The sequence below is a fragment of the Hemitrygon akajei genome, chromosome 20 (genome assembly GCF_048418815.1).
Source record: "Hemitrygon akajei chromosome 20, sHemAka1.3, whole genome shotgun sequence".
Taxonomy (NCBI): domain Eukaryota; kingdom Metazoa; phylum Chordata; class Chondrichthyes; order Myliobatiformes; family Dasyatidae; genus Hemitrygon; species Hemitrygon akajei.
This window is the reverse complement of record NC_133143.1, coordinates 61,231,289-61,353,184: the sequence shown is the minus strand read 5'-3', so window position 1 is coordinate 61,353,184 and position 121,896 is coordinate 61,231,289. Positions and strand designations below refer to the sequence as shown.

The 121,896-nt window shown below is 41.3% G+C and overlaps 2 protein-coding genes across 10 annotated transcripts; one reads left to right on the top strand and one right to left on the bottom strand.

Annotated features, from left to right (window-relative positions):
- Positions 1-864: 864 nt before the first annotated feature.
- On the bottom strand, positions 865-15,491 carry LOC140713843 (chromobox protein homolog 3-like). 4 transcript variants are annotated; one of them, XM_073024424.1, is made up of 6 exons: positions 15,370-15,491; positions 14,062-14,142; positions 9,315-9,456; positions 6,629-6,794; positions 2,676-2,773; positions 865-2,048 (listed from the first exon to the last, which is right to left on the bottom strand). In XM_073024424.1, exons 2-6 carry the CDS (start codon positions 14,111-14,113, stop codon positions 1,919-1,921), a joined length of 588 nt encoding a protein of 195 aa, XP_072880525.1. In that variant the 5' UTR covers positions 14,114-14,142; positions 15,370-15,491; the 3' UTR covers positions 865-1,918. The 4 variants fall into 4 exon arrangements, with proteins under 4 accessions (XP_072880525.1, XP_072880523.1, XP_072880526.1 ...); XM_073024422.1 differs by having other exon boundaries at positions 15,340-15,473; XM_073024425.1 differs by lacking the exon at positions 14,062-14,142 and having other exon boundaries at positions 15,340-15,450.
- Positions 15,492-15,983: 492 nt separating this feature from the next.
- On the top strand, positions 15,984-42,771 carry LOC140713842 (heterogeneous nuclear ribonucleoproteins A2/B1-like). 6 transcript variants are annotated; one of them, XM_073024417.1, is made up of 12 exons: positions 15,985-16,155; positions 18,439-18,552; positions 18,991-19,137; positions 22,897-23,107; positions 24,191-24,292; positions 26,590-26,667; positions 26,754-26,819; positions 29,542-29,622; positions 32,381-32,500; positions 34,712-34,781; positions 36,314-36,515; positions 38,106-42,771. In XM_073024417.1, exons 1-10 carry the CDS (start codon positions 16,150-16,152, stop codon positions 34,756-34,758), a joined length of 972 nt encoding a protein of 323 aa, XP_072880518.1. In that variant the 5' UTR covers positions 15,985-16,149; the 3' UTR covers positions 34,759-34,781; positions 36,314-36,515; positions 38,106-42,771. The 6 variants fall into 6 exon arrangements, with proteins under 6 accessions (XP_072880522.1, XP_072880521.1, XP_072880518.1 ...); XM_073024418.1 differs by having other exon boundaries at positions 15,986-16,155; positions 26,757-26,819; positions 35,143-36,515; XM_073024416.1 differs by having other exon boundaries at positions 15,986-16,155; positions 35,143-36,515.
- The last annotated feature ends 79,125 nt before the right edge of the window (positions 42,772-121,896 follow it).

Below are 121,896 nucleotides of genomic sequence, written 5' to 3'. Positions count from 1 at the left end.
CAGTTAACATCTCTGAAGATCTATCCTGGGCCCAACATATTGATAACAATTACAAGGAAGGCATGACAGTGGGTATATTTTATTAGGAGTTTGAGAATTGGTTTGGCACTACCAAATTTCTGTTTTGTGGAGAGTACTCTAACTGGCTGTATCATGCTGTTTATGGAAGGGCTATTGCAGAATTGGAAAAAGACACATGAAGTCTGAAAATCAGCCAGCTCCATCATGGGCACTAGCCTTCACAGCATCGAAGACAGCTTCAAAAGGCAATGCCTTAAAAAGGCGGCATCCATCAACAAGGACCCCATCACCCAGGATATGCCCTCTTCTCATTGCTACCATTAAGGAGGTTCTGAAGCCTGAAGACACACAATCAACATTTCAGGAACAAGTCCTTCCCCTCTGCCATCAGATTTCTGAATCAATTAACCCATTTACAAAGTCTATTTTTCAAAATTTTGCTATTCTTGCACTACGCATTTTAAATATTTATTCTCATTGTTATTTAGTTTTTTGTTTTGCAATGAACTGCAGCTTAAATAATAAATATTATAACTTATGGCAGTGATATTAAACCCAATTCTGACAGAACCAATAAAACGGCTGAGAAGAAACACACATAAAATGCTGGAAGAACTCAGTAGGCCAGGCAGCATCTACAGAAAATAGTAAACAGTCAACATTTTGAGCTGAGACCCTTCATAAGGACCCTCATTTGTGAAGGCAGCCCAGAATCTGTGTTCCATCCAGTTTTGCACCCACTACTGCAAATCATGTCAGAATGTCTAACGATCTTACATAAATAATGCAGATCCCATCTTTAGCTCCACACACCACTTGAATGTAAGCAATAAAGAGGCAACATTTGTATTCAAAAAGACAAAATAGTTTTATTAAACTTTCCCCCCTCAACAGTTAACAAGAAATTAAACCACATTACTAAAGAACTTACGTAAAACATACAAGTACTCAAAAGAAAAATAATAAAATCTGAATTTATAAATAAAAATAGTTCAGGTTTCAAAATTAACCCATGCTTCAAAGTCGGTCAGAATTCCTTAACTGTGTATGTTACTGCATCAGCTCAACTTTAAAGCTGGACTTGAGCTGATTAGTAATTTCATGATCACGTTTCATAGGTATAAACTGAGGGTGCAGATAGGTACAGCTTTAATATACAAGCCAAATGGCATCTAGGAACTTAATCAAATATACAAGTTTCAGTTCTGCAGCTGTATTACAACTGGACTCACTGAATTTGCATTGCTTGACGAGTTTCATAGTTTGAACCATTTCAAAAACAAGCGAGCTCCCATTCCATAGAAATAGTGCACGTTAAGTTACATTTTAAAATCACACATTTACAAATACCAATTAAACTTTACAACAGTAACTTTAGAAACAGGATATCAAAGTAATTAAAACAGCTGGAATAATTGCTGAGCCAAAGATACTGCAAATTGGAACTTAATCTCATTTTATGGTCTTAATCACTTGCCCAGATAAGCCTTGGTATTTTTCCAACTTGCAATTTAGTTAAAAAAAAAACTTGACAATGTAAGCAAACAGGTAAACAAAAAAAAATTGATAATAATAGTGAATGGAGTCTAACCTCAAATCCTCATGGTGGATTCAGTGTAAGCTTGTGATATGCACAAACAATTTTTGGTAAACAATGCTAAATTACTGTCAATATGTGAAATGTATATTTGATATTTTACGCATTTTATCAATGTATCCCAATGTCCCAGCTTCAATGCACAAGTTTGTTCAAAATACTTGCAGTCAATGGGCAATAAACAAACTGAACTTTATAATTCAGACACTGGTTTTAAAAACTTGTGACAGTAACAGTACATCCAAACATGAATAGACTTAATTTCTCCATTATATCCTTTAATTATAGTGCATCCTGTAGTTAATTTTCCTCATCATCTGTGGAATAGGAATGCCATGTCAATCTCTCTTCATAAAATGCAATCACAACCTGTGGGCACTTAACATTAGCTTCTTTGGACGGGACCAGATCTGCATCATCAGAATCCTTCCTAATGAGGCGGCAAATGAAAAATGTTGAAAATGATTAGGTGCAGAAGAATGCTCAAGGACTGCTTCCATCAGCCTTTGAGGAAGAAATCCAAAAACTGAATACTAAAAAAAATCATGTATTAAAATATGCAACTCCTTCCTTTCAACAGTGACCCTCAACTCCCACCCCACAGTTCAGCTTCTCTCACAAGAGCAAACTTCAAGACCCAATTGGATCTTGTTTCAATGAAAACCCTCTCTTGGTCAAATAAAAGCTAGCTTTTCCAACCTTTCATCATAAAATAACCCCAACCAGTACACATTCCACTCTAAAAAAAATAAGCATACAGAGTGGTACACAATTCTTACTCACTCTCCTTAAGCCTGTTCTTCCATTCACTAAGACAGATCAGGGGTCATATTCAATTACATAACTTCCATCACCATCACATTGAGAAGGTTTCGAAGACTCTCAATGAACTGAAAGCAAACCTCTTCCCTATATTTTTATTTTTTTTTAAATACACACACACACACAAAACAGTGCCAACTATTTTTAATTTGGAGATACAGCACATCAACAGGCCAATAAATAATTTCAGTTTTCTCCTTAAATGGCATAGACCAACTCACAATGCAGTCCTTACCATTTCATGAGAAACATCAATTCGCCACTTGAGTCAGTTGCACCAATAATGCGTTCTGGTTCCAGTCCTCTGGCAAATCCTCTTGGTTGATTGTCATTCTTAGGAGGGAAAAAAAAAGTGTTACACATTTGCAATCCTCATCAACTAAAGTTGTAGAAAATAGAAGTTGCAAAAGACATTATAAAAAGATGGTCCAAAAACAAGCAAATTATCAGAATTGGAGTTGCTGCTCAAAAAAAGCCATTTAGTCGTAAATGAACATAGTAGCCACAGAGATGCATTCAGCTAAAGCCACAATTAAGTTGTGTCTAATTTATAATCTGATATTAGAAATAGAAATTGCCAAAGTTGATTTTCAGAATAGGAATTTAGTTACTATGGCAGTGTATATAATTCAGCCATTTTCACGTTCTCCTATGTACTAATCTTACTCAAGTTAACCGGATTTAAGGCTATGGTTAGATCATCGCTAGTCTTCTGCGGTTCCAGTTTCATCTTGAGCAAGGATATACAGGTCACGCATATGCAATATCAAGCTCTGAAGATCAAATAAGCTATTATATTTTTAAAACACTCAATTCCCTGAACTTTCTAATTGAGCAACTATTTTCACCTCACTTTCAACATTATTCTTTTTTTCCATTTTGCAAAAACCCATACAGATCTTCTCACTTATATTATCACAAATCATATCTAGTGATGGGACATGGTAACTTTAAGCCACTCAATCACTTTCCTCAGATGGTGCTTTACCCTTCCTCAATCCCAGCAAAATTAAATTTCCAGACACCAAGCCTAACTTTACATTTTCTACTTCAATGTTACCTTCTCACCACTTCCTTTGTAAATAAAAACAATGCCACCTATGTTACCATTACCACGAGATATTTTAAGGACAGTCCCATTTCCCCATTCCAACACTTCAGCAGTTTCTCTCCCAAAATGCTGGAGGAACGCAGCAGGCCAGATAGCATCTATGGATAAGAAGTCGACATTTCAGGCCAAGACTCTTCAGAGTCCTGATGAAGGATCTTGGCCTGTGTTGGTGTTGCTTGGATTTCCAGCATCTGCAGATTTTCTCTTGTTTGTCAGCAGTTTCCTTATATTTTGAGGTTCCTTCCATCAAGTTAAATAATGCTGCAACTATTGCACTCCACTGCTAAAAGCAGAGGAATCTAACCCAGGACTAATCCATTTCCAGATCTTCAAAGCATGAAATATAAAATAATTTCATAATTCTTCATTAACGTCTGAGGATATTACAAAGGCAAATACAATTTATCAACTACTCACATCAATTCCTTCTGCTCCTTTCCCCACCATTCAAAGATTGGATCTAATCCATGAGGTTTATGTCTGGATTCCTACTCAGGGTAAAATTTATTTGGAGATACAGCACAGAACAGGCCCTTCCAGTCCACTGAGCAGCACTGCCCAGTAACCCGCTGATTTAACCCTAGGCCAATCACAGGACAATTTACAATGACAAATTAAACAACTAACCGGTAGATCTTTGGACTGTTGAGGAAACTAGAGCACCCACAGGAAACCCATGTGCACATAGGAAGAGTGTAAAAAATTTCTTACAGAAGACACCGGCATTGAACTCCCTTGTCCCGAGCTGTAATAGTGTCTCCTAAACTAATACACTACTGTAGCACCCTATGGGGATGTTGTGTATGAACATCCACTTAATCTTACCCCACTGCCTGGTAACTTATCAATCACATCAACCCTACACAACTGCATTTCCTGGTCTAACACTCTCCTGATAAAAGATTTATCATCTCAACCCTTTAATCACTGACCATTTATTCCGAGATTATGCCAGTGCCCTTGACCAGGCAGCCTTGAATAAGATCTTTTCTAAACTCAAGAAAATACAGATTAATCCTCCCCAACCCCCAATTGTCACTCCTTTACTCCAAGAATCGACTCAATAATGCTATACTGCACTGATTGCAAAACAAGCATTCTTCATTGTTTAAAGATTGAAACAGCAGATAATCATAAATGAGGTCTTGCAGAGCAGGGTGGAAATGCAGAGCAACTTAGAGTGTGCTAACGCTACATAAATTAACAAAACAAACTTATATAACCATATAACAGTTGCAGCACGGAAACAGGCCATCTCGGCCCTTCCAGTCAGTGCCAAATGCTTACTCTCACCTAGTCCCACTGACCCGCACTCAGCCCATAACCCTCTATTCCTTTCCTGTCCATATACCTATCCAATTTTACTTTAAATGGCAATACCGAACCTGCCTCTAACTCTTCTGCTGAAAGCTCGTTCCACACAGCTACCACTCTGAGTAAAGAAATTCCCCCTCCTGTTACCCTTAAACCTTTGCCCCTCAACTCACGTCCTCTTGTCTGAATCTCCCCTACTCTCAATGGAAAAAGCCTATCCACGTCAACTCTATCTATCCCCCTCAATTTTAATTACCTCTATCAAGTCCCCCCTCAACCTTCTACGCTCCAAAGAATAAAGACCTAACTTGTTCAACCTTTCCCTGTAACTTAGGTGCTGAAACCCGGGTAACATTCTAGTAAATCTTCTCTGTACACTCTTTATTTTGTTGACATCTTTCCTATAATTCGGTGACCAGAACTGTACACAATACTACAAATTCGGCCTTACCAATGCTTTGTACAATTTTAACATTACATCCCAACTCCTATACTCAATGCTCTGATTTTATAAAGGCCAACATACCAAAAGCTTTCTTCACCACCCTACCACACGAGATTCCACCTTCAGGAAACTATGCACCATTATTCCTAGATCACTCTGTTCTACATCATGGAAATCTGCCTGATTATTAGTACCCTGCCATTTAAATCTTTTAGACTGGGGTGGTGGTGGTCTCAGCCTGGGGCACGGATCCCTTGCTTAATGGTAATGGTCATTTATAGCAGTTCCTTCATCCGTTCACATGGATAAAATGGCTCTGCATCAACCTCCGAGATCCATTCACTAACTACCCACGCATTTTACCAAATCTATCCCTCTCCACCTACACTGCCTCTAATGATTTCCATCCAACATAGGTAGAGTTTGTGTTCCTGCTTATGCTAGCTGCTTCCACCTTCATTCTCCCCTTCCCCACCTGCCTTTTTGGCATGCCTCAACCTTTTAACCAACTCCATCTCTATCTTGCTCTATCTAGCCATCATCCATCCTCAGTCCAGCAATCACCTAGTTGCCCAAGGCTCACTATTCCCCTTCTTTTTATACTGGCCACCTTCATTCCTGACGCAGGGACTGACCCGAAACATGGACAATTCCTGGTCTACTCCCATCCCCACAGATGCTGCTCGACTCACTGAAGTTCTCCAGCAATCTGCTTGTTGCTCCAGATTCCAGCAACTAGTTTTGTGTTTCAATTCTGCATTAATTTTATTTTAAATGCATTTTTTCAAATACACTACTTGCAACTTTAAAATTTCACCGTAAGTGAGAAATACAGTAAGTTAACAATCCATGTACAACTGCAAGTTCCTTACTGCTAGTTTAGAAAGTCAATCATATTGAATCACAAGGGTCAATGACAACCATGACAAACCCAACACCCTCATTTACCACTACAAATTTAAAATAGTAAAAAAAATAGTTATGGTGTTTGGCAGGTGGTATTAAGAGGCAAATTGGCAGCAGGCTCATAACATAAAATGACACCATCTGCTACATACTTCCCAATTGACTAGGTGGAATGGGGATAAGTAAATGCCTAGGGACCTACATACATCCACACAGAGCAATCTTGTGTACCCGAAATCTAAACACTAGAGACATGGCCAAGGAACACAATTCTTGTTTGTCTTCTTGGGTGAGAAATAGTGAAGTTAAGGAGAGTTTGACAATGAATGCCAAAGATAATTATCCCTTTATAAATAGTAATTACATCAGCTGATTCACTTCTAAAAATATTAATCCAAAAATAATCTCTTACTGGATCTTTTTTCTTTTTTGGCTTGTTTTCTTCACTCTCACTTTCTGAGGCAGATTTTCGTTTGAACCCATCTGTACGCTCCTTGGTGGCCTTCTGGGAATCTAGAAACTCCTGGATCAATTCTGGACAATCCAAATTGTCCTCTGGCTCCCACGTATTGTCAGCACTAAAACAGATTCATATTGGAGTCAAGTAAATACTTAATGAAAATTGCTGAATTCCATTAAACCGACCTAATTTATAACAAAAATAGAAGCAGAGTCTGCAAATCCCACCTATCTTCTCTATGCAAGAGAAACCCATGTTGAATGTGCCCAAGCCAGTTATTCAGAATAAAAATACAAAGGATTCAAAATACTAGAAGTCCAATTTCACTGTACCCGTCAATTGAATTGCATACTTTATCTACATGTACACTGTACATCTAACCTCAGACCAGGGATTCCCAAACCCCTCAGTGAATGGCAGGGGCTTATGGTATAAAAAAAGATTGGGAACCCCTGGTTTAGTCTCTAACCTTGAAGGAGGTACCCCATGAAAGGCTTGTTGAGAAAGTAAGGAGACATGGGATCCAAAGGGACCTTGCTTTGTGGATCCAGAATTGGCTTGCCCACAGAAGGCAAAGAGTCGTTGTAGATGGGTCATATTCTGCAATGGAGGTTGGTGACCAGTGGTGAACATGTTTGGCACAGCATTCTGGGCCGAAGAGCTGTAGATTTTCTATGTTTCTAAAACTAAATTATTAATATGGCAACAGTCAAAAACTATCTAATGCCTTTTAAAAACATGATTTAAACCTAAACAGAATAATTAGTTTACTTTACGAAGTTTAATATATTAACACTAATTATTAAATGCAAGCTCACACAACACATTCCTGGGATAAATGAGAGTTGAACATTGGATCCACACCTGTGGATTTGAAGTGTCTACAATGAACAGCAGACACTAAATTAATGTACCACCAGAGAACTGTAGTAAGTGCACATAGTACAAAATGGCTAACTACTAAACAAGCACAAAATATTACATACACTTGACACCATTAGGGACACCAATCTGATTTAAGTGTTGAACATTTTAAGAATTGAAAGATAGAAAAATACAAAATATGAATCTCAGTTTAACACCAGCACTGTTGCACAAGTGCTGAAACATTTTTTACTTGATGCCCTTTGGGAACAGAATCAAATGTAGGTGTACAAATACACCATTCAATCCAACTAATCCATGTATATTATTATATAGTTAGAGATATCAGTGTGAAACAGGCCCTTGGGCACTAAGCCACACCACCCAGCAACCGACCTTAGTGGGAGGACAATTTTACAATGACCAGTGAACCTACTAACTGGTATGTCTTTGGACTGCAGAAGGAAACTGGAGAACTTGAGGAAACCAAAGTACACATAGGAAAAATGTATTAACTTTCTTACCAAGGACACTGAAATTGAAATCCCAAGCCATAGTAGTGTCACACTAACCTTTGCACACCCATGGATCCCTACACGAGCCTTTTTCCTCATCTAAAACTTTCAGCATTGACCTCTATTCTACCTCCCTCATTTGATTCTCCAACTTTTAATGTATCAATCAAGTTCCACATTCTCATTCAGAAGAACGTTCATAATTCTCCCTCAGCTCTCATGTGATTATTGTACATTGGGAACTTCATTAACAGCACACTTTTTTCTTTTTAAATCTGGTGGTAGTTTTAATTATCGTTTGCTCATCCTTTCCCGAGATCTTAACCCTGACACTTCTCTAAAATGAGCTACAAGCATTCTCTGCATTCTTTCCAGTGCTTTTATATTCTTCTCACATGGCAAACAGAACTGTAGATAGTTCTCAAGGATAGTTTGTCAAGATTTGATACCAGTTTTAACACAATTTAGCTACTTTTAATTCTACTTTTTAAACAAACAGTGAAGCTTTGCCATATTAATTTTCTAAAATGGTCTCAATAACTTGTGGCAATTTTTTTTTTTAAAAGAGACGATGAATTTTTGTTTCTCTATCCAACCCAAACTTTTGCCCTCCAACAAAAGTAACTGCATTTCCCAACCAAAGAGCATTCTTGTATTTGTCTATTTTCTACTTCACATGCCAATTATTTGTTTGTTCAGCAAGATTATTAAATACCTCCTCTGAAGTTTCTCTTGCAATCCACCCTCCAATTTCATATTACTGCATATTTAGAAATTATGGGAATCAGGAATTGGATCCAGAGCTCAGATAACTTAATTACACCATTCTGGCTACATGTATATTGCTAAGCATATTAGAATAAATGTGCAACTCTTTAAAGTGTTACTAGCAGCTTGGTTCATTTCTCTCAGTGCTGTAGAATCTGTCTTCATACAAGAAGGGATTTCACAGCACTATGTACTGCAACATATTATGAAACTATTTCCCCTCAATAATCCAACAACATGAAAGAAATGGACAGTGAATTAAGGCCAAATAACCACAGGCACAACAAAAGTCATCAAATGATTTGGAGATTTTTTAAAACATTAGGTTGGTGCCTGCATTATACCTTAAAATAACACATCAAATTTCATTTTATTTTCAAATTTAAGTTTTGCAGATTGGTAGATTTCAAAAGTCTGCCCATTTCATCATTAGAATACAAAGTCAACTTTCAAACAGAGTAAAAGATTGCCTTCATAGTAAAGTTCCTTACTCTGTGAAACCTTTCCATTTCAAAAGGTATTCAACCCTTCCTTGTACAACTCGTCTGTCTAATACTCTTTCAACAATATATTCTTCAGGCTGAACGTCTTCAGATTTTTTTGTCTTGCTACCTTGTTTTTTCCCCATTTTATCTGAAAAACACAAGAATAAAATGATAAAACACAAAGTATGCTCAAACCTAAATTGCTTAAGAACTTTAACCTAAATTCATCTAAACATTTAAAACATATGTCCTGATACTCTCATTCATCTTACAATCAAATCCAAGCTAAGGTTGGAAATTAGGTCTCAAAAGCATACCAGATTTCTCCATTATGAACTGGAATACTGAGTAGAACATACTTATATTACGGCAGCAACCAACAAGCAGCACAAGAAGCTGTTGAGGTTTCAGCAACATGGCATGGCTATGAACTGACCACAAATCCATGTACAACTAGTTTTAAAAACAAGCACTTACACAAAAGCCAAAGTGCAGGCTTGCAGGAATATTGTAGTTTGCAAAAATGCAAGAATATGGGCATAATGAACTAACCAATTAAGGATTCAAGACCAAGGTGGCTTTGCAATTGGCAAAAAACACACAAGAACACTTGATTTTCATCCAAGTAATTTCTAAATATTATTGATTTGAATATATCTCATAGATTTCATATTAGCTTTTAAGATCAACTCTGCCCTCCAGCTAGCATATGCTTTGTCTATTGTTAATAACTGCAAACCAGGTGATTGGATCATATCTGCACAGATATAAGCATACAGGTTTCCCTAGGAACTGAAACAATCAATTACTCTTTTTCTCCCCTAGTACAGTACAGGAAAATAATCTGTAAAGAGTACAGCAAATGGCCTTTTTAGCAGACACTACTACAAATTTTACAACATATATAAAAATGAGCAGACACAAAGAAAAGTAGTTGAAAATAAGTACAAATGAACATGGAAGTGCTTAATGATGCATCATCTCTACTTGACAAAAAGGTTTCTCCCTATAGGAAGTCAATATTAACAACTGTGAGTGGCACAAAATATTGACCTTCAAAGTGGGAGATGCAATAAACAGGTAGGCCATGAGTATTTTGAAACAAAAAGGGGCTGCCTTCTCAATTTTGTTAAATGTTGCTTTGAAGTCCAAAGAACTTAAGTAAACTGGTTTGCAGACAGCCACCATAATAAAATGTAAATCATTAAGCTATGTAATTTGGAAGATTTAAAATTTAAACCTGCTTGATAAAAAAGCCTGTCTTTAAATGGGACCAAAACTCCTACTGGCTTGGATTATAGTTGGGGGGGGGGGGGGGGGGGCTTGAATCCTGAAGTGTACTGATTTTGTTAACGTATTAAAGCTGATCCTTACTTGACACAAGAGCAGTTAATTAGCACAGTCACATGAACATCAGACCAGTTTAATGCTGATTCTCTCTCCAAATTCGAAAGAAAACTTAATTCTGTTTCCAATAAAATAGTATCAACCTACAACCATTCAAACTGACTTCTCTACTGGTCAGTGGGATTTGAAGAGTTTCTAAATCACTCACCTATCTCTAACAAGCTTGCTGATTTTTTTTTCTAATCTCATTTACACCAAAACACATATACAGCCCAATCAACTTTACTTGATTTTACAAACAACTGCTTTTGATACCACCAATAAACACAGATTCCTCCAAAGCAATTACCACAAAGTTACATGAAAATTTACTGGGCCTTATTCTAACTGGACACAATTTTAAAATCTTTTTTTGAAGACAGCAAACCTTAATTTTACATACTTAAAGAAATTTAATTGAGGAAATTTGAGTATTTTGTGTCAGATTCGCACATCATGAAAAGGTTTCTAAGGGGCATATGATAAAAGATTTAAAAAATGCTATTAAAAAAGCACATTATAAAGTCTGCAATTTTTGTTTTTTGCTTAAAACTGCATAAAGTTGGTTCTGATGTGCCATAAATGCCAGGAACATTTTGTGGGATGAGGTTTTGTTACCAAAGCAGGGGATTGAACTACCACAAAAGTTTGAGGAAACGTGTATTAAAAAATGTGAATTTCCCTCACCGTTTTATTCAAGAATATAAGAAATACAAGGAGGCCATCTATCCCATCAAATCTATGTCTCCATTCACTAAGATCATGGCTGACAAGGCTGTAAACTCAGTTCCATCTACCTTTTTTCCCCATAACCTGTTGTGGAAAAATCTCGTTTTACCACACAAGGTGGCATGCCATTCCTACGTTACTATTTTCCAAACGTTTCCTCAAAGTTCTAACTCAATAATCTTAAATAAAAACAGAAAATACTAGAAACAGAAAGTCAGACAGCATTAGTGAAGGGAGAAACAAAATTTCAGATTCTACTTTCCATCAAGAATGCCCGACCTGCTTAACACTTCAGCATTTTCTTTTTATTTTAGATTTCCAACACCCACAGTATTTTTGGTTTTTGATCAATGCACTAGAAGTAAAACTGATGGGAAAGTAGTACAGAATGTAATCACAATAGATTGTAGTAAATGGATCACAAACTGTCTGGTAGCCTAAAACAAAAACATCATCACCATGGGATTTACTGGTCCATAACCAAGATCAGTTAGGAAATAAGGTGTTCAGCTGAGTTTACTGGGCAAAAATAATTTACATAAGGATACCAGGATCTGAGCTTGGCGAGTTTCATATTTTCATATTTTAGCGACTCATACTGTATACACTTCATTGCAGATCAATTTAACATGTTAGACCAATTATGGTACATAGAACCAACAAAAGATACCAAGAGGCTTGCAGTGCCCTGCAGGTTAAGCAGAGTTTAAAATCAGCATGATACGCTTAGTATCAAATGAAAGTAGTTTTGTATCAAAAAGTTTTTCTGAGCTAGCACAAGTTAAGAGCATTCACTGTTGCTTCTCATCAGAAACCTAGTAAACATTTGTAATTGCTTGTCTGGTTTAGACATTATCTCAAGTCTCTGAAGCAATGACTAACTCACTGCATTAGCACCATTAGACCACAAAACACTTTAAACCCATTACATGAGAATCTAAACTGAAAGCACATTTCAGAGGACAAGTGTTGCGCAGAACAAGGTTTCAAGCAACACCCTTGGGTTAAGGAGAGCATCAGGCCTATTATGCTTGCCGAAATTCATGTTTTATTCTCTAGTGAAGGCCTTTAGGCATATATAATTATCAATGCATGAAATAAAGGCAGTTGCAATATTACCTGTCTCACCAACTGTCAGGCACCAGAAGCATTATTAGCACTACTTTTTGTTTAGCATTGTTAACAAGATGACCAACAACAACAGAAACTCTACAACTTCCTCACCATACCAGACTTGTACAGCCAGAAGCTACTACTACTGTTCATGACAAAACCATGCAACAATGAGTGGGGGGAAAAAACCCAGGAAACTACAATTCATGAAAATGGCTCACTAAATTAATGCACTAAACATACAGCTGGACAAACCAAGTTATTGTTTTGAACATAACCTGTGTTAGATGCAATACCTAAATGCATGGTAAGATACAACCACCTCTGGTTTCAGTCCCCAATAGCTTAACATTAATACCCAAATGCATATCGACATTAAGCAGAACAGAAATATGGTTAGCTACAAGGAGCTTTATAATATAGATTCTACATGAGTAAACACAAAACACAAATTGTCACTTAAGCAAGGGATTAGAGTAGAGCTATATGGCACTTAAACAAGGCTAATTTTTTTTTAAGAGGAGGAAAAAGCAAGTAGAAAAAAGTGCTAGTTTAAATCTTGTGGGATATTTTAAAACAATCCTGTTACCCAGTCATGTAGATCTTGATCTATGACTAACACAAAATACTTTCTACCATTTGACTGCAAAGTTGGGCTAACAAATTTTAAAATCAGGGAAGGGAATAATCTAATTTACCTCCCACCCTTAGTACAAAATTAAAAAGGGTTCCAATACTTCAAACAATTGACTATGTAAATTACTGATCCTAAAGTTAATGCTGTTAGTTAATATAGGTTTCCCATTTTACACATAGAAATTTAAAAAATATTCAATGCATAGACTCAAGCCACAATCTAGGAGTAAAATCCGGCAAGCAAGATAGAATTTCATACCTGGATTTCAGAAACAGAATTAACACTTAACAGTTTAAAACAAAATTACTGTAGATTAATGAGTGAAGAGAGGGACACATACTAAATGCCCCAATTTATCACGTTTGATAAAGGAATCAATGATATAAGATCGTAGCAAGTATATTTAAACTAACAATAAAAATCTAGAGAAATAATTTGAACAAAATTTCCTCATTAGATTTTATTCCCTACTAACTGGGTCATTGTCAAATTCTGGATGGACAGTTGGAATGCTCCCCCCATGTTTAGAAAACCCTTTTATTCACTAAGGTAGCCAAGCAATTTACAAGCCTTTTACCAGCTTCATTACTGGCATTTTAAGGCAAGTTGTCAATCTCATCCAGTCCTCAAAATGGCAGAACTAGATTTCTGAATGGTCAATGAAGCTATGTACACTACCGCACTATTTCTTGCCCTACATAATGCTAGAGATATTAAACCTGATTCCAATAACAGCATGACCTCAGCTTATCATTTTAGGGCCTGGGAGTTTACAAATTTTACTCATCACTCTATATATTGTCAAATTATCACAAACTGTAAAAGGGATATAACATGCTGATGCATTTTCTTTATTATTTTCTTTATTATAAACATGGATTAACTCACTAGTAGAAACAAGGCTAATAGGAGAAAAAAAGGAATCTTCAACCGTAGTCATCTTCTACTGTGTATCCGCCTACTCAAGTCCTAGGAAAAAATAATCAGCAATTGCTCACATATAAATAAATTCAGCATTTCAAACACTTACATTTTGGTGTTATCAAGACAGTAATAGCTTTAAAAAACTTGCTTAAATTCTTTATTTCGTTTAAATTAAGAAGGGATACATAGTGCAAGATGCCAAAGGTGATTACAACTGATTATGGAGCAGCCAACTTCACGTACATTCCAACATACACTAACAGGCCAAACACCAAAATTAAATTAACGAGTTTAATGATTCAACTTGAAGCAGATGCGCATCTAACAACTCAGGCTTTTTTAAAAAAAAAACTCAAGATTGAAACTGAAATGTGCCACACATAGGAAAGTAAACAAAAGAACATTAAACTTTTACTAACTCGTCCACTAAAACAACGTGTTTACAACCATTAGCTAAAAAAGATCCATTCCTACACATTCATTTTTCCCTCGGAAATTATAACCTGAGTTCAGACTAGTTTATCTAAAATGAGTTTGGCTTGAAAGTGCACTAAACTGAATTATACTACGTGGTAAAAATTCACTTTCCCATAACAAACAGTACATCTAAATGACTGAGAATACATAACCTAACGCTTTAAGTAAACATATAGCAAGGTTGTGTTCTTAGTCTGCAAACGAAATTTGTTAACCAATGTTTTTATTACAACACTCGCCCATTACGTACCCAGTTACGCAATAGCTTAATTGTTTTTCTAATTAACCTAACGAAAGTATACATAAAAAGCAACTTAATCAGAACACTTTTAAAAGCATCATTTAACCTAAAGAACAATGCCGCTAAATCAAAGATCAAAGTAATTTTTTTACGACCACCAAGATTAAGACAAGATCACCATCACCCTAATGCAAAGCAGGAAAATGTAAACAAAACTCCTGAGACCACTACAAAAAAAAATACAGGCTGAGTTGATTTTGAAAAATAAAGAAAAATTCTCGGGTTGTAGCCACCGCCCGCCCGGGACACAAACAGAAAACTCAGGGGCCTACACCAGCCGCGTCCACAGATTAAAAACAAGTTTTATTTTATCTGACTACAGGGCCCTAATGGGCACGCCGCAGCAGTGCGGCTTCGGGAGAGGTGGGGGGAGCTCCAGTCCGGCCGCAGCCAGTGGAACTGAGATGGCGGCGAGCTAGCAAGGCCGCCGACACCGCCGCCTGCCTGCTTGCCGGCCGCCCTACCTGCCCCGTCCGCTCTGCTCCTGCTCCAACCTCAGCTCCTGTGTCTCCTCGGCCGCCGCGCTCGTCTCCGCCACTCACTCACTCACTGTCCCGCCAAAACCACGCGCGGCCGCAGAGCGCACGCGCAGCCTGGCGCCGGCGGCCCCTCTCGGCTTTTTAAATTTTAAAAATGCAATCCACGACGAAAAGACGCCTGTCCTCAAGAGACAGGGTCGACTGTGGCTCGCTTGTGTGAAATAAAGCAAGCGAACAGACAAAGTATTTATCCGTTCGCGGGTTCGTGTTGCCACGTGACCGGGAATCACTATCGGAGAATTCGCTGGGGAAATTCTATCAAAGCGCTTTGATAATTTTAAAACTTCTTATTGATGGAAAAAAATAAATAGCGTGACAGTATATATTTTGCACGCGATATTAAGGCGTTATTTTAAATTGCGTCATTCCGATAGAACTTCGGTCTTTTCCGCCAAAGGCCGCCGTGTCTTAATGGGCAACTTTCATCGAATAGATACGCCATATCAATAAATATTTAGAAATTATACGTAATTTTCAGAATTTTAGGGCACGATTTAAATTTTTTGGTGGACTTTCGTGTTTTGGACGAGCTGGGTGTATTTTCCGTTGGTAGGCGCGGGTCACGTGAGCGGAGGGCGCCCATTTTGTGGTTAAGAGAAGGTTCTAGAAAAAGGACTGAGTGGCGGTGCTGGCTGAGGCTCGGCTCAGCCGTCGACTTTCTTTAGATTCAGAGCGAACTTTACAAAGCATTTGAGTTGAAGTACAGTTATTTTGCAAACATTTCTTTCGAAGAGGATGGAGGTAAGGGGTAGGAAAATGGGGCTGGAGATTTTTTAAATGTTTTTAAAGATTTGAGTAGTGGAGGGGGTGGGGAAAGAGGTATCCACGAGTATGCAGCGAATACTGTAACTGAAGCAGATCGAAAGCCAGGTTGGTTTTCCCACTGGGCGAATTAGAGTAATGAACAAATAAAAACATCGAACTGTTGTACAGTTGAGTTAATTTCTGCTCTTTTTCCGTTTTTTCCTTCTCCATCTCATTTTTATTCCCCCCTTATCTCCTTTTTCCTCTGTCTCCTTATCTATTTTTTCTCTCTCTCTCTCTCCAGAATGCCCTTAAGGCTGGACTTCCTTTTTGCACTGCTAGCGTAGACCCTGAAAGTGAAGAGCGAGGTTTAGCAGACCCCTTTGGTCAACAGATGAACTTCCCGAGTAGAAGTGCACGTGTGTGTCACTAACAAGCCAAATGTGACCCAAAAAAAAAGCAGATGGGGTTGGGATACTCCAAATAAGTACTTGTTGAGCCAAGATTATTCATTTTCTAACCCTTCTTGCCACTTGTTGAAGAGAAGGCAGCCAGTTGCTGTACATTTTTCCACATGCAACAACGTGACAAGATAATAGACTCCAGCCTTCAGTCGAACTTTGCTTATTTCATTTGTTTTTCTGTGTGAAAGCCACAAGAAAATGAATTTCAGGGTTGTATGTGGTGACATCAAAGTACTTTGGTGCTTTACTTCTGAACTCTGTTAATTTACAAGCATTATCTATCATCAGGGACCCCACCACCCAGGACGTGCTCTCATCACTGCTGCCATCAGGAAGGAGGGGCAAGGAGCCTCAGGACTCTCACCACAAGTTCAGTTATTACCCCTCAACCCCTTGCCCCTTCACTGAAGTGTTTTCACAACCTACGGACTCACTTTCAGAGACTCTTCATCTTGTGTTTTCCATATTGACTGCTCACTATTTTCTTCTACTATTTGTGCAGTTGTGCATACAGGTTGCCTGCCCTGTTGGTGTGCTCTCTCATTGATCTATTATGGTCATTGGGTTTGTTGTGGACCACAGTTGCCATTTGTTCCATGTAACTTAAAACCTGAGCCACAGAACTCTAACTTATTAATAGTGTACATCCCACTTCATTAGTATTGGCAGGTTTGTAAGTGAGGTACAAATAAAGCTCACTCTTGACTTAATTTCCAACATGACAAAATGAACTTATTACGGTACTTCTAGCTATTTATGAAAACATGTAAAATAAACTCAGAAGCTTTGTCTATATAGTGCATTTAGTGAATGAAAATGTCACTTAACAAGAGCAAGGTCAGACCAAAAGTCTCTTCCAAGGATATAATTGGGGCACATAACCCATCCCAGTTCAAAGTAAATTTTATTATCAAAGTACATCTTTGTCACCATATACCATCCTGACATTCATTTAACTGCGGGCATGCTCAGCAAATCTATAGAATAGTAACTAACAGGTTCAATGAAAGATCAGAGTGCAGAAGATAAACTACTAAATATTAGTTTTTAGTGTATACACAAGGATTTAAAGTGGATGTTCAAATATAGGCAAGGAGTGAGGGTGAAAGTAGATAAGGATGCGCAAACACCAAGCCTAGAGCAGAGATGTTAGAATGGAAAAGCTATGAGGAATTTTGACCCTTGGTTGGCTCGGCATTAATTCAGTAAAGCATTGATAGTTGTCTAAAAATTTCAGCTGCATTGGATGGAAGTGACATTTTGATATAAAATCCAACTTATAAAGGCTGTGGGGTGGAAAGTGGCTTCAAGCATTGAAACAATTTCCTCATAACTGAAAACGTGAGGCTCAAGCTGAAGTCGTGCATGGGTCAAATGGGTCTTTTTATAGAAGTGATATTGAAACCAGTGTGGTCTTTACATATGGTGAAATGTGTAAAGTTAGGTAAAGAAAGAATGGATATGATGAATCTAAAGAATTTTCAGCTTCAGTGCACAATATTGAATAAGAAGTGATAAGACAACTAACTGGCAGTGTAAATGGTATTTGAAGTAAGAGTATTGTTTGTGTATGTGGGTACAGCCATTATACCTCCAGCATTTCTAATCTGGTCTAGGTGAAATCCTTTAAGTTTTTGAAAAGGTCTTGGTCAAACAGACTCGGGCATCTGTAACTGCTGTTGAAAACCAGACCTTGGCCTAGCCAAGGTCTGCAATGTTTTGCACTCGGACTACAGTTAACCTGATACTACAGTGTCCTTTTAATGTCCGTATCATGATAGTTTTAAATCAATAAATCAATTGACTCTCTCTCCAGAACAGGGATAAGGAGCAGTACCGCAAGTTGTTCATAGGTGGCCTCAGTTTTAATACAGCAGAAGAAAATTTAAGAAGCCACTTTGAGCAATGGGGAAAGCTTACCGACTGTGTGGTAAGTTCTGTGGAAGACATACAAGTATAATTTATCTGGTAATGTTTTGAAATAACTTGCAATCTGAAGCTCATACCTTAAAGAGTGGCTAGTTATTGAACTATTAGCGTAACTTAAGCTCTATTGTCTTGGAATGCATTTTTATTGATAACGGGCTTGTAGTCCCATGTAACCACTTTTTGGGGGAGGGGGAATTTATGTAGAAATTACATGAAAAGTTAAACTTTCAAATAATCCCCCCCCCCCATTATATACCTGAAAGGAAAGTCAGCCAATATTTTTGAAATTTGGCCAGGGTTGCAAATGTTGAAGTGGCCTCCATGGGCTGAGTTATTATTAACCTAAGCATTTACAAAAATATTTTCTACATGTTAGTATGAAAAGGTTATTATGCTTCCATTCAGGGTGATTGTGATTATGAAATTATTTTTTTCACAGGTCATGAGGGATCCTCAAACCAAAAAATCAAGGGGATTTGGATTTGTGACATTTTCTACTGCAGAAGAAGTTGATGATGCAATGGCTGCCAGACCTCATAAAATAGATGGTCGTGTGGTGGAGCCTAAAAGAGCAGTTGCAAGAGAAGTAAGTTTTCAGTGTTATTTTTTTTTAAAAAAAAAGCTCAATTAAATAAACTCAGTAAACTTGTGTATTCTGCCACAAACTAGTGGATTTGCGTAGTTGCCCTGTTAATTTATGTTTAAGCTTTTGCAATTAATAAATGGGTTATTTGATTTGACTTGATCCATGGCTTAAGAAATAAGGTCTGCATAAGTTTAAGAGTTGTGGGCTTGTGTAGTATAGAGACAGGCACTTCGGTTCCACGGTATCCACCTTGACCATCATGCCTATCTATACTAATCCCAGTTGACAAATTAATTCTGTGTCCTTCCATGCCCTCCTCATTCAAATACCTGTACCACCATCTACTCTGGCAACTGGTTTCAGAAACCATTTATTATTTGAATGGAAATTTTGTTCCTCAGAACCCTGTTAAACCCCAACTCACCTTAATCTCGTGTCCTCCAGCTTTAGACATCACTACCATGGGAAACAGACGATAGCCATTTAAACTTTGTGTTTTCTCATAATTCTATGTACCACAATCATCACCTTTCACCTTCCAGGCAGAATGTACGTAGCCTAATTTATCTCCTCATAACTAACTGAAAGCTCATCGATCTGAGCAACATCCTTGTGAATCTTGCCTGCATCTTCTCTAGCTTATGCGTAATTTTCCTGTAATGGTGGCCAGAGCTGTACACAAAATTCCAATTGTGGCCTAATCAAAATTTTACTCGAACATAACATAATAACCCATCTCTTGCTTTCAGTGGCTTGGCTGATGAAGGCAAGCATTTTCTGTCATCTTCACTGCCTTACTTTCGTTGTCATTTACAGGGAACAATGTACTTGTACCCCAAAGTGTGTGTGTTGAGCAACATTCCTCAAACATCCATATTCTAGTGGTTTGATATCCCGTTGTAACTTTGGATATCCTACGTCACTGTCTACTGTACCACCATTTTTAAAAATCAATCTGTAAACTTGTTAATTGTTGCCACTTGTATACTTCTCATCACAAAAGTTTGTCTCAAGGGATGACTTTAAGTAGATCGCAGCGAGGTAGCTGCTCTGCTGCTTACAAAACCCTTAGCCTGAATTAGGTCCCGGTCCCTAACCCTAATGTCCCATGTACAATGTATAAGAAACTTAGAAATTTTGTTAGGCTTCAAATAGAAGAGAGTTGTGTCATTTGTTTCCTCAAAACTTTGTTGGGTAGATGTCAGTGGAAACTAGCTCATCACAAGTAATATATTTGTTAGTACTTTTTGTAGAATAGTTCGAATAATTCAGTAATGTAGCATTAACATTTGAGGCAATAGACCTGTGTAATTCTATTTTAATTATGTGTGGAACCGGAGGAAATAGCAGAGGTACTTTGTGAATACAGAAGCAAAGTATTCATTATGGAAAAGGATCTTTGTGATTGTAAGGATGACTTGTAGCAGGCTGAAAAGCTTGAGCATTTAGATATTCAGGTAGAGGATGCGCTGGAGCTTTTGGAAAACATCAAGTTGGATAAGTCACCAGGACCAGATGGGATGTACCCCAGGCTACTGTGGAAAGCAAGGGAGGAGATGACTGAGCCTCTGGCAATGATCTTTGCATCATCAATGAGGATGGGAGAGGTTCCGGAGGATTGGAGGATTGCAGATGTTGTTCCCTTGTTCAAGAAAGGGAGTGGGGATAGCCCAAGAAATTATAGGCCAGTGAGTCTTTCTTCAGTGGTTGGTAAGTTGATGGAGAAGATCCTGAGAGGTGCGATTTATGAACATTTGGAGAGGCATAATATGATTAGGAATAGTCAGCATGGTTTTTCAAAGGCACGTTGTTCCTTACGAGCATGATAGAATTTTTTGATGATGTGGCTAAACATATTGATGAAGCTAGAGTCGTAGATGATGTGTATATGGATTTCATGGTACCCCATGCAAGGCTTATTGAGAAAGTAAGAAGGCATGAGATCCAAGGGGACATTGCTTTTTGGATTCAGAACTGGCTTGTCCACAGAAGGCAAAGAGTGGTTGTAGACAGGTCATATTCTGTATGGAGGCTGGTGACCAGTGGTGTGCCTCAGGGATTTGTTCTGGGACCCCTACTCTGTGATTTTTATAAATGACCTGGATGAGGAAGTAGAGGGGTGGGTTAGTAAATTTGCTGATGACACAAAGGTTGGGGGTGTTGTGGATAGTGTGGAGGGCTGTCAGAGGTTACAGTGGGACATCGATAGGATGCAAAACTGGGTTGAGAGGTGGCAGATGGAGTTGAACCCAGATAAGTGTGAGGTAGTTCATTTTGGTAGGTCAAATATGATGGCAGAGTATAGCATTAATGGTAAGACTCTTGGCAGTGTGGAGGATCAGCGGGATCTTGGGGTCCAAGTCCATAGGACGCTCAAAGCTGCTAACGCAGGTTGACGCTGGTTAAGAAGGCATATGGTTTCTTGGCCTTCATCAATCGTGGGATTGAGTTTAACAGCCAAGAGGTAATGTTGCAACTATATAGAATGCTAGTCAGACCCCACTTGGAGTACTGTATAGTTCTGGTCACCTCACTGCAGGAAAGATGTGGAAGCCATAGAAAGGGTGCAGAGGAGATTTACAGGTATGTTGTCTGGATTGGGGAGTATGCCTTAATGAGAATAGGTTGAGTGAAACTGGGCCTTTTCTCCTTGGAGCAATGGAGGATAAGAGGTGACCTGATAGGGGTGTATGAGATAATGAGAGACATTGATCGTGTGGATAGTCAGGCTTTTCCCCAGTGCTGAAATGGCTAGCGTGAGAGGGCATAGTTCTAAGGTGCTTGGAAGTAGGGACAGAGGAGATGTCGGTAGGATTTTTAGGCAGAAAGTGGTGAGTGTGGAATGGGCTGCTGGCGGCAGTGGTGGAGGTGGAAATCTTTTAAGACACTTCTGGATGGCTACATGGAGATCAGAAAAATAGAGGGATTATGAGTAAAGCCTAGGTAGTTCTAAGGTAGGGATGTATTTGGCGTAGCTTTGTGGGCCAAAGGGCCTGTATTGTGCTGTAGGTTTTCTATATCTATGTCAATTGTAAAGTTCCATATTTACAAACATTTTATTCCCAGTTCCAGCTCTATTGAGTTGAATTATTGATTCAGAGGAACATTTTAGTTGGTGTAGCTATTAGTTAGCTTTATTATGTTCTATTTTGGGCACCTTTAAGCCATTGAGCCTGTATTTATATTTAGCCAACACTCAATTTAGGGTGTCAAATGTTTTTCTTTGTAACTTTTTGGGTGACATTCCATTGTCAGTTTAAGGCAAAACTTTCTTGGCCAGAGGTCACAAGCGTGCTTTACAGCGACGGCTAGAAGAAATAAGCATCTGACTTGAAGTTGGCTGCTGCCAATTCACCTCTTGGGTACAGCCAGTTTTTCCAAATATGAGGGGTTAGATTTAAAGTGGGTCCAGCTTTTATGCTGATAGCTAATGTACAGTGGTTGCATTTTTTTTTAAAAAAGCAAAACCAATTAAAGTTCTTTTGCTAATTAAGAGTACTGCATAATTTTTACAGATTTATCCGTAATTTTAAGTGTTTTTGGATACCTCCGAATCATTTCTTTAATCAGAGTGACTTGCCTTTGCAATTGCCTGAAGCCTGGTTGCTATTCTGGGCCTGCTCTACCTCATGGGAGTAAAGACATCCAATGCAGGCAGTATGACTTAAGGATTAGGTTTGCTTGCGAGCAATGGATTGGATTGAACACAATTCAACCTATTATTTATAATTGCAATTAAAGTACAGTTTTCTTTTCCAGGAATCTGGGAAGCCAGGTGCTCATTTAACTGTGAAAAAACTATTTGTTGGTGGAATAAAAGACGACACTGATGAACATCATCTTAGATCATATTTTAAGAACTATGGAAAAATAGAAACCATTGAAGTAATAACTGATCGGCAAAGTGGAAAAAAGAGAGGATTTGCATTTGTAACATTCGATGACCATGATCCGGTGGACAAAATAGTCCGTAAGCATCCTTAGTCGAATTGCATTCTGTTTCTGTTTAGTATGGAACTTCTTGTTGCTTTGTCTCCTGTCCTTCTCCAAAACTTTACCTGACCATCCTGATCACATCCTCCCCTCCCAAATGTACCGTTGCTTTTGGGATTCTGGAACATTTTTCCAGTGTCGAAACTACCTCTGTTGCATTCCAGATAGTTTCCTCTGCTAAATTCTACTACTTTTGAAACAATACTTCTGTGGCACAATGGTGAATCTGTTGGCTTCTCACTTTCAGTGGCTTGGATTCAATCCTGACCTCATGCTATCCATGGAAGTTGGGGTGCTCTGGTTATCTCTTACAATTCAAAAATGTGTGGGTCAATTGACCACTTTTAATTGCATTGTATGGTTGAATTTCTGTGGGGAATTGATGGAAATGTGGGAAGAACAGATAACAGGAAAAATGTTGATAATGGCGCCCTCTTCTCTCCCCCCCCCCACCCCATGCCAGCATGAGTTTTTGACTAGAGCAGCTTCCTTTGTCCTAAATACCATATTATACTATAGTTTCATGTGTAATGGAATTAACAGAATAAAGTGTTCTCACTGTGGAAAGGGAGGGGGATATCTTCATTTAAAAAAAAATCCACATTCACAAAAAATGTTCTAATAGTTTCAAAGTAATCTGGTGGAAATTTGACACAGGACCTGATTTTTAGAAGGGAGAAATGATAACTTGGTGAATTAGGTGGTTCTTGAGGATATTGGAAGAGAAACTCTAAATAGTGATAAGTGGTTGATGTCTTGGAGATTAGGCAAATAAAAGCAGGGTGCCAATAGGTGATTGTGACTTTATATAAATCATTTAATCATGGGAAAGGTGAGATTATAGATAGAAAGGATTAGTAGATGGAATGTAACAAGTAGACTGGAGTTACTTGAGATTATGATATCTCTGCACATTAATTCATATTGGGATGCACTGTTGTATTGTGAAACATTTCCAATTTACTATTCCATACTGTGTTCTAGATATTCTAAAGTAATTTTTGTCTTTTGTATAATGTCTTGGTAGCTTTCTTGATTTCTCGTAATTTTTTTCTTCCAGTTCAAAAATATCATTATGTTAATGGACACAATGCAGAAGTGAGAAAAGCTCTATCTCGTCAGGAAATAATGGATGCACAAAATAACCGGATGGGACGAGGAGGTAAGTATACAAAACCAGTAGACAATGTTTGCTAGTAACAGTTTACAAAACCTGTGGGTTGCAGGAGTGTAGAATATGTTGAAGTTGTAAAAGGGAGATGCAGAATGTACTTGGAAGTTACAGATTTCATTATCTTGATGTGTGGCAAAATGGTAACTATTAAGGACGAAGAAATAATATTAGGGTTATGTGAAGAATGATTATGTATGCTTGACTTTTTTTGAAATAGCAGCTGGTAAAGTAAGGAAGCAAAAGTTGTGAAGATTGCACCAAAATGTTTTGGAGAGATAAGTTGGTGTGAATTAGTTAATGTTTAGACAACCAAAAACAAATAAGTAATTTTTGAGCTTTTTTGTTGTGTGGAACTGAGCCAAAGACCTGTTCAATCTACAAGTCTTCCCTAGATTATTACAGGGTTCCCTAGATTATTACAGGGTTCTATTCCTGCAAACTGTTCATGATCCAGAAGTGTAGTTGTAAACCTAAGTTCCACACATTGCAGCTGGTTAATTCGTGTCATTGGTTTCCCCAGATGTTTCATCATGGATATAAGCAGTATGTAAGTCAGGCAGTTTGTAAGGTGGGGAGGACCTGTAAACCAGGGGTCACCAACCTTTTTTGCACCGCAGACCGGTTTAATGTTGACAATATTCTTGCAGACTGGCCGACGGGGGTGGGGAGGAGGGGTGTTAATCATGACTGGAATACAGCGATACTCAAAAGGGGTTCCTTATGTCCAGTCTGTTCTGCAATTTAGTTTTTGTGGCCATCAGCACTTGCTTCTGTCCTGCTTGCCCACGTTTTTCCACTCAAAAAACTCAATGGGTTTGTCTTTAAGTGCAGGGTGCTTGGGCTCAAGGTACTGAAGGCAGTTTTGAGGGCTTCATTGCCTCATTAGATAGCCTCCGGGCCCGAGCTTCAGCCTCCGTGCACCCACCGCCGGGCGCCTTGACAAGGTGCGGCTGGTCGTGGGTGGAGTGAGAGGACAAGGTAAGGGCCGGAGGCCCCTATGCCGGGGCCGCGGTGGTCGCAGTCTGGAGAGAGCAACCGACTGAGCGAGGAGCGCAATGGCGAACTCCCGCCCCCCCCCCCCCCCGTAGGATCTATCGGCTGACAAAAGTTTGTCTCAAGGGATGACTTTCAGTAGATCGCAGCGAGGTAGCTGCTCTGCTACTTAACAAAACCCTGAGCCTGAATTAGGTTGTCTGCAAATATTTTAGCACCGGGTTCCCCACTAACATTTGGTGTGTTAAACAGTTTTAGAGGCGGTGCCCATCTGTCCGTGCTTCCGGCCAGTAGCAACAGCACTTCTTGCTGGCCACCAGTGATCCCTGGCGGGAGGGTGTCACTGCGTTTAGGTGCCTGATGACTTCGCTTGAGTTCAGCAGTGGGCGTGATGGAATAAGAAAAGGTGCAGCTGACTCGTATCGTTTCATATCGCCAAATCATATCGTTTCCTTCCTAGCATATGCTTCGTGGCCTGCTGGTTGGGGACCACTGCTGTAAACAAGTGACATGATGAAGGGAATCAGTGTGTAAATAATTAAATTTGATTGGTAGTCTATTAATGAAGGGATTACAGGTGGTCTTTGACTAATTAAATGGCAGAGGAAATGGGTAAAAGGTGAGGATGTGTACTTGAATAAATTCCAAAATATTTTAATATTGGGTAACTGATGAAAGCAGTGATGTGCAGGAGATCCTTGGGTGTTTTGTACAGGAGTAATGAAAATAACCACACAGAACCAGCAAGAAATCAGAACTCAAATGGTTGCAGAAGGATTAGAAATGAAAGGGTAAAGGCAGACTGAATTTTTATAAGGGACAGGTGAGGTTTCTCCAGGGATATATGTGGGTCTGGTCTCCTACTTTAAGGATGTATTTGTGAGAGATTTGCCATATTGAATCTGGAGAGCAATTGTTAGGGGCTGCTATGAAATTGCCTGAAATACCATGTATTTCTTCAAAAGAATGAGAGGTGGTCTTTTGTAATAGACCAAATTCTTCTAGGGCTTCAACGGATAAGTACAGGAATCGTTTTACCTCATCTTGTAATAAGTGCTAAGTCTTTCTTTAGGTGAATTACTGGTTTCTTAAGGTGTCTTTAACAGTTGAGTTGAATATATTCTGAAAAGAGATGTAGATTTTTAGATATTAAGGCTATCTTGGATTTAGTAAAGGTGCTGTGGTAAGAGATTGGTTATCTAATTGCATGGCTATGTTGAGCAGAATGGCTGTTTTTTACATTTTTGGCATTCCGTTGCAAAACAATATGTAAATAATATTGTAAATGACAGGTGGTGGTGGATTTAGAGGAGACGGTCGTGGTGGCAATTATCCTATGGGACGTGGTGGAAACTTCGGAGGTGGCCCTAGTAAGCTTTTTAAAATATATTTGCTTATTAACATAATCAGTCATTTATTATTTTGCAGTGTCTGTCTTTTAAGTTTTCTCTTGTTGCAGATGGATTTGGAGGTGGTCGTGGTTTTGGCGATGGTCCTGGTTTCAATGGTTACGGTGGAGGTGGTAAGTTTATTCAAAGTACTGTTTCGGCTTTATTTTATTCTGATCCATGGATTTTGGACTAGAGAATGATTCCAGTTGATTTTTCAACATGTTACCATTTGAGGAGATGTATTGTGGTTGTACTACTGAATGCAACCACCATGATTATGCACCATTTCTTTTGTATATGTTTTTATAAATAGTCTTATTTATGAATGGGGTGGTGGGGGAAAACAGCAGAGTGGCCGTATCCTTAGCAGTGTTCGTATTGTATCACTTTGAGTAGTTGTAATGAGTAAGCTTGGCTGAGAAATTCTTAATTGCAGTTCCCTCATACTATTTATTTTGAGTGACAACATGTAATTCTTTCTACTGGGGTGCATGATCTGTGTGTTTCAACCTTAAATTTCCTTTGCCAAATTTTCACCTACCTACTTGTATGTATCTTCAATGTAGTATGCCCTTGCTCCCATTTTCATGTTGTCCATAAATTCCTTGCACTCTAGTCTCCCACCCTGAAAGGCATTCATAACATTCATAATAGCTAAGAGGATGGTTCATTCCATGAGATATATCTTTAGTCGGGGGGAGGAGGGAGGAAAGAGGACTCATTGATAACACTGTTCACTTTGTGTGAACAGGCATTTCTCCAATAGTATGAACTCCTGTTATACCATTTTTTTTTAATGTGATAACTTACCAATTGTCTGGAAATCCATTTACACTTTATTGATGAAGCATGATTTTCCCTTTATTGACTCCACTTGTATCCTTTAACTTTGGTTTTCTTTCAACCTGTTAAACTTCACTAAATGAATAGCCAAAATTTTGATAAACTCTTAAGTTTTTGGCCTTTTGAATCCTTTGATGACATAAAGTTTCCAATCTACTGGTACACTTCAGGAACTCAACAACTTCATCTAAAAGGGTTTGTAGCTATTTTCTAAAAAAAACCCACAGTGCAAGCCATTAGTTTCTGTTAACTTGGGTGATTTAAACCACATCAGTTTTTTCCAATGCTGTATCATTTGTGATGGAAGTGGTTACAATTTCTTCTATCTTGGTTAACAGTATTGTAGTAACCAAACCAAAATTAAAACGAGCTTCTACAAGTAGCTTTGAAATATTTGCATTATGAAGACTGATGCAAAGTATTGGTTCAAGTTCTTTACCATAACCTGTTTGTTTTCTGTTACTCCTCAATTTCGTTCTGGAGTTCCACAGTTGGATACCTACTTTTTTTTTTGTGACTGTAGCAGCACTTGTTAATTTATTGATTTAATCATGCTTCATCAATTAGTTCCCTTGTTTTCTTTCTGGTTCCTGAAAATTGCAGATCTCTGGCCAATCAATTATTCCATTTTATATTTTAATGTTTTCCTTTACCCTAGTTAATGGAAGGTTGATGGTTTTCATAAAATCTTTCTTTAATAGAGGTAAATTGCTGGTGACTGATTTCTCATGTCTGTTGATACACTGACCATTCCTGTAGCATGTTTTCCCTGGTCCACTTAAGATGGCTTTTCCTTCTTTGTTATTTTCTTCTTTTGGGGATGCTGGTTTTGGACTCCTTGTATCTCCTTAATCTTTATTTAAAATTCTACTATGGTGTAACCGCTGCTTCTCTGAGGATCCTTAATTAAATGTTAGCTTGCCTTGAATCTGTCTCTTTACAATTGATCAAATCTAAAATAATCAGTGATCACCAAACAAAATCAGATGCTGGAAATCAAAGTAATACACAAGGCTGGATGATCCTCTGGCATTTTTGTGTATTAATCTGTGATCAGGCTGTTTCTGAAACATTGCTCCAATTACTAATGCATTCAGTTCCTCAGTGCTTCCTGTGGTAGACTGAGGTTGCCTGTTATTGCAGTTCTTTCCTTGTTTGCCTCTTGATAATACCCTGTTTCTGCTTTGACCTATTGTGAGGCAACATGCTGCAGGCCTACTGTTCAATCCACTGTTTTCTCTCATTTTATATTATTTCCATTCAAACTAATTGTGCATTAATCTACATTATTTTTATTGCTGTTCACTACTGTTGAAATCTTTCTTGCTCTTTAGCACAGCTCCACTTTTCCAGTTTTGCCTCTTTTAGGACATCAATTACATGTCTCAATTTTGTGTAATCAGCTTTTCTTGTGGTATGCATGCAGCAGGTGTTTTTTAATAATTTAGATTAAGTTTCTGTCAAAACTTATGTATTTCTTTCTCCTTCCTGTCAAGGATTTTCTCGTGCTCTCTTGATTAAACTTGTAGACAATTGGCATAGACTGTAAGTAGTAGTGGGGATTATATAACAACTTCCAACTTTTTGCATTTGAGTAAGAAATGATGACAGAAATATTTCCCCATGATGATACTCAATTCTGGTCAGATCAAATATGTTGCACTTTAAAATGATATGACTTTTTCATTTGTAAGTATTTTGGATGGTATTGAAGCTTTCCAGTTACAGTGCTCATCTTTAAGTAAAATGAGTAGATCTGCAGGTTGGTACGTGAGGAAACCAATGTTTGGTTCAGATCCTCCTTCTAGGTCAACATCAAGCTGTTTTCTTCCAGGTTTAATTAAATAAGTTGAATATCTACATATTTCCTTTTTCAAATAAAACTCCTATTTCCATTCATTAATGGATGCATTTTAAATGCACAGTTTGAACCAGTTGAATCTTGCCTTATTTTGCTCTGCCATTAAATAGCTTGCCAAATTCACCCAACTATTTGTTTCTACCATTAAGGTGGTAACTTTGGCGGTGGCCCTGGATATGGTGGAGGATTTGGCAATCAGGGTGGTGGCTATGATGCTGGAAATTATGGAGGTGAGTACATTATGACTGCTGTTAAGTTTTAAGGAAATGTTTCTGGTCCCTGGAGGGTGTTAGAAGATGCAGTTGCCATGTTAATTAAATTGGACAGAACTGAGGTAACAGAAAATCTATTTTTGAACTGAATTGAGTAATGCTGCAGCTTCTAAACGTTTTCCTCTAAAATTGGAAAGAATGTTTAAGAAGTTACTTAACAGAAATTCTGAATTAAACTATTCCCTAGGTAGCCTTTACATCCTGCAAATGAGTTTGAGGTACTTCTGAAATATACACAAGATCACCTTGCATTGAAATTAATTAAAAGAGAAAATTAAATGATATGAGAAAATTGAGGAAACCAATTCTGAGCATTAAATAAGAATTATAATATTGGTGCAGCTCTCTCTTGCAACCTCTGCAACCCATAAAACTAAACCTTGCTGTCTATGTTGGGTTTGCACATTTGTCACTATAAATTGACCCTAGTTTGTAGGCCAATGGCAGAAATCAATGCTTGATGGTCACAAGAAAATAGAGGCATCTGGGCCCTCAAGCATGTCCCATCATTCCATATGATGGTTGCAGGTTTGCATCTGAATAGTTTTTATCAGTGCCAGTTTCAATTCCCTAATTTTTAAAAAAAATTCTAATACTTCCCCAATCTTGTTTTAACCTTCGGAGGTAGAGAATGCCTGTGCTGCTTCACCCTCTGAGAAGGAATTCCTCAGTTTTAATTGACCACCCCCTATAACATTTTAGTGCAGACATCTCAGCATCAGCCCTAACTAAAGATGTTAAGTTCAAAATCATATTTTAAAGCAAAGAGTACAATTTTCATTAACTCATCATGGTGTCGGCAGATGTAACTTGATCCTTGACAGGTGTGAGATTATGCATTTCGAAAGACATAGAATAAGTTTGGTGTATGTAAAATGTTAGGAATATTGATGAATGGAGAGACCTTGGGGTACAAGTCTAGTTCTCTGAAGGTGGCAACGCGGGTAGATAGGTCATAACACAGAATATAAATTCTGGGTTATTGTAACTTCTGGAAATGTTAGATTGCTTGACTTTGTGAAGTTTAATCACTACACTCAAGTGATATGATTGCTCTGGCAAGTGTGCACAAGGGGTTCCCCAGGATATTGCTTTGATTCAAGAACTTCAGTTATGAGGAGAGGTTAAGTATGCTGGGTTTTTTTTTTCTGGAGAAAAACATGGGTGTGTTTTTTTAAAATACACATTTGTAAGAGACAGGGTTAAGTATGATGAACATTTTTTCTTCAGGTAGTGTTATAAATAAAAGTGCATACTTAAAAGGTGAGAGGAAAGAGTTTTAAAGGGAATGCGAGTTTTATACTGAAGTAATCATGAACTTTTTTAGAGGAGTTACTGGAGTTTGATTTAGTCATTGTTCAATGGTCATTTGGAATGTGTATAAACAAGCAAGTTATAGAAGAACGTAGATCTAGTATGGGCAAAATGGATTAGTGCAAATTAACAAAAATGTTGGTATGAATGAGGAGAGTCAAAGGCCATTTCTGTGCTGTTTAATTTGCTCTGTATGGTAGAGAATTTTATCAAATCCCTATAATTGCTTAGTGAATTTCTTCTGTACTGTCTACTGTTGGCATTGGAGAAACAGTGAGGACAAAATTGTATCCAGTACGCTAAATGTTGCCTCATCAACATTCCATAGAATGCTAGCAACACTATTTCTAAATTCAAACCCCCTTGCAATGAAGACTAGTGTACCATTTGTCGTAATACTTGGTCTACCTGTATGTTAGCTTTATTTGCAAGAATACCTAGATATCTACTCATTTACAGTGTCTTTCTTCAAATAATACTTCTGATTTTTCTTGCTAAGCTGCATGATGTCACATGAAATTCTATTTGCCATGTTTACATCTCTTCATTCAACCTGTGCCATAAGAGTGATATGTTCCTAATAGCATGCCCTCCAACTTCTTTTGTCGTCAGCAAACTTGTGAAGCTAAATAGTCTGCCCCTCCTTTTGAATCATTAATATAGTTAGAAAATTGTTTGGGACCAAGAACAGATCTTTCTGGTTGTATTCTTCCAGCACAAAAGACATCTGTTCTGTTTGTCTTCTATATGATAACACAAACTTGCAGTATTGAAGTTTGATAGTACCCCAGTCTTGTGTGAGACCTTATCAAAAACCTAGATAATCCAAATATATTGCATTTACACTTCCCCATCTGTTCATTGCTTGTTGTATCCCCAAAAGTACAAATACTATGCTGTTTTTTCTTCCATAAAAATTGCGTCTGATTGCATTTTACTCCAAGTGACTAGCTATTTTCTTAAGCCATGGATTCTAGTGTCTTGATATCAAAAGATGTTAAGGGCATGTCCATCATAAAGATTTTCCCCATGTTTTTTTGAATCTAGCCACCTGTTTGGAGTATTTGTCATGTAATCTTGCATGAAGGCAGATACAAAATATTGGTTTAAATCTTCCTTGTTTCCCAAGGTCATAATTTTTTCAATAATTAATCATTATTACATGTCTGGATTCCAGACCATTACAAAGTACATCTTGGAGTTTGCTGTTTAGTGTTTGCATTGATAGTGATTTTTTTTTGGGGGGGGGGGGGGCTGGAGAATCTGCTATGTAAAAGAAAATATGGAAAGATTTGTGATTTTTACAAATGACGTTGAAATCTTTTCATAACCACAGCAAAGGATAAGAGTTAATGAAAGGGCTTGAACAAAATATAGTAATCTGCATTTTTTTTAACCTTAGGAAATTTTGGTGGTGGTGGTAACTTCAATGATTTTGGAAATTACAATCATCAGAATTCTAATTTTGGACCAATGAAAGGTGGAAACTTTGGAGGTAGAAATATGGGTGGACCATATGGAGGTAATTTCTCTTGTTAACTTATGGTAGAAAGTTTATATTGGGAGGTTTGTAATTATTCTTGTCTGGGATGAAAGGTGTTCTTAGAAAGTAGAATCATGATATTGTTTTTAAATTCTTGGGTAGATTGCTTTGAGCAGTTCCAAGGTGAAGCTTTTTTTCTGCCAGAGTAATTTAGCATACCATGAGCAAAGTTTGAAAGGTTTGTCTAAATTCCATCTGTGGGTATTAAATTTTGCATTATCAAGGCTGTTTTTATTCATCTTTACAGAACTCAAATCATAATTTAGAATTAATGTGTTGATGTGTTGTTACTTCTATGCTTATTTAATGGAGCTGGCCATACTGTTGCTCAGTGACAGATCTTTCAGGTGTTGAGGGGAGTGTCAGACCGATGAGATGATCCTATCCTCAGTCATTGTTCATTGTCTAACTGGAATCGCTTGACACCTTTTTCAACAGGGAATCATAGTTGTCCCTTAAGTTGTCTGCTGCTGGCAGGTTCAACACCCTTTCCATTACCTTTTGCAGAAAGGTGCAGGCTGATTGGGGAAGTTTTCATGAAACTGTTGTTGCAGACTATTAAGAGATGCCACGTTATGTTCCTATCTGCTGTATTGGGAATGCATAAGATCCCATAGAAGTTATTTCATTTGTGGTAGCATTATGGGACTTTGCTGTCCACAAATTTATTTTTTCATTGGTTATTTTTCAAAGGTGATTTGTGCTGATAAACTTGCAGGTATTCTCATGTCATGAAAGTTCTCTTCCATTCTACCAGCTTGCCTAGTGACATTATAATTTTACGAGAGTATTTCAACCATTAAGTATTTTATGCTTGTTCAAAATAGAAAATATAACCCGTACAAATAACCTCTTGTCCAAACTGTTAACTAGGAATTTTAAATTTATCTGCATTTGCACAAATGTCTAGTGATAAATGTTAATTGCTAAAGTTAAATTACATTAAACATTGACCCTGCTATTGGAAAGAAACTTAGCATTCCTTATTGAGCAACAGCTTGCATAAAAATCATCTTTATTTCCTTGTAACAATAAAACAAATTTGGAATCTTGTAGCTGAACGGCTGTAATAAGCATCAGTCTTGGACATTTCACTAAAGAAATTTTAAGTGTAAACTTGAAGTTTTAATTAGATAATAAAGTCTTTGCCTTTGAGCCCTTTCAGCTTTGACTTGGATTTTCAAGAAATTAACCAGGATGACAATCAATTTTAAAATGCAATGTTTGAGAATGTTAAATTGGTGTATAAATTTCAGCATCTCTAGAAAAGTTTAAATACTGATTGCTGTGGATCCCTTGCAAATGCTATAAAATTCTCAATTTTTCTCACAATAGCATATGGAATGAGCTGCCAGGGAAAGATTGGTAGAGATGGGTACAATTACAGTGATTTAAAAGACACTTGGATAGAACATTTCCTATATATGGACAAGTTGGATATGGGCCACCTATAGGCATATGGGACTAGCCCAGGAAAGCACTGCCTGCTTGGGCAAAAGGGCCTGTTTCCTATCTTGATAATGTTCGTTTTATTACTATATTTTATTTTTCTGTAGGATTGTTTTACTTTTGTGTAGATTTAGTGGTTACTTGTATTATTAATTCTACATTATTAGGCTTTAAGATGAGGACCTTTTTAATTGTACTAGATGTAACTTGCCTAAAAATTGATAAATCCTTGGTTTAAAATACTTGAAATTAAGTTCTTCAATGATCGTTTAGAATTCTTAACTAACGAACTTGGTATCTTCAGACATATTTGGTATTTATACAAAATACTGGAAGCGTTGAAGTCGGTAGAATCTGTGGAAGAAATCTTAGATGTTTTCTGTTGAAAATCCTCCAAGGGAGCTTCAGTTTAATGCAAATTTCCTTAGTGAAAGTTATTCCCTATTCTTAAACTAGAACAAAGCTAAATCTTAAAATGTAAATTGCTCAGTGTGCCCAAAGGAAGCTGCTGGTGTTAAGAGGAATTCAAGGCTTTTTTTCCAAGGAAGAGTGGGTGATCAATTGGCATTTGAGAAGGACTAATGATCAATTTACAAGGTTTTCTGCTGAGGCTGAGTTGTGAATTCTGACGTGTACGGGGGGGGGGGGGGGGGGGAATGAATTAGAATATGTAGTACAGCAGTAATTCTGAATGAAAACTAATTGAATTGGGTAAGCACATTTTTAAAATTTTAATTTTAGGAAACTATGGTGGAGGCGGAGGATTTGGTGGCCGCAACAGATATTAATTCAACAACAACCCATTCCAAGGGTAAGTTTGTGATCCATTCTGAACATTTTATTGTTAATAATACCAGTAGTGAAATATGTAAACTTCAAACATTGACATTAAATGAACCTTTGAATTGTTAAATCTGGAAGGTTTCAAGTAATCTTAAATGATGATTTTCATGTCTTTGCTCCAAATACATATGCACAACTATTCATAATTGTAGCAAGTGCTCTGGGGAGGAGTAATGTAGTTAAAGTGTATTGTAACTAACTTCTGGAAACATAACATTTGGCAAAACGGTCTTTGAGGGCTTTGTACCATTTCTATGTTAAATAGATAGTAACATTGGATTTTTGTGATTAACTGCTGCTTACTATTTACCTTTATTTTATTGTAACAGGCATCACTATATAAATAGGGGAGGATGAGAGCCCAGAGTTTACAGGACAGCTGCAGGTTATTCTCTCAGCAAAATTTTAAGGAAAAAATTTATCTCAGCGGAACATAAAAAGGCAGTGAGATGACGGAAGACTCCAGTGCACAGGCAGAGAAAACCATTTTGTCAATGCTTGGGATTGTTTATTGAGCGGACTCTTGATGTGGAGAAAGGACTGTAAAGATGCCTTGGAGACAGATTTATAGCTTTTTAATTTTCTTTGCTGTAGTATCTTTGTAGTGTTCTATACAAGTTCCAATGTGGAATTGTTATGAGTTTGAGGGGATTTTGACTTTTAAATATTCTTAGATGCACTGAGAATTTTGAGAGCTATGAACCAGGATCATGGAGTTATTATATACAGCCTTTCTATGTTAAATATCTGCAGTGTGTAGAGTTTGGAAAATGTTGTATGTCCACAGTAACTTTTAATAAAATCCCAAAAAAAAAGAAAAGGGGGTGTGTAATTGTTTTCTTAGGTAGATATATTGTGGGTGGGTAATTCCAGCTTTTATCACAGCCAGGGAAATGCAAGGACTGCTAATCAGGCAAAAAGTGCAGAGATGAATCGTCAAGTCCTCAGAATTTAAAAACTGCTAGAACTGGTTTCTGCGAGAAGGAGAGATCGTTAGAACGTATAGATACAGCAGCTACTTCATCGGCCAGGAAAGGCATGATCCGACGTTTAAAACAGCAAATGGTTTACACTTCCAAGAAAACAGGTCTAGCACAAGAAGTCTGGACAAAGAAGCCTAATTTCAGCCAGCACTGTTGTAACAGTGAGCGGTATTCATGGATCAAAAGCTTTTACTGCAGTAAATTTAAAGAGGAGGCCAACGAAAACAGATGTGTCTTATAGAGCAGAATAGAGCTAAGCATCAGTTAAACTTCACCATGTAGGTAAGATATTATTTAATTGTCTTTTATGTTACAGAAGTGAAGAGGTGGTCAAAACTTAGCTCATAGAAATCTAGCAGATAATTTTTTTGATATATCAAATTTGTTCTGTTCTATCACGTGGGAATTTCTTTACTCCATATTCACTTTGGTGGCTTTCCAATTTGCAAGAACAAAAATAAAATTTCAATCTCTTTGTGCCTAACTAATATCATTTCTATGCCATTTATGGTTTTAGTTTCTGAAGGTGGGTGTTGATTGTCCACTGGATCTTAAAGTGAGAGCTGCCAGTCTTCATTCCACATGTGATCAGAACCATCCTCAGCCAGCATCTGACCTCTGTCAACTGGTCTGAGCTGCACTGAAACTGAAATCACAGTGGTGAGGGCAGTGATCTTGGCTGTAAGCCACAAGATGAGTTTTGGTCTCTTCTGAAGTAGGTAAGTGTACAGAACTGAACCATTAGTATTAATTTGAATGTTGAGACTGAATGTTTGCTCAGAGCTGAAAGCATTGATGCCATGCTTGAAAATTATAAAACAAGTCTTGATCACCTTGCCTAATGAAATATTTTACTTGTATAATAGAGCTTTTTAAAAAGAAAAAACCCTTTTCCTATTAAAGCGCTGGTAACTTGAAGCAAAACCTTTATTGACCCTTGTCCTGTACAAAATCAGTCAAGTTTATTGTCATGTGTGCAAGTATAGTGAGCTACAAATAAAATGGAAAATTTGCCTTCAACAGCATCACAGGCATTTTAGTATAAGAATGGGAGGGGCCTTCAAAAGCAAGACCTTGTCTTGAATAACTTTTTCTTTGCCCTTTGTCTATGGTAATACAATAGGTGGTCTGTTTTTCCATTGCTGTGGTGAAGTTAGGGTTGTGCAAGTTGGCTCAAGAACCTGAATTCATTCCATTGATTAAAAGTACCTGTGCATGACATTAAGTTTTAAGTGATCTGTTCAAACCTATTAATGTTTGTGCAGTCTGCATTCAGTGATTTGGTTGTGTTGAAATTAGGTTAGTATGCAAATAAATACAACTTCAAATGAGTAGGTTTCAGACTGACCCATGGAATAGAAATGTTCTTTAACACAGGCTTTGCTGTTCCCACATGGATCACAAGTAGCTAAATGTATTTAGATATTTGATTCATTTGCAACATCAGGATAGGAATTTGGACTTTGATGCCAATGTCTTTTTTTAGTTGATACTTTGAGGAGGATTTGGGAAAGAAATAAGTGAAAGTGATAAATGCTAATAGACTGATCAGGCTATGTTTGTTTCTTGGAGTGGAGAAAGTTGAGGGGAAATGTGTATAAAATAGTCTGGAGTAGATGGTAAGAAACTGTTCCTGTTAGCAATACATTCTATAGCCACTTGGGTAGGTAGATGATTTGGATGATTTTTAAGAACTTTTGTTGAAAGTACTCACTTCAACAGTCCTCTAGTAGTGGTTTCCAGACTTCCAGTCACACTTTTGTTAAATTTAATCTTTGAACTGTTGAAGTGCCATGCCATAAGCAATGCTCAGGGCTGAGAAAATAGAATTAGTATAGAGAGGTATGTAGAGCCAAAGGGATTGTTTCTGTGCTGATTGGCTGATTAATACTATAGAGAATCAAATTTTAAAACTTATGCAAATAAATTAATGTAGGAAAGTATAAAGAATTGAGTTTTTATGAAATTAAAATGGGATAATTTGAAAAGAAGTGGCTCAGAAGTTGAACATTTAACCATGGTGTCCTAAAAGGTTCTATGTATTAGTTATTCAGTATAACATGTCTCTTAAGCTGGAGTTATTCTGCTTTTATTGTTAAAATTGAATATTTTGGTTGGGGGAGGGGGGGGAATCCAAATGTGGTTGTCATAGTTTTTTGTCAGATGTCACTTAAGTGGTTGCCAGCTCAATCTTGCACATGACTAAAATCATTTGAAGAGGAGTTACTGAATTAATGTTTTGAGAATTGTTTATCCTCAACTCGTTCTGTGAATGTGGGACTTATATCTGCATTGTTTTTCTCTTGCAGGAAGTGAAACAGAATTCTCTGGATCGTGAGAATTTTTGAGGATGCTGAGTTCTTTGAATTAATAGTTTTGCATTCATGGCAGGTTTTAAAAGTGGTTTTGACAGAAAGCTCCCAATTTAGTTATTTCAAAAAAGCTGGTGGCAATTGAGTTGCCATTTTCTCTTTAATATTGCAGTATTATAGACTATACAATTTGTGTATGGATGTGAGTGGCAGACACGAGCGTGGAAAATTATTGAGCTTCAAGCTAAGGGGATACTAAAATATTAATCAGGAAGTTGTTCATATTGGGTAATAAAAATAAGGAGTGGCCTTGTCGATGAGAGTAATGAAAACCTGAGACATTTGGATCCTGCTGATGCGCTAGGAGATAGCAATAGAATTACAACTTTTAATTTACAGTTCTGCCAAAATGTGGAAGCCAACCAACGGATAGTTTTCGTGAATACATCTGCCTTCAGGATAAATGTTGAAAGTTACTGAAGTGCTCAAAAATTGGTTAATTTGGACCACTTTGTGTCCTAAGACTTGTATGACAAGCCACCTGTTGTAGAATTTGTGATTACATTTCTTAGTGTGTGTATTGGCATAATTGACTTGAGTTTTCCATGACACTGAACAATTTGGCTTTGTTACACCAATAAATTTGTCATTGGCTTGAAAATTGTACTTTTAAAACCTGTGTATGGATTTGTGCTGCAGGAATAATGAATGGAGAACCTTGATGGTTGAGGGACAGAAATCTATTTGAGAAATAAACACATGAACCACTAGGCATTCTAATAGTTGGGTCTTATTGACCCTAGGAATTTTTTGGAAAATTATTAAGACTGCGTTGAAATTTTCAAGTGCTCTTTTTTTCCTTGTTTGAATAGATTTGCTTGCCGACAATTGTGCTTCTGTGTTAGTTTGCGCTGATATCTTTTTTTTTAAAAACTGAAACGTGTCATCTTGGGTGGAGCTTGGAGAAATGTTAGTTATGAGAATACAAGATAGGGAGATTTATGATCAATGTCACAAGTATTCCTATAGGATTTATGGTTCTTGTTCCCAGGTTTTAAGATGGCTTGGAATGTCTAATTAATGTAAGTATTACTTGTCAAATTTGTGTCTGGTAAAGGGCATTTTTTCATCATGCAAATATTAAAGGGTACTCAGAAGTTAAATCAGTACTATGAACCAGATGCATAATTGTGAAAAGGTGAGTGAAATTATTTTGTTGTTAAAAGTAATTCAAGTTAAACCTAGGTTATAACCACTATTTATGAACGTATAATTTGTGTCTAAGTTGGCCTAAGGGACAGAAGATAACTATATCTTAGCTGAAGCTTGGATAACAGTAACAACAGTTTGTGGATTCTTTAGTACTTCATATAAGTAAATACATTCTATTATGCAGTTAACATCTGAATATTACTTTTAAATTTGGAATTTAACTGAATACTGAAAATTTAAAAATCGTGATGTCATCTTCTATGAAAATTCCCGATAGGATTGTCTACACTTAAGGCCACAGTGTGCTATTTTTCCACTAGATGAGCTTCCCACCAGCTCGTTACATTTTATAATTTATAAAACTAAATTTTATTTATTAAATCATTCCTTGTGACATGAGAGCAGAATGAATGGGGTGTGATTTCAAAGGACAGATGTAATACTAAGATCTGGAGGTTATATGTGGAATGCCTTTTAATCTGAATATATTTACTTTGGAATTGACTGATGTATGTTAAAATCTAAAATTCAACATTTCAGGGGAGTGTAAATGTGACCTACACATTGAGCTAACTGAATGTAGCACAATTTGTGGAATAGCAGTGATTTGGGCACAGTCTGTTGAGAGGGTGATATTTGGAAGTAGACTGAGCAGACCACTTTGATTATTTAAAGTAGTTACTTGTGGCAGAGCGTCTAAACCTTGTAACTTGGGGGTAATGTCAGAAGTCCCAAGTGGAAGCATACCACAGCCTGTGCTGGGTAGTTCTGTGATTGCAAAAGTCCATGTTTGAAAGTGGCTAAAAGAATTTTCTGCATTATTTTAATCTTTTATATTGGTGATTAGTTGTTATCTTTATTCAATTGACTTTGTTGCCGTGCCTCACCTATCTCTTTCCTCTTCAGCTTCAATGAGACTATTTTCTTTGATCTTGTTCACTTCAGGAATTCCCAAAGAATGAATCTCTTGAATTCATCTATACTAGGGGTTCCCAACATTTTTTAATGCCATGGACCAATACCATTAAGCAAGAGGTCAATGGACCCCAGATTTGGAACCCTGATTTGTAGGGAACCTTAGCCAACTTGTACATTGACTTTGTTTCCATTGTGGGATGCAATAGGATGTATTTTGGCCATTTAACAAGATAGTCTATTTTATGCTTTTTTAGTGATTTTAATGAACTCTTCCACTGCCTTCTGGGATAAAGAATTCAAAATAATTGTCACCTATTATGTGAAGAAGTTTCTTCATCCTTTAATTTTGTGACTAGTTTATTTTGCAGTAAAAAGCCTCTTTTTCAACACCATTGTGATTAAAACCCAGCATACTATTAGCTTTCCTGATAGTTTGCTGCGGTTGCATGTTGTTTTTATGTGAATGTGCAAGAATATTCCCTCGTGAATATAACGTTACCCAGTCTCGAGATACTATTCTGTTATATACTACAAAGAAGGTGACCTCAGTTTTTGCTAGGTTAATACTGGTTCTTACCCACTCACTCAGCTTGCCTATATTCCCTATTCTCCATCCCACCCAGTATAGTATCAGCAAACTTGGAGGTAGCAGAGATCAAATGCTGTATGGCTTACTGATTATGAATAACTGGTACCTAAGCATGAATATAGATCTTCCTTTGCCAGATAATGTTTTAACTCTTTGTTTAGTATTCCATTGGCTGAGAGATCCTTCTCTCAGTATTGACATTTTTCATTTGTGTTCTCATCCTTGGGCACTTATGTATTTATCCTAGATGACAGGGTAAATTTGGACAAGTTAATGACTGATTAAATAGAATCAAGTCAGTTATGTTTCCACTACTGATTAGCTCTAGTGGCATATATTAAGTGTTGATGGTGGATCTGTGCAATCATGCATTCAGTAAATCAGAATGGATCCTTTAGGGCAATATTGTGTCAGTTGAAGGGTTTTTCAAAAAAGTAACCATTGATCTTGGTTGCTATATGATGTTAAAGTATAACTACTACTTAGTATAAAGTTTTAGGTCAACAATGCAAAATACTGGATTTTTGTGAACTGCAGTGTTGGAGGAGGGTAAGGAGTGCTATGATTAGATTGTACTTAATGGTAAAAGCATAGAACATCAATGCAGTAATGCCACAAATAAGCTGGTATGTATGGACAACAGCATTTAGACTCTAGGCTGATCTTGCCTCAGAAATGGTAAATATATAATGGGATGTAGAAATTACTGACTTGAAAACAGTTGAATTAGGATGAATTTTTTGGCTATTTTTGATAGAAAATACATTTGCAGGTGTATTTCTCAATAAGATATCCGGGTGTCCTGCTTTTCACCAGGTATAATCTGTAGTGGAAACAATCCAAACCCGAATTGAAAAAATTTAGCCGAATTGGCCTGAAAAAAGCCAATTTATGAAAACGTCATCCAAAGTTTAAAACTTTGCAGGATATTCTTCAAGTTAGGTGGCAGTGCCTGGAATTCTTTATACAACTCTGTACTTGAGGCGGAACTTATTTTTAAATTATGTTTGCATTCAACAGCATTATAACCTTGTAGATAACATGACTCCCTGTATTCAAACCGTTTGGGTAATGGAAATTCACCAAGAATTTGCAAATCACTACTGAAAATTTTGCGAGAATAATATTAAGTTGATATGAGGGTGGGAAATAAAATAAAAAATTTCAACTTATTGAGACACGTATTGTTAACGAAAGCCATGATGTGGATAGTTAACTGGAAATATAAAAATTTGCACTGCAATAAGTTTAAAATAATTTAACTTTTTTAATGTAAAAAAAATTCTATTTGCCCTGCAATTGAGGTTGAAACAGATTTTGGGTCCTTTACCTGGGTCTGACTGGCTTTAGGTTATCAGTCAAACATACAAGTATATATATGTGAGGCGGCATTTTTGAGACGTACATTGCGGTTGCATGTGACACATCGCTCAGTAAGTCCTGGAATTCTAAATAAGCATTTGCAATGCACTGGCCTAAAAAATTTGTTTGAGGGTTGAATGCCAGCAGTTGCCTTTTGGAATCGTGAGCCTCAACAGCACAATTAAATCCAAGAAAATGGTAGTTTAAAAAAAAAATGCAGACAACTAAAATAAGCTTAAAGGTTTGCATAAAATGCCATGATGAAGATTTGTTTGATTTGTCAGAATTGGAATTTAATGCAGTGGGTGTATTTTTTCTGTTGTTACCATTAAACTTAAACATATCTCCAAAAGGAGGTGTACCAGCAATAATTGGAAGCATAAAACACCTGTGCCTTTACTGTGTTCAATTCTAAAGTGCAATTCATCTCAATGAGAAATATAACCAATTTTATTGTATTTACAGAATGTTTAATTTGTAAATGGGTATGTATTGATAATTGCATGGACCTATTCTAAATGTGAATGTTTATCTTGTGAACAAAACTGAAGTGATTTTGAAATAAATCTCTGAAATGTCGTATTACTGCCCAATATCTGGAAAAAAAACACATTTGAGTCCCTTGATGTATTAGCAGGTACTTTATTTACAACATGTCTCTTTTGTTACTGAGACTGACAGTAGTTGTAAATTTACAAATTTGTGTTTTGATTAACTCTCAATGCACACATTTTAGATTTGTGTCCAGATGCATCTCAAGCTGTACTGTGGCAAGAGTGGGGGGAAAATGTTGGCTGGGGAATAAATAATTTGTGAGTACATAACTGTGGGCCAGTGCTATAAGGGAGTGTAAACAAAATAAGTATTTAATATTTAGTTAAAAGACACTAATGTACGCTATGTGCAGTGGCATTATGGGTAAACTGGAAAGCTATTTGAAAGTGGTGTCTAATTTGAACATGATTCTTAGAAGCAGATTGTTAAACCAGTGCTTTTATACTTAATAGATAAGTTGGGGCAGGTATCAGTTACAAAGTGCAAAAATACAACTGCAGTTGCTGTGGGTCAAAGAATACGTACACGACGCTGGAAGAACTCAGCAGGTCAGGCAGCATCTGTGAGAAAAAGAGTAGCCAACGTTTCGGGCCGAAGCCCAGTAATAGATATAGGGGAGGGGCAAGGGCTAGAGGCGCCAAGGTGGAGAACCAATCAGGAAGGATAAAGGGGGGGGAGGGGATGAGATGAACTAGAGATAAAGGAGCTGAAAGTTGAAAGGGAGAGGGAATTACCGCCAGGCGGTAGATGAGATGTTGCTCCTCCAACCTGAGTTTGGCCTCATCATGGCAGTAGAGGAGACCATGTATGGACATATCTAGATGGGAATGGGGCAGAGTTGAAGTGGGTGGCAACCGGGAGATACTGTCTATTGTGACGGATGGAACGGAGGTGCTCGACGAAGCGGTCCCCCAATCTGCGTCGGGTATCGCCGATGTAGAGGCCGCACCGGATGCAATAAGTCAACTCCAGCAGACTCGCAGGTGAAGTGTTGCTTCACCTGGAAGGACTCTCTGGGGCCCGGAATGATGGTAAGTGGGGACAGGTGTAGCATTTGCGCTTACAGGGATAAGTGCCGGGTGGGAGTTCTGTGGGGAGGGAACGATCCCTGCGAAAAGCTGAGGGGTAGGGAGGGAAAGATGTGGTGGGGTTCTGTTGAAGGTTGCGGAGGATAATGTGTTGGATCCGGAGGCTGGTGGGGTGGTAGGTGAGGACAAGGGGAACCCTGTCCCTGTTGTGACGGGAGGATGGGTTAAGGGCTGAAGTGCGGGAGGTGGAGGAGATGCAGGTGAGAGCATCTTTGATGACGCCAGAAGTAAAACCACGATCCTGAAAGAAGACATTTGAGAAGTCCTGGAACGGAAAGCCTAATCCTGGGAGCAGATACGGAGGAACTGGGAATAGGGAATGGCATTTTTTACATCAGTTACAAAGGGTTGGCGCTATTCAGTACAGCTGGCTATTCCCCCAGCCAGATACAGTGGATGGATTGAATTCCAAAAGGAATTGTAATACTTGACAGTTTTTTAAAAATACTGAGATGGTGCAGTTGTAAATCAACTACAGTATATGATTATTTTACTGTTTGCACTTCCTCCCATTGTAAAGCACTTTAAACTACATCATCTTCATGGTAAGTTGTGTAGAGCTTATATTGTTCACGGTTTTCCTTTTCTTCATACCCTTCAACTTGTCCTGCAGTAGAATTTGCAGATGATACATGCCTTTCCTTTAAATGATATTAAACTTTGAAACCAACCTGAAACTTATTCCTCTGCTAGTGAATTATAGGGACAATGACCTTACTGTTGTTTGTTGCCTTGATTTTTGATGAAGTTGAAAAAAGATTGGGCAATGTTGTGGGCTAACTAGAGTTCATCCCTGGAACAACTGCGTTGAGTTTGTTGCCAGTGTTAAATTGTACCCGTTTTATAACCTCCATTTCTTCGGTTAGATATAATGTTTTAAATTTGACTCGATTGTAATTTTTTGCTTTACCAAAGTTAACGAATCTGTCACGCAGTGGATCATTTAAATTTCCTTTGTTTTGCTCAAGGCAATTTAGTGTAATTGCCAATCAATCCACTACCATCTCTTTGGGTTCCCGGCAAAGTGCGGAACTGTCCCACCATGTATGATAAATAAAAGGAAACGTTACTGGCTCTTCACTTATGTTAGTTAACCAACTATAATGTAGGGTGTTATCGTATACAGGTATATTTAGGAGACAATTTATCAGGCCACGGCAACCACCATCAGCTGTTTGAAAACGTGACCAGTTCCACCATTTGTGCAGTGAATAACTAAATGGGTACTGTCTCATTTCCGTAATAGTAGTTTACTAAAGTAAATCATCCATTTGTTGAATTGACAACCAACATGAACTGGCGGACAAGATAAATAGAACGGAACAATATGTGCATATAACGCAATTGCCAAACATCTTTCTGTGGGGTGATGCACACTTTTTTTTTCGGTGCACGTAGGCAGCTCCTTAGGGTGAGCAGTTAAAAGGATCCTTGCATCTTTTTCCACACCTTTAGTAAAAACACTGCAAAAAGTTGGGTGCCTGCTCCACAATGCAGTAGTCAGGCTATACCTTTTTTAAATATTTAATCAGACTTAACATTTATTGCACCCTTCAATACTGTAATTTCTAGTACTTGGAAATTTTAAAAAAAACAAGCTAACGGATTGGCAACTACATTGTTAGATGCGTGTATTTCACTTTAAGATTTATTAGTAAATACATGCCATGGGGTCTGACCACATCTTATTTGTTCCATATAAGAAAGAAAGACCTTGGCTTTTGGGCTGTGTTGAATGATGTCGCAGCAACAGCCTTTGCACTCAAGGTCAATTCCTTTGCGCCCTTTGGGGTGTCGGGAGGTAATCTTGCTGTTTTCTTGCATTCGTTTTTATGAGGCCGAGTTGCTAGCACGAGGCTCAACCCAGCACGGATGCTAAGTGTGCCAGGAGCTGGGCGGTTTCGAAACAACGTCAGTAAGACCAAGGAATTCATGGTGAATTTCAGGAAGGGCAAGTTGAAGGAACGCGCACCAATATTCATTGAGGGATAATAAGTGGAAAAGTGAGCAGTTTCAAGTTCTTGAGTATCAACATCTCTGAAGGTATTGATGCAAATACAAAAAAGACAGCGGCTATATTTCGTTAGGAGTTTGAGGAGAATTGGTATGTCACCCAAGACTCGCAAATTGCAGAAAGACGTATCGAGAGCATTGTGACTGGTTGCAGCACTGGTATGGAGGGGTTGCTACAGGGGATAGGAAAAAGCTGCAGAAAATTATAAATTAGCCACCTCCATCGTTGCCACTAGTTCGCCAGCATCCATCATTAAGGACCCGTATCCCCAAGACATGCCCTCTTAATGGTAGAGAGGTGGTGGTACCGGAGCTTGAAGGCGCACTCAATGTTCCAAGAGCAATTTCCCCTCCGCCATCAGATAATCTGACCAGACAACTCAAATTTATCACCTCACTTTTTTCCTTTTGCACAACTTAGTTAATTTATTATTTGTATGTGCTTATAATTGATCGGTTTTAACATTGTGGGCCGAAGGGCCTATAATGTGCTGTAGAGTTTTTAATGTTCTATTACTATATTGCTGCCGCAAAAACAACAAATTTCACGACATATGCCGGTGACGTTAACCCCGATTCGGATTCTGACCCATCATGATTAGCAATGCCTTAATTTTGCTTGGTAAGATTAAAATCCTTGGGTCGATTTGCCGATGATCCAGAATTGAGTCCTGTTTTAATTACCAGAGGATGACAATTTCGCATCTCTCTTTGGAATAACCATTTCTCTGCTATTCGATATAAAATTATCATTAAAGTTGTATTTGCAATGTGATGAAAATCTAAACATTTCTATGTAAGGCCACCAACTTTTCATCTGAGCTTCTTGGGTGCTTTAGGGATACTTTAATAATATTTAAAAAGTTAGTTATCTTTTCTAACTTGATATTCAGATCTAGTGGTTTTTACTTGTGGTGTTTCATGATTAAACCTGTTATGTTTTGATTTTTGCATTGTGGGATAAAGATACGAGACCCTGACAGTATTTCATGTAGATTAGACCAGTGCAAGAATACCACATGGTATGCTATATCTGTATAATTGGGGCATGCCAGTGAAACTTTGTTGGAGTGATTGGAATGATGGTAGTTTTGATCAGTCCTGGATACGGAATTCTATTGGTTTTCTGTATAGTCATCTAAGTATTGCTGATGCCCTCTGCTTTAATTTGGAATTTGATGTTTTGAACAAGAGTAAAGCATTTACTGAGTTTGTTTTATTCAGAGGTTACATACGTTGTGACAGTAGGTATGTAGGAATGGGTGTATAACAACAAACTGGTAATTGTTTAGGACCTCTTTTTATTGAATTCCAGATGAATAACATAATTTATATTCCACAGCTACGATGGTGGGATGGAGGAGTTATTTTGAATACTATTTTTTCAGTTATCCCGTGTTGGTGGCACTTGTCTTAATAACCTGTCAAGGTTCTTGATCTTGGCTGTTTTCTCTAATAGTCCCTACCTTGGAATCCTTTTTATAAATAGTTTAGCAAATATTGTTTAGATATTTTACACTCTGAATAAAGCAACCTTCTCTCAACAAACGCTCTCTTCATCTGTATTTGAAACTTTGCACCTCCTGTCAGCAGCTAATCCATGAATGTGAATACCTATTGACATTAATTTGTAATGATATTTCATCAAAACCCATTAGGAACATAAGTGTCATTATTTCGACTTGCTTTCAAAATAATGCGGATTGATAACTTTCTTTTGTGCCTTTAGTCAAGTAGCTCCCAGCCATGTATGTCTAAGGTGTACAATTTAAAAGATTTCGAAGTTGTAGGTTTCTAAAACTGAAATAATTTCAAATAAATTGGTTAAGTTTTCTTGACATCTCCATCTATTCTGTCAACTGGTGAACATGGAAATTAGGTTGTGCTTTTAAACGTTATTTATAATACTGTGTACAACAAATATTGAAGTTGGTATGAAAGAAAGTAAAGTGCCTTGCACACAAAAAATAGAACATTTTTATGAAAATAAAGCCTTTGGTATTCACCAAGGAAAAGGCATTGGCAATCGTGGGGATGACTTATAGTGGCCTGAAACGCTTGAGCACATAGTCATTGAGAACGAGGTTATGCTGGAGTTATATAAACAATGTTTATATAACATTAAGTTATATAAATCACTGGGACTGGATGAGATATACCCCAGACTACTGTGGGAAGCGAGGGAGGAGATTGCTGAGCCTCTGGTGATTATCTTTGCATCATCAATAGGGGTGGGAGAAGTACTGGAGGATTGGAGGGATGCAAATGTTGTTCCCTTGTTCAAGAAAGGGAGTAGAGATAACCCAGGAAATCATAGACCAGTGAGTCTGAGTTTATTGGTGGGCAAGCTGTTGGAGAAGATCCTGAGAGGCAGTATTAATGAGCATTTGGAGAGACAATCTGATTAGGGATAGCATGGCTTTGTCAGGGGCAGGTCATGCCTTATGAGCCTGATTGAGTTCTTTCAGGATGTAATAACATATTGAGGGTAGAGCAGTGGAGGCATTTGATAAGGCTCCCCATGCAAGGAGACTTCAGAAAATTAGGAGGCATGGGAGCCAAGAAGACCTTGCTTTGTGGATCCAGAATTGGATAGAAGGCATAGGGTGGTTGTAGACGGGTCATATCCTGCATGGAGGTCGGTGACCAGTGGTGTTCTGCGGAGATCTGTTCTTAGACCCCCTCCTCTGTGATTTTTTTAGTAAATGACCTGGATGAAGAAGTAGAAGGGTGGGTTAGTAAGTTTGCTGATGACACAAAGGTTGGGAGTGTTGCAGATAGGCTGGAGGGTTGTCAGAGGTTACATTGGATGCAGAACGGGGCTGAAAAGTGGCAGATGGAGTTCAACCTAGATAAGTTTGAAGTGGTTCATTTTGGTTGGTCAAATTTGAAGATGGAATATAATATTAATTGTAAGACTCTGCAGTGTGGAGGAGCTGAGAGAACTTGGAGTCCGTATCTATAGCTCACTCAAAGCTGCTGCGCGGGTTGATAGTGTTGTTAAGAAGGCATAATGGTGTGTTGGCATTCATCAACAGTGGGATTGAGTTCAAGAGCTGTGAGGTAATGTTACAGCTATATAAGACCTTGCTCAAACTGTGCTTGGAGTACTGTTCAGTTCTGGTCAGCTCACTACAGGAAGGATGTGGATACTATAGAGAGAGTGCGGAGAAGATTTACAAGGATGCTGCCTGGATTGGAGGGTGTACCTTATGAGAATAGGTTGAGTGTACATGGCCTTTTCTCCTTGGAGCAACGGAGAATGAGAGGTGCATAATATGATGAGGGGTATTGATCGTCTGCAGAGCCAGAGGCTTTTTCCCAGGACTGAAATAGCTAACACGAGGGGGCATAGTTTCAAGCTGCTTGGAAGTAGGTACAATGGGGGTGGCAGAGGTAAATTTTTCACATGGGGAGTGGTGGCTGCGTGGAATGTACTGCCCGCGGTGGTGGTGGAAGCGGATACAATAGGGTCTTTTACGAGTCTCTTGGGTACATGGAGCTTAGAAAAATAAAGGACTGTGCGCTAGGGCAGTTCTAGGCAGTTTCTAGAGTAGGTTACATGGTTGGCACAACATTGTGGGCCGAAGGGCCTGTAATGTGCTGTTGATTTCTATGTTCTAAAGCCAGTGAGTCTGTGGCCTCATTTGAACAGACTGGAAAAAGCTACACATCGTATTGGCCATGTGCTGACGTCATTGAGGAAGATGCTCGAGAAGGGATGCTATTGGGCCCAAGGACTTTTGCAGAATCAAGATGGGGTTTTCACTTAACAGTGAAAGGCTAAAATTAAAAAGATAGATGTAATTAACTACAATTTGTAAATTGCTCTCTAGATAATTACCTGCAGCGCATCTCAATCCTCGTCAATCCCAGAAAATAGCAACGGATCAATCAAGTGGTGGTTTGGATTATTATGGCCACATGTACCAAGATACAGTTGAAAAGCTTGTCTTTTTAGTGCTCATAAAGACCAAGTGATTACATAGTGCATTGAGCTGTAATAAGGTAAAACAGTAGCAATGAAGAACAATGTACAGTGTCTACCAGTAAAAAGTGCAGCGCAGCTAAACGATAACGTCCAACATCATAACGAGGTAGATAGTGAGGCCAAGAGTCTACCTTTCCGCACAAGATATGCGTTCAAGACGCATACGGTGGGTTCGAAGTATTTCTTTTGCCCGATGGGAGGGTCCTCAGAAATGTCGACTCTTTTTCTTCTCCGTTGATGCAGCCTGACCTGCGCGTTTCTCCAGCATTTTGTGTGTGTTTCAGAAGAGGGAATGTTTATTACTCCGGTGCGTGGCTCAGGTCCGCGCCGTGTCCGACAGGTACTCGGCTGTCAATCGTACACAGCGCCGTGGCGCTCGACCAATCGCGGTCGTCTTCGGTGCCAATCACGGCCCTCCTCCCGCCGCGCCGCAGCCAATTGGCGACTGGCTCGACCCGGAACGTAGCATTTCCACGTCGGCAAAAGAGAGGAGGATGGGGGCAAATGGAGAGAGTGGGGCATCGGCAGCCGTGGCAGCAGAGGTTTGAGCCTGGGCTTCAAAAGCGCCCTTACTGCCCTGTCGCTCTCTGGGCTCGGCTGGGAGCTGGATTTCAACACAACCCTCCGGTTCGGAGGAGAGCTGCTCTTTCCCGGTTTCCGCTGGATCACGAGGGCTCTGACCCGACTCTCACCTCTGGTCCGGAGAGCCGCGTTCGCTCCTCTGCCTCATGAGAGCTGGGGTCTGAACGGCCGGTGCCTGGCACGGGTGAGATACGACCGGAAAACTGAGCTCCGCTTCAGTGTTCTGGCCTGGAAAACTCGGATCAGTCTCTACCTTCTGGCTGAGAGGAGCTGCCCTCTTTGCTCTGCCCTTTTTTGCCTCTGTTCTGCCTCAGATAACTGAGATCTGCCTCTGTCTTCCAACTTGGCAGGGCTGTAATAAGACGTCCTCTAGTTCGGTAGCTCTCCCTTATTTAGTTCTCTAGCTTAGACAAATAGTGGTCTTACAAGAGGCGTCTGAACAGCCTTTGGCTCAGAGCAGCTGTTGTTTGGTCCTGGAGAGCTTGCTCTATATCTGTCCTTTGGTTTGGGGAGACCTATGTTGCAACCCAGTCCTCTGACTCAGGAGCAGTGTGCTTGTTCTCTGTCCTCTGACTTGAGGGTGTTATGATCTGCCTGGGGCTCTGCATCCGTTTCAGAACACCTATTCTCCCTCTTGTTCCTCTGACTTGGAAAAGCTGTGCACTGGTGCATGAGGACTCTGACTCAGAGCTCAAACTCGCTTATTTTCTTTGGCTCCAGACTATCTGCTGGCCTCTGCTCCCCCCCCCCCCCACCCCCCCCCCCCCGGTCCTTTAAAATGTTGAGGTGTGGTTTTAGCCGCAGAGTGAAGTTGTAGCTCTCTAGTTGTTAGACCACACTTGGAATATTGTGTCCAGTTCTGGTGTCTCATTATAGGAAGGATGTAGAAGCTTTGGAGAGGGTGCAGAGGAGATTTACCAGGATGCTGTCTGGATCTGAGAGCTTGTTTTATGAGGATCAGTTGAGTGAGCTGGGGCTTTTCTCTTTAGGGAGTTGGAGAATGAGAGGGAACTTAATAGAGCACAAGATGATAAGAGGCATAGATCAAGTGGATAGCCAGAGACTTTTTTCCAGGGCAGATACAGCTAATATGAGGGAGCATAAATTGAATGAGCTTGGAGGAAAGAGTGGGGGGGGGGGGGATGTCAGGGGGAAGTTTTTTGATTTTACAAAGGGTGGTGGGTGTATAGAACACTCAGCCAGGGATGGCAGTAGGGGCAGGTATTTTTAGGGGCATTTAAGAAACTCTTAGATAGGTACATGAATAACATAAATTGAGGGTTATGTAGCAGGGAAGAGTTAAATGGTTTTTAGAGTAGGTTATAACATTGTGGGCTGAAGGGCCTGTACTGTGTTGTAAGTTCTATGTTCTGAAAAGTGGGTGGATTTAGTGGTGACCAGGGTTGACTCGTTGACCTTGGCTTGGTTTTTGAGGGTAAGTGGATAATCTTTGCTCTAACTCAGTGTCTGTTCACTGATTCACTTTCCCCCTTCATTCAGGATGCCAAATGATTTCTGATGTCAATGGTTCAGTCTGCTAGACTAAGCTGTGTAGGGACTGAGTTAACATGGTGTCTGGACCATTTTCATGTTTGCTTCTGAGGTGAAACGTGTTTCAACATGCAATCATATTGTCCAGTGCAATATATTTAACTAATTCTGTGGTTGCTTTCAGAAGATTGAGTTTGGACTTCAAATACTATTTAAAAATTCAAGTTATTAAATGTACTAATAATTAGAAACTATATGCATTTCAGGTGTTTGTCTAAAACAAAGAATGTGTTTCTTTTTCCATTCACTGACATATGGTGTATAATTTTTAAGTGTTGTTGCGTCCTGGGACCTGGATGACAATTTTGATCCACTGATGTAAATTGCTGCTGTGAAGGTGCTTATAGTTTTGCCTTTTAAAATGTATACAGGCTTGAAGTGATCTAATAGTAAACTTGTAAACCAGCTTTTTTTTTTTGTGCTCCCTTGTATAGTTCGGAGATTATTTAGCAGTTTCGCTGAAAGTTTTGATCAGAAGTTTGGGGAATTTAGTCTTTCAAGGCAAAGTTCTGTAACACTCCGGCTCTGAGTAAATAGTAGTCAGTGCACTACAGAACTTTGTTTTGAGAGTCACTTCACTTTGGATCAAAGCTATAGATCGAGAGATTTGGTAATCGTTCCTGGGCAGGTTGAAGGTTGGGATCACAAAGGATGATGGTGCTGCTGCTAAAGACTTTTAAAATGTAATCGTAATACCTTTTGTGGTCTTTTCCAATGTAATATTAAAGTACTTGATACGGTTCACAATATTTCAGAATTGTTAAAATCTGTACTGCTTGTTTAGATTTTATTTTATTGGTCTTATGTGAAAAAATATATTTTTTATTATTCTGTTAGTGTAAATATGCCATTGCTTTAAAAATCAGTTGATTAATATTACAAGTTCAAGTTCAATTATCATTCAACCATACACCTGTATATAGCTAAACAGAACAGTGTTCCTCGAGGGCCAATATACAAAACACATTATATACAGTCACACGGTTACAATAGCACAGACAGTCACAAAAAAATATTAGCACAAATCCCTGGTTTAAAGCCAAAAAGGCCATAAGCCTTAGGAGCAGAATTAGGCCATTTGGCCCATCGAGTCTGCTCCACCATTCAATCATGGCTGATCCTTTTTTCCTCTCAGCCCCACTCCCCAGCCTTCTCCCTATTGTCTTTGATGTCGTGTCCAATCAAGAACCTATCAAGCTTTGCCTTAAATACACCCAACGACCTGGCTCCACAGCTGTCTGTGGTTCAAAAAAAAAATTCCACAATTTCACCACCCTCTGGCTAAAGAAATTTCTCCACATCTGTTTTAAATGGATGTCGCTCTATCCTGAGGCTGTGCCCTCTTGTCCTAGACTTCCCCACCGTTTCAACATCGAAAGGTTTAAATGAGATTCTGTGTGGACAGACCCAGAGCTTTCAAACGTCCCTTGTATGATAATCCTTTCATTCCCAGATTGAACCTCCTCTGGACCCTCTCCAATGCCAGCCCATCTTTTAGATGAGGAGCACAAAACTGTTGACAATACTCAAGGTGAGATTTGTAGTGATGCCTCCTTTAAAAAGTCATAAACCTTTTATAATCCATTGTGCTTACCTTGTGCAAGAATCATTTTATTATTCCCATGAGAGGAATGCTTTACCGTTTCCACCTGTCACCTTGCAGATTCTTACTTCGCTTACCTTCCTGCTCACCTGGCTTCACCTATCACCTTCCAGCTTGTGCTCCTTCCCCTTCCCTTCCAGTCCTACTGAGGGGCCTCGGCCCAAATTGTCGACTTTATTCCTCTCTATAGATGCTGCCTGACTTGCTGAGTTCCTCGTGCACTTTGTGTGTGTTATTCTGGAAATGTCACTATCACCTTCTCCAGATGAACTTGGAATGTGTTTGTTTTATTTGGAGGTGAGTTTTTTTTTTAAAAAAAACCTTGTTTATTGTTTTTTATTCCATGACTGTTAGTTATTTTGTTTTACAATTTGACTGCACTAATTTTTCAACCCCATTCTCTTGGCTTCTCCCAGTAACCTTTGACACTCTGAGCCTGTCAGCCTCAGCTTTAAATATACCCAATGAGTTGACCTCCACAGCCGTCTGTGGCAATGAATTCCACAGATTCACCACCCGCTCACTAAAGAAATTCCTCACCTGTTCTAAAGGGATGTCCTTCTTTAAATCCTATAGTGATGTCTTTGACCAAGAAGTCTTCTCAACGCATAGTTTAAATGGGATCCACTAGGATGAACATTGACTTAATTATGATTATTGATGCAGTCATGAAGAAGGCACACCAGTGATTACACTTCATTAGGAGTTTGATGAGATTTTGTATGTCACCAAAGACTCGACCAAATTTCTACAGATGTAGCATGGAGAGCACTCTTAACTGATTGCCCATTGCCTGGTGTAGAGGATCCAATGTACAGTACAAAAGAGGTTACAGAGGGCTGTAGGCTCAGCCTGCTTCATCACGGGCACAAGCTTCCCCACCATGGAGGACATCTGGAAAAGGCGATGCCTGATGAAGGTGGCATCCGTCCTTATGGACCCATATCACTCAGAACTCTCATCACTGCCATCATGAGCCTGAAGACGCACACTCAATATTTGAGGAACGGCTTCTTCCGTCAGATTTCTGAAAGGTTTATGACACCACTTCTCTACTCCGCTTTTGCACTACTATTTTATTATTTGCAACTTAAAATTTACACTTATTTTTTATTGCAAGTTACAGTATTATATATTACACCGTACTGCTGTCGTGGAATAACAAATGTTAGCACAGATGTCAGTGAAAATAATTATGAGTCTGACTGATATATTTACAATAATTGGATGGCTTCTAATGTATTAAGGATTAGGTTTATTTGCCATGTGCATCAAAACATACAGTGAAATGCATGATTTGTGTCGACGACCAACACAGTCCGATGATGGGTTGGGGGCAGCCTGCAAGAATCGCCATGCTTCCAGTGCCAATGTAGCATGCCCACAACTTACTAGCTCTCACCCATATGTCTTTGGGAGTAAACTGGAGATTCCAGGAGAAGCGACATGGTCCCAGGGAAAACCTACAAGCACCTTATAGACAGCAGTGGGAATTGAAACCCCAATTACTTTTGTTGTAACTGCACCGTTAACTTCTCTGCCACCCAAATGATTCAGTTTCCTGCTGAGATCCCACAAGTACAGGTCTTAGCTGTGATATCAAAGTGTTCGGGCCAGGACAGGCTATGGATATGTTCACATTTAGGAGCTAGAAACTCTCAGCCTCAACGCTGTAGATGTAAATGGGAGTGCTATTCCCCTTTCCGAATTCAATGACAAACTCCTTCATTTTGTTTTAGTTTATTCAAGAGTGGTGAGTTTAACTGGCTGGATTATTGCCCAAGAGAATGCAGCTGGGAATCATTTCAGTCTCTGTGGTAAAGAATGGAAAGTTCCAGGGTTTTATTTGGGGACAATAAAGGAAGAGAAATTATAGTTCCAAGTCACTACTTTTTGACCTGGAAGGGAACGTGGAGCAGCTTGTGTTTCCAAGCACCAGCTCTCTTTGTTCTTCTAGAAGGTCAAGGTCCAGGGTAAATCTTGAGTCAATATTTAAAAACATTGTCCTTTAGTTGAGCAAATATCTAATTCACTTATAGTCAGGTTCATAACTGAGAAATTGAGAATCTAATCTAAATACTTTGTGAATACTTTGTTTCATACTGATCTTGTTAAAAAAATAATATACTGTACACACATGCAAACGGTATATACCAGGCAGTAATATTTTAACAGATGAATGTTTTTACATGGAGAGGTTTTTGAGGGTGAGGAGGATGTTTAAGGGTCTCATTATATTTTGGGTCACATGGATTTTTGTGTATAAGATCACATGGAATATTTAATGTTATTAATTGATATGAATGATTGCATTATCTTATTTATAACAGAAGATTGAGGTACTACAGCAGTTAGACATCTTAAGGATGCTGGTATTAGACAGTTTACTCTTGATAATGTACAAGGACAACTTTTTTTCTCACTCATGCCTTTTTGAAACATTAATATAGCGGTTAGTGTAGTTTACTGCGCCGGTGATCAGAAGATGGGTTCAGTTTTCACCGCTGTCTGTAAGGGGTTTGTACCTCAGAACTTGAAGCTCTCTGTCAACCCTTTCAGCGTCAACACCATTCCTGTAGATGCCAGCATGTGCACCACCCCCCCCCCCTTTCTGAAGTCAATGACCAGCCCTTCTGACATTGACACCCTGTCACTAAGCTCTCTATCTCCTTCTTGAGCTCTGACACTTTGTTATTTGAGATGTGGCCCATGACAGTGGTATTATCAGGGAACTTGTAGATGGAGCTAGATCTTGGTGTATCTGCGGTTCTGCCACGTAGGTGACGTAGCTTTGCACAGTGGCACAGTATTTTGAAGCTCAGACTTCCAAGTAAATTTATTATCAAAGTACATGCATGTCACCAGGTTCATTTTCTTGTGGGCATTCACAAAGAAACACAACAGAATTGATGAAAAACTGCACACAGCGAAGGTGGACGAACAATCAATGTGCAAAAGCCAACAAGTCAAGTCACTTTTTATTGTCATTTCGACCATAACTGCTGGTACAGTGCATAGTAAAAACAAGACAGCATTTTTCAGGACCACGGTGCTAAGAATTGTAATAAATATTGAGATCATGAGTAGTTTTGAGAGCGTGGGTAGTTAATGTAATGTTTTACAGACCCAGCTGTAAGAACAGGGCTCAATTTCTGCCGCTATCTGTGAGGAGTTAGTACGTTCTCCACACATCCACATGTTTTTCCTCCGGATGCTCTGGGAGAGGGGAGGGAATAAGAAGCACCAGAGAGACATTCTGTAATAATCAGTTGTTGTTTCGAATCAAATGATTTTGCCTGGTGTCTCAGGGCTGGGTGTATCTCCACCCACGCCCCACCCCCCTGGCATTCTTCTGCCACTTATCCCACACCCCTCTCATGGCAGTCCACCCTCACCATTCCGAACATCTTTTGTTTCCACCTGATGTACAAAACTCTCTGCCTGCTCCATGTTGATAAATACAGTACCGTGCAAAAGACTTCAGCACAGTGTCATACAGATTAGGGTTAGCAAGTTGTTGGAATGTTATGTTGGCGCAGGAAGTGTGTCAGCACTTCTGGCCTGCCCCCCCACTAGCACATCCTCGGACCACATAGAATCCTTGAAATCTACAGCACATTACAGGCCCTTCGGCCCACATGTAACCTACTCTAGAAACTGCCTAGAATTACCCTACTGCATAGCCCATGATTTTTTTCTAAGCTCCATGTACCTATCTAAGAGTCTCTTAAAATACCCTAATGTACCTGCCTCTACTACTGTGCTGGCAGTGCGTTCCATGTACCCACCGCTCTGTGTGCAAAATTTACCTCTGACAACCCCTTGTATCTACCTCAAAGCACCTTAAAACTATGTCCCCTCGTGTTAGCCATCTCAGCCCTGGGGAAAAGCCTCTGGCTATCCACACGATCAATGCCCCTCATCATCTTATACACCTCTATCAGGTCACCTCTCATCCTCCGTCGTTCCAAGGAGAAAAGGCCAAGATCACTCAACCTATTCTTGTTGGTCATCGACACAAATGACACATTTTACTGTATGTTTTAATATACACTTCACTTTATTTTTAAAGTGTAACGTACTTTGACAAATGAAGCAGATGAAACCAGTCTAGTACGTTGAATAATCTTCCATTAATTCGGAAGATCAGCCGACATAAGCTGGTGACACATATTTGTGGGCAGCTGAATGCTCCACTGTTGACTGAGTCAAATCCTTAATTTGAGGTCAAGAAAAGCCACTTGGGGCTGCTCCCAGAACTTTCTTTACACCTGGTACAGAGTGAAGATAATGCTCAGTCTGCCTTGAAATGAGCTCCTTTCTGAGCACTAGTGAGAGGTGACTGCAGGGAGCCCTGGCAGTGCCTTTGTCTGCGGCTGACCCATTACAAAGGTGCTGGTAATCAGAATCAGGAAAGACGGTACATCATATCATTTTTCAGGAGCAATTTGAGAGCAAGGATTACATTTGATCTCTGGCACACTTGCCTTTTCTGTGTATGATGAGAGAATGCATTCAGATTTTGTACATGTCTTTGCTCCTTTTTCCCCCTTTTTACGTTCATACACACAGGAGACTGAGGGGAGAACTGATAGAGTTCTACAAGATTATGAGAGGAATAAATAGAGAGTATCTGTTTCCCAAGGATGAAATGTCTAATACCAGAGGGCGTGCATTGAAGGTGAGAGGGTAAGTTTTTTTTCCCTCAAAGTGGCTGTCTGGTGTGGTGGTAGAGGCAAATACATTAGAGGCTTTTAGAAGATGTTTGGACAGGCATGTGGATGTAAGGAAGATGGAGGGATATGGGCATGGTGTTGGTAGGAGGAGTTGGTGCTTGGTTGTTCTTGATTTGCTTTTCAGCTGGTTCAGCACAGCAATGTGGGCCGAATGGCCTGTTCCTGTGCTGTACTGCTCTGTGTACATTGAAACAAACAGTGAAATGCTTTTGCATTCATCAGTAACGTAAAATTGATTAACATATGTTCATGTATTTTGGTATGTCACCAAAGACACTTGCAAATTTCTACAAATGCACCGTGGAGTCTGTTCTAATTGCATTATCACCATTTGGTATGGGGAAGGGGCCTACAGCATGGGATTGATTAAGCCGCAGAAAGTTGTAAACTCTGTCGGATCTGTCCTGGGCACTAGCCTCCCTGGCATCTTCAAGGAGCAATGCTTCGAAAAGGCAGTGTTCATCATTAAGGGCCCCCATCATCCAGGATGTGCCCATTTCTCATTGCTGTCATCAGGGAGGAGGTGCAGGAGCCTGAAGGCACACCCTCAATGATTCAGGAACAGATCCTTCCCCTCTGCCATCCGATTTCTGAATAGGCATCGAACCCATGAACACCACCTCACTACTTTTTTGCACGACTTATCGCATTTAGCTTTTTAATTACTGTAATCCACAAATTTTATTATGTATTGCAATGTTCTGCTGCTGCATAACGACAGGTTTCATGACATACACCAGTGATATGAAACCGGATCCTCATATTCAGTATTGTGCATTGTCTTTCGCATTCCCCATCCTTTAGAAATGAATCAAAACAAAGTTAATTATCACTGACAGCTTGTTGTTTTGCAGCAACAATGGAGAGATAGAAACCAGTGATTAAAGTGTGGTAGAACAACTGAAAGATTTATAAAGTTTTAGAAAAGACAATTGCGGTTTATCTGGGAATGCCACATGGAATGCAGATATACTTTCTCATTTATTCGTTCCAGAGGTCTGATTCTTATTTTGTTAAATATCATATTTTTGCATGAGGTGGCTTCATGTGACAGAATATGCTGCAATCTTAACAGAGCAAAACATTAATAAAACAGGACGCCACAGCCTTTCAGTTTTAAACAAAGGAATAGAAGTACTTGGAGGGTGAAGTGGAATCTATGCAACCTCCTCACATGCTCTTTGACCTGCTTAGTTCTTCTTAGTGCTTGATTTTTATTTTTACAGTCTCTGTCTTTCAGTTTTAAAGCATTACAGGAATAAATTCCATGAAAGAGAAGAAAAGGAAATTGCTTGTAAAGCCTCATCCTTGAGTGGGGCTTGGGGTGAGGTGATGGATGACCTCCATAGAATCCTTCTTTTGTTTCAGTCATGTTTTGTAATTAAGATAATAGACCGCATATGAAGGAAGGCCTCTTAGCTTCTAATTGTTGACCATTTGTGAACCACACCATGTGATTATCAACAGTATTGTGTTGAATGTGTTTTCTTTTACAATATTATTCTCTGTAACAATGAACGTTACTGCAATACAATAACCAGAACCTGAAATGACTTTCTTTTTATAACTGACAGGAAGAAGCCGCAAAATCAAAATTTCCTCAATGTCCTTCTCAATTTTCTGAGTACTTAAGAATGGTTAAGGCTGACAGGAAGGCGACAGTGGCTCAGATCGCCACATGTTACAATAGTGGCGTGCTTAAAAGCATCTCTGAACCGTGAAGTGGATGGGTGGAGGAGCAGAAGACCACAAACGTACTGCTAGGGCGTGTTCTGGAGAGAGGGTATATGGTAATTATTAATTTCCACAGTGTGCTGAACTACATATACCTGTCTGGACACACCCCCACTGCTGACTGCTCCTGTGGCTCCTCCCACAGACCCCGCTATAAAGGCGAATGGGGCCTGAGCCCAGCCCTCAAAGTCTCCAGGATGTAGCATGGTGGTCAATTGCTGCTTGTTCTTTCTTCCAGTCAATAAAAGCCTATATCTCGCCTCACGTCTCAGAGAGTTATTGATGGTGCATCACACAGCATCCTATCTTCAGATTTGAATGTGGATTGTAGATCGAATTTAGAATGCAGCTCTGAGCAATTGTCTTTCTGGAGCTGACTGCAATGCAGGAAACCCATTCACATGATGTCCCCATATTCATGAATAGAGAGAGCCGATGCTGATTAACGTTCGTTTTGGGTGTCTGGAGCGTGGGTGTGAAGGCGGTGTTTGAAAACTATATGTAATTCAAAGGAAGTATTGTAGATATTGTAACTATAGAATTGTCCTACTGATACCTTTGATTTTTAGCATATAAAAATGTCACGTAATATTGGATCGGGCAGGCCACTTCTTCCAATAATATCTCATCTCTTCAATAGACAATAGGTGCAGAAGTAGACCATTCAGCCCTTCGAACCTGCACCGCCATTTTGAGATCATGGCTGATCCAATTCCTATCAATACCCAGTTCCTGCCTTGTCCCCATATCCCTTGATTCCCCTATCCATAAGATACCTATCTAGCTCCTTCTTGAAAGCATCCAGAGAATTGGCCTCCACTACCTTCCGAGGCAGTGCATTCCAGACCCCCACAACTCTCTGGGAGAAGAAGTTTTTCCTTAACTCTGTCCTAAATGACCTACCCCTTATTCTCAAACCATGCCCTCTGGTACTGGACTCTCCCAGCATCTGGAACATATTTCCTGCCTCTATCTTGTCCAATCCCTTAATAATCTTATATGTTTCAATCAGATCCCCTCTCAATCTTTCAGTGACTTTGTTTACTGTCACAACACATACACTCAGAGGCCATTCTATCAGGGACAGGAAGTACCTAATAAAGTGGCCATTGAAGGTATATTTGTAAACAACATTTACTATTTGTGTTTTTTTCCCCCCTAAGACTTCTGCATCCTTCAAAGTGAAGGAGAAGAAAGATCTTTCCTGGTGTGGATTTTGAATACTCTCAATCCAGATCAGGCATAATTAATACTCTGCTGGTCCTTTGGTTCAACAGTGGTTATGAATACACCAGTAACAGATTAATCATGTATGTCAGTGCAACAGAGTTCTATTTTCTCACATTAACCCTTAAAGATACCTAATATGACACTGAGTTAGATTTGATGGTAGCTAATTAATTTGACAGAACTAATGAAGTTTAAAAGTTCACATTACATATTAACATAATGTTAAATGTAATTAATTTAAAGTTTATCTTGGAAGGACATGGAAGCTTCAGAGAAGGTGTAGAGCAGATTTAGCAAGGTGCTGCCTGAATTAGAGACTGTCTTCTGAGGACAGGTTGGGTGAGCTTGGGCTTTTCTCTTTGGAGCGATGGAGGATAACAGGTAACTTGAAAGAGGTGTATAAGATGATATGAGGCATAGACAGCCAAAGATATTTTTCCAGGGTAGAAATGGCTCATATGAGGGAAGCATAAACTTGAGGTGTTTGGAGGAAAGTATGGGGGGGTGGGGGGGAATGTCAGAGTTAGTTTTTAAGAAAACTAAGGGATGTCAGAGTCATAGGTGCATGGAATGTTCTGCCAGGGTGGAGGTAGAGGTGGATATATTAGGAACATTTAAGAGACTCTGAAGAACATACATGAAGGAAAAATGGAGGGAAGGTTAGATTGATCCTGGAGTAGGTTAAAGGGTCAGCACAACATTTTGGGCTGAAGGACCTTGTATTGTGCTGTATGAGTGGACTACATTCTAATAGTCAGCATCAGTCTCTACATTATTACTTGCCTAGGTACACCCAAAGGTTTAAGAAAATAAGTGGGATTAATATTCTGGACAGAAATGACATGGAAAGATAAAAATGCTCAATCAAATATTTATCATAGGTTTCTAATTGAAGCAGTGGATTTTTTGAAGTAAATTATGAATCACGACAGAGGTATTCAATGCCATCTTTTAATATGATGGCCATTTTTACAAGAAGTACAGCCACTGGCCATTATTTCATTTTAATTGCATACAAAGTGAGTTAATGTGAGGTTTATTCATTGAATAATTGGCTTATTATAAATGAATGTAGCAACAGGATGTAGAACCCAGGTTGCTTGTGTTTTATTTGTTGTGTAGGGAGAATGGAAGAAAGTCATGACGTCCAGAGTGGGCTGTAGAATGTCCTACTTCATTGTCTCCAAGCGTTAAGTATCAGAATCAGATCTAATATCACTGACTTATGTCATGAAATTTGTTGTTTTAAAGCACCAGTACTGACGTAAAATTACTATAATTTATAAAAATAAGCAGTTTTAAAAAAGGAATAATGAGGTAGTGTTCATGGGCTATTCAGAAGTCTGATGGCGGTCAGGAAGAGGTTGTTGGGAGTGAGTCATCAAGCTCCTGTACCTCCTCCCTGGTAATAATAACAAGAAGACAGAATATCCCAGATGGTGAAGGTCCAACCTACTTGAGGCATTGCTTCTTGGTGGAGAGAGTTGTGCCCATGATGGAGCTGGTTGAGTTTACAACCCTCTGCTGCTTGCTTTGATCCTGTGCATTAGCGTCTCCCCACTAGACGATGTTGCAACCAGTCAGAATGCTTTCTACCACACATCCATGGAAATCTGTGAGTCTTTCATGACATATTGAATCTCCCCGGACTTCGAAGGAAGTGCAGCAGCCAGCTTGCCTTTTTTGTGATTGTATCAATGTATTGGGCCCAGGATAGTTCTCCAGACATGTTGATACTCAGGAAGTTAAAGCTACTTACCTTTTTCATTACTGACCCCCTCAAGGAGAACTGGTGTGTGTTCTCCTGACTTTCCCTTCCTGAAGTCCACAATCAATTCCTTGGACTTGCTGACTTTGAGTGTGAGGTCGTTGTTGCAGTCGGTCTATCTCGCGCCCATAGGCCTCCTCGTCACCATTGAGATTCGGACAACAGTGGTGCCAATGGCAAAGTTACAGATGGTATTTGAACTTTGCTTAGCCGCAGTGTCATGAGTGTGGAGAGATTAAAGCAGTGAGTTGAGAGCACATCCTGAAGTGCGCCTATGCTGTCGGCAAGGATGAGTTATTATCACACATCCATACGGAATCTGGGCTCCCAAGAAAGAAGCTGAGGGTCCAGTTGCAGAGGGAGGTAGAGAGGCTCAGTTTTGGAGGCTTGCTGATTAGTACTGAGGGGATGGTGGTGCTGAATGATGAGCTGTAATCAACAAACAGCAGCCTGACGTGTTTTGCAGTTGTCGCGTCTTCTATTAACCAGTTGTGACAGTGGGTCAGCTCCTTGTTCTTTTGTTGTGTTGCAGCAACATTCCCATTGGCTAATTGACAAGGTTCGGAATCAGGTTATTATCACTGACTTATGTTGTGAAATGATTTGTTTTGTGGCACAGTGCAGTAAATAAAATATACTAGAAGTTACAATAAGAAATTTAAAAAAAATATGAATAAGCAGTGCAAAAAGTAATCAAAAGAGTGAGCTAGGGTTCACTGGCTCATGAACCATTCAGAAAGTAGTCGATGCGGTCCAGTTCATCGTAAGTAGAGTCTTCCCACCATTGAACACATGTACACAGAGCATTAGCGCAGTAAAGCAGCATCCATTATCAGGGATCTCCACCACCCAGGTCATGCTCTCTTCTTGCCGTTGCCTTCAGGAAGAGGGTACAGGAGTCTTGGAACTCACACCACAAGGTTCAGGAACAATTACTCCCCTCAACCATCAGCCTCTTGAATGAGGGAGGATAACTTCACTCAACTTCAATTGCACCATCATTGAAATGTTCCCACAGCCAATGGACTCACTATCAAGGGCTCTTCATCTCATGTTCTTGATATTTATTGCTTATTTATTTATTATTATTTCTTTCTTTTTTGCATTTGCACAGTTTTTTAATCTTTTGCACACTGGCAAACCACCCGAGTTGGTGTGGCCTTTCATGGTTTCCGTTACGGTTATTATTCAAAGTGCATTTATTATCAACAAATGCATAAGTTATACAACCTTGAGCTTTGTTTACTTAACAGGCAAGGAACGCGAAAGAAACCAATTTGAAAAAAAATAAGGCCAACCCCCCCCCCCACCCCACCCCCGGTGCCCACAGAGAAAGAGAGAAAAATAGCAAAACAGATCACACCTACAATAGAAGCAAGCAACAACAACAGCATTTCGGACCAAATTATTTTATGGGTATGCCCGCAAGACCACGAATCTCAGGGTTGTGTATGGTGACACGTATATACTTCGGTAGTAAATTTACTTTAAATTTTGAAATCTAATGGCAGAGGTGAAGACATTGTTCCAAAAACATTGACTTGGCATCTTCAGGTTCCAGTATTTCCTCCCAGATGGCAGTAATGAGAAGCGGGCATTTTCTGGGTGGTAGGGGTACTTATTGATGGAAGCCTCCTTTTTGAGGCATCACTTATTGAAGATAGGTGGCCATGAATATTAAATTGAGTCCATAATCTAGATATGGAACTTTTCCAATTTGGTTCAGGTTATTGCCTTCACTCCTGCTTGGAATCCACAATTTTTGGAATACCAAGGCATATGATTATATGTTTTGGTGCTTTCCAGCAGAGAGAGAGACATAATTAACATCAGCTGATACTAACTGAAAACATAAGTGCATTGCTTTAACAGCATTTGTACTTCCACTGTTTTTAAATAACCACAACCTTGATTATATTAACATTATTCCCTTTGTCAGCCTAAAGGATTGTTCTACTGGGAGAGCAAAGGAAAAAGAAAATCTCTTTGCCTCTTCTGTACAGGGAAGCAGTAGAAGGTACCTCATTAAATATGTTTAAGGCACAGTTAAATAGATTTTTTGCATAACTGGGAATTAAGGGTGATGATGAAAAGGCAAGTACGTGGAGATTAGATCAGCCATGGTCTTATTGAATGACGGAGTCAGCCCAACAGGCCAGATGGCCCTTTCCTGCTCCTGTTTCTTACGGTCAGTTTCGTTGTTTGGAGTGGTAGGGAGGTACAGCGTAGAAACAGGCCCTTCAGTCTGTTTCAAGCATCCGTTTACACTGATCATAAACACAAGACGCTCGATATCTCGAGTAACACAAAGTGCTGGAGGAACTCAGGTCAGGCAGCAGCTATGGAGAGGAATAAACAGCTGACATTTAAGGCCAAGACCTTTCATTAGGACTAACTTTATGCTGATCAAATTTTAAATCCTCCCTACATTCTCCTCTATTCTTTCCCACATTCTACCACTTGTGTGTGTACTAGGGGCGATTTACAGTGGCCAATTAACCTACCAGCACGCTGGCCTTTGGGATGTGGGACGAAATTGGAGGAAACCCACAGGGTCACATGATAAACATACAAACTCCATGCATTCACACTGAAACATTCAGGACTTTTGGATTTCCAGGCGAGTGGATTCACACTCTGATCCTCCCCCTTCTTTCCAGCATTCCAGTTGAAATACTAACGTCAATTCTCAAGCTCTCTTTAAATCCAACGCTGGGAAGTTTACTTTCATGAGTCCACACTCTACACTGTCCTGTTGCCACACCAAACCAGGCAACTAGACCAGCGCTACAGGTTTTGTTGGAATTAGCATTGGTAAAATGTCGATGTCCCATGACCTCTTCTTCTGCCAAGATGAAGCCACCCTCAGGGTGGAGGAGTGAAACCATATATTCCATCGGGGTAGCTTTCAACCTGATGGCATGAATATTGATTTATCCTTGCGCTGAAAGAAATTCACTCCCCTTCCCCTCTTTTTTTCCCCATTCTGACTTTTTAACTCTTCCCACCTGCCTATCACCTCCCTTGTTTTTTTTAAATTTAAGTGTGCTAAATATTGAAAGTTACTGAGATTGATACTATAGATTTTTAAATAAACTCTTACAGAGGAAGAAATAATTCATAATAATTGGAAAAGCTTTCAAGTTACTGTGGTAAAGTAACTTTTACGTCACTTTAAACATTCTCTAAGGTGAAAAATGTGGGAAGTACATTTAATCCTAGTCCTTTATGAATGAATTAGTGCCCTTGAAACAAATTTGGTGTTAGTAAATTAGGCATTCATATCACTGTATCATTAAGAGTAATTTCCACGTATTAAAGATCAGTCTTATTTGTCAGTGAAATGCGTTGTTTGCATCAATGACCAATGCATTCCAAGAATATGTTGGGAGCAGCCTATGAGTGTCACCACGCTTCTGGTACCAAAATAGTATGTGCACAACTTACTATCCCTACTTTGTATATCTTTAGAATGTGTTAGGAAACCGATGTCCTCACAGGGACAAACACCTTGGCAGTGCTGGGAACTGAACCAGAATAATTTCCATGTAGAAAATGTTAGCTTTATATGTCACATGTGCATCGAAATGTCAAAGCACACAGTGAATTTTTTAAATCAAAATATACTTTATTCAAAAATAAAATTATATACAATAAACCCTTCAATGACTCTCAGTCCTTTACAAATGTTTCCATTACAGTCTTTACATTCCCACACTTTAGCCACCCAGGTGGCACTCTGTTACTTCATATTTACATATACTTGTTCAGGGGTATACAACCCATCCCCCCCCACCCCTCAACTCCCGCGGGAGAAGAACCCTAGACTGTGGTCCTTCCCCACCGGGCCCTTGCGGTGGCTGCACCGAGTTTGAGTGCGTCCCTCGGCACGTACTCCTGCAGCCGAGAATGTGCCAGTCGGCAGCATTCCCTCACGGACATCTCCGCGTACTGGTAGACCATCAAGTTTCGGGCCGGTGAAATTGCACCATTTTGTGTTAATCACCAACACAACAAAGTGTTCAGCACTGTGAAGCATTACACTAACTGTTATACCTCACTAACTAACCAATTCATAGATGGATATGAAAATAAAAGATACTTTAAAACTATTAAATACCAGAACAGTCTTGATGTACCACAAGTAATCAGAATCAGGTTTAATATTACTGGCCAAATAACACGAAATTTCTTGTTTCGCAGCAGCAGTCCATGACAATACATTAACATAAATTGCAATGTAATTAAATAATTTGTGCATAAAAAAGAGAGCCAAAAATGGGTCGGTTCATTGTCCACTTCAGATGTGTAAGCGGACTCATTTAGATAATTGAGCAGCTTTTCTCCTTCAGATTTCCTGGTGGCCAACCATTGTAACTCTATTTCCCATGTCCATTCTGACATGTCTATCCATGGCCCCACGAAGAGTCCACTGTCAGGTCAGAGGAACGACACCGCTGGAGGGTATGCTCTGCCTTTTTTTTTCCACCACGTTTGTTTCATTTCATATTTTAATTATTTGCGTTAATTTTCCTTTTACCTTTCAAGTAATCTCTCATTACGTTTGCTGCCTATTGTTCATGTATATAATTTCAAACCAATTAAGATTGATGCATCCAGACTCCATCGGTGGGAATATGAATCCATCCGGCCACTTGCCCTGTGTGGCATTGCCCCTGGGATTGTATTTACCCTGTGCATTCATGCATCAGATATCGCATAGCCAAGTAAATCCGTTCACTGCCAGATTTACAGTCAGGATAGTGCCGAGGGAAAGACGTGTCGTCGATAGCACTTTCCCTCCTGTTCTGTTCTACAGAATGTGAGATAACCTTTTAAACTGAACCGCCTATCCAAGGTAAGGAAAATCAAACTTTTAGATTCTGACGAAGAACGGATTCTGTTTAAGTGAGACAGCGATCAACAGATTTCTAAATTTTCGCTGCACCTGCCATTCCTGGTAGCCAACCATTTCAATTCTACTTCCCATTCCCATTCTGACATGTCTCTCCATGGCCCCCCTCTTCGGCCACAAAGAGGCCTCCCTCAGGCTGGGGGAGAACACCTCTTATTCCCACTGGGTAACCTCTAGCCTGATGGCACGAGCATTGATTTCTCTTACTTCCGGTAAATTCCCCTTCCCCTTCTCCCTTTTTTTCCATTTCCTATTCTGGCTTTTACTCCTCTTCTTGTCATCTACCCCTCACCTCCCTCTGGTTCCCCTCCTCCTTCCCTTTCTCCTATGGTCCATTCTCCTCTCCTATCAGATTCCTTCTTCTCCAGCCCTTTACCTTTTCCACCATCATCTCCCTCTGGTTCCCCTCCTCCTTCCCTTTCTCCTATGGTCCATTCTCCTCTCCTATCAGATTCCTTCTTCTCCAGCCCTTTACCTTTTCCACCATCATCTCCCTCTGGTTCCCCTCCTCCTTCCCTTTCTCCTATGGTCCATTCTCCTCTCCTATCAGATTCCTTCTTCTCCAGCCCTTTACCTTTTCCACCATCATCTCCCTCTGGTTCCCCTCCTCCTTCCCTTTCTCCTATGGTCCACTCTCCTCTCCTATCAGATTCCTTCTTCTCCAGCCCTTTACCTTTTCCACCATCATCTCCCAGATTCTCCTTTCATCCCTCCTTCCCCTCCACCTGACCTCACCCTTCCATCCCCTCCCTCCACCTTCCTGTAGCAGCTTCTTCCCCCTTTCCTTCCGGTCCAGATGAAGGGTCTCAGCGCAGAGTATTGACTGCTTATTCCCCTCCACAGAGCCTTAGCTGCTGAGTTCCTCCAGCATTTTATGTGTGCTGCAGGACGTTAAGGTTATTAGTTGTCTGTCACATCCAACAATGACAGGAGAACCGTGTGGGAGAATTTTTAACATGGAAAAGATGTGGTACTGGGGGAGTTCCAATTTCTTGATCTCAGAGGTCTAAGTCTAGAGGTATGAGTAAATGTCACAAACTGAGACCTTCCTCGGCTGTAGTGGATGACCATAACTTTGTCATGCCTTTGGTCTCGATGCGATGTAGCAGAATCACCTTCCTGGCCGTTGGATCTCACTGTAGATCTCATCCACCCAGTCCACTGAAGCTGACTTCATATTGCTAGGATAGGCATGTCCCTATCTCACTGGGGTACAAGGCCTCCAATTAACCTCACCTGGTTTAGCCCACCTGTCGAAGCGGTGTACTGGGGGTGTGGCCGCTGTCGCGTGCAAACAGCTACTTGGATGCACAGGTGAGAGCCGAGTGTCTGGTGTGGACCAAAGGTGAGTGAGCTGCCCCAGAATGGACTTGACAAGCCCCTTCACCAGAGGTGCTACCCCTCCCTGGACACCCCGTACGTCCCATAGGACCTTAAGGTTGTACAAGGTAAACGGTAACTGAATGCAGAATAAAGTGTAACAGTTACAAAGAAAGTGCAATGCAGGCAGACAATAATCTGCTAGGTCATAAGAAGGTAGATTGTGAGGTCAAGAGTCCATTTTAAGCTTTCTGCATTTTCACTCGAAGAATGAACTGCATGTGCATGTAACGAGAGCTGTATAACTCATCGCCTTCTACCTTGGGCCACAAACTTAACAAGCATCCCTGCTGTGGACCACCTGGAGGTCCAAGGCACTCTCGTTACATGCACGTGCAGTTCAACTCTTTGAGTGATAATGCAGAAAGTTTGAAGTTAATAACTCCTTCTACCTTAGGCCATGAACTTATCAATCACCCCTGCTGTGGACCATTTCTACAAAGAAGGGATCCGTATGCTCCACGACCGCTGGACTAAGTGTGTACATGTAGGGGGGGACCAAGTTGAAAATAAATGTGCTAGGTTTTCTAAATTTGATTCCCTCTACCTTAGGCCATGAACTTATCAATCACCCCATGTAAATTTATTATCAAAGTACATATGTCACCATATAATATCCATAACATATTTGCAGGCATTTCCAGGAAAACACAGAAATACAACAAAATTTATCAAAAACTATAAATAACAAAGATGGACAAACAGCCAATATGCGAAAGAAGACGAGGCAATGACTATATTTTATTCGGAGTTTCAGGACACTTGATGGAACACCAAAGACCCCTGCAAATTTCTACAGATGTACTGTGGAGAGCATTCTGACTAGTTGCCCTGGTCTAGTCTGGAGGGGTCACTGCACGGGATCGGAAAAACCTGCAGGAGGCTGTAAACTCAGCCAGCTCCATCATGGGCAGCAGTCTCCCCAACATCAGGGATATCTTCAAAGGGCAATCAGCAGGGCAGGCAGCGTGCATGGACATGAACAAACAGTTGGCATTCGGGCCAAGACCCTTCTCCAGGACTGGAAAGGAGGGGGAGAAACACACCAGAACAAAAAGGTGAGGATAGTTAGAAGGTGATAGTTGAAGCTAGGTGGGTGGGAAAGATAGAGGAAGGTATCTGATAGGAGAGGAGTGTGGATCATAGGAGAAGGGGAAAGAGAAGTGGGCCCAGCAGAGGAGATAGGCAGGTGAGAAGAGGTCAGAGTTGGGAGGGGGGAGGGAATATTTTTACCGGAAAGAGAAAGTGATATATATTCATACCTCAGGTTGAAGGCTGCCTGAGGTATGAATACAAAGGTATTCATGAGGTATGATGGATGCTCACAAAGGTGGCATCCATTACTAAGGACCTTCATCACCCAGGACATACCCTCTTCTCAGTGTTACCGTCACGGTAGAAGTACAGAAGCCTGAAGACACACATTCAATGTTTTAGAAACAGCTTCTTCCTCTCTGCCATCAGAACTCTGAATGAACGATCAACACTATATATATATATATATATATATATATATATATCTTTTGCACTGCTTAATATAATTTTAGAAATGTTTCTTATTGTAATTTACAGTTTTTAATCATTATGTATTGCACTGTACTGCTACCACAAATGACAAATTTCACAACGTATGCCAGTGATATTAACCCTGGTTCTTAAAAAAAGTAAATAATGGTACTGAGAACATGGGTGATAAGAGTCCTTGAAAGTGAGTCTATAGGTTTAGTGTCGGGGGGAGTGCGGTTGTCCATGCTGTTTCCGGAGCCTGGTGGGTGCAGGGTAATGACTCTGAACCTGGAGGTGTGGGACCCAGGGGCTCCTGGGCACCTCGGTACAGGTTCAGTGGTGTAAGCCTTTCCAGAAAGGCAAACAAACAAATCGTCATTGTCATCCACGAGGTGGAGGTACTGGCTTTGTGTTGCTTCTCGGGAATGCCGAAGAGCCGGTGTACAGCAGCCATATTAAAATGTAAAGGGAGCAAAAACAAATATCTGCAGCCGCGGGAAAGCGAGTGGAGAGCGAAGGAGAATGACTACATCGGGAAACACACAATGCTGGAGGAACTCAGCAGGCCAGGCAGCATCTATGGCCCTTCCCGACCCTACTCTTTCCCACAGACGCTGAGCTCCTCCGGCATTTTGTGTGTGTTGCTCTGCAGCACCTGCGGATTTTCCCGTGTTTGTGCTACTCCATCAGGTGCGCCCGGCGTGCGGACACGCAGATTGTTTTGTTGTTCATGAACTCCCGTGCATGTATCTGGTTGTAGAGAGGCAGCCGGTCCGAACGGGCAGCGGACCGGAGACTCAGTAGACCCTAACCCTACCGAAGAGGTCGGGTCCAAGCGGAAAGCCGGGCTCTGGTGCCGGGACAAACCATCCCCACCCCTCCTCCCCTCCTTGCCCCGCCGGCGTGCTCTCCGAGCAGAGCGAGCGCCATCTCCTGCCGGTCCTCAGCGCCGAAAACACCGCGGAGGGTCATCGATCAAAACCGGGACCACCGCCACAGCCTTCCGAAACCCAATAGGACTTTATTTCCCAGAGACTAGCGGCATGAGGGGTGATTTGACAGAGGTATACAAAATTAAGAGGAGTATAGGGAAGGTAAACGCCTTTTTTCTATTAAGGTTAGGTGAGATTAGAGCTATGTGTTAAGGGTGAAAGGTGAAATGTTTAAGGGGTTCTTCTTCACTCAGAGGGTGGTGAGGGTATGGAACGAGCTGCCCAGCAGATTTGATGGATTGGGTTCAAAGTTGAAAGTAAATTTATTGTCAAAGCTCATATATGTCACCACATACAACCCTGAAATTCATTTTCTTGCGGGCATACACAATAATTCCACAACAGAATCAATGAAAGACCGCACCATTTCTCATTCATTTAAAATTTCTATCTTAAATCATACATTTAAGAGAAATTTGGACAGGTACATGGATGGGAGGGGTATGGAGAGAGATGCATGGGACCCGGCAGATTAATGGTGTGGCATGGACTAGATGGGCTGAAGGGCCTGTTCCTGTGTTGTAGTGTTCTATGACTCTAGGACGTGGCATGAAATTTCTACATGCTCCCTCTGTGGCAGCTTCAAACCTGTAAACTTTCAATAATATAAGTACCTTGCAGAAAGAAATAACAGTTCAACACGGTAAAAAAAGACTGGCCGGACGATGAAGGACCCAACTCTTTGCAAAGCCAAGTTCAAATATAATTCAAATTGACATTTTTAGCGTGTGGAGTTAATCTAATGCTACTGGAAGAATCTTGTTCAGTGCATCTCCTGAGTAATTTAAGCACAGATAAATATTAATACAGTACTGAATAAAACCCGAAGGGTTTTACTTGTCTGGCTTGTAATCCAATTTAGCATTTTCTATCAGGTTGACATTTTTATATTTAATTTAAAAGAAAATGTAACTTTTGAAGTAACATTGAGATATTTTTCTAATAAGTTAAAATCTAGGGAGCATCACACTGTGCAATAACCCAACATAAATAAAAATGTAGAGGGATGTTTAATTCACAGAACTCCAGTGTATTTTCTGATTCCGATATAGACGTCTTTATCACCTATACAGTGAAATGTGTCATTTGCGTTAACAATCTATGCACCGTAGCCTGCAGGATGGCCATACACTGTGGCGCCAACACTGCATGTGCACTGTGCTCTGCAGAATAACGACAAAACCTACCAAGCGACAAAGTGCTAACAGAGAAACAAGCCCCTTTCCTCCCCACCCACTCATCCACACACAGACGGCCCTCTAAACCCAGGACGTGCTGCCTCAAACAGGCTAGTAGATTTGCAGACACAGGGCCGGCCACGGCTTCCCCAGCAGACTCCCAGAGATTCACACACATGGGGCTCTGGACTTTTGATTGACCTTTGTGCTTCGGCCTATACTCTTAACCTTCCAACGTATACTGTATTTGGAATTAAATGTTAAAAATATATTTTATTTTACTTATTTAGCAATACAGCACAGAACCGGACTTTCTGGCCCAGCCAGCTGCTTCACCCACCTATTTAACCCTAGCCTAATCACAGGGAAACTTACAACAACCTATGAACCTGTAGCTCCTGTGGGAGGAAGCCAGAGCACTGGAGGAAACGCATGCGGTCACGGGAAGGACATATAAACTTCTTACAGACAGCGCTGCGATTCAGCTCCGAACTCCAGAATGTCCTGAGCTGCATTAACCACTACACCAGTGTGGTGCCCCAGTTATTACCATTCATCTTCATATAATGCCCTGTCTCGGAATAACACTCAGCTCTCCATATTGTGAGGTTATGCACCTAAGCACGCTTGGCTACCACATCTACTGACATAACAATCATAATTACATTTTATAACATATTCATTTAGCACCCTGGGAGGGAGATCCTTCAAAATCCTGGTTTCTTGTCTGCATTTTGTCTTAAATATTTTCCATACTGCATTGATAGACCTACAATGTTATCTACAGTTTATGTACAACGTTCTGACTGTCAGCGGAGAAAGACAAAGCAGAGGTCTTAATAATCCTCTGTGGTTCATTTATATTCGTTTCTGTCCAATGCAATAACCAATTCTAACAGTAATCACCAATTTCCTACATTTAGATTTCAAATTCTCTAATTCGTTGTTTACTGGTCCACTTTTCTAACTTGTTATTGTCTCAGGTATAAAATTAATTTCTTAAAATGAATGTTAAGTGTTCAAATCATCTTCCTCTATTTGTGTATTTAAATTCCAGGTGTATTATTTAAAGTTCTTTAATACACTTTGGGGGTTTGACATTTTTCTTTTTTTTAATGGGTTCTGTTGTGTTTCTTTGTTTTGTGGCTGCCAACAAGGGGACAAATCTCTAGGTAGTATATAGTATAGATACTTTGATAATCAACGTACTGCAAAGGTTGAACTTTGAATTTTGAAGATAAGAAAATACCATTATTTAGTAAAAATATGAGAGATACCACTCTGGTAGAAATCCAGAGCAACACACCCAAAATGCTGGAGGAACTCGGCACGTCAGGCAGCATCTTTGGAGAGGAATAAACAGTCAGTGTTTTGGGCTGAGACCCTTAGTTGTGGGAGTCGATAAGTTCATAAAGGATATCGGTAGACAGTTTGTCTCCGGAGAAGGAGACAGAGATCAAGAAAGGAGAGAGAGGTGTCAGAAAGGGACCAAGTGAATTTAAGGGCTGGTTGGAGGTTGGAGGCAAAGTTGATGAAATCGTCGAGCTCGGCATAGATGCATGAAGCAGCACCAATACAGTAATCAATTCAGCACCGAACTTCAGTTTAAAAGATCTCCTTTCATGTTTGGCAACGTCACAGGCCATGTTGTCGGAGGCATTTCCACTGGTGAGATATTTAACAGGTGGTAAACGCTGGGTCAGTAATTGAAATATTTATTTGATTAGCTAATACATACGCATTAACAAAGCTGAAGGAATGCAATCAAAGTAACCTGCTGCTTAAGTGTGCGTTCTGTTTATAGACTGCAAAACTATGTGTTATTACCATCATAGCCTCTAATAGAATGGGTTTCCGTATAAATTAATGGTGTTGAAAACAGTTCTTAAAAAACCATACACTTAATTGGACCAGACTGATTTTTCTAATGAAAATTGAACCTGGGGACTATTGTAGCTAGTGATAAAAGTCTACTAGTCTTTAGCAAAGACTTATTATCAATACAAACCCAATGACACCCACAGCTACTTCCTTCCCAGAACTCCTTTCCATTCTCCCGGTTCCTCTGTTGGATGCACCAGTTCTGGTGTGTGTTTCTTCTTCCTCAGTAGAGGATTCTCCCTCACTGGGCTTGGCAGGGATTTCCTCAATGTCTGTCGGATTCCTGCTCCACCTTCCGCGTCCATCCTTTTAACCCTGAGCCACAATATGGTTTCCCTTGATTCCATCTCCTGCCCCAGAAAGAGGACCGCCTCGTCGATCTGCCACAACAGACGGGGCTTCCCAGAGGTCATCCATGTCGATTCGACTACCCATTCCCATTCCAAAGTGTTGATCCACGGCCTCCTCGCCTGCCACAATGCTACGCTCAGTCGAAAGAGCAGCACCTCACATTCCATCTGGGTAGCCTCCACCCTGATGCTATGAAGACTGATTTCTCTAACCTGAAGGTATTTCTCCCCCTCTCCATTCATTTTCCATTCCCCATTCTGGCTCCCCTCTCTCACCCCTTCTCTTCTCCTCATCTGCCCATCACCTCCCTCTGGGGCCCCTCCCCTTTCCCTTTCTCCATTGGCTCACTCTCCTCTCCTATCAGGTTCCTCCTTCTTCAGGCCTTGACCTCTTCCACCTATCACCTTCCAGCTGTCACTTCATTTCCCCTTCCCTACCCACCCACCTTTCCCCTCACCTGGCTTCACCCATGAACTGCTAGCCTCTGCTCCTTCCCCACCCCCCCCCCCAACTTATTCTGGCTTCTTCCCCCTTCCTTTCCAGCCCTGATGACGGCTCTCCGGCTGAAATGTCGACCGTTTTTCACCTCCATAGCTGCTGAGTTCCTCCAGCATTTTGCGTCTGTGTTGCAGATCTCAAGATCTGCCGAATCTCTTGTGTTCAACATTCAAAGGCTCATGTCTTGCCGTTTCCCTCATCTCCACAGCGACAGCACAACTAAACACCTCCTCCCCACCCTCACGACACTCCGGATCACTCCTCCATGACGGCCATTCTCTGCGTCCCATCACGTTTCTGACCCAGTGCGCACAGTGGCGTGGGGGGGGGGGGGGCGTGATAGCGTGGCAGGTAGTGGATCGCTTCCCAGCGCCAGTGATCCGGTGTTTGATTCACACCACCGTCTGCTCCAGTTTCCTCCCGCAGTCCAAAGACGTACGGGTTGAGCCTATGAAGGCGTGGCCATGCTGGAAACAAGGCATCACCTGTGAGCTGCCCCCAGCACACCCTCGGACTGTGCTGGTCTTTGACGCAAACGACATATTTCTCTGTCTGTCTTGTTGTGACAAACAAAGCCAGTCTTTAATCTTTAGTTGTCCCTCTGCTTTCTCACTCACTGTGCAAGCCACAATCATTCTTTCAAAGCTTACCCTTTTAATGGTGTCCTCGATGGGTGGGGAGGGTTGTGCTGGTGGTGGTGATAGTTGACCCTGCATATTGAAGCCCCTGTACTGGGGCACTTCATAGCTGCAAGTCACTTTTTATTGTCATTTTGACCACAGCTGCTGGTACAGTACATTGTAAGAAGGAGACGACGTTTTTTCAGGACCATGGTGTTACATGACACAGTACAAAAACTAGACTGAACTACGTAAAAAACAACACAGAGAAAGCTACACTAGACTACAGACCTGCCCAGGACTGCATAAAGTGCACAAAACAGTGCAGGCATTACAATAAATAATAAACAGGACAATAGGGCAGTAAGTTGGTGTCAGTCCAGGCTCTGGGTATTGAGGAGTCTGATAGCTTGGGGGAAGAAACTGTTACATAGTCTGGTCGTGAGAGCTCGAATGCTTCAGAGCCTCTTCCCAGACGGCAGGAGGGAGAAGAGTTTGCATGAGGGGTGCATGGGGTCCTTCATAACGCTGTTTGCTTTGCGGATGCAGCGTGTAGTGTAAATGTCCGTGATGGCGGGAAGAGAGACATCACCCGATGGTCAACTCAAGGCTTCAGCTTACATGTCCATTGATTCAAAGTCAACGTCGATTTTACTATCAAAGTATCTATACATATACTCTCTTGAGATTAATTTTCTTGCAGGCATTTACACAAAACATAGACATACAATAGAATTTACGGAGAACTACACATGAGCAAAGACTGACAGGCAGCCACTGTGCAAAAGAAGACAAATTGTACAAATAATAAAATAAACACCGAGGATGTGGGCTGTAGGCTCCTTGAAAGTGAGTCCGTAGGTTGCGGAATCGGATCAGCGTTGAGGTGAGGGAAGTTACCCACACTGGTTCGGGAGCCTGACAGTTGTAACTGTTGCACCCGGTGGTGTGGGACTGGAGATTACTGTACCTCCTGCCTAGTGGTAGTAGTGAGAAGGGAACGTGGCTGGGATGGTCAGGGATCCTTCTCACTCCTCGCTCAGTGCTCACGGTCTGCTCCTCTGCTCCAGTGAAACTCGCCTTTTAGTTTCAGAAACGGCTGCCGATCTGCTAACCAGACACACACTTCTGGGCTGAATGGTTCTGCTAGTTATCGGCTGCTCCAGACCTCCTTTCCTTGTCCTATCATCACCCTCCTTTCTCATTGAATCTCCCCTCCCTTCCAATTCGTGAGAAACCCCTCTCCGCCTTCCTTCCCTGGAGCCCAACATTAAAGATTAAGATTACCTCTGTTTGTCACCGGAACATCGGAGTGTACAGAGAAATGTGTCGTTTGTGATCAAGACAATCGGAGCGTGCACTGGGGGCAGCCCACAAATGTCGCCACGCTTCCAGCACCAACCAACATAGCATACCCACAACTTATTAACCCTAACCAGTACATCTTTGGAATATGGGAGCAAATCAGAGCAGCGGGGGAAACCCTTGCAGTCCTGGGGAGAACGTACAAACACCTCACAGACGGGGTGGGGGGGGGGGGAAGAGGTGCTGAACACTGATCTTACAGCCGGTGCTGTAAAGCAATGCACTAACCACTAAGCTGCTGTGCTGCCCCATAAGCTTGTTTATCTCCATCTTTTCCCAGTTCTGATGAAAAATCATCGAGCTGAAGTTCTGCTTCTCTCTTCACAGATGCTGACTAACATGCCGAACATTTTAAGACAGTTAATTTGACTCCCCCCCCACACCTATTACTACTGTCACTGCAAACACTTTAAACTACTTCAATAAAGATGCTTACATTGTAAATACACCCTGGTATTTAAGTTCTTTTTCCACATTTTATTCCATATCTGCACCTTAATCTCTAGCTTTATTTTTCATATAATACTTTAATCTTTATAATTGTTGAATGGTGTTGATTGTTGGTGTATGTCATACCAACACACCACAGCAAATTCTTAATACAGGTAAAGGTACATTGGCGAATAAAGCGGTTCCTGATTCTTCCGCGTTTTCTGATTGTATTTGAGAATCCCCAGCATTTTGTTTTCAATTTACTGTCAAAATTAGTATGTTGATGGGAGACGGAAAGCAGGTAAAAAAAAAGTACAATTAGATTTTCCACCTTGATGAACTTTAGTTATAAAATGGAAAATAAAAACACAGCAACGGAAACTTCTCGATCTGCTGGGGTGAAATCTGAAAAAAAAACTTCTGACCTTCTGGATTATTTGTTTAGTAACATCTTGGTCTGTCCCAGGTGAGCGATAATGATTTTCCACACCAGCGTACCCAACCAACCATTCTAATGACACGTGGACTAATTAATCAGTACAGTGGGAACGATAGCTTTCAACATGAGCGTCACACACAAAATGCTGGAGGAACGCAGCAGGTCAGGCAGTATCTGGGGCAAGGAGTGAACAGTCGACGTTTCCGGCCGAGACCCTTCATCAGGACTGAATTTCCAGCATCTGCAGGATATCTCGCGTTTCCGCTTTAAACATGCCCATCTGTGTACCTGAGAAAGAAACCCATCTCTTGATTTTTAATTTGACAGATGTTTTCCCTTTCACACCGAGCATTTCGAATGCACAGCATTTTGTTTCATTTTGTCCTCTGGTATTAGACATTTCAACCCTGGCAAAAAGATCATAAAATGCATTCTGTATGTCGCTTATAACATAAATACAAGATATTCTGCAGATGCTGGAAATCCAGAATAACACACACAGACTGCTGGGAATGATTCTGTGAATGCATTTTTAACATATTCACGAAAAAAAACGAACCGTAGTTTATTTATGAAGAAAAGGAATCTATTTCTGCAAATCAGGTTACTTGTGAAACATTTTTGGACAGTGATAATTGTAGAATTAAGTTTCTGTTGCGGGCGTCGTTTACACTCTCCGGCAGCGCAAGGGTTACAGCAGCGAACTGTTTCGTAGAGAACGATACGCGGTGTTAGAGAGACACCTAGTGGTCATGCTGGGTATCACCTACCTTCCAAATCCCAAACGAGGTCGGCACAGGCTTCAATTTTCTTCTCATTACAAGCTGCCTGAACACTTATTGATTATTTTATTTCACAAATCCAATTCTTTAATATGGACAAGAGAAGCGAGGAAATTTTATAGGCATTTTTTAGTCTGTAGGCATTTTGCTGTATGTTTTCTTTTGCCAAAGTTAGAATTAATGATCATAATTATGAAAAATTTGTATTTCGCTTATAACATAAACACAAGAGATTCTGCAGATGCTGGAAATCCACAGCAACACGCACATAATGCTGGAAGAACTCAACAAGTCAGGCAGCATCTATGGAAATTAATAAAAGATGAATAAATAAAGAAAGGAATTTCGTTTATAACAGTAATTGTTAACTGTGACAAGTGATGTTAAATGTAAGAGTACCCAGGGATAAACATGAGCACTACAGCTTCTGTACGAGGCCTGGGTTGTTGGACAGTAGGTAAAGCGATTGCTCCTCAAACAGGTGGCGATACACTGAGACCTCGGCTGGGCTGGAACTCGAGCTTCTGGGCATTTTTCTGTTGGAGTTAACCAAGCGGTTTTTTTCTCTCGTGGCAATTAGAGAAGGTAATCGCAATAAAACGCGGAATCCAGCTCGGGGCATGTTGGAAACAGGTATAGTTGGATTTCAAAGACATCCTGTCAGTTATGGAGCCGCAACTGCAGGTGTGGACCTCGTTTTCTGAGACATTGTGTGTACTTTGACTCTCCCCACCCGCCACACCCTCAATCATTCAAGTTTTTAAACTTAGCAATCTTAACTTTGACATAGTTTGGATTTCTTTACTTAGTGCTCTTTACCTGATACCGACAAATTAAATTAAGGTGCAATTCTGAGAACAGGAAACCTTTGCAGCCATGCCAAACGATAATTTAGTCTGGAAAATAAGTAGTTTGAGGGGGGAGGGATTCTGTGGGTATTTTTATAACTTTAAGAGTGGGGGTGGGGATGGGGTTGTCCGCCTGAATGGACATTGAACCCATGAACACTCCCTAACAAACCTTTTTTATTTCTATTTTTCTACCACTTATTTAATTTAACTATTTAGTTAATATTGAGTCATAGAAAAGTATGCCACAGAAGCAGGCCCTTTGGCCCATCTAGTCCATGCTGAAACCATTTAAACTGTCTAGTCCCATTGCACTGGCCTCAATACCGCTACTGTCTATGTACTTACCCAAACTTCTCTTAAACATTGAAGTTGAGCTTGTACGCATCACTTCTGCTGGCATCTCATTCCACACTCTCAGGACCCTCTGAGTGAAGAAGATTCCCCTCATGTTGCCCTCAAACTTCTCACCTTTAACCCATGACCTCTGGTTATAGTCCCACCCAACCTCAGTTGAAAAAGCCTACTTACATTTAACTTATTTTTCCCCTCATAATTCTATATACCCCTATCAAATCTCCTCTCAATCGTCTACATTCTAAAGAACACAATCCCAACCTATTCAATCTTTCCTTTTGACTCCGGTCCTCCAGATCCGGCAACATCCTGGTAAATTTTCTCTGTGCTCTTTCATCTTACTGTAATTCACATTTTTCCCTGTTATTATGTATTGTACTGCTGCGGCAAAGACAACAGATTTCATGACATATGCCGGTGATATTAAACCTGATTCTGGTTCTGCTTGCACTTATTTACGCAAACAAAAAAATGCCTGAGATGATGTAATCCTGCGAAAAATATCAGCAACAAACTAACTAGGGAGATATTGTGTGTGTGAGGGTGGTGCAGACCGTAGAACCATAGAACATTACAGCACAGAAACAGGCCTTTTGGCCTGTTTTTTAAATCATTTTTCTGCCTAGTCCCACTGACTTGCACCTGGGCCATATCCCTCCAAACCCCTCTCATCCATGTACCCGTCCAAGTTTTTCTTAAAAGTGAACCCGCATTTACCACTTCATCTGGCAGCTCATTCCACACTCCCACCACTCTCTGCGTGAAGAAGCCCCCCCCCCTAATGTTCCCTTTAAACTTTTCCCCCTTCACCCTTAACCCATGTCCTCTGGTTTTTTTCTCCCCTAGCCTCAGTGGAAAAAGCCTGCTTGCATTCACTCTATCTATACCCATCATAATCTTATACACCTCTATCAAATCTCCCCTCATTCTTCCCCACTCTAGGGAGCGTTCCAGATTTCAAAGTACATTTATTATAAAACTACGTATTGTATGTTGCCTTATACTGCCCAGAGGTTTATTTTATGTAGGAATTTACAGGAATTTAAATCATACCATAGAATTTACAAACAAAAACTGTGCGGAGCAAAGACTGACAAACAACCAACATGCAAAAGAAGACAAACAGTGCAAATAAAAAATAATGTTGAGAACAAGAGTTGTAGCAAGTCCTGGGCTGTGAGTCTGTAGGTCCCAGAATCAGTCCAGAGTAGTGTTGAGTGAAGTTCCTAATTGGGTTCAAGAGCCTGATGATTGTAGGATAATGATTTTTCCTGAAGCTGGTGGTGTGGCACCTGAGGTTCCTGCACCTCCTGCCCGGCGGTAGTTATGAGAAGTGAGCGTGGCCTGCATGGTGGGGAATTCTGCTGCTGGATACTGCTTTCTTGCTATTGAGGGAGTGCAGCGTAGGTTCACGAGGTTAATTCCCGGAATGGCGGGACTGTCATATGTTGAAAGATTGGAGCGACTGGGCTTGTATACACTGGAATTTAGAAGGATGAGAGGGCAACTGATTGAAACATATAGGATTATTAAGGGATTGGACACGCTGGAGGCAGGAAGCATGTTCCCGCTGATGGGTGAGTCCAGAACTAGAGGCCACAGTTTAAGAATAAGGGGTAGGCCATTTAGAACAGAGATGCGGAAAAACTTTTCCACGCAGAGAGTGGTGGATATGTGGAATGCTCTGCCCCAGAAGGCAGTGGAGGCCAAGTCACTGGATGCTTTCAAGAGAGAGTTAGATAGAGCTCATAGATAGCGGGGTCAAGGGATATGGGGAGAAGGCAGGAACGGGGTACTGATTGTGTATGATCAGCCATGATTACAGTGAATGGTGGTGCTGGCTAGAAGGGCCGAATGGCCTACTCCTACTGTCTATTGTCTATTTCTTGTGGTATTTTAAAGAGAGCACTGTCATGGGGAGGGAGAACTGGAGAGAGTGGAATGAAGGCATGACATTCCAGGAATGAGGTGATCTAGTTATTTGAAGGCACTGGCAGGTGCCTTACAAGATTTACAAGATGCTATTACTGGAGTGACAGTCGGGGGTTGTATTATACGGCCGAACACATGCGGCCACCTGACCCCGCAAGCATCCTCTCTTGTTTAATATGATCAGGTCTGATTGGTCCTAGGCCTCAAGTTCTTCTCTTGTCCATTTCCCCATTGCATTTGCTCGCATGGAACTACCGATGAGACCTTGAGCTTGGCAATGGAACAGAGCCACAACACACAAAGAGCCATTATTCAGCAAACTGCACAGCCCAAACCCAACAGTGCAACCAGTGCACAGACTGTTAGAACGGGCACAGAGAAGGTTGGAGACATTGTCCGGAACAATGACCAATCAGAGAATGTCAGCTAAGGACTGGTTGACCCCTGATCAATAGGGGCTACTTGACCTCTTGAAAGGTTAACCACCTCCATTTTACCCTTCAAGTGCACCAGCATCCGTACCTGTCTGAGGCTGATGTTTCCAGAGCATCACCACCCTCTGCAAAAGTTTGTTCTTGGCAAACTTTTCTACGGAAGTGGTTCCCCATTGCCTTCTTCTGGGCAGTGTCTTTACAAGATGGGTGACCCCAGCCATTATCAATACTCTTCAGAGACTGTCTGCCTGGTGCCAGTGGTCACATAACCAGGACTTGTGATGTGCACCAGCTGCTCGTACAACCCTCCACCACCTGCTCCCATGGCTTCACGTGACCCTGATCGGGGTGGGGGGGGGGGGACTAAAAAGATGCTATACCTTGCCCAAGGGTGACCTGCAGACTAGCGGAGGGAAGGGGCACCTTACACCTCCTTTGGTAGAGACATATTTCTACCAATGTTCTCTGTCAGGTGTGCGCGCACACATCCTTTGCTACCAGCGCTTGAAGGAATTTAAACGGCGCACAAAAAGTTGCCACCCTCTACCTCGATGCCATGTTAAGTATATTTCACGATCGTACCGAATCACATTTCCTTTTCTGGTTTCTGTGTCGACAACGTGGAGTTTGCGACAAATTCTCTGCACGTTTTAGAGCCGGCTTGTTTATACTGTTTTTATTGAAGGAATTATTCAGTGCACACGTATTGTTGTCACTGGGCAAAAAATTGCAGAGGGCAAAATCTTTGTGCACGCTGGCCATTACAAATCAGAGGGAATATTGATCTCCGCCTTGCCGTCCAAGTTATACTGTAGCCCAACTGTAGCAGCACCTTGAAAAGGAACTGGAGAAACACTCAGAGTAAACTAGCTTCAGTCTTGGTGAAGGGTCTCTGCTCAAAATGTCCACTGTTTATTCCCCTCCATAGATGCTGCCTGACCTGCTGAGTTCCTCCAGCATCTTGTGTGTGTTGTGTTCGTTAGAATTGTACAATTCAACAATGACTCCAGAACTTCCAACCCAGTAACATTGGGGATGCTTTCAACAGACAGGGTTAATAGTTTTTCTATTAAGCAAATGTAATAGTTTTTAAGGGGCTGAGAGCTGGTTCAGTTTTGCGAGGATAACTGATCATGGGATGATTGTTTATGATTATCTAAGCCCATGCGGGGGAGAGAACCAACAGTCCCACCAGTCATCGTCAACGCAAAACAGAACGGGAACTCAACATGTCAGCCAGCATCTAAGGAGAACAAATAGTCTGTGTTTTGGGCTGAGACCCTTCATTGGGCCTGGAAGGGAAGTGGGTAGAGCCGAAGTAAGAAGGTAGGAGACCGAGAAGGAGTACAAGGTGGCAGGGATAGGTGAAGCTGGGTGGGGAGACGTGGAACAGGTAACCGTCTGAAGAAGAAGGAATCTAATAGGAGAGGTCAAAGGGAAGACCGTGGAAGAAAGGGAAGGAGGATAGACATTAGAGGGAGGTGATGGGTAGATGAGGAGAAGGAGTGAGAAGGTAAGCAGAATGGGTAATGGAAAAAGAGAGAAGGCGGGGTGGGGGGGGTAGAAATTGATGTGCATGGAGGCTACCCAGACAGAATATGAGATGTTGCTCCTCATCCTCACAGTGACTTCGTCATGGCGGTAGAGGAAGCCATGGACAGACATTTCAGAATGGGAATAGGAAGTCAAATTGAAATGGGCAGCCACTGGGAGATCCTACCTTTTGCAGCGGAGAACAAAGGTGCCCAACGAAATGGTCCCCCAGTCTGTCAGATCTCACCGACGTGGAGCGGGCCACACCGGGAGCGTTGGACTTGGGGAAGGAAGTGCGTTAATAATTACTGCATCCCGGCACAATTTCTTATTGAATCTGATTTTGAACTGCAGGCCAGTATTCGCCAAGCAGCAGCCATGGGAGCACGAGTCCCACCAGTGATCCTGCTGTAAGTGAGATCCTGGTCACATAACTTCATTTCTCCCGGCCTGCGATCAATTTGTTCTGGCTGGGAAGTTGCACAATAACACTAGGGTCTCCAGGCCACGCAGTGAGTCCAAGCCAATGGCTAAAAGGGCTGTTGGCACTTTCCCATGTGATCTGCAAATGGGGAATGGCGGGATGGAAGTGACCAATATGGAAGACCTGAGCCATTATCACGTGTCCTGCAAAGGAAGGTCAGATCACTCTGGGCCTCCTTATGCCCCCATCCTATCCTAAGCATTAACAAGAAGGGGATATTTATTCTGAATCATTACTAGATCAGGACCTGACCTCCATTTCAGAACTCATGCAAGTACGATTGTTGTCTTTATTTTATTTGGAGACTCAGCATGTTAACAGGCCCTTCCGGCCCAGCGAGTCCACACTCCCCAATTGCACCATGCGACCAACTAACCTATAACCCACATGACTTAGGACTGTGGGAGGAAACCAGAGCACCCGGAGGAAACCCCTGCAGTCACGGGGAGAAGGTACAAACTCCTTTCAGACTGCGGTGGGAATTGAAGCTGGGTCACCATCGCTGTAAAGTGTTACACTGACTAATGTGCTGCAAGCCCATCTTGAGCCCAGACACTGGCAATTCCATTCCTCCCATTGAGCTGCTCCAGCAGATCGTTTGGTGGACCCACCTCCAACAGGATCCCACCACCAAGCACATCTTTCCCTCCCCCCCGCTGTCTGCTTTCTACAGGGATCGTTTCCTACACGACTCCCTTGTCCATTTGCCCCGCCTCGATGATCTCCCTCCTGGCATTTATCTTTGCAAATGCTACACTTACCCCTACACCCCCTCCCTCACTATCATTCAGGGCCTCAAATAGTCCTTCCAGGTGAGGTGACACTTCACCTGTGAGTCTGTTGGGGTCATCTGTGTATCTGGTGCTCCTGGTGTGGGATTCTGTATATTGGTGAGACCCAGCGTAGATTGGGGGACCACTTCGCTGAGCACCCTCACTCTGTCCGCCAGAAAAAGTGGAAAATCTTTCAGTGGCCATCCATTTTAATTCCACTTCCCATTCCGACATGTCAATCCATGGCCTCCTCTACTGTTGTGATACGGCCACGGTCAGATTAGAGGAGCAACATCTTATATTCCGCCTGGGTAGCCTCCAACCTGATGGCATGAACATCAATTTCTCAAACTTCCAGTAATGGCCAACCCCCTCTCCTCCCCTTCACCATTCCCCATCACCTTTTCCCTCTCTCACCTTATCTCCTTGCCTGCCCATCGCCTCCCTCTGGTGCTCCTCCACCCTCTTCTTCCTTCCATGGCTTTCTGTCCTCTCCTATCAGACTCCCCTTCTCCAGCCCTGTATCTCTTTCACCAATCAGCTTCCCAGCTCTTTACTTCATCCCCCACCACTCCTGGTTTCACCAATCACCGTGTATTTCTCCCTCCCCCCACCTTCTAATTCCAACTCCTCATCTCTTTTTCTCCAGTCCTGCTGAAGGGTCTTGGCCCGAAACGTCGATTGCGCTCTTTCCCATAGTTGCTGCCTGCCCTGTTGAGTTCCTCCGGCATTTTGTCTGTGTGTTGCTGTGGATTTACGGCATCTGCAGATTTTCTCTTGTTTGAGATTGTTTGCTGCCCTGTTTTTAGAGTTGGATGACATGCCAGTTTCAATGATTTTTACTTTATTTAGAGATACAGAGTGGAACCAGCCCTTCCGGCCCAACGACCCGCACTGCCCAGCAACCCACCTATTTCACCCTAGCCTAATCACAGGACAATTTACAATGACCAGTTACCCCACTAACCAGCACGTTATCGGACAGTGGGAGGAACTGGGAGCAGCTGGAGAAAGCACACACCCTCACGGGGAAGACGTTCAAACTCCTTACAGAGGTTGCTGGAATTGAACTCTGAACTCCGACGCCCCAAGTTATAATGGCGTTGAGCCAACCTCTATGCTACCGTGGTGCACTAAGAACCAATGATATAATATTTCATAATGTCTGCGTAACAAGCAAATAGCAGGAAGGTTTGAAGCTTTTACCTGGGTTATTTACATTTTGGTCAGAATGGTATTGCAGTTTTACAAGCACTTCCCAAGCTCACAATGGAAAATCCATTGAGCTTCCTGTCCTGACCTGTTATTCAGTGAACGTTACTGGAAAATCCATACACGGACAAGATAATCCACTCAGTCATTGAATGTGGAATGTCATTGTCTCAGCCGACAGATTGTGTCACATTGTAGGGAAGGGAAATTAGGAGAGAATGAGAGATATCTTCAGGGCTCAGAGTGCAGGAGAGAAAAATAACTGACATCAATGTGAACACAAGAGATTCTCCAGATGCTGGAAATCCAGAGCAACACACACAAAATGCTGGATATTTCACACTATGAGGCGTTGCTCCTCCAACTTGAGTGTGGCCTCATCACTAATAGTAGAGGAGGCCATGGATTGCATGTCAGAATGGGAAATGGAATAAAAGTGTGTGGCCATTGGGAGATTTTCCACTTTTTCTGGCAGACGGTGCTCAGCGAAGCGGTCCCCCAATCTACGTCGGGTCTCACCGATATACAGGAGGCCACATTGGGAGCGCCGGATACATAAGTGACCCCACAGGCCGTCACCCCTTCTGTTGTGAGCCCTGCTGACTTTGCACCTGTATTTTTAATTGTTGTCTTGCCTAGAGTTGTGAAGCCCTTGTGCTTCCTGTTTAACCTTGTCGAGTTTATTTTGACTGGCACGGGTTTTCAGCATATCGTGATAATCTAAAGCGGACTCCCGATTAGCGATGATTGCGGGCTCCTTGTGACGCCCTTCATCAGGACTGGAAAGGACGGGGGAGGAAGTCAAACACAAGAAGGTGGGGGGAAGGAATGCAAGCTAGGGGGTGACGGGTGACACCAGGTGAGGGGGAAGGTAGGTGGATGGGGGAGGGAGGATGAAGTGAGAAGCTGGAAAGTGATAGGTGGAAGAGGCTGAAGAAGAAGGACTCTGATTGGAGAGGAGAGTGGACCATCGGAGAAGGGGAAGGAGGAGGGTCACCGGTGGGGGGGGGGGGGGTGATGGGCAGGTGAGGAGGTCAGAGGGGATCCAGAGTGGGGATTAGAAGGGGGGGGGGGAGATTATTGGAATTTAGGGAAATTGATGTTCATGCCATTAAGTTGGAGAATACCCAGATAGAATACGAGATGTCACTCCTCCAAGCTGAGAGTGCTGCCTTCGTGTCAGAATGACATAGCGGTAGTAATGGAGAGGAAGTGATAGCTGTAATTTAATCTAACATTTCAGATGAGGGAAATCACCTTGGTGGTTTATTACCTGTGAACACTTCAATTAAATTTCGACGGCCTTAATTAAATTTTCAGTTTAATAGTTTCCTAATAGGAACCTCCCAAAGTTCCCTGATTCAATATATTATTTCTCTAGTGTGAAATATCTTGGGAAGATGGGTTTGAAAATAATTAACATCTCTGGAATAAATAGTGATAGCTCCCAAGCTTGGCTGTCTACTGATATGAAAGCACTACTTTCAGATTAGTCCTACGACACAGCAAACCCCAACCACTGGTCAAAGGCAAGACATTGTTAACCACAAAATACCCAAATTGTTTTAAGAATTCTTTTTCAATTAATGCCGATTCTTTCAAGTGGTGAACACGTGATTTTAATTTCTTAATTGGAAGTATATATTTAACAAATAATTTTGAGTACAAAGAGGTAAATTCCCTCAAGTGAGGCAGTTCTTGAGGTGGTCTGCCCTGTTTTTGGTGAGACATTATGTGGAAGTCATGATGAGGCAGTGGATAGATTTCTCTGACTTCCAGTAATTTCTCCCCCTTTATCCCCTCTCTTTTTCAATTCCCCACTCTGGCTCCCCTCTTAAACCTTCTCTTCTCCTCACCTGCCCATCGCCTCCCTCTGCTTCCCCTCCTCCTTCCCTGTCTCCCCTGGTCCACTGTCCTCTCCGATAGGATTCCTTCTACTTCATCCCTTCATCTTTTCCACCTATCATCTCCCATCTTCTCACTTCATTCCGCCCTCCTGGCTCCATCTATCACCTTCTAACTTGTACCCTCTGCCTCCCTCCCTCCCCCCCACCTTCTTGTTCTGGTTTCTTTCCTTTCCAGTCCTGATGAAGGGTCTTGGCCCGAAAATCGACTGTTTATTCCTTTCCAGACCTGCTGAGCTCTTCCAGCATCCTGTACGTGTTATTGTGGATGGCTGGGAATATCTTGAGGGAATATTTTGACTCCAGAGAGGGCAATTCAGTGTTCCCACCTGGTCAGTTCGTGCAAGTTAGGACAACAAGCATGCTAATACAACCCTCCCAGCCACCAACTCCCCCATCGCCACAGGGCTCAAATCAAACTAATGGCAACTTCTATTCCACATGACCACACTTGAACAGACGATGATGAGGAGGACTCTTGACATCACAATCTACCTCATAATGATCTTGCACTTTATCGCTTAACTGTGCTGCACTTTCTTTGTAGCATTTACACTTTATCTGGCATTATTATAGTTTTGCCTTGTTCCAGCTGAATGGACTGTGGAATGGTTAGACCTGACTGAACAGAACGCAAGACAAAGCTTTTCTCTGCGTCTTGGAGTCCTTCTGGTGAAGGCACTCCTACAGAGCTGTCAACACATCAACCAACAAGTATGTGGGGAGCTGCCCGAGGTGTGTTGGTTGTTAATGCAAATGATGCACCTCACTGTGTGTTTCAATTTACAGTACTGTGCAAAAGTCAGGCACCTACAGTATATATAGCTAATTCTATGTATTACACTGTACTGCTGCTGCAAAGGAAAAAAATCATGACATATGTGAGTGATGATAAACCTGATTTTGATCTGGGTCTCTATTGTGGACTGAGAGTGGGAAGGGGGTAGGGAGAGGGGAATCGTGGCTGGGAAAAGGGGAAGGGAGAGGGGAGGGAGCGGGAAGCAAGAGAGACATTTCTGTACTGATCAATAAACCAATTGCTTGGAATCAAATGAACTTGCCTGGTGTCTCAGGGTGGGGTGTGTTTACACACATGCCACCCAACACCCCAGGCACTCCTTCTCTGCCCCCTGTCCCGCACCCCTCCCGCGGTGCACCACCCTCGCCATTCACAACTTCCTTTGCTCACGGCAGATTTACAAACTCACCATGTTGACAAATGCAGTACCGTGCAAAAGTCTGATGAACCCTTACTATATATATATACCTAAGATTTTTGCACAGTACTGTACGTGTTAAATAAATCTGAATCTGACAGCAAGCCCCAAGAAAGATTAGTGAAATAATTTTTAAGACAGTGTTGTGCCTGGCTTGGAGGAGCTAAGAGTTAAAGTATTCTGAAGCAATTTGGATAACTGTGGTTAATACGGGATATAGAACATAGAACATGGAAATCTACAGCACATTACAGGCCCTTCGGCCCACAATGTTGTGCCGACCATGTAACCTATTCTAGAAACTGCCTAGGATTACTCTATCGCACAGCCCTCTATTTTTCGGAGCTCCATGTATTTATCTAGGAGTCGCTTAAAAGGTCCTATTGATTAGATGCATTTTTACAAGTTCTAGAACCTTTAATTTGTTTATACATGTTGTGGAAAGAGGGCTTTTTAACTCTTCTTTGAAATCCTCAATCTCCAATAATGGAAGATGCTATGGAGTAAGTTCAGTGAGCAAAAAAAAAGCCCTTGTGCAGTCCTCTTCTATCAGACTGCCCCTTCTCCAGCCCCGAATTTCATTCAGCAATCGACTTCCCAGCTCTTTACTTCACTCCTCCCCCTTCAGGATTCACCTATTACCACGTGTTTCTCTCTCCCCTCTCACTATCCTTTTCACTCCTCCGCTTTTTCTCCTCCAGTCCTGCCGAAGGGTCTCGGCCCGAAACGTTGACTGTACTTTTTTTTTCCACGGACGCTGCCTGGCCTGCTGAGTTCCTCCAGCAGTTTGTGCGTGTTGCTTGGATTTCCAGCATGGAAGTCAGTCTTGCCTTTGGCCAAGCAGTGGTTTGGTTCCATCCAACCTTTTGTGTCACTGAAGGACTAATCTGAATGTATTGCTTTCATACCAGTAGATATCCACATTTGGGACCCTCTGTTATACACCTGTCCTTTTTGGTGGCTCAGCTTTCAGGTTTACTGGTGATCTTGGAATTTCCTAGCGGAGGAAAGAGTTCATTTTGTTGACAGTGTGAGGTGGTGGCCACTATGTGCTGGTGGCAGAGGGAGGGAGAGAACGTTAAGGTTGGTGGAAGGAACAGCCGTTAGTCAGACTGCTTCTTGGAAGGCTTTGAGCCTCTGGATGCTCTTTTAAGCTGCATTCATTCATGTGACACAGTTTGGAAACTGTTCTGTCAAACTCCTCTCTTGTGCTTTTTCCAAAGACATTTGCAAATTTCCACAGGTGTAGAGAGGAGAGCATTCTGACTGGTCGCATCACCAGCTGGTATGGAGCTTCTAATGGACAGGGTCAAAAGAGGCTGCAGAGGGTTTTGAGCTCCTTCACAGCGACTAGCCTCCCGACCATCAAGGGCATCTTCACAAGGCAAAGGTGGCATCTATCACCAAGGACCCTCACCACCCAGAAAGAGCCATCTTCTCATTACTACCATTGGGGAGGAGGTCTAGGAGCCTAAAGATCCATACTCAACATATTAGGAACAGCTTCTTTCTCCTCCACCATCTGATTTCTGAACAGTCCGTGAACGCTTATGCACTCGCATGCGCTAAGCTTTGTAACTTTTTATTTAATCATTTACAGGATGTGGGCACCACCAGCTAAGCCAACATTTATTGCCCATCCCTAGCTGCCCTTGAGAAGGTGGTGATGAATTGCCTTCTTGAACCACTGCTGCCCCTGAGGTGTAGGTACACCCACAGAGCTGTTAAAGGAGGGAATTCCATGATTCTAAAATTTCAGGTAGTTTTAAAGACTTTTAAAGCCACAGAACAAAAAAATCACATGATATTTGTGAGTGATAGTAAATCTGATTCTGAAAGGCTCTGGCATGTCATGAGTTAAGTCACTTGCCACAGGGAACCAACTTTGGACTTGCTCCTAGGTAAATACAGGTGGAATTACATTATTAAGCAGAACAATGGCCCACTGTATCTGTGTTGGTGGAAAAAGAGAATCAATATCGTCAGTCTTTGGTCACCACCATTTTAGACAATAGACAATAGGTGCAGAAGTAGACCTTTCGGCCCTTCGCATATTGCTGCTACAGAAGGTTTTCACGTAAATGATGAAAGCTACTCCAGGATGTTGGTGGTGGAGTGTCTGACGCTGGTAATGCTACTAAAGTTCAAGTATCTGTAATTAGATTTTCGTTTAGGAAATGGTTCTTGTCGCAAGTCTGTTGTAGTAATGTTCCTTGCCTCACATCTGCTGGTGCCTGAGGGTGCAGCCTGCAGATGTGGACTGCCTCACTTTCCGAGAGGTTCTGTCAGGAATCAGTGACTATCCCCATTGTTGACCCTGATGGGAGCAAGTTCACTTCTTGCAGTGGAGAATCGTTGGGACAAAATCAAAGTCCCACAGTGATGGGATTCCCTCGATTTTGGATGATTGAACTCCAGCAACCTCTGCCTCTGGTAGGTGTGACTCCACCATTGGAGGAGGGGCTGGGCATCACAGTAGCACAGCAGTTAGCGCGACGCTAATACAACTCAGGGCATTCCGGAGTTTGGAGTTCAATTCTGGCGCCTTTCTTTACGGAGTCTCTGTACATCCTCCCCCTGGAATGCGAGGGTTTTGTCTGGGTCCTCCCGTTCCCTCCCACACTCCAAAGATCTACCGGGAAGATTAACTGGTCATTGTAAATTGACTCATGATTAGGTTTGGGTTAAATAAAAGACAAAAGATGTTAAATACAGAAGTGTAGAACAAACAGGTCACAGCAATGAGTTGATAATCTGATGATGACAGTGTTTGAGGAATGAAAATTCACTATTACATTGGGGAGGGGTGTGGGGAGAGGGTGGTGCCTTGCTTCCACCTGACCTTGGTTTATAACCTTGTCTGCTGCACCGTGCCTCCTGTTTGGTTCTGTTGGGTGTTGCTCTGACGACCAAACAGCACACCGGTGAGTCAGCTGTGATTTTTGATGAACAGGTGTCTAGAATGTGCTGAATTGCCACCTTCCTGAGAAACAGGTTGAACAAATCAAAATACCATTCCAAAACAGCTGAAGAAATCTAAGCATTTGAAAAATTCTAGTTTAGTTCCATTTTATATTTTTGCTTCACGCTGAGTTCCCGATTTTGGAGGCCTACTTTGTTAATTTGTAGATTTCGTTGTTTTGTTTGTCCTTACTGCCAGCAGGGTGTTGTTGCAGAATCCATCTCTAACAATGGAATATGCAAAAATTAAGTTAACTTTATCATTTGTGCTTCTGCAGAACATTTTCATTAAACCACAGTTGTCTCTTAAATCATTAGGACATACTTAAATATTAGGAATTGCAGCTGGTTCCACGATTGAGTGGGAAGTTTGTCTAGCATTCTGCTTATACAGATGAGGCCATTACCCAGTGCATTGAGGTAGAACAAGGCAAATGGAGGGTAAGATCACCTTGCACCTCCTTTGGTAGAGACGTCTCTCCACCCCGTCATGCAAGTAGCCCCACGTACCCACTCTGTTAGTCTTTACAATCGTGGTTGTTCTTTTTACCTCAGCATCACTAAAACAATAACAACGCAGAATAAAGTGTAACAGCTGCGGAGAAAGTGCAGTGCAGGTATAAACAACAAAGTACGGATTTAAGGTGAAGATTAACAAAGGTCAAATCTGCTAAAGCAAGTTAATTGTTTCTTGGCCATGAATGTAACTAATTGTGTTATATTTATGGGAATGGGTAAGCGGTCATGTACTTTGAACCTCTTACGTAATGTTGTTCTCTGCAACCTGGGTCAACACGTTGGCGTTGTGTGGAGGCTTTCGTGCTTCAAGGACTCCATCAGGCAATGCCAACTCCAGGTCACCCATGCTGGAGTGGACAGTGGATGAAGATTGATCCAACCCCAGCTCCCAAATGGACAGACTCGTGTCTGCCTCTCCCAGGCCACACTTCAATTAGATGTGTGAAGAGGAAAACACCTGCCTTACGAAATAACTAACTCTATGTTGTATGAATCCACCTTCTTGAACGCAACTCTGCCGATCGTGGACTTTAGGAATATTGCTTGGGAATCTCTGATGGTGGCTGGATAATCCCACTCACTTGGATTTCCATTCTCTTCCAATCAGCTTTGGTCAGAACAGAACCAAGTAAGGAATTCGGCTTTGATGCATTTAAAAATCGATCTAACCAAGCCCACATCATCATCATTATGTGGCTCTTAAACACCAATCTGTCTGGGTATCAATTCTGTATTTTCAGCATCATCATCACCATTATGTGCCATGTCATATGACGTGGGCAATCATGGTCTTTCCATGACCATGGATTGTTCTTGGCAAGTTTTTCTACAGAAGTGGTTTGCCATTGCCTTCTTCTGGGCAGTGTCTTTACAAGACGGGTGATTCCAGCCATTATCAGAGATTGTCTGCCTGGAGTCAGTGGTTGCATAACCAGGACTTGTGATATGCACCGGCTGCTCGTACGACCATCCACCACCTGCTCCCTGATCGGACTGCGGGAAGCAGGTGCTACGCCTTGACTGAGGGTGATCTGCATTTTCCAGTGCTAACCACATATCCCTTAAATCCAAAGATCTGTTGATTTAGCTTTTGAATACACTCAACAAATTAACCCCAAAGCCTTGTTTGGTAATGAAATCTGAAGACCCATTTGCCTCTGAGTGAAGACATTTCTTCTCATTGCAGTCCTGTAATTTGACATTGTAATCATTGGTTCTAGACACACCAGAAAGGGGAAGAATCCACAATGTTACCTCTTGGGGAATTTTGTTTTGTGTCACTGTTATTACTTCCCATTCCTCTCTAAACTCTAGACAGCAGATATCCTTAGATTAATTTTTCTCTCTTTCAAGTAAACCGAGTGACTTTTGTTACACCCCTCTGCACATCTTGTATAGCTCCAATGAATATCCCCTTCTTTGGTTAGGAAAACCGGAATCTTTCTGCAAAATTTATTTTTATTAGATAGAAATGATAAAAAAAACATTTAATCACCACCAATTAGAAACTCACAGGTTAGAGATTTCCTCAGAAATATAAAAGTGAATGGATTGTTTGCGTAACATACGCTCGGTTATTTATTTGTTATTATTATCATAGGATAATATTATAGTTGGAACCCGCATAGGGGACAACATTTAGAATCTATGTAGCGTGGAAGAATGAAGAGGCCGTGCTCCCCTTTGGAATAATTTATTGCATTATGTTCGATTTGTTGTCGAATGACTTGGAATAAGTAATTATGCACGTAATTCGTTCAGGCGTATTTATATCAGAAAATTTAAAAAATGAACGCTTATTTTCATCAGCGGCCGTGCGATGGGAGCACTGAGCAAAGACGAACGAGTTGGAACGAAAGACCGTGGGAAGCACCGGAACGCCAAGGTTGGACCAGGCAGAGACTCTGATGTCTTTACACGCTTGCGCAGCGGGTAATTTACATGCTGACGATGATTGGCTAGACCCGACGTGTATCATTGGAAGACGTTGAAAGGGCGTAGATGATGACGCATATGATGACGTTTAGTAACCGCCCTTCGCTGTCGGTGCACACCCCTTGCTCTCGGGTTGGATAAAGCAATGTTACGTCATAATTAGAAGGGCGGATCTGATTATAATAAACGTCACGACGCAGACTCCACCTCTTCTTGCCCACCCCTTTTCCGCCTGGAAGCCAATAGCAAAGCGATGCATGGTAAATAATTCTAATATTGACCAATGAACATATCGACGTCATCAGAAGTTGCATATTCATGATCGACCGCCGGGCTTCTGATCCAATGGAGATGTACATCAGACATACCTCCCAGATTCCGCTGAGCGCGTGACTCCAATGAGGGCAGGCCGTGTTTTTTACGTATTATAATAAATTTAACTATTTATTCGAGGAATATTTCCTCTCTTGGCTATTTTAATAAATCTCGAATTGGTAGTAAAACACAGATTCGATTTCATTTCCTTCAATGTATTAACTTATTCTTCCTAATTGCCATGAAATCATTTTTGCTATTAATGAAACCAGTTGGCATAGGAAAATAGTTTCTAGAATGTTATAGGTATTAATAGATTTTTAACTTTGATTTTTCTGTAACACACATGCACGTTTTTTCAAATTTTACTGTATCTCATATTTCTGCATATAAAATGTTATTACCTTTAAACACTGTGGATAATCAAATTCATTGCGACTTGCCACGGTGGCGGGACAACTAGGGTGTATTTATTACGTAATATATGCCCTAGAACATAGCACAAAATGGTAATTCTTTTTGCTTAAGTTCACATTTTATTGAATATGTAATTGACAGTTTGTAAAAATTACAACGAATGGTTTTATTCGTTCGGTGTTTACAATAATTTAGGTGATATCTGATAATGGTATTGAAAGAATTTGTATGTACTTGTTCTAAAAAAGGCCAATACGACCAACAAATCATTTGATTTGTAATTTATTCCACAACTACGTTATAATACGAAAAAATATCAAACAAAAGTGACTTTAATGACTCGTTGGCTCTAAGAATACTTAGTTCCAGCAGAAATATATTTCCTCGAAAAATTAACAAATATACTTACTATCAAGAACGAAATCAAAATGGTCGTAATAGACATGTCAAATATGAAAATAGCATTAACTGTAACTCTAATTTTTAATTCGATTCCAGAACGTATCACCAACTTTCTTGTTCTCAGCATGCATCATTGTTTGACAATTACTTCCAACAAAATCATTATTAGAAATCTATCTACGTTTCGAAACTAGAATATGTGAATTTCAGATGTGGATATTTACACAAATTATAGTTAAGTTGCTTGAGGTAATTACAACACTAAATATAAAGAAAAACTACAGTTCGCTACTTTCTAGTCTGCAGTCTGAAATTACAGCAATTTCTTACACCTAAATGCGCCTATCAATTAACATAACTTGGGAACATAGGTATTTGCAGAATTATAGAAGATTAATTTGGCTCACGCCATTTGTATATTCTCCGAACTATGTCTGAGCTAATTTTATGTTGGTACAACAAACTCAAAAATGATGCCCAGCAAAGTCGCATCTTGTTATTTCAATTTGCGTATCTGGCATTCCATAGACAAAGCTAAACAATCCGCCCTCAGTGAATTAAAATCATTCTTGTGTTGCAAGAGAGTCGAACTATATTATTCCTTTATTGAATTTCGTATAAACCTTATTGTATCTGCTTAAGTGTGTATTAAATATTAACACTGATTAAAACCAAACACATTAGTAGGGAGATTAAATCCGTTTTGGGATGCAGAACCAGGTCACGGACACGGGGCGAATCAAGATCACGACGTACGAGCTTAAGTTTAATGGTTCTTGTTAGTTTTGCAAAGTTATCTTGCCTACAATAAGTCAAAAGAATCAAATAAATAACGTACAGCTGGTGTAGAATTGCCCATTTTTTGGGTGTGGTGTCACTCACGGTTTACAATGTCTATAAAATACTCAGATCATTAAAGGCACATTGGGGCGCAGCCAGGAGTCTTGAATAACCCTTATTAATGGGGTTGACATTCGAACATGAAAGCACAAAATTCCCTATTGATTTGAAGGTGTGTGGTATTACACGAGATCGATCGATCTACTCCACACCGCGTTACAGCTAATGCGATTCAAAGGTTGCAAACGGGAGTGACGCGGCAGCTTGTCGCATTGCTCGCCCTCCAGGCTTTTCATCAAATATCTGATAACCTCATTCGCAGTTTTTGGAAATCTCATCTTGCAAGTTTTGGTGTCGTGTTTTTAAAAAAATAAATGATACTGTTAGGAAGTGATTAGCCACGGTCCTCAGAAGAAACGACGCGGGTGAAATATCACCTCATGCCGCCGTCCTCTTTCCAGATTAATTGGGTAAACATCGCAAGGAACTCGGTTGATTTATGTGGAAGGGGCGTCGTGTGCTTTTGGTTTAGTTGATAGTTGTAAAGTATCGTTACTTTGATAGGAGCGACTTGACTCACGCCGCCACGTAAGGTAAACGTTACGCATTTTACCCAGCAGATTCGGTGATGGGGTCTTTCCTTGATTTATCAGCAATGACATTGTTCCACAAATTAAAACCTGCCTTAAAAAAGTATGTGATTTCTCTTTTTCTATTGATGTACTTTAGTCCGAAATTAATATATCACCGCAAGGCTCGCTGACTACCGCGCCATTAATCCCTGTGAATGACGCCGGTAAGTGCAGCGGCCTGAACTTTCATGAGGGTGTTTTCAAACTTCACATGTAATTGGAGGGAGCGGGCTCAGTCCCTATCGGTTTCCAGTAATTGCTTTTATTAACGAAAGTGTGAAGGAACACTTCCTTCCGAGAGATCGCTTGCTAAAGAAGTCGACCTTTCTCGGCCAGGCAACCCAAATAAAAGGCCGGCACGTCACAAGAACACCGGATCCTCTTTTAGCTTCATTGTATCGACTACCTGAGTGGTGTGAATACAATCAGGTCTAATATCGTTGGCAAATGTCGTGAAATTTGTTGCTTTGTAGAAGCAGTACAGTGCAATATATATATAAACTATAAACTACAGTAAGTATATATATATATTTTGAAAGAAGCACAAGAGAGAGCAAAGAATAGCGAGGTAGTGTACATGGGTTCATTGTTCATTCAGAACTGATGACGGAGGGGACAAGCTCCTCAATCGTTGAGTGTGTGTCTTCAGGCTTCTGCCTCCTTGATGGTAGCAATGAGAAGTGCTGGGTGATCGGGGTCCTACATTACAGACGGCCGACTTTACGAGACATCGCCTTTTGAAGAGATCCTCGATGCTGAGGGAGAATAACAAATAAATATTTTAAAATAATATATCAGATTATAGATGTATGGAGGGTCTGACTAAAGATGACTCTTCAATAGAAGATTGTCAGTTCGAATTTCCATGGTGTGCCGTGCATTGGGTGCACAAAACTCTCATCACGGCATAAAGGCGCGTTCGCGTTTAAACTCTAGCATTCTAAGTGCCACCTGGTGAAAGATCATTGAGCTCAATCTGTTTCTCTCTTCGCAGATGCTGGCTGACCTGAAGAGTCTTTCCCTCAGTTGTTCTTTTTACAGAATTGTCCTCTCGACGTGACGAACTGAAGTTTAACTGGAAAAGTTGGGTCCACATTTACGGTTTCATTTATTAACGAAGCGTGTATCCATATATAACTCTGAAATTCTTCTCCCCCAGGTCTTACCTTTGAGTTACAAATTTCAGGTTAAATTTCGTATTTGATAAATATATATTTTAACAATTTAATAAACACAGCGGCACATTTTCCTATTTCGCAGCCCTCCGATCCGGGGATTTGTGTGGATTTGGAGTGACGACGTGCCGTGTTTGGGGCCATCTAGTTTCTGCAGGTGTACGGTGAAGAGGCTAATGGCGATATTACATTAGGAGTCTGGAAAGATTTGGCGTGTCATCAAGCGCTCTAGCAAACGTCCGCAGATGTACAGTGGAGAGCGTTCTGACAGGTTGCACCACCGTCTGGTATGGAGGGGGCCACCGCACAGAATCGGAAAAAGGCTGGAAACTCAGCCAGCTTCATCATCAGCACTAGCCTCCCCATCCTCAAGCACATCTTCAGAAGGCAATGCCTCAAAATGGCGACATCCATCATTAAGGATCTCCAACACCCAGTGCATGCTTTCTTCGTATTAATACAATCAGAGAGGAGATTCTCAATCTTTTAGAAACAGCTTAAAAAACTTGTTCTCGTTTTGCACAAATTTAATATATATATAGTAATTGATAGTATTTTTGTGTATTGCAATGTACTGCTACCGCAAAACAACAAATTTCACGCCATATGTCGGTGATATTAACCCTGATTGTCGATACCGCTCTCAATACACAGGGCGCACTTGATTGAAAGTAGGAATCGACCACTCGAAACCATGGGTGCCAGCGATTCAATCTACACTTCTCAAATGTGCATGGCCTGCCCGTAGCCTGGCAGGCACACGGGGTTAACTTCTCATTGCCCGGGGTGGTCTCTCTAGCTCTCTATCGAGGCGCCCTGCTGATACAGGTGAGAGATACGTGCTGCGCGCTCTTCGCACACGTGCATGTGCCGAGATACGTCCGGAAGTGAGGATTGGCTTTTGCCACAGCAACGGTCAGTGTCTGCACGGCACCGACCGTTATATAATGAACGGTTACATTGAAAATAGGAATATTGCATCCAAACAATCTTTTATCCGAGCGTCTCTGGACGAACGCCCACAGATAATGAAGCATTTCACACGATCCATCTCTGCGACAGTCATTTAATTAAAAAGGCACATGTTACACGCCTGAATGATTGCCAGTTAGATGGTTTACACCATGTTACGAACTAATTATAGACGTTTCATTTCCCAAAGACGGCCAATTAATTAAACAAAGTAGACTGCGTTAAATCTAGTATTTTTTCACAAAGGCCCGTTTGATTACTGAAGCATATTCTGTTTCCCCAGAAGGATAAGGATAAAAAAACGATATGTGGCAAGTCAATATCGGGCAACAGGGAGTTCTTACTAAGATTCTATCCCGCTCACTCAAGGTTAAGTGTTCTAGACTGATGTCGGCATCAGAATCAGATTTAATATCACTGATACACGTCACGGTATTTGATGCTTTATGGCAGCAGTACAATGCAATACATCACAAAAAAAACCTACAAATTACATTAAGTTTTGGATAAGTAGCGCAATCAGGGATCCAAAACACTGGGGTAGTGTTCATGGGTTGGTTCATTGTCCGCTCAGAAATCCGGCCTTACACGTGGAACCGTTTCGATTATCCAGTTCAAATGTTCTGTATTAGGATCCTGATTTTGTTTTTCGGGAAGGGGAGTTCTCTAAATTCAGCCCAGATCGATGTCATGCCACGTACACATACAAAGATGATGCAAGCGGCTTCGGCGCAGACCTCCGCATCCGAGCTGAGGAAGACACGACTCGGTGAGGAAGCCGCGCATTCTTCCCTCGCCCCGCCCCGTCCACTCTCCAGCGCTGCGGAGAAAGGCAAATCGTTTCAACATTCAGGATGGTTTAATGCCATTCCCAGTACGTCAGTATAAAGGAGGCGAAATAATTGTTACTCCGGACCCGATGATGCACAAAACAATCACAAAAGATAAAAAACACAACAGATATAAATATATAAGATAGTTTATATGCACAGATTGCCTGTATGTCCATAAAGTGACGCTAGGCACAGGAATGTCTGTACATCAGGTGACTGATAACGTGGCGGAGATGTGTGTGTGTGTGGGGGGGGGTGGTTACTGAGATTTCTCTACTCTAATTTTTTTTTGAAAGGGGAAAAAAATAAATACAGCTAAAATAACTCGTCAAAAAAGCCTACTAACCAGTAGAACAAGAAAGTTTTTAAAAAAAAACACCAAGTTGTGAAATATAGATTTAGTGTGATTTAGCGCGGTAAAATTGGAAAGTTGCACATGCCTTGCTTTAAAGAAGACGCAGAGATGATTGCTAAAGTTTCGGTGTTCTCAGCCATGACGAGCGCTTGTAAGGTTTAATATTGAATGAACATCTGAGGACAAGTACCAACTCTAAATGCTTCACCCGATCAGGTGTGCTGTAACTATTTCAGTGCCTGGGCGGCTGTCAGTGTTTGTACCGACTACTTTCACAGTCCATCCAAGGCTTGTCTGACCATCCCCTTGCTTTCAAGGGTACAGCTAGCAATAACCTGGTCTGGTTGGGTGGACGACACCACGGCGGGGCAGCTGTTACCGGTGTGTTGACGGTGTACGGGTTTTTTGGGGGATTTAATAGTTGGAGGAGCTGCACTTCGTTTTACAGATCCATTTGCTGGAGATTTTAGATCAAACGCCGTTATCATAGGGCGTTTACAGTGATCCGAAAGACGAACCGGGTGCGAGACTGAGGATTTCCATTACCACTGAGCACGCGCATTGTTTACATCACGTGAACTGGACACGTCCCGTACTTGTTGCCGTTTCCCTGATCTGAAACGCCCCGCCTGACCGCTCTCGGATAATCCTGTCACTTTCAGTTTTCCATTTATTTCCCCCGCAATCTATTCCCCTACACACGAACGTGCAGGGAATGGGAGGAGGAGGAGGGGGGGGGGGGATGTAGGTTTGGTTTAATCTGGCTGTTTGGTCGGGACGGACATCGTGGGCCGAAGCAGCGCTTACTGTGGTGCTGCACCGTTTTGTGCTCTACATGCCCATTAACACCAACGCCTCCTATTAATCACCACACCTTCTGTTTCCTACATTATTGGTGTTGTTTATTATTGCCAAGGGTACCAAGATGCAGTGAAAAGCCTGTCTTACACGTCAGGTCACTGCACAGAATAAGGTAAAGCAGAATACAGCGTAAAAGTGTGCAGTGCGGGTAAATGACAAGGTGCAAGATCAGAACGAGGTAAACTGTCAGGACAAAAATCCATCTTATTTTATGAGGTCCGGTCAAAACTTGTTAGTAATGGGACAGAAGCTGCTTTTTGTACATTCCGCCCGATGGGAGCGAGGAGAAGAGAGGATGTCCGGAGAGTGTTCTACTATGTTTAATTGTCTATGTTTTTCTTGTGAATGCTGCTTATAAGATGCCGCCGCGAGGTTTCCATCGCTCCTCTGGATGTGCCCATGTGCATATGAGAATAAACTCGACTTTGAAACAACTTCACAGTTTACTTTTAAGCAGGCAGGTCAAACTCTCAAGTTTAACGGTTGCTTTCAATAAATCACGCTGAACGATGTAAAAATAGTACATTTAAAGAGAGTATGACTTTGCTCAGTATGATGCAGCCCTGACTTTGTAAAGTATGCCATGGGTTAACTACTGTGGATTAATGCAGCAACATACGGCCAGCTCTCCATTGCAACATTCATCATGTTGATGTGTTTGGCTTTGGGAAGCTCTAACTACGGATTCCCCGGTGGAAGAAACAATGAGGTCCGGCAGCGCCGACCACACTTTCCGCTCCTCCCGTGACGTTTACATTTTTTGTTTTACACGTCACTGGATGTTGGCGAGATAGAAGACCACGTGGTCTTTCTCCCGATCACGTGCGCTTCGGCGGACGCCAGCGCATCAATCACTCTCTTTCGGCAGCGTATAAATCACCACTGGCGACAGCTGACCAATCGCCTGCCGAAACGTCATCCGGCGAGTCGGATTGGCCGAAGCGTTTGTGTCGTCATTAGACCGAAGGCGGGGCTTCTCCACCGGCTGAGTAACTCCACCTCCTCGACGGTGGCCAAATGAGGGCGAGCGCCCCACAGCGTACATGGCTGGCGTAGCAAGTGGTGCCGCGACTGGCGAGACCAGGACCACCATTTCCTCAAAGCCTACTTTGTCACATTATTAACTTGCATTACTTTCATTTTTAAGGGACGATGACCATATATCAGTGTATTTTGAAAGCCAACGAGCTTGAAACACAATGTACGTTCTTTCTAAAGTCAGATCCCGAAACTGGATACCAAAACACTGCGCACTAGTTCAATAGGAAAATTAAAGAATTAGTCTGTCTAGCCGTTCTACTGTATATTCGTGATAGTCTACACTAGGGGAAAGTACAGCGTTTCTCAGCAAAACTGAGATATTTTGAAGGGTGAATTTAAGGGTGAAAATTTACAATATTTTTGCAACCTTTAATAGAGGGCACGATGCGTTGCTCAGTTTTCAAAATAAATACTTTAAGTTTTTTTTTGTAAATAGGTTTATAATTAAAACAGCTCGAGATTTTTTTGAAAAGCAACGTATATGTGAGTTGAAATGATGAAAAAAAACGTCCTGGAATCTGATCAAAATTAATTTGTCTTATTATCCTGCTTAATATGTATAAAAGTACAGAATTCACTAAATGCGTTTGCTTTAAAGGTTACCCACTCAAAGCATTAGCCTGATATTATTTAATAACGGTGGGCACCTTTTGTGTTTTCTGTTTTACCACACTAATTTTAATTTTTGAAGCAGGAATTAATTGATTCGCCAATACTCTTCACTTGTAGCTTGTTAAGAGCAATAAAGGAATGAAAAGACTCGTCCATCTTTCTTGTATCCTCTTTAACATCCGTTAACCATCCCTCCAATTAGGCGCTGGTTTCAGATCCGAAAGACTTGTCGCTGGCTGTTAGCTCATCCACCCCCCCCCACCCCCCACAGCACCTCAACAAATGGAGCATCTTTCACTCAACCGTTAATTTTAAACAGAGGACCCTAACAACCAGATGACTACATCCATTCCTGCGAAGTACCGTGTTCATTTCCTCAATCAGGGCTCGAATGTTTTTATTTTCCTGTAATGCCTAGCATTTGATTACTTTCCTTTCAATCGCCTGGTTTGTATCATCTTAAAGCGATGAGAGGAAAGACGGTCACGTGACAATCCCTTGTCGAGGACAAGCGATGCTTACTTACATTTCAGAATCAGAATTTATTATTTATTATTCTCACTGACACTGCGTGATTTGCAAAACTTGTTCAGTTTGGTCGGCGGCGCGGCCCAAAATATTCCCATCCGCTTCAATTTTAAAGCTGTTCAGTACAAGTAATTTTTCTTCTTGTGGTCAGCGCATATGGTAGTACTTCGGCGACACTTCACTAAATACTATTTACATTCTTTCATTAATGACGATTATCGTTATTTGTGAGATCGTTATTCATCTGGTATGGACTGGTTACGCTATGCAAAGACTTTAAATAAATAACAAACAGACCTTACTGAATTGTGAACTTTATACGATAAAATTATTGCGTTGTGCGCGCAATATTGACAGAAATTTGCGTTTTGAAACGGGTTTGCGGATGACAGTTCAATTACAGTTGTGACAGTCAGATGAAGTCCCTATTTAAGTTGATTTGAAGAGCTGGTTGCATTTATTTACTTCCCATTTTGAGTGTCCGAATGACAAGATGCAGACAGAAAATTCTTTGCCTGTTTAGCTCTGGCCGTTGTAGTCATTAGCAGCAGAGAACGGGCAGAGACCCCACATGTAACTCTTAGTGCAAATAACACTTAGAAATATCTTTGAAGTGATTCCAGAGTGCCCTTGGTGTTGCGGTAGCATTGGGTTGAATGCGTTTTGTTCAGTAGCTGGCGAGAGATGGAGACCAGATCGCCGAGTGACTGTTGATTGACACGTACAAGAGTGCCTTCCATACCTACAGCGCCGAGTTTAGCAAGCTTCCAACAGTAATTAGAAGAAATCGCCCATAACTACATACGGAAACATAGAAAATGCAGGGTCAACGACTTCCTTTGAATTGACTACGGGGTACTGTGGCAGCAAGCGGTGGTGAAACTAAAGCATTTCTGTACCCGTTGAAGTATTTAAATTAAATTATGAATTAAAAAAATCAAATAAACAAGCCAGCCATCCATCATGTGAACAGGTTCAGTGATTACTGTCGTATCTTTCAAAGCTGCGAAAAACTTTTGAAGTGCAGCGGCATTTATCAATCTTCTCGCATCTTAAAATTTTGAACTCATTACGTCAGTCGAAAACTATTACTTTAGGAATATATCCCACTCCTAACTTTTAAGGATATTTTGTTAGCTCCATTTAAAAGTTCTTTATTAGAATTTGGCATTATATTTCTCCGAAGGGGAACCGATTTACGAATCATCGGACGGATATCGAACTTCTCGTTGTGTGTTTTGATGTGAAATGATTTGGTTTCCATGAAACGTCAGCGTTCAGTTCGACAGAACAAATCTCTCATGTTAAAAATGGGACTGGAAATGTTACATTTTTTTCATTCGACTCATATCTGTATAATTTAGAAAACGGGTGTTCCAGAAGCAAAACTCTTTAAATTAATGCTCGGTTTAAATTTTTTTTTACCGGGTGTATTATAAAAGTTGAAACCTTGGGGTTTTTAGTTGATTTGGGATCGAGTCGTCAGTGCCACCAGAGGGCACCAGACACCAGGGGCAGCCTCAAGAAGGAGCAACGATACCATATCTTGTTTAAAGTGACAGATTTCGTACCTGTGCTGTCAGCTACAAGAGATTTGGGTCAAGAGCTTTATGCTGGCCGTAAAAATAAAACGTCTCGTGTGAAATTATCAGCAAGAATGGAAATAGTTTGTCCTATAGTATTCCATTTACAGCAACAGTGGAAACTTCGTCAAATTTTTAGCATTCTTGATTCGATCTGGATTGGCTTTTAGATTCAAAGAAAAGTAAATGTATTATCAAAGTACATATATGTCACCATATACAACACTGAGATTCGTTTTCTGGCGGGCATACACTGTAAGTCCAAGAAACACAATAGAATCAACGAAAGACCGCATCCAATAGGACGAACAACCATGCAAATACGAAAGGGAAAATAGTAACAATAATAACAATAATAATAATAATAATAATAATAATAATAATAATAATAATAATAATAATAATAAATAAGCAATAGATATTGAGAACATGCAATGAAGATTCATTGAAAGGTTGTGCGAACAGTTCAGAGATGGGGCAGGTGAAGTTGCGTTGTTATCACGTCGGTTTCAAGAGCCTGATAGCTGACGGGTAATGACTGTTCCCAAGGCTCAATTGTATTCAAGATTCAAGATAGTTTAATTTCCAGTACACAAGTATAAAGGAGAACAAAAATAGTTATTCTGGTTGCAAAGCGGCACAAAATACACCAAAAATAAAAACACAATAAGCATAAATACACAAAATAGCTTACACATGTGTATAAATTGATTACATGCACATTAAGTGACGCGAGACACAGGAGTGACTGTACATAAGGTGGTTCTGACAGGAAATGATAATGATAGCGGTGATGAGTGGGTTAATAGGTGGAGGTGTTGATCAGCCTTACTGCCTGGGAAAGTAACTGTTTTGAGTCTGGTGGTCTTAATACACCTATTAAATAATATTTTAGAAAAACTGTTCAGTTTTACGCCTCGTGAAAATTATAACCCCCCCCCCATAGGGAAATAATAGTTCAGTACTTTCGCTTTTCTCTGGAAAATTGCTATCATTGCCTACACGTTAGTACACGAGAATACATCCTGAGTCATCGTGAGTGCATCCTGTGTACACGTGACAGGCCCACTCAGTCCTGATACACCGATTATTTGACTCAATCTCTCACCAAATGAAATCTGAAGCCATTATCTTTGAAACTTCTCCCCACAATTAATACTGTACATTGTGGGAACGACCTGACCTCGCGGAGCGGCAAGGTCTGTAGTGTGGCGGGATTTGTCACGCAAGCATGATTTTTATTCCAACCCGAAATGATGGCGGTGTGATGTTCCAAAACAAAACAGCGATTGGCCACACTTCATGGCTGAGATCTCAGAGCGCTTGTGAGAACTTGGAAAAAAAAAAGATGATTAAGATGTCCTCGAAATGCCATTGACAGATTTCACATCAGCGTCTGGGCTCGGCCGCTCGCCGGCACGGGCTTCCCTGCCAGACTTCAAAGTTGAAAATTCAAAGTAAGTGTATTATCAAAGTAACAAGTATGCCACTGTGTACAGCTCTGAGATTCATTTTCTTTCAGTCTGTCACAGTCAGTACAGAGATTCACAATAGAATCAATAACAAGACGGACAACCAAAGTGCAAGAGGGAACAAACTGTGAAAATACAAGCAAATTAATAATAAATAAATAAAGCAATAATGAACATGAGATGGAGGGTCTTTTAAAGTGAAGCCATGGGTTGGGGGAGCAGTTCAGTGATGGTTAGGGTGAAGTTATCCCCTCTGGTTCAAGAGCCTGATGGTTGAGGGGTGGTAATTGTTCCTGAACCTGGTGGTGTGAGTCCTGAGGCTCCTGTACCCTCTTCCTGATGGTAGCAGGGAGAAGAGAGGATGACTTATAGCAGATGTCCCGCTGGTTAACTGGAGCGATGGTTGTAATTAAAATAAAAAGAAAGGCGGAATAAATGGTTACCTTACAACATATATAGATAAGGCTACGGGGGTGATGCCGGGGTGGGTGGGGGGGGGGGTGGGGCGGGGGCAGTCCCGAATACATCCCGGCGCAACGTAAAGCGGCCTGCGGCGTTGTTGCATTTCGCGAGACAATGACTGAAATACAAACTGGAAGTGAGCGGCGCTGCCTGTGATTAATTGCCCATCACTGAGTGAGTGCAGGGGGACTCGTCGCTGTCCGTCTCTGCACTTGTTAATGCGCCAACAGCCGGCAGTGAGATCCGCGTTCAGCTGATCTGTATGTAATCTAAGGCGCAGACATTTGATGCTGTTCGCTCGATGAACTCCACTCCACGTCTCCTCCATATATATATACATACATACATACATACATACATACACACACACATATAAATTTAATGGCCGGGGGTTATCAAGCCACCGGATTCATCGTAGGCCAAATCACTATGTAGTGTGTTGCCCACTTTCGGACCTTATTGTTCTCGCTACAAGACGCACCGCGCTAGCGCTGGGCAGCAGTTTTAAAAAATGGAGCGAAATTCCATTTTAAAGTCTTTAATTTTGTTGAGGGTGTGTGAGCTATGATTCCGATGTGAGAGGACGCAGATGGGAAAAGCAACCGAAGCCAGTTTTTCGACTTTCCCTGAGCCTGCAGGTCCTGGCCCGCGATCTCTCCGTCTCCCCACGGCAGAGAAAACATCTTTTTTTTTAACAGGGCGCCCGCGGCCACACACTGCCGCGGAACAGGGTGTCGACAGAAAGTTCTTTAGTTCGATCCAACCCCCAGATTTAATCTCCCACCCTTCAGAAAGTTACACGCTCGGCAATCATGCCCAGTCCCGGGGAACGGGCGAGATTCTTGATGGCCCAGAGCACGCAAGCACCCGATGGGTAAACAGCCGGAGAAACAGGAGGTTCCGCGGACACTGGAACACCTCCAGCAACGTGCACACAACGCCGGAGGAACTCGGCAGGTCTCGGCCCCAAACGTCGACTTCTTGTTTCCCTCTGCAGACGCTGCCTGACCTGCCGAGTTCCTCCCGCGTTGTGTGTGTGTGTGTGTAAACAGAGGAGTGGGATTGGGGACATCAGGGTGCAAAGGTGTAGGGCCCACACGAACCCTTCCTCAGCTTGCTAAACGGTTTATTTTCGATAGAAACCTACTCTCTTTTTGCTGTAAATTAAATGCTCTTCACCTATTTTCAGTTGCTGTGGCTTTTCCAGGCAGTGTTCTACAGACCCTTATAAATATGTCCATTAACAGCCTTTAATTTACACGTTATAAAATGGCATCCGCACTGGACAACCGGCTGTACAATGCACGAAGTCTGCAATTCGACGCATCCTATTCGTGTTCTAAACGCTTGGCCCTACCGCATTAGATAAACAAATTCTAAGATATAAATCGCAGAGGCTGAGCTGAGACTGTTTTCGGGACTGTTCAGTATCAGAATCTTCGCCGTAAAGCAGAATTCCTTTGGCTCATCTAGTCCGTGCCGAACCATCAATCTGCCCAGTCCCATCGACCTGCAACGGGACCACTGTCCTCCATACCCCTCCCATCCATGTACTAATCCAAATTCCTTTTAAAAGTTGAAATTGATCCCACATCCACTGCAGCTCGTCCCACATTCTCACCACCCTCTGCCTGGCGAAGTTCCCCCTCATATTCCCATTAAACAGTTCCCCTTTCACCTCTAACACATGACCTTTAGTTCTCATTGCACCCAACTCCAGTGGAAAAGGCCTGCTTGCATTTGCCTTATCTATACCGCACATAATTTTGTAGACCGCTGTCAAGTTTCCCCTCATTCTCCACTGCTCCAGGGAATAAAGTTTTAACCTACTCAACCTTCCCTTACAACTCAAATTCTGGCAAACCTTGTTAATTTTATTGACATCTTTCCTGTAGGTAGGTGACCAAAACACACACACACACACACACACACACACACACACAAAACTCCAAATCAGGCCTCACCAACATCTTACACAACTTCGACATAACATCCCATCGCCTGTAGTCAACACTTTGATTTATCAAGGTCAGTGTGCCAAAAGGTTTCTTGATGACCCTTATCTTCCTGTGACTCCACTTTCAGGACTTACGGATCTGTATTCCCAGATCCCTCTGATCTGCTGCACTCCGCAGTGCCCTACCGCTCACTGAGTGAGCCCTATCTCTGGTTACCCTCTAAGTGCAACACCTCACACTTGTCGGCATGAAATTCCACCTGCGTTCGTTGGCGGAGAAATGGTGGCCTTTACCGACCTCACAGAAGCTCAAACCTGCATCATTCAGCAGGGGCTCTGGAGCACCCTTCTATAATCAGCTGGCATGCTGCGGCAATTCAGCTCTGTCCCTGCTCTATAATGGCATGCTGTATGCTAAACAAGGGATCTGCGACAGAACAGTATAACTATTCTCAGTGTCAACAAGACCCTGCGCTTTAGAAAACAGGACATAGCACAGCCCAGGCCCTTCAGCCCATGATGTTGTGCTGACCTTTTGACCTATCCTACAATCAATCACCCTCCTCCACAACCCTCCATTCTTCTCTCGCCCAAGTGCCAGTCTAAGACAGGGGTATCTGGCTCTACCACCACCCCTGGCAGCGTGGTCCACGCACCCACCACTCTGTGTAAAATAAATCTACCTCTGATGTGCCCCCTACACTCCCCTCCAATCAACCTTAAAACTATGTCCCCCCCCGCACCCTTGTATTAGCCATTTTCGGCCCACGCAGAAGTCTCTGGCTGTCTGCTCTACGCCTTTTATCATCTTGTACACGTCTATCAAGTTTGACAAAATCTTAATTGACCTAAAACCCTCAACTGGATAAAAGCCTTGATATTGGCCTGTTCCACAAGAGTCAAAGATCAGCTCTGAGTTCCAGAGGCAGAGGGAGGAATGATGGACAGGGGAGCGTCCGCGGATGGAACTAATGGTGTTGTTGGCTGATGAAGAGCCAGACATTCGCGGGTAATACAGAAGAGAAAATCAGGGATGTGGCTGATGCTAAAATCAGTGAGGAACCGAGATCTGAGGAATGGAGCAAGTTACAGCGATATAGATATTAGTGAAGCTATTTAAGCATGAGTTCCAAATTGTGCCACTGGATCTTATACCCGCAAAGCAGGACTATTACGTGTATTGGTTTTCTGTTATTGTTTAACAATATCATTAAGGCAATGATCACGTCATGATCAATTTTTTAACTTCTCAATTAGTTGCAGTCAATTGCTGTTAAATTGGTTGACCACCCTCGTGTATATATCCAGGCTATAAGTTCTGTCCCAGACTTCCGTTATCTTTTGTAAGTGAGGTTAGACAAAGAAGAGAACCCAATCATTTAGCCTCTGATATTTTCTGTTGCATCAGCTTGTTCAAATATGTGGCTAATTTTAGAGTCATAGAACACTACAGCTCAGAAACAGGCCCTTTGGCCCATCCAGTCCATGCTGAACCATTAATCTGCCTAGTTCCATGGACCTGCACATGGACCATAGCCTTCCGTGCCTCTCCCATCCGTGTACCTGTCCAAATTTCTCTTAAATGTTGAAATCGAACGCACATCCATCACTTGCTCTGCAGCTCGATCCACCCTCTCACCACCCTCTGAGCGAAGAAGTTCCTCTTAAACATTTTATCTTTCACCCTTAACCCATGACCCCTGGTCTTACCCAACCTCAGTGGAAAAAGCCTGCTTGCATTTACCTTCATAATTTTGTATACCTCTGTCAAATCTCCCTCAAGACAATTAGGCCTACACAACAATATTTACGTAAATCTCCAGAAAGCCACAATTCTAAGAACAGTCCAAAAGTTCCTAGCAATTGAGAAATGAGTTGGCTTGACTATGCCCGTACCTCAGGTTTTACCAGCTTGAGCTGAGAAAATATAAAAAAAAGATTAATATAAATGTACTTGTCTTCAGCTGTATCTATTAACACATAGCAAGTCAAGTCAAGTCATTTTTATTGTCATTTCGACCATAACTACTAGCACAGTACATAGTAAAAATGAGACAATGTTTTTCAGGACCATGGTGTTACATGACACAGTACAAAAACTAGACTGAACTACGTGAAAAAACAACACAGAGAAAGCTACACTAGACTACAGACCTACACTGGACTGCATAAAATGCACAAAAACAGTGCAGGCATTACAATAAATAATAAACAGGACAGTAGGGCAAGGTGTCAGTCCAGGCTTCGGGTATTGAGGAGTCTGATAGCTTGGGGGAAGAAACTGTTACATAGTCTGGTCGTGAGAGCCTGAATGCTTCAGAGCCTTTTCCCAGACGGCAGGAGGGAGAAGAGATTGTATGAGGGGTGCTTTGGGGTCCTTCATAATGCTGTTTCCTTTGTGGATGCAGCGTGTAGGGTAAATGTCCGTAATGGCGGGAAGAGAGACCCTGATGATCTTCTCAGCTGACCTCACTATCCGCTGCAGGGTCTTGCGATCCGAGATGGTGCAATTTCCGAACCAGGCAGTGATGCAGCTGCTCAGGATGCTCTCAATACAACCCCTGTAGAATGTGATGAGGATGGGGGGTGGGAGATGGACTTTCCTCAGCCTTCGCAGAAAGTAGAGACGCTGCTGGGCTTTCTTTGCTATGGAGCTGGTGTTGAGGGACCAGGTGAGGTTCTCTGCCAGGTGAACACCAAGAAATTTGGTGCTCTTAACGATCTCTACCGAGGAGCCATCGTTGTTCAGCGGGGACTGGTCGCTCTGTGCCCTCCTGAAGTCAACAACCATTTCTTTCGTTTTGTTCACATTCAGAGACAGGTTGTTGGCTCTGCACCAGTCCGTTAGCCGCATCCTGAAAAATGCCTGCATTTTTGACAGAAGGTGAAACATATCTCTTACCTAAAGGAGAAATCACAAAAGATCCATCAAAGTATTGTCCTATTACTTGTTTAACAAACTATATATAAAATTGTAACATCATGCATCTCACAACTAATCACCACTCACTTAGATAATTACAATTTACTTACAGAGGAGCCGAAAGGAAGCCGTAAGGGTATGAAAGGATGCAAAGTACAACTGGTAATAGATCCTGTAATTCTAAATGAAGCCCGGAGGAAAAGCAGAAATCTTTCAAGTTGTTATATTGACTACCAAAAAGCATTTGATTCTGACTCACACATATGGTTAATTGAAGTTCTTAATATATAAACTACACCCAATACTTGTGAAATTCCTGCAACATCTGATGAAGCATTTGTGTACTATAATCACTCTGTCTATTAACAACCAAAAGAGAACAATCACTGTTATCAAAATAAACCAAGGAATTTTTCAGGGCAAATCTCTAAGCTCTCTATGCTTTTATTTAGCTTTAAACCCACTCTTTAATTTACTGAACTAGAAAAAAGGGTATCAGATCAGAAACAACTGATCCATTGTTATGGATGGCACAATCCATAATAGACATCTGGTTATAATGTTACAGGATAAACCGGCACGAACAACTTATTTAATAGATATCGCCATTCCAAACACACATAACTTACAGAAATCAATAAGTGAAAAAACAACAGAAATACACTGAATTAAAAGAGGAAGTTGAAAGACTATGGAAAGGCTATGTATAGTTGGCAGACTATACATTGTCCCAGCAGTAATATCTACAACTGGTATCATCCCAAAGTCACTACACAATAGCATTACACAAATATATTTGTGTAAATGTTCAGAAAACCACAATACTGAACATCACAAGAGTAGTCTGAAAGCTCCAAGCGATTGAGAAATGGCTATACCATACCTAACTTGAGCAGAGGAAAAATAATAATAATTATATATAAATAGGCAATAAACATCAAGAACATGAGATGAAGAGACCTTGAAAGTGAGTTCAAATACAAATACAAATTCAATTACTTTATTGTCACCAAACAATTGATACTAGAGCGTACAATCATCACAGTGATATTTGTTTCTGCGCTTCGCGCTCCCTGAAGTACTAATCGAAGTAAGTATAATAAGAATTTAAATTATAAATCATAATTAGAAAATAGAAAAGGGAAAGTATGGTAGTGCAAGTCAGGTCCGGATATTTGGAAGGTACAGCCCAGATCCGGGTCAGGATCTGTTCAGTAGACTTTATCACAGTTGGAAAGAAGCTGTTCCCAAATCTGACCGTACGAGTCTTCATGCTCCTGAACCTTCTCCCGGAGGGAAGTGGGACAAAAAGTGTGTTGGTTGGGTGGGACTTATCTTTGATTATCCTGGCAGCACTGCTCCGACAGCGAGTGGTGTAAAGTGAGTCCAAGGATGGAAGATTGGTTTGTGTGATGTGCTGGGCTAGGTTCACGATCTTTTGCAGCTTCTTCCGGTCTTGGACAGGACAACTTCCATACCAGGTTGTGATGCACCCTAGAAGAATGCTTTCTACGGTGCACCTATAAAAATTAGTGAGGGTTTTAGGAGACAAGCCAAATTTCTTCAGCTTTTTCAGGAAGTAAAGGCGCTGGTGGGCCTTCTTGGCAGTGGACTCTGCTTGGTTAAACCAAGTCAGGTCATTTGTGATATTCACCCTGAGCTTTTGACCTGTTCCACCTGCGCACCACCGATGTAGATGGGGTCGTGCGGTCCGCTACTTCTTCTGAAGTCAACAACCAACTCCTTCGTCTTGCCGACGTTGAGGGATAGGTTATTGTCTTCGCACCATGCCACCAGGTTCTTAACTTCCTCTCTGTACTCAAACATCATTACCCGAGATGCGGCCTACAATTGTGGTATCATCAGCAAACTTATATATTGAGTTTGATGGACACTTGGCTACACAATCATGGGTGTACAGTGAGTACAGCAGGGGGCTGAGTACACAGCCTTGTGGGGCACCGGTGCTCAGAGTGAGTGTAGAGGAGAGCTTGTCCCCTATTTTTACAGCCTGGATCCTGTCTGTGAGGAAGTTGAAGATCCAGCTGCAGATCTGAGTGCTGAGACCCAGGGTCCGGGTTCATGGGTTGTGGGGACATTTTAATGATTGGGCAAGTGAAGTTGAGAGAAGTTCAAGAGCCTGATGTTTGAGGGTAATAACTGTTCCTCAACCTGATGGTGTGAGTCCTGAGGCTCCTGTCCCTTCTTCGTTGTGGCAGCAGTGAGAAGAGAGCATGCCCTGGTTGGTGGGGCTGCTTTCCTGTGACAATGCAATTATCCCATCGTGGTGGGATGACTCACTATTTCTGCTATAATATTTGTTTTATCTCCAGCAATTGCATTAATTTAGTTCACTCAATTAGGCCAGCTTCCTCAAACTCATTTACTGATCATTCATAGATTTTAGCAAGGGTAAAGAATGTCATCATGTACGCTACTTTTAGCCTAATCCAAAATTGCACATTTAAACTCTTGCTTCCCTCAGCTAATTAAGTTAATCTCTCAGTGACAATCTGGCATCAGGCAGTGATCTGGTCAATTGTCCTACTTTTAGAAAATATGGAGCTGCTCGAAAGCACCCAGAGGAAATCTACATGGTTATGGGGGATTGTACAAACTCTTTGACTATGTGTGTTTCCTCCAGGTGCTCCAGTTCCAATGACATACCGGTTAGCGTTAGTGAATTGTGGGCATGCTACATTGGACCGGGAAGTGTAGTGACACTTGTGTACTGGATGTAAAAGGCACATTTCACTCCATGTTTTGATGTCCACAAGACCATAGGACATAGGAGAAGAGCTAGGCCATCTGTTCTGCCATTCCATCATGGCTGATTTATTGTCCCTCTGAACTCCAATCTCCTGCCTTCTCCCTGAAACCTTTGATGCCCTTTCTAATCAAGAACCTATCAACCTCTGCTTTAAATATATCAAATTACTAGGCCTCCACAGCCTTCTGCGTCCATGAATTCCACAGACTCACCACTCGCTGGCTGAAGAAATTGCCCCTCATCTCTGTTCTAAATGAGGCTGTGTCTTCTGGTCCTAGACTTCCCCACTGTAGGAATCATCCTCTCCACGTCCACCCCATTTAAGTTTTTCAATATTCGACGGGTTTCAGTGAGATTCCTTCCACCCCTCCCCCACCACTCTTCTAAACCCCAGTGAGTATAGGCCCAGAACTATCAAACGATCCTGTCCTGATCTAACTTTTTGGTGTAAGCATAGCCTGAGTCAAGTAGAAGGTGTTTTGCTATCTGGACTGGGAATCTGTGATGCTCCAGAGACATGGCTGTAGCTTTAGGAATCCAGCACACGGACTTTGAACATCAGAATCATCTGACTGTTTTGCCAAGGGCAGGTAAGGTTGCAAATACTCCAGATTCCCCCACTTCCTAGAAGTAGATCTCTGTTCCATTGTCCCACCATTTTCTGGCAAAGCTGTGTGATAGCGTGGTAGCCAATGGTTCACCATAGGGTTATTGTTACCGCTTCTTGGTCAACTGTTAATAAGGCTGAGACTTCAATACGGACCAACCCTACTGGTGTGGAGAACCATTTCAATGAGAGTGACCCTGGGAATGAAAGGGTTAATGTATTAGGTGTGTTTGATGACTCTAGGCCTCTACTTGTTGGAGTTAAGAAGAATGAAGGGTGGGGATCTCACTGAACCTTATCGAATATTGAAAGGCCTGGATAGAGTGGATATGGACAAGTTATTTCCTATCGTGCAAGGGTCCAGGACCAGATGGGAGTGCCCCAGAATACAAGGAATTTCATTTAGAACGGAGACGAGGAGGAATTTCTTTAGCCACAGAGTGGCAAATCAGTGGAATTCGTTACCACAGACAGCTGTGGAGGCCAAATCATTGGGTGTATTTAAAGCTGGGGTTGATAGGTTCTTGATTAGTAAGGATGTCAAAGGTTACGGGGAGAAGTCAGGAGAACTGGGTTGAGAGGGGTAATAAATCAGCCGTGATGGAATGGTGGGACAAATGGCCTGGTTCTGCTCCTGTGTTCTACGTTCTTACAGCCTAACACTACTGGCCACTTGCTGGAGTATATTGCTTCTGTCAGATTATTAGCTTCATAACTAAATGTATCCGACAATTTTGGTCTGTGCTTTGTCACCCGAGCTGGTGCTTTTCCAGCTCGCGTGAGAGAGAAGAGCTTGATGGGGAGCTCATGAAAGCCCTAGAGAAATTTCCTCCGGTAAAAGGGCGTTTTTGTGAGGAAACAGAAGAGAGATCTATTCAGTTGCAGCACGGATCTGTCTGAAGATCGCATGAGTGCCCCATCCCTCAGCAAGATGTGTTTCCCCTCGAGGCAGGGAATCTCACTGACTCATGAACACTTCCAGAAACTTCCAAATCAATCCTCTTCCCTGGCCGGATCCAAAATTGCAGGTAATACTGACTTTAAATTTAGATGTGAGATTCAGAAATACCCACTACATCAGATAGTGACTGGTAAGAGAAGAGAAAAATTCTGACCACTGAACGTGCAAGATTTTCTAATTTTCTCTTCTCAAATGCTGGTCGAATGCTACTAATGTTTCCTACCTTGATATCTATTTTTTTACAAATAGGATATGTATGACTGAATTACAGAGTTTATGAGGCAATTAATGGCGCTGGCAAACTGACTGAGCAGTCAGGTCATAAACACAGACCTTATTGTTTATGAGCATTTGAGCTTGAGAGCTGTTACTTTGTGGTCTTTTGTGCAGCCTTCAATCTTGCTGCTCAGTTTGAACATTGCTAAGGAGCCATATGCCATTGAGCGCAGTTAGACGGAGCACTGCCACAAGAAAGCAGCATTGATCATCAAAGACCCCACCATCTAGGCCATGCTCGCTTCTCTCTACTGCCAGTGGGAAGGAGGTACAGAAGCCTTCAGTCCCACATCACCAGGTTCAGGAACAGTTATTAACCTACAACCATCAGGCTCCTGAACCAGCGTGGATAACTTTAATTACCACAACTCTGAAGTGATTCTAGGCTATGCAGGCTCACTTTCAATGACCCTTTACAACTTTCTTTTCAGTATTATTATTTATTAGCACAGCCTTTCTTCTTTTGCACATTGGTTCTTTGTCAATCTTCATTAGTTTAGGTATAGTTTTTTCATAAAATCTAATGTATTTCTTCCTGTGAGTGCCTGCAAGAAAAAGAACCTCGAGGTAGTTTGTGGTAACATATACACACATTGATGATACATTTATTTTGACCTTTGATTACTTGCCTGACTGGCTTGGTGACAACTAAACGGAGTTGTCTGACTCGCTATCACTCTAATTGGCAATTATGTCGAGGGGTTTAAGGGGACTAATGAGTAGGCTGTGGTAATGTGGGGGTCAAAACATAATGGAAACTGCAATGTTCTTGTTGAAAGATTGATTTTTCACTTAAGGGAGCAGGTGGAGCCAATTCCATCATGGGCATGTCTCAAACTGGTTCCATCCGTGATGAAGAACATTCACCATCCAGGACATGCTCTCTTCCCATTACAAGTTGGGTATCCCTTATTTGAAATGCTTGGAGCAAGACGACACACACAAAATGGTGGAGGAACTCAGCAGGCCAGGCAGCACCTATGGGAAAAAAGTACAGTCGACGTTTTGGGCCGAAACCCTTCGGCAGGACCGAAGGAAAAAAAAAAGCTGAGTAGTAGATTTAAAAGGTGGGTGGGGGGAGAGGGAAGAGAGAAACCAGGAGGAGGAGGGATGAAGTAAAGAGTTGGGAATGTGTTTGGTGAATGAGACAGAAGGCCATGGAAGAAAGAATGAAGCGGAAGGAGCAACAGAGGGAGGTGATGGGTGGGAAAGGAGATGAGGTGAGAGGGGGAAAGGGGGATGAGAAATGAAGAGTAGGGGAGTGGTTGGGGGGCCATTACTGGTAGTTTGAGAAATCGATGTTCATGCCATCAGGTTGGAGGCTACCTAAATGGAATATAAGGTGTGGTTCCTCCAACCTAAGTGTGGCCTCATCACGACAGTGGAAGAGGCCATGGATGGACATATTGGAATGGGAATGGGAAGAGGAATTAAAATAGATGGCCACTGGGAGATCGTGTTTGTTCTGGCAGACGGAGCGTAGATGCTCAGTGAAGTGGTCTCCTAATCTACATCGGATCTTCTCCTGTACGTCAAGGTCCCTGCTTCAGTTTCCTGAGTGGCTTTGTACTTTATCTCCTAATAAGTGGCACCTTGAATAAACATCTTATGTGAGGAGTGATACACACAAGATGCTGGAGGAACTCAACAGGTCAGGCAGCATCAATGGAAAAGAGTAAACAGTCAACGTTTCTGGCCGAGACCCTTCATCAGGACTGGAAGGAAGGGGAGAACTTCCCAGTCCTGATGAAGGGTTTCTGCCCGAAATGTCAACACTCTAGTCCTTTCCACACATGCTGCCTGACCCGATGAGCTCCTCCAGCATCTTGTGTGTGTTACCCAGGACTTCCAGCCTCTGCAGAATCTCTTGATGAACCTTTTAACTCAGCCAGTGCAGAGAAAAGTCTGCTAATCACCAGAACACGGGATTTCTCTCAGCTTTGCCGCAACGTGCGCGGGTTGCCATTCCTGATTGAGATGGTTGTAATCATCCCCTACCAGGCTCCTCTAATGCTGCTGCTGATCCTGTCCACCCCCCCCTCCACCTCTACCGACTCCCACCACGTACAGCCCCTTCCTCTTTGCATATAACTTGTTGATATGAGTACTTCTGAGTGAAGGCCATTGAGGGGACCCTGAACACTAGACCTTGATAAAAATGTTGTTTCTCATCTAAAAAGCAAAAGGAAGGAGGACCAATTTCCATCAATGTCTTTTCCTTCATGTTATAGAGTAATTTTCATGCTCTACTTGTTCTAGAGTCTCTGATATAGTGACACAAAGTTTAATTGATAAATGCTGCAGGATACCCTACTCAAAACTGACGGATATTAAGACATTGTCACACAGCCTGCAAATTCCTGACCATGAATATGTAAGATCCAAAATTTAAAAGTAAATTTATTACTTATGGTAATAAGTACTTATGGTAATACTTTACTATGGTACATAAATGTCACCATATACAGCCCTGATATTTATTTTCTTGCAGGAATTCTCAGTAAGTACAAAGAAACACAATATATTCATTAGAAAACACACACAACAAATACGGATGAATAATCAATGTGCAAAAGGCAACAAACTGCAAATTTAAAAAAAAAGAGAAAAAACCAATAATAATAATAAATAAATAAGCAATAATTATAGAGAACCTGAGTTGCAGATTCCTTAAAATTGAATCCATAATTTGTGGAATCAATGTTGAGGTGAGTGAAGTTATCTACGCAGGTTCAAGAGCTGATGGTTGATCAACTGTTCCTGAACCCGGTGATGTGGGTCCTGAGGCTCCTGTACCTTTTTCCTGATGGCAGCAGTGAGAAGAGAGCATGTCCTGGATGGTGAGGGTCATTGATGATGGGTGGTGCTTTCCTGCAATAGTGCTCCACGTAGATGAGCTAAAGGTGGGAAGGCCTTTACCTAAGCTGCAGTGGAAGTTATTCATTTGGACATGTCTCTGTTTGGTTTGGTCTTTTCATCAGGCTGGTATCTGTTGTGGATTATTAATATTGATCAAAATCCTCAAAATTCTCAAGTGGTAGTTATAATTCATGTTTATTTTGATTCTGACTTGCCTCAGCTGTGAGTCTAACTGGATTACCTGACTGGTTAATGGCTGTAAGTCGGAAGTTTATTTGAGGTTTGGTTGACTGTGATTTCACTCTGTCATAAAAGTGAAACTAAGTGATCTTCTGTAAGTGTCGTTGGAGTACACGACATTCCAATCGGAACTGATTGCATTTGTAATTTCACTGATAAAATTATAGTTAAATGAGTTTACATTGAACTACGTTTTGATTTTTAAGGTCTCTACAACTCACGCTCTTAGTATTATTTACTTATTTATTTATTTGTGCAGTTTGTCTTCTTTTGCACACCGGTTATTTGTCAGTCTTTGTGTAGTTTTTCATTGATTCTATTACACTTCTTTGTTCTACTGTGAATGCCTGCAAGAAAATGAATCTCAGGATGGTGCTTGGTGACAGATATGTACTTTGATTATAAACTTATTTTGAATTTGAACTTTGAACATATTCAAAGTTTTGCTCCCTCTATCAAAGCACGCGTATATGGAAAGCATGCGGCAATCATCCCAGTAACCAAGCAGAGCAGGGTGAGCTGCCTGAATGACAATCTCCCAGTTGCACTCACGTCTACTGTGATGAAGTGCTTTGAGAGGCTGGTCATGGCCAGTCTCAACTCCCGTCTGAGTAAGGACCTGGACCCACTGCAGTTTGCCTGTTGCCATCTCTCTATTGTCCAAGTGATCCAAAGCTCTCCGCTCAGCCTTGGATCACCTGGACAGTAGCAATACCTAAGTCAGGCTGCTGTTGATTGATTACAGCTCAGCGGTCAACACAATCATGCTGTCAGTTCTAATTAACAAGCTCCAAAATCTGGCCCTCTCTACCGCCCTCTGCAACTGGATCCTTGACTTCCTCACTGGGAGACCACAGTCAGAAATAACATCTCTTCTTCAATGACAATCAACAATGGCACACCTCAGAGGTGTGTGCTTAGCCCACTGCTCTACTCTCTCTACTCCCATGAATGTGTGGCCAGGCACTGCTCAAACACAATCTATAAATTTTCTGATGGTGACGAGGAGGTGCACAGCAGCGGGATAGATCAGCTGGTCAAGTAGTGTTGTAACAACAACCTTGCATTCAATGTTAGTAAGACCAAGGAGTTGATTGCGGACTACAGGAAGGAGAAGTCAGGGGAATACGCACCAGTCTGCATCAAGTGATTAACAGTGCAAAGGGTGAGCAGTTTCATGTTCCTGGGTGTCAGCCTCTCTGAAGATCTATCCTGGGCCCAGCATATCGATGCAATTAAAAAGAAGGCACGACAGAGGCTGTATTTCATTAGGAGTTTGAGGACACTTGGTATGCCACCGGGGACACTCGCTAAT

Bases quoted from the DNA above. Each gene is read 5' to 3' on its own strand.
- LOC140713843 (XM_073024424.1), bottom strand. From the start codon at position 14,113: ATGACTACGGTTGAAGATTCCTTTTTTTCTCCTATTAGCCTTGTTTCT. The intron at 9,457-14,061 runs GTGAGTTAATCC...TGTGTTTTTCAG, and splicing joins TATTAGCCTTGTTTCTACTA to ATAAAATGGGGAAAAAACAA. The intron at 6,795-9,314 runs GTAAGGAACTTT...AATCTGTTTTAG, and splicing joins AAATGGAAAGGTTTCACAGA to TGCTGACAATACGTGGGAGC.
- LOC140713842 (XM_073024417.1), top strand. The intron at 23,108-24,190 runs GTAAGCATCCTT...TTTTTCTTCCAG, and splicing joins TCCGGTGGACAAAATAGTCC to TTCAAAAATATCATTATGTT. The intron at 26,668-26,753 runs GTAAGCTTTTTA...TTTCTCTTGTTG, and splicing joins AAACTTCGGAGGTGGCCCTA to CAGATGGATTTGGAGGTGGT.